Raw genomic sequence first — 129,722 nt, 5'->3', positions numbered from 1 at the left:
ATTTTATTTATACATAGAAATTATTCTACATGGGTTCCAAAGTAGCTAAATTTTACTGCTGATTGCCCCTTTTTGCATGGTGAACGAGGATATAATATCCATCCCTGTAAGATGTGAAAAATAAAAAGAAAGCACAAATAGATTACAGTAATATATAGTTTAGGTTTCTGCATGAACAGTTTACTCTGATGCAGTACTTTCTTTTTGGTACAGACACAAAGGGGCGGTAGAGCTATAAAAATAAGAAATAATATACCTTTTGTAATTGTATAGAGACTATTTGTCAGCCAAATTAGCACATTATATGTAAATAATGTATATAGTGGCCCAACAGCAGTCACAAAGCAATTTCATCTTTTATATTAAAACAGCGGTATCTGTGTGCCAAGAACTTGTGTGCCTCTATGAAATTAGTACTACTGCTGATACTGGTTGTTCTTCTGCAGTCTCGTATTGTGTGGCAATATTGTGGGCATCTGATGGTCACAGAAACCAATTAGGGTGGGGGGGGGGTCACAAGTCTGGTGTAAACGTAAATTCTGACCTACATTTGCGTGACAGTGAGAAAACTCAGAGTAGGACTCAAGCACATTACTGCATACTTGCCTGCTATAGAAAAAGCATTTCAGGGAGATTGTGAAAGCAACACCTATGAGTGCGGGGGTAAAGTGGGTGTGTACTGCTACACCTGAGAGGCGTGTCATAAAGTTGACATACATCCAAATGTGAACGAGCCCCAAAGCAGCAATTATTGCTCAGCAAGATCTACTTGTTGAAGAAAACACACATTATACCTATACATCATTATACCTTATAACCAAACCAGGGAAATTGCACTGATGATCGAATTTGAATGTATATATACATTATTTTTTTTCCTAAGTATATAACAGCAACATGGGGTAAGGTACAATCAGGGAGATTGCTAGACTCTTCAGGGAGTCAGGGAGACTGCTACTATTTCAGGGAGTCTATATGCTTTGGGATTTTTAAAACAAACTTGTCTATGCTAATAGAGGATTTATATATTAAATCACTTAACACAAATTAGTGAGGTAGGCAATATAAACACTCACACATAAAGCTGCATATAAAACAAATCAATCCTGTTTCCTATAACAAATAATAACATTGCTGTAGTGTTAGATCATCAGCACTTTCGAAAGGGATGTATTCATAATGTTGACATCACAATGTTGACAGTTATAATGTCAACATTTAACATGTGGCATGTAAAAAAAAGTCAACTTTCCCAAAGGACCAGAGGAGGAGGGTTAGGGGATAGGATTAGGGATACTTACTGCCGGAAGCGCTGCAGGTTCCCCCGGAAGTCATGATATCGCAGCCGGACCACGAAGATACCCTGGAGCCATTGTAACTGCTGTACTAGATAAGGCATCACTAGACCACCAGGGATGTTTTGTTGACATTCTGATTATGTCAACATTTTATCAGTGTCGACATCAATGTCATGACGGCATTATGAATATTAACAAAATATACTACACCCCTTTTGAAAACACAGTTGCAAAGGAAAGTATAAGAAACAATTTACCACTCACTCCATAGAGAAGACTTTAGAGCAGGGGTGGCCAGACTTTTGGACTCTGTGATCTACTTTTAAAACCTTTTGTGATCTACCAAGCCAAAAAATGGGGCGTGACCTCACAGCAAGGGACGTGGGGGTCCGTCCTGGCAAAATCACACATAGTATCCCCAATTCAAATTACTCCACACAACAGCACAATCTTATTCACATTACACCACATAGTAGTGTCCCTTATTCACGTTACAACACACAGTAGTGCCCCTTATACACAATGCCCACAGTAGTGCCCTTTATACAATGACCACTGTAGTAGTGCCCCATATGCAATGCCCCTGTAGTTGTGAACATTATGCAATGCCACCAGTAGTGCCCCTTATACAGTGCCCTCAGTAGTGACCTTTATGCAGTGCCCCCGTTGAGCCCTTTATGCAGTGCCTCCAGTTGTGCCCCTTATCCAGTGCCCACATTAGCGCCCTTTATGCAGTGCACCCCATTGAGCCCTTTATGCAGTGCCCCCAGTAATGCCCCTAATGCTGTTGCCCCTGTACTGGTGCCCCCTCCCCTGTGCATTACTTACCTGGTCAGCGCTCCCGCGTAGTCATCCGCTGCCTGCCGCTGGCTGGATCTAATTAGATCCAGCAGGCGTGCAGGCTCTTCTCATCGCGGGTGACATTATGACGTCACCCACGCTCCCGCGCAATGCATCACTGGGAACGCTGGCCGCTGAAGCGATCAGAGGCTTCATTAGTCTCTGATCACTTCAGAGACCAACATTCCCAGGAACTGCAGCAGGTTGGACGCGATCTACCGGTATATCGCGATTGACTTTTTGACCGGCCCTGCTCTAGAGGTATAGGGCCTGATTCCTGAGTAAAGCAAAATACAGAAAGCAACTGTGCCCCTGAAAACACACTGTCACAATGCAAGTGGTGCAAGGATAAATACTGTCTGTTTTTGTATGTACTCCACAAATGCTGGATGGCCTTATTTTTTTACATTACAATTTAGATCTTAGTTTAGACTCGTACCTCTCAAATCTAATCTCTACACATTTTACATCTGCCCTACCAGCACTGCAACATTGTTTTGTGAAGTTGCAGTTACTTGCTATTTTACTCTTTACTCAAAATCAAACCTATAATGTCAGGCTCCAGAAGCAAGTCCTGGTTTTAGGAAAGTTTTCCACATAAAATCCTTTTTTTTTCAAAGTACTACATGAGGCTTCTTGAGGAGCGCCCCATTTTGGGGAAAACCTACTCCTATATGAACACTAGATAGCTGCAGGTAGCTCTTTCTCTCTTTATTTAGAAGGTAATACACTATTAAACAAGAACCCCCCCCCTAAATAAAATAAAAAATTGGTGCAAATATATGTATGTCCAATTCTAATAGTATTTGTAATTTTATATGAAGCACTATGTCTGGATCCTCTTCTTAAAACAGACTTATCCTTAACAGAATTAAACGTTATACTAAAATAATTTTTAAAAAGGAAACAATTTCAGAAGCTGACCCGCACTCGGCAAAGTTAGCCTCCTGAATCCTACATCTGGTTCATAGCTCATATGGAGAAAATCACCTACTAACTTCATGGTAAAAATGATAAGTTCCACCAGATTTGGGCTCCATGGCTGTATGCTTAGTTGTCTCTCCTAAATTCTCCCACCTCTCCTGATGTCGGTGTTTATATGCTACACCCTTCCTCCCTCTTTGTGTCATTGACCTTACAGTCCTGGCTCCTTCTCATAAGGTCAACGTAACCCATTCCTGCGCCCCCGCTTTTTCTTCGTACTTGAGCACCTAGGCCAACAACATTCCCCAACCCCATCTATCTTACGTCCTTCCCCCTTTATATTTTGTATCCTAGTATATTGCTAGTTGGAATGATATGCTTTTTTGTCAGGATACTGTTTGTTGATTTTTTTTTTTGCATCCTTTTCCCATACTGCTCTTGTAACTTGCCTTTTTTCTTTCCTGAAATAAATAAAATTATAAATAAATAAAAAAAGGCAAACAATTTATGGAATTTTCTGACTCCCAGTTTATATTAAGGTATTCATAAATTGGTGTCATTGTTCTCTAACTGGGTGATAACCAGTAGCATAACTAGGTTATGTGGAGCCCAGGGCAAATTTGAAAAGGGAGCCCCTCCCCCCTGTTGTGCGTGCGCGCGTAAAAAAAATGGGCGTGGTCACTTAAAAATGGGGCGTATCAACATGACACACCCCTTTATTTTCACGCTGAACATTCCTATCCCTATGCACCTTAACCCCAGTAGTACCCCTTATACAGTACCCCCAGTATGCAGTTGTGGTCCCTCTTATGCAGGCCCACAGTAGTACCCCTTATACAGTATCCCCAGTAGTGGCCCCCTTATACAGCCCCCAATTAGTTCCCCTTACTCAGTACCCCCAGTAGTGGCCCCCCAAATGCAGTGCCCCATGTAGTGTTCCCCCTTATGCAGTGCCCCCAGTAGCAGTCCCCACAATGCAGTGCCCCCAGTAGCGGTATCCCCTTATGCAGTGCCCTTTATATAGTGCCCCCAGTAGTAGTCCCTCCCCCCCTATGCAGTGCCCTTTATATAGTGCCCCCAGCAGTAGTCCCCCCATGCAGTTTTCCCAGTAGTGGTCCCCCTTATGCAGGCACCCAGTAGTGATCCCCCCTATCTAGTGCCCCCTGTAGTGGCCCTTCCTATTATTGCCCCCAGTAGTGGTTCCCCCAGTGCAGTGCCTCTAGTAGTAGGCCCCTTTTATAATGCCCCCAGTGGTAGTTTCCCCCCCCCAAGTAGTAGTCCCCAGTAGTAGCCCCCCCCCAGTAAAGGTCCTCCCAATAATGGTGCCCCCAGTAGTAGCCACCCCTCCCCCGTTGTGCCCCCACCCCCAGTAGAGTTCCCCCCCAGTAGTAGCCACCCCCCTCCCCCGTTGTGCCCCCAGTAGTGCAGACAGGTTTAAAAAATATATATATAAAAATATACTTACCTGAATCCATGCTGCTGCTCCGGACCGCGACACCGCTCCCGCCGACGACGCCCGCCAGTCCTCCCGGGCTGGCGCGCTCAGCATTATGGGAGAGAAGTCATGATGTCATGACGTCTGTCCCATTACCCACTGCAGGAGCCGGACGGAAACCCGGCTCTTGCAGTGGGTGCTGCAGCAGTCAATGAGAATCTGACTCTCATTGGCTGCTGTTTAACACACGCATCGCCGCCAGCGCTGGCGGAGATGCGTGTGTTATGCACAGCCTGAGCCCGCCTCTTTGCGCTATTGGGCAAGCGCTCAGGGGGAGGGAGCGGGCTCAGCTGTGTAACACAGGACCGGCGCTGGAAGCCTAGTGCTGGTCCTGTGTAAATGTGTAGCGCTGACCGCACTCACTGTGGTCGGCGCTACACTGGTGGCTAACTAGGGTGGGCCGGACCGTGGCCAGTGGTGCCCCCCCCGCGCCGCCGGTCCCACAGCGCGCAGGGCATGCACCCTGCCCGACCCCCCCCTAGTTACGCCACTGGTGATAACTCTGTGTGGATATTACAGGTGTGGACTGGACACACTAGATAAATAGCACATAGAACTACTGCATTCATGTCTACTAAATCCAGGAAGAAATTCCCAATTAAAACGTTTCTTAAATGTGAGAGCAATTATACTATAGTAGTCTTGCAAGCTTCAATAGATAGGGAGTTCCACTAGGTCTTTAAAAACTAGCTTTCTTGAACACTTGTAGGAATATTTTGAATGTTGTTGTCAACAATAGTTTTCCTTGTCATTGTTCATTAATATGGTCTCATAATCCCAATTATCTGACCACACATCACTGGTACAGAATTCATTAAACCCACTCCTTGGGAGAGTGATCGTGTCACCAGTTGTAGATCAAGGAGGCTTTCTAGACGCACAGTCTTAAGGTGCCTATCCACTAACAGACATAGAAACGAGAGCACGATTACCACATTGTAATCGTGCGGTCATTATTATGTCTAGTGATGTGCCTAGACTTGAACGTTCACTTGTTCAGTCAAGGCATGAGATCACATGTGAGTGTCCAGCGTCATCAGGCTGTGACTGTTTCCCTTCGGCAGTGGTGTGAATGTCCTGGTACAAGGCTGAGCCGTGTGTTGCAGAGAGCACAGCGGCAGCAAGAGCTGACTGTACCCAGCTCACAGCTCTCAGTATAATTCTAGGTGCTCTCTTCTTGTCATCCATTGCTTCCCATACATGCTGAAGCTGACGGGATCATCAGTTTGACCAGCACGTACGGGCGATTATAGATAGCAAAAGCGACCAGCGGACACGCGCATCGCTGGTCGTTTTTGACATTTACATGCCCGATTTGCGGGCGATTTGCACAATGTCATCGTGCAATCGCCTGTCAAAATTGCCTAGTGGATAGGCCCCTTTAGGACTCTTCATATAGAGGGCCTCAAGGAGACAGCAACAATAGAATAGATTATTTACAATTGTTTATTTATGTAAACTTTTTTGTTTTGGTTTAAAATATATATATTTTTTTATATAACTTTCTTTTTCTACTTGGAAACACCTTGTAATAAGCTGCCTGTTAATAAAACATGTTCTATTTTCACCAAAAAACATGACTATTCGATATAAATAATATTGTCCTTAAAGTGTAATTCCTCTTTAATGACTAGGTAGCTCCCATGAAACCAGTGACGACAACCTCATTAGTGACCATAATGGGGTCAATCATAGGATCTGTAGAAAGATGGATAACAAGGGCGGCTACTTGTGCAGTATGTTCAATAAATGAAAGCCATTCACACCAAACTGTGAAAAAATGGCCCCATACCAAACAAAAAAATATACATGTGGCTAATCTGAACCAGAAATGGTATTAGATCTTTCTTCAGTCACTCCGACTTACTTCTGGAGTTCATTTCAACAAAACATGTCATGTAAGACCATTATGTAATATGTCCAATAATTCAATACTGTTTAATAAAATGGTAAACACATACAAGAAAATAGAGGAATAAAGGCTTATCTGAAAGTCCTTCAAAAGTCTCTCATAGAACAGAACAATCACCCACCCATATAATAAAGGTCGAAGATGGCTGACATGTTTTGTCTTGGCACCTACACAACACCAGCCTAACTTTATCAAAAGGTTGTGCTTTGGATCCTTGGCTGCCTGAATCTGATCTCTCATGGGTCTCACTGATCTTTCCTTTTCTGTCTCTACCTCAACCATCTCCTCCTCTACCTGTTAGTGTCTCCCAATGCTCTATCCTTGGATCTTTCCTCTTTTCACTATACACCTCTCTTGGAAAAATCCTCAGCCCCTTTGGGCTGAAGACTCAAATCTTTCCTCTCCTGACTTTTCTACCCCTGTCCTCACCCAGGTCACTTCCTGCCTCTCAGGCTATCTCATCCTGAATGTCCCAGTATTTTTTCAAACTATACATGGACAAATCTGAATTAAATTATTTTACTCTCTGTCCTTCATCCCATATATTGAAAATATTTCACACTCTTACCACTTCCACCTTCGAAACATCTGTTAGATCAGTCTCGTTCTCAATCCACTAAAACCCTTAACCAAGCTGTTATCTCCTGTCTCGAATTTGGTAACCTCCTCCTTTCTTGCCCCCCCACCCCTCTCTCGACTTTCCCCATTTCATTCTGCCATAAATGCTGCTGCCTGTCTGAATTTACTTTCTAACCACTCTGCTGCTGCCTCCTCCTTTTCCTTTGCAACTCACTTAATTGGCTCTCAAACCCCCTCCGAATCCAGTTCAAACTCCTGACCCTTACTTACAAAGCACTTGATCACTCTGTACCCTCATACATTTGTGGCCTTTTTTCTGTCCTAATTCCCTCTCATCCCCTCCACTCTTCCTCTGATTGCCATCTCAACTGCTCCCTGGTTACCTCCTTTCATTGCAGCTCCAAGACTTCTCCTGCTCCGCCGCCCTTCTCTGGATCTCGATCCCTCGACAAGTCAGATTTTCCCCCAATCTTGCCAGCTGCAAGTGGGCCCTACAAATACACATGGTTACCAGAGCTCCGCGCTTCCCTCTCTTACGCTTCTCCCCAGTTCATCCTCTAACCATACTCTCCTCCACTCCGCATGTAAGCACTCACAGACAGGGCCCTCCATCCTCATTTTTCATCACTAGCACTATCCTTGCTTCCAGTGATCCTTTTCATTCTTTCAGCGACTCTGTCTCTGAGAGCTCGTCCTTCACTGGATACAGGCTCAATGTCTGCTGAATAGCCCCCCCCTTCCCTTCTCTCTTACAGTTGCTGCCAAGACACAGAAAAACACATACCTAGTTCATTGGTCTTTGCTCATTGTGCCATTGGGTCAGTTTCTGTGTTTTTGTATTTTGCCTGTAAAGTGCTGTGGAAACTATCCAATCCTATCCTACATATCCATCTCACATTAGGCTGCAGAGTGTAGCCTATAGGCTTTATTTTGGCGTAACGCCATCTAAAAATGGCATTAGCTACTGGGGCATGTTGGAATAGGGATGTAGTCAGAAAGCCGGCGGTCGAAATGCCGACCACCGACTTCCCGACACTGAAAGCCCAGCATGGGACTAATGATAGGCGTCTAAATACTGACACCGACCATTAGCCCCACGCTGAAATCCAGACGCCTGGCCTACCGAACGTACAGTAGGTGAGTCGGGAGTTGGGAGCTGCGGGGGGGGGGTTAGGTTTAGGGACTCCTGGGGGGACTTAGGGATTGGCACTCCCCTCGGGAGGGTTAGGTTTAGGGTGCAGGGAGCGGGGGGGGAGGGTAGGGATAGCCTACTTACCTCCCCTGTCAGGATCTTCATCTGCCTGCCTTCCGGCATAGGGATTTCAACCGCCAGACAGAAGGTTACACTTCCCTCCATATTTGCTTCACATCTGTAGCATTTGTGCATACCTAACCAAGATTGCTGCCGTAACATAGAATGCGCATTTGCAGTGCCATCTTGACTTACTCACTGTGTATAAGTGCCACGGTGGTACACGGCTGTCTACCACTTAGTTCCATGGGGGATCCTGCAATGTTCTGCTGCCAGTACCTACATACATGGCTGGCTGGTCTGCAGTATGCTCTGCCCATCTCCGCTGTACTAATACTGAACACTATAAATAAACCAAAGCTCCTGGTCTTAGTCTATCCGGCTGGTGTTCTCCAATAGTTCTTTCTGCTGGTGTCTACGATTCACCATTTTGTGTACATAACAGAATAGTACATGTATGAACAGGGCTAAGCTCCGGAATACTTGGTAAATTCTGCAATAAAGCAGCCCCAATAGAAACCTATGGGGCTGCTTTTGTGATCAAAAATTGGAGACTGCAAAAGATATCTCCGATATTGGCTGCAGTACCCCGTATATACATATAAAAAATATTTGCATGTACCCCCCCCCCCCCCCGAACATGGGTGTTTTCAGGGTATATATCCCACAAATATTAATTGATAAATAGACCCCTTAGTATTTGGTTCATAGAAACTACCTTTTATGGATTATTATATGTGTGAAGGATAATAAGAGGCACTGTATGACTACTTTATAGCCTCACTGCAGCTGATCGGAACATTACACTGCTGACTATCTATGGTGTACTTAACCAGTGTGGCTGAGTCTGGTGATGTCCAAAATCATATACAGAACCTGCATACAATATGATAAGAGTAACGGGGCTAAAATGATGCAAATCGCTCCATTTTAGCTCTGCCCCCTTCCCACAGATCCAGAGCCTAAAGTGGTATCCTTCATTTCCTCTCCGGGAGAGGAGACATAAAAGCAGGTATGTATGGGCTAATTGTTTCTCCAATCTAATGACCGTAACAGTGGAAAATATTTGTTGAATTTGAATGAATTTTATAATGTACATTTTGACGACTCATATATAGACAGCTTTCTTAGACTATACAAGTAACAGATAGATAGTAAAATGGTTCCTCTTCTGGACAAGCTAGAGGAATAATGACTTCTTTGTAATAGGGTGCAGCACAGTGAAACGGGCAGCTTACTTTGCTAGTGGTAATATTTATGTCGCTACTTTTAATACTTTATCAAATGGATCAATCATGGAACAAACAAACAAAGCAATCTGTGAAAAACAATAGTTTGTTTACATTCCCATTTTTGATAGATGCTTCATTCAAAAATAATATAATGGAAAATATATGCAAGTATTTTTAATAGAAAGTTTGGACACCTGCTAGAACTTTTTAACTATAAATTATATACTTGTTACACTCTAGCCAATTATTATTGCAGCTATCACTCACATTAAGGTTTAATTAAATTGCCCTCAACAATAGTTGTCTGTTATATAAATGAGCATCATAAAATCTATGGACCCACAATACTGTATTTCTTAATGTACTGTGTGTAAGTGCGCTGATGTGTCTGCCAAGTGCATTTCAATTTTCAAGGAGTGCAACAACTTTAGAAAAACATGCAAACCATTCTGGGCCAAATGTAATAGGGTGCGAGTGTACAGGCAAAAAACAACTCGCACCTGCTCGCGTTTTTTGAATGTGCGAGTTGGTGCCGGGACTCGCAAATGTAATAGCCTGCGAACTTTTGAGATCAAGGCTATACTATGGAAATCTGTGCAAGTATTTGCCTATGTAAACTCACACCTTTCAATGCAACTATCATTAAAAGGTGCAAGTTATACAGAAGCCTTCACAGATCAGTGAGATCCGTGAAGGCTTCTGTCTGTATGTTTAAAAGAAAAAAATTATGTGCACCCACTCCCTAGAAGCATAACCAGCCCCGCTATGTATAGCCTGTGCTGGTTTTTAAAATACAGGGGACAATATGTGTAGGTGTCCCCTGTATTTTAGGTACCAGAACAGGGCTTTTCTGATCCGGTCCTAGTTGTGGAAGTAGAGGGGACAAAATGAGTTCCTCTGTAATTCCAGAACCAGCATTGAACTTTTTCTAGCGTGGAGGTAATGCAACAGCCAGGGAAACCCTTTCACCGGGTCCCCCGGCCAAAGCATTACCCCTGGCCGCTAGTCAGCCCAGGACAGAGGCCCCTGGGGAAATGGGGACCCCCCAATAAAGAGTTCCCCTTTCCAGGGCACCCCAGGCCTGGGCTGCACCCCTGGCCAGTGGGTGCCGGGTTGATAGTGTTAAAGATAGAAGTGCAAATATTGTTTACACATACACTACCTCTGTGTGCGAATGACTGGGACCCACGTGTGCCCAGTCATTGCAGGAGCTGCCAGCCAATCAGAGGGCACCTCAGTCAGAGCTGCCCGTTGATTGGCTGTGCGCAGTCACCCTGTCTCCTCCATAGACTTCAATAGTGTGAAATCTCCATAGAAGTCTATGGTGGGAACCGCTACATTGTATCCAATGATGCTCACGTGGTCGAAGTGCAGCGCTCTGGGTCTTATCTGTAATGTCCCTAGCTGCTCCACATATAGGGGTATCCAGACCTTGTATTTGCTAGACGTATAAACACAGAACTGTGGGGGGCATATTATATATATATGTGTGTGTGTGTGTGTGTGTGTGTTTGTCCTGAATTGACCCCCCTTATTATGAAACAGATGTTGAGAGTTTACAATAACATCTGTGGAGTGTTCTTCTTTCTATATTATTCTTCACTATATAGACCTGACTTATAATCTGTAGGAAGGGTGTTCTTAAAATAAGATCCATGCAGATTCCCAAAAGGTATCTTAAGACAGTCTGTTCATATAGTCCAGAATTTGTGGATCTCACTAAAGACTGTAGGGTGGGTGTTCATATAAAGTAGGTGATAGTTGCAGCAAACCTCTCCACTCTCCTCTCCACCTCAAATATAATATATGGTACAGTATCAGAAACTTGGGAAATGCTATTGTGCAGGATAGGGTAAGAGGATGTGTACTTACCAAGTGTTGCTTCCTACTGGTTCTCACAGTCCCAGTACTTACAGAGGTGGTGATGGGAGTTCTTGGTGTGTGCTGGTATGCAGTGTTATTATTATAAATAAATGAACAATATAATTTGTCTATAATATAACATCATCTATGTCATTTGAACTATATTGACATTGACTATTATAAATCTATATTGTAACGTGTACTATGCATGCTCTTTCTTTTAACACAGGACTATATTTGCACCCTATTACATTTGCGAGTTTAGCGTTAAACTTGCATTTTTTACAAATTCGCAACCCATTACATTTGGCCCCCTGTGTCTAGCTTTAGGAGTTGGTGGTTGGTCCACAGAATGCTCTGGCTGGAAACAGTAATAATGTCACATGAAAATCCAACCTACTACCACCTTAGTTTCATTAGAAGAGAATAAACCTGTGATCTTATACACAATGGTGGAGCTGCAATATAAAGTCACCGCTATCAAGTCACAGTGAATTTGCAATGGTGTGGTGTCCCACAATTGCCAGGTACTGCTGGTAAGCCATGTGTGAGAAGCCCACAGCCTTACAAATGTGTTCTGTATCCTGGTGTGGTGGGAGCTCGAAGGAAGGCCTGCCGCTTCGTGCTTCCATCTGATGATGGTGTGCAGCTGCTTTGGACTTTTTGGATTCCATTGCTCCAGCCACACCATCATCAGATGGCATAAGCCACTTGATTCCTATGTAGGCATTTTTTACAACGCATCTCCTGCAGCCTCCGTCTGGCTCTCAAACTAACACTGGGCTTGATTCAAGGTTGAGTAAGATAGGGCAAGTAATGCTGGGTACACACTTAATGATGTTTACACAAAACGATGTCTGCGGTGGGGGTGCCGGCATCACAATTTTAAAAGACTTCTCCAATACCCCGGGAATATGACTCACAGGGACAGGGATTAGCACTACCAAAGTATCTGCAACTTACACTTAGCACACAGTGGAAAAAAAAATTATTATCCCTGCTACAATTAAACAAATCGCGGCACGTCCGTAGCTTTTAGTGCATATGCCCCTTAAGGCTTAATCCATTAGAGTGATGGGATATTTGAGCTATATTTTTTACATGTCACTTTTGTTAGTTTGATTCTTTTTATTACATTGGTTGAAGGGTGCCAAGAAATACTTTTCCTGCTAAGTAGCAACTGTAATATACAAAGGGCCTGATTTAGATGAGGATGTAATTGCGCAGCCACAAGCCCAACTAATATGCAAATTCAGCAGGAAATGGAAACCTCATGCTGGCATCTGCGATCCGAGTGCAACGTCCATAGATGCTGCTTCAGATCACAATGGCAACCATACATGCTAGCGGGGCCAGTCCAGTATAGGCCGCCAATGGGTGTTGATTTGGTGCCGTCCACCAGCTGATTAGAGCTGGCGCACTGGCAGCCATGGAGAGGCCATACATGCTAGCGGGGCCAGTCCAGTATAGGCCGCCAAAGGGGGGACAGGGTGTTGATTTGGTGCAGGTCCACCAGCTGATTAGAGCTGGCGCACTGGCAGCCATGGAGAGACCGCCTCGCTGGTCACGAGGCAATCAGAACTCATGAACCAGCAGCCAATCAGAAGTGGCGGCTCCTGAATCTGGCACTGGTCGCGAGCCAATTAGAGCTCACGTACCGGTGCCAGATTCAAATTGCGCCGGCACTGTCTGTCCATGTTTGCCACTGCCTGTCCGTATGCCAGCTGTAATTAGTTAGTAGCCAGCACCAAATCCACACCTACTGGCTGCTGATGGCACACAATGGGAGGCGAGAGGCTGCTGGAGGGATACAAGGAGGTGAGTTGCTGGGGGGGGGGCATGTGTAAGGGGCATTACTGTGTGGCATAATGTTATAAGGGGCATTACTGTGTGGCATAATGTGTAAGGGGCACTACTATTGTGTGGAATAATGTGTTATATGAGGTACTACTATTATGTGGCATAATCTGTTAACAGCATTACTATGTGGTATAATGTGTAAGGGGCTGTAATGTGTGGTGTAAGGGGCATTATTGTATGGCAAAATGTATAAGGGACACTACTACTGCATGGCATAATGTGTATAAGGGGTACTAATTTGTGGCATAACTTGAATGGGTTCTGTGTGGCATAACATGAATGGGTTCTCCTATGCAAAAGATTATATAAGTAATGGGATATACTACTGTGCTTCCTCTCCTATGATCCATGATGCCCTTTCTCAGGTACAGGGGGATCCCTCTCCCTTCTTAAAATGGTAAAGATGCTAAACTGGGAAAATGGTGCTGGGATGTAATGTGTGAAGGATAACTCTTATAAATATAATCTGAACCAAATCTATCTTTATTTGTAATGATATAGGATGCACCACAGAAGTTTTCTCAATATACAATGCAGTACAGACAATGTGCACATTCTAAAAGCAACATAGTGTCAACCAAATAGACATAAACACATGTATCATAGAAATTGCAACATAATATAACTTTTCCACTAGGAACAGTTGCATTTTCGTTTAAATTGCACTCAATACATAAATATAATGTCTTTATTGGCTATGACAGTCCTGAAATTTATATGTTGTAGTATGCAAATTGTAGCTTCTAAACTTCTGTCCGGCAGTCACATAACAAACCAAATTTTTCACAGGAACACAAGTTCTATTTCAACCATGGTACCGTGGTGTTCAAATATATATAAAATATACTTATACGTAGCGATATGTGGAGTAGTTCAATTTAAGTGAGTGAAAACCTGTTTGTTGGTGCTGTAAGCGGTGTCCCGCTAAAACAGACTTACCGGTAAGTCCTCTGCTGGAATAGAGCATCTTGCAGTAAATGTCCTCAGCCTCCTATGCCTTGCTGATCCTCTCCGATGTAGTATTTCCTTGGTACCCTGGTCCGGTTGGGCTTCTATAGCGGGTCCGTGGCACTACAGGCAGGGACGCCAAGAGGGGGGGGAGCGGGTACAGATTACCCGGGCCCGGGCACGGTAGGGGGCCCGGGCCGCCCGCAGCCCACCACTTTTTTTAATTTCATCTTGCCTGTGTGTTTATAGGGGCTCCCACAAGTTATATGTGTTTATAGGGGCCCCTACAAGTTTGTTGTCCAGGGGCCCCCGCAGACCTTAAACTGGCCCTGTATGTGTCTGTCACAGGGTCACACAGACAGTGCACTATCACTCACGAGTCACTTGTCTTGCAGGGCAGAATGCAGCCGTGCCGCTGCTGAGCTGGTGCTCGCGCGAGATGATGACGTCATCATCTCGCGAGGTTCTCAGTATCATTTCCAGGCTTCGGGCAGTGGGCGGAGTTGGTACTGAGAGGGAGGGAGGAAGATGACCGCGGGCAGCCTACAGTATGTGACAGACAGTGAGTCGGACTGTCACTATGAAGGGAAGAGCCAAGCGCGCCACTGACTGGCTGCTAGGTTGACGCTGCAAATCTGTGTAAGTGGACTTTGATACTGTGATCCTGTTGCAAGTTGCAAATCTATGAATGCTATATAATTTATATATATAATGCATCACCATTAGTGTATATTAATAATCATATATGATATATCTAATACACAGCAATGGTTGCAATATATATATTTATATGTGTATATAATATGTGTGTGTGTGTATATATATATATATATATATACTGTCTAATATGTATATAATAGTTATATCTATATATATATGTGTGTGTGGATAAATGTAATATATATGTGTGTGGATAAATGTAATATATATGTGTGGATAAATTTCCCTCTCCCTCTATTTGGGTACGGTCCCGTCGTCCCACCCGCGGGCCGCAGTGTTGGGAGAAATGAATTTCACCGCTGGCAGGTGAATAAATGCCGTGCGCATGCGCACATCATCTCTTCACTGTGCAGGCAGGGCCTGGGGGAAGCCCAGCGTCTCCGGGGATGCTGGGCTCGCCCTTGGAGTGATTTAACGGGTACGTGTCATCATACTATGCCCCTTTTTTGGGGCGACCACTGAATCACCATTGTTGGGAGGTATGATCTTCATAGTGAATACTTATGTCCCAGCTGCTGGTAGCCATGTCATGCTCCTGTGGGTGCTTCTCACATGCTAGACACGCCCCCAAAGAGCTGCAGCCCTGTCCCTAACATGCTGTGACCACACCCCTCCAGGGGGGCCCTGGGAAGTTGCTGTACCGGGGCCCAGGATTTCTCTTGGCAGCCCTGACTACAGGTGCAGGTAATATATTGTATCCTGCGCTGCAGACACTGCATACGTCCAACACAGTTACAAAAGTCACATGCATGCCCATTGTGACGAAATGTGTTAGAAATGGGACCAAGCTGTATCATGCTCCTGCTCTTGTACAATAATTTTACCTGGATTGCAAGCGGGGGCGGATACTGGGCACTGTTATATATTTCCATTGCTGCTAGCGGTAACTGACAATTCCATTTTAACAAGCTTACACTGCACAGTGAGATCCTGCTATCCACTGGAAAACTCTGGTGAATTACTTCAAGGTGGCTCACTTTCTAACAGGTCGGAGTATCTTGTACACCTGTGGATCCTATTATACCAATGCTGGCTGTAACTTTGTGAGCAGGCTGGAACAGGAAGGACCCATACTATGAGTCGGGTATAGAGATATTATTCAGTTCACCGCAGCAGATTTACCCTGCACAAGTCCAGGGAGTATGTAATACCCCTTTTCCACCTAAATTCCGGGTCTGACCCGGAGTTGGAACAAAGTTCCTATCCGGATCAGACCCGGAATTTTGCCGGCGCCGACTCGGGATATTCCCGAGTCAGCGCCGCTCACACCGCAGTCGGGTCTGCATAGACCCGGCTTTTGCAGAGTGAAAGTGGTCGCTTGGAGATGACGTCATCTCCAAGCGCCACTGAAACCGGACCAATCGGTCGGCTAGCAGCGCACTCCAGGTCATCGTGACCCGGAGTGCGCTGTTCTCACAGCAGGGTTTCACGGGCTACGCCAGTGTTAAACCCTGCTGGTTACCTGGGTTGGATTGCCGGGTCACTCGACCCGGCGATCCAACTCTCTCCCCTTTTACACCAGGGAGCTGCCCAGGTTAACCCTTCAAAAACCCGGGTTTTAGCTCCGGTGTAAAAGGGGTATTAGTGGCATATCTATTGACCCTGTTCTATATTGCCCATTTTGATGCTGCAGTGATTTCTGTTAACTATACTCTATACTTTACCACATCTGGGAACATTGTAAATAATCAGCGTAGGTGGCTACTTCCTAAATAAGTGGAAAAACTGATATTCATAAAAATGAACTACAAATTATATGAGGAAGACCTTTGCCGCAAATTACAACAAAGTACAGAGGCTTCTGTAATGGTTAATTCTAGTGGGGATGAGCTAATATTGTGTATTGCTGATTTTAAGACTTATGAGGGTGAGGATGATAATGACATCTTCCAACTATAGAGCTGATTAAAAACACTCTTAGCCAATTTAAGCCTATTGGTAGCTTGTTTTGTAGGGGCCCAAACAAACTAAGCATGTCAGCCACAAAAGTGGCGGTCCCTGTCACTGAAGTGCTTGGTTTGTTAAAGTGTGCATGTCCTTTTTAATATACAACATAATCCCAAGGACAATTGCATCATGCACCACTTTTCATTATGGGCTCTGCCAAAATTGTGTGTATTTGACAGGCAGTGTATATTTCTGTACTTTACTGGGACATTCATGTTCTTTTGTATCTTGCAATGTCATCCATCACCAGCTTCTCATCCAGGCATATAGGCCCCACTTCCTGCAGCTTCTCTGCAGATAAAGCGTCAATCATATAATTAATAACTCATCATCGACTTTGACTAGGTTGTTACTCTGTCTTGAATCCTGAAGCCTGTAATTCGCTGTTTAGATTCAGTTTCCACTTTAAAATTCGAATTTGGAATGCTTGTTTTTTAATAGTGTTTTTTCCATGTTTCAGATTTATTTTTATTTATAGCTATATTAGTACTGTATCAATTAATCAATCAATCAATTATTCAATCAATCCTTTACCTAGCTTCCACTAAATACTCAATTTACCTGTGCTGAACCTTGCGCCTCAGATCTAGTTCTTGATTAGTGAAAACATTCTATAGCTTTGTATAGTTCATTAACTACTTAACGGGCTAATATTTTTTTCAAAAAATGTCCCCAAAATTGTTGATTATTTTAAATTAATCAAATTAGGTTAATAATAGCTGTTCAAAGCTGATTCAATATAATTGTTTTTATTAAAAATACAAAATCAAGTTTAAATAGCTATTATTTACATAATTTAATAATTACAAAAAATTAATAAATCAACAATTTTGAGGCCATTTTTGAAAAATGAAAGTTTTACAGTTTAAAAAATATATATTTAAAACTTTACTATATTAACTTTAATATATTCACACACAAATATAGTGGAGTGTATCGGGATGGAGCAGTGGTGAGGGAAGAATGGGAAGAGCAGATGCAGCAGTCAGAGCAGAGGGTGGGGTGCATAAGCACTATGCTAGGTGCATTTCATCCATCTGAGTATGGCCTCCAATATGAGTGATTCAGCATCTCTGCACGCAACAAATTTCAGCAACACACCCGCGACACTCCCATAACACACCCATACTATGCTGTCTGATTAGCAAATCCCCTGTAGCCACCCTGTAATGACCAACAAATTTATATTACACTTCTCTATATGAATCTGTACTGTGACTCTGAATGAACATCACTGGGATGTATGCACAGTGCAACTCAGATGCATGCGCAGGCTTAAAGCTTTGCGTTATATGTCTCCTGAAATAGGACAGATGCAGCCAATGTCAGAGTGAGGCATGAAGGGCCCACAGGTGAATGCAATGGCAGGGGCCTTCTGAAGGGGTGTGACCAGCCTTGGGTAGGAGTGGATACCATTTGGAGAAGCATAGCCAGAGGTTTCACCGGATCTGGTGACACCCAGTGCGCACTCTGGATACCCCCCGTGCGCCAGAGGCACGACCGGCCGAAAGGGTGTGTGGTCTAAATAAAGAGGTGTGGTCTCACGGGGGATCCCAATAACATCACTCTGGGTGCAGCCCAGCATCACCGGAGATGCTGGGCTGCCCCTGGAGACTGAGACTGGGCTGTCAGCACTATCAGCTGCTCTTCTATGACAGGAGCCGAGTGCTGCAGGATAATGTCACACTGCAGCACCCGGCTCCTGTCACTGCAGAGGAGCCGAAATTTTCGCCCTCATCCCCATCATGACGCCACTGGGTGTAGCCACCCAACACACCATCCCAGTCTGTTCCTTTATTATAATATGTGTCCCTTTTATTACAGTATCAATAACCTGTGTCTCTTTTACTAGAATATCAATAATAAGTAGGTGTCCCTTTATTAGAATATCAGTAATCAGTGACCCTAGTAAACATATACATATACAGAAAGGGTAGGCAACGTCTGACACTTTCAATGCTATGGAACTAAATATCCCACAGCATGTCCTGCCACAGTTTTAGAATGCCCTAACAGCAAAAGTGTGGCAAGTCATGGTGAGATGTGTAGTTCCACAGCAGCTGGAGTGCTGAACATTGCTTACCAATAATATACAGTGTACATTTACATAGTATACATACCTATACATAACTATACATATAATACATATACATAGTATATATACCTATACATAACTATAAATATAATACATATACATAGTATACATACCTATACATAACTATACATATAATACATATACATAGTATACATACATACACACACACACACACACACACACACACACACACACACACACACACACACACACACACACACACACACACACACACACAGTGTACATATACGTCATGTACATACCTGTACATATAATGCATATACATAGTATACATACATACACAGTGTACATATACGTAGTGTACATACCTGTACATATAATACATATAAATACTTATACATATAATACACATACATAGTATACATACTTATACATATAATACACATACATTGCATGCATACATACTGTACATATACATTGTACATTTATACATACAGTAGTATACATATAATACACATACATAGTATACATACATCTACAGTGTACATACTGTATACATAGTATATATACCTATGTATAGAATAGGCAGCTGTTAAGGAAGGGGTTTCAGGAGGTGCTGTTACATTCCAGAGGGTTAGGGCTCTATTTACTACAATCCGCATATTGAATGCGGATTGTAGTGTGATATTACCGAGTGAATTCGCATTGCGAATTCAGGCAATATCACAGGGATTTACTATAAATCCCTTGCAGGGACAGAGCTTGCGATAAAGCTCTGTCCCTGCTAATCCCATCCGCACTCTAGTCGCGGTATTTTCGGAAAAAATACCGCGACTAAGAGCCCGCGCATGCGCCGACCCACCATCACTGCTACCCCCCACCGACGCTAATCCCCGCCCCCCAGCGATCGCGGACCCCCGTGACCCCCCCCCTCCCTTCATTACACTTACCTGCATCCTCCTGGCCTCTGGTGATCTTCTCCGGGCTTCCTGATAAGGTGATCTCCCATACTGCACTGGGACCCGATCACCTGATGACCGGGCAGCAGTGCACTGTGGGAGACCAGCTGACCGGAGAGGAGCCATCACCGGAGGCCCGATCACCGGTCCCTGGATTCAGGTAAGTAAAAAAAAAATGTTTCAATTTTTTTTTCTTTTTTTTACAGCAATCAGCTTGCGGTCTGTTTAGACCACACAGCTGATTACTGGTACCGGCTCCCGCCTCTGCTCTCCCCGTTAGAGCAGAGTGGGAGCCCGGTAACTGGGGGAGACCCTGGATAATTTTTTACAATTTATTTTTAGTAACTCTAGTCGGATCACATTTCCCATTACAATTATGGGAAATGCGATCTGCTTTACTAAAAATAAGTGATACTAGGGGTTGGAGTAGAATTTTACTAATTCTACTCCAATTGCCCTGTAATAACTACAGGTGAAACTAAAATAATGTGAAAAGGGTGTGAAAACACCCTTTTTCACTTTATTTTAGTCAAAATAATGTTAATAAATAGAGCCCTTCGTGAGATAAGGATTCCTGGAAGAGGGAAGCATAGATAAGAAACAAGTGTTTTATTGCCCTGTGTTACAGGCAGCCAGTCTCAGGGCAGATAACATAGGACATTTACTATGAGGAGAGATATAGCATGATATACAGCACCTGCCTGGCAGGCTCACTTTCTGTGATGTGACAGAGCAGGCTGCTATCTGTGCTGGGGAACTTGGAAGGGAATCACTGCATGAGTCCGTGGAGAGAAGAGAGCACGTCTTGGAGACAGGGCTGGCCCTAGCCAATTTGGTGCACTAGGCAAGATTTTGGCTGGTGCCCCCTAGAAGATAATCCACCACCAATCTTAAAGTGGGTACACAGCTGACGGATATATCTGCAGATTATGGTTGTTCATACACACTAAACAACCATCATCTGCGGCCCCGCTAGCCAGACGACACATAGCGACCCCCTCTCTGCCAGCCACTGCAGCAACTGTAAGGGCGATCGGCTGAACGCCCTTACACACAGCAACAGCTATGCTGCACAGCTGACGCGATATGTCTGTGAACAACTTTGTTCACAGACATATTTTGTGTATGGGATATTTTCGGCATCTCAGCATTCGAGACACAGAGACACACACACATATATATATATATATATACAGGGCCGGCGCTAGGCTGTGCTGCGCCCAGCGCCGTCCTGTGTTGCCGGCCCTTCCCTCCTCCGCTCCCTCCCCCCTGAGCTTAAATATACCCCATAGCACTGGGTGGGAGGTGGGCATTTCCTGCGCCCTCCGGAAACAGTAGCGCTCCAGGCGACGGACCGGCTTGCCCGTGCCTGGAGCCGCTACTGTATATTTATATATATACATATATATATATATATATATATATGCACACATGCACACACACATATATACACATGTATATAAAGTACATTTTATATATATATATATATATACACACACACGCACACACAGTTGTATACACACACATATACAGTAAATATATATACATACACATATGTATATATATACATACATATACATACACACACACACATGTATACATGTGCGGGCGGCAAATGCGGAGGCGGAGCCGTGAGTCACTCACGGCTCTGCTCCGCAAAGGACCATGGGATGCCCTCCTACAGCCGCGGCCATTTTCCTTGTCCCCTGTAGTCAAAATGAGCTTCTGTTCAGAAGTTCATTCTGTCTGACTACTGCAATACCCGATCTGAGCTGAGTTCCGATCGTGGTAGCGGCGGGGGAGAACTGCAGAGCCATGGAATTTATTTATTTTTATTTATTAACAGTTTCTTATATAGCGCAGCATATTCCGTTGCGCTTTACAATTGTAAACATTAATAGAACAAAACTGGGTAATAACAGACAGATATATAGGTAGGAAGGCCCTGCTCGCAAGCTTACAATCTATAGGGAAATAGGCATTGATACACAAGGAAAGGAGCTATGTATTGCATTTTGGTCCAGCCACAATGCACAGTTTCTTGGTTGGCTGCATGATCCAGTCACACAGGAATGTCGACCAAATGTCATGAGGATGTGAGAGAAAGACAATGTGTGAAATTGTGTGTGGACTGTAAAAAGGGGATGTAATTAGATATGGAAGCTATGAAGGTGATGTGGGAGGTTCTGGAATTTGATAAGCTTGCCTGAAGAGGTGAGTTTTCAGGGATCGCTTCAAGGATTGCCCCTAGGCATTCTGATGCCCTAGGCATTTGCTTAGTATGCCTATGCCTAGGGCCGGCTCTGCTGGGAAAGATAAATACAGCTCATTGGTGACTGGTCCCAGGGAAGGGGACAGCCACTAAAGCTGGGTACACACTAGGGGTGTGCACCGGCCACTTTTCGTGTTTTGTGTTTTGGTTTTGGATCTGGATCTTTCTTCGTGTTTTGGATCTGGATTGGTTTTGCCAAAACCACCCTTCCGTGTTTTGGGTTCTGGGTTTTGTGTTTTGGATCTGTATTTTTTTTAAAAAAAGCATAAAAACAGCTAAAATCACAGAATTTGTTGGTTTCTCTGCTCCTATGCTATTATTAACCTCAATAACCTTAATTTCCACTCATTTCCAGTCTATTCTGAACACCTCACACCTCACAATAGTGTTTTTATGTCCAAAAGGTTGCACCGAGGTAGCTGGATGACTATGCTAAGCGACACGAGTGGGCGGCACAAACACGTGACCCATCTAGGAGTGACACTGCAGTGGCAGACAGGATGGCAGTTAGAAAAACTAGGCCCCAAACTGTACATAATGCAAAGAAAAAAAAGAAATGCAAGATGGAATTGTCCTTGGGCCCTCCCACCCACCCTTATGTTGTATAAACAGGACATGCACACTTTAACAAATCAATCATTTCAGCGCCAGGGTCTGCCACACAACTGTGGCTGAAATGATTGGTTCGTTTGGGCCCCCACAAAACAAGCTGGCAATTAATGTGTCCCTGCACAAACTGGCTCTACGGAGGCAAGATGTCATCCTCATCCTCCTCATCCACCGATTCCTCACCCTCTTCAGTGTGTACATCCTCATCCTCACAAAGTATTAACTCGTCCCCACTTGAATCCACCACCACAGGTCCCTCTGTACCTTCTGGAGGCTGGTCTCCCTGGAAGAGCTGATAATTCATTTTGATGAACATCATCTTCTCCACATTCTGTGGAAGCAACCTCCTACGCCTTTCGCTGACAAGGTTCCCGGCTGCACTAAACACTCTTTCGGAGTACACACTGGAGGGGGGGCAACTCAGGTAAAATAGAGCCAGCTTGTACAGGGGCCTCCAAATTGCCTCTTTTTCCTGCCAGTACAGGTATGGACTGTCTGACATGCCTACTTGGATGCTGTCCCCGATGTAATCCTCCACCATTCTGTCAATGGTGACAGTATCATATGCAGTGACAGTAGACATGTCAGAAATTGTTGCCAGGTCCTTCAGTCCGGACCAGATGTCCAAACTTGGTCCTGCCTGTCCTGCATCACCGCCAGCGGGTTGCTTAGGATACCTAAGTTTTTTCCTGGCAGCCCCAGTTGCGGGAGAAAATGAAGAAGGAGCCGTTGACGTGTCACGTTCCGCTTCAGCTGACAGTGTGTTCACCAGCAGGTCTTTGCACCTCTGCAGGCTTGTGTCGGCCGGAAAGAGAGACACCACATAGGCTTTAAACCTAGGATCAAGCACGGTGGCCAAAATGTAGTGGTCTGATTTCAACAGATTGACCACCCTGGAATCCTGGCAAAGCGAATGAAGGGCTTCATCCACAAGTCCCACATGCCGAGCGGAATCGCTCCGTCTTAGCTCCTCCTTCACTTTCTCCAGCTGCTTCTGCAAAAGCCTGATGAGGGGAATGACCTGACTCAAGCTGGCCGTGTCTGAACTGACTTCACGTGTGGCAAGTTCGAAGGGCTGGAGAACCTTGCACAACACGGAAATCATTCTCCACTGCGCTTGAGTCAGGTGCATACCCCCTCCTTTGCCTATGTCATAGGTGGATATATAGGCTTGAATTGCCTTTTGCTGCTCCTCCATCCTCTGAAGCATATAGAGGGTTGAGTTCCACCGCGTCACAACCTCTTGCTTCAGGTGATGGCGGGGCAGGTTCAAGAGTGTTTGCTGGCGCTCCAGTCTTCGGCACGCAGTCGCTGAATGGCGAAAGTGGCCAGAAATTTTTCGGGCCACCCAAAGCGTCTCCTGCACGCCCCTGTCGCTTTTCAGAAAATTCTGCACCACCAAGTTTATTGTGTGAGCAAAACATGGGACGTGCTGGAATTTGCCCAGATGTAATGCCCGCACAATATTGGTGGTGTTGTCAGATATCACAAATCCCCAGGAGAGTCTAAGTGGGGTAAGCCACTGGGCGATGATTTCCCTCAGTTTCTCTAAGAGGTTGTCGGCGGTGTGCCTCTTACTGAAACCGGTGATACACAGCGTAGCCTGCCTTGTAACGAGCTGGCGTTTCTGAGATGCTGCTACTGGTGACGCTGCTGCTGTTGCTGCGTAAGGTGATACATCTACCCAGTGGGCTGTCACAGTCATATAGTCCTTAGTCTGCCTTGTTCCACTTGTCCACATGTCCGTGGTTAAGTGGACATTGTGTACAACGGCATTTTTCAGGACACTGAGGACACTTTTTCTGACGTTTCTGTACAGTCTCGGTATCGCCTGCCTAGTGAAGTGGAATCTAGACGGGATTTGGAACCGGGGACACACTACCTCCATCAATTGTCTAAATCCCACTGCACTAATGGCGGATACCGGACGCACGTCTAACACCAACATAGCAGTCAAGGCCTCAGTTATACGTTTTGCTTCAGGATGACTGCTGTCGTACTTCATCCTCCTCGCTAAGGACTGTTGGAGGGTCAATTGTTTAGTAAAAGTAGTGGTGTTCCTACTTCCTCTCTGGGATGATGAACGACTCCCAGCAGCAGCAACAGCAGCAGCGGCAGCAGTAGGCGTAGCAATGCAGGATCCTCCAGAGGAATCCCGGATAGGAGAGTCAGTCATGCCAGTGACATGGCCTGCAGGACTACTTCCGATCCTGACTAAGGAGGAAATTGACGAGGAGGGAGTTGACGGTGTGGTTTGCAGGCTCTTGGATACAACAGGACAACGGGATTTAGGTGTCCCTGGACTGCTTACGGTCTTAGCCAAAGTTTCTGAACTTGACAGTAACTTTTTATGAACGCGCTGCAGGTGCCGTATAAGGGAGGATGTTCCTAGGTGGTTGACGTCCCTACCCCTACTTATTTCACCTTTACATATGGTACATATGGCAAGACAGTTGTTGTCCGGATTTGGATAGAAATATTGCCAGACCAAAGAGGTGGAATGTTTGGTCTTCTGCCCAGGCATGACCGTGATGGGCTTTTTCATCCCACGGACAACAACTGTCTCCCCCGGAGCCTGATTTAAACAAACCACATCACCATCAGAATCCTCCTCGCCAACTTCCTCCTCAGCGCCAGCTACACCAGTATCCTCATCCTGTTGTACTTCAACAGTGACATCTTCAATTTGCATATCAGCAAGTGGACTGTGGGTGCTCCTTTCAGCACTTGCAGGGGGCGTGCAAATGGTGGAAAGAGCCACCTCTTCCCGTCCAGTGCTGGGAAGGTCAGGCATCGCAACCACCACCACACTTGGACTCTCCTTGGGGATTTGTGATATCTTCTTAGAAAGCACAGTTCTTCGCTGTGCTTTTGCCAGCTTAACTCTTTTGATTTTTTTAGTGGGAGGAGGGCTTCCATCGTCATGTGAAGCTGAACCACTAGTCATGAACATACTAGGGATCGACCTTAGCCGTTCCTTGCCACTCCGTGTCGTAAATGGCATATTGGCAAGTTTACGTTTCTCTTCAGCTGATTTAAATGTCTTTTTCAAGGTCATTTTCCTGAACTTTGCCATTTGGGATTGTATGTGCCCTCTACTATGACATTGGGCATCGGCCTTGGCAGACGACGTTGATGGCATGTTATCGTCTATGTCATGACTAGTGGCAGCAGCTTCAGCACTAGGAGGAAGTGGTTCTTGATCTTTCTCTATTTTATTTTTATCGGAGAAAGTTTGGTCCTCCATTTATGTTATATCGATTTGATATATACGTGCGGCTAAACACAGAAAATAATTTTTTTTTTGGTTTGGACTGGAGTGTACTTTCGGGGGTTACAGCACCCTTAACGGTCAAGCCAGCCGGCCCTTTACTTATGACACAGGCGCACGCTTGGCACTACTTTGTTGATGCACGTGCGGCTACTGCGCACACAATTCACAAACACATAAAATAATTTTTTTTTTGGTTTGGACTGGAGTGTACTTTCGGGGGTTACAGCACCCTTAACGGTCAAGCCAGCCGGCCCTTTACTTACGACACAGGCGCACGCTTGGCACTACTTTGTTGATGCACGTGCGGCTACTGCGCACACAATTCACAAACACAGAAAATATATATTTTTTTGGTTTGGACTGGAGTGTACTTTCGGGGGTTACAGCACCCTTTAACGGTCAAGCCAGCCGGCCCTTTACTTACGACACAGGCGCAAGCTTGGCACTACTTTGTTGATGCACGTGCGGCTACTGCGCACACAATTCACAAACACAGAAAATAATTTTTTTTTTGGTTTGGACTGGAGTGTACTTTGGGGGTTACAGCACCCTTAACGGTCAAGCCAGCCGGCCCTTTACTTATGACACAGGCGCACGCTTGGCACTACTTTGTTGATGCACGTGCGGCTACTGCGCACACAATTCACAAGCACAGAAAATAATTTTTTTTTTGGTTTGGACTGGAGTGTACTTTCGGGGGTTACAGCACCCTTTAACGGTCAAGCCAGCCGGCCCTTTACTTATGACACAGGCGCACGCTTGGCACTACTTTGTTGATGCACGTGCGGCTACTGCGCACACAATTCACAAACACAGAAAATAATTTTTTTTTTGGTTTGGACTGGAGTGTACTTTGGGGGTTACAGCACCCTTTAACGGTCAAGCCAGCCGGCCCTTTACTTATGACACAGGCGCATGCTTGGCACTACTTTGTTGATGCACGTGCGGCTACTGCGCACACAATTCACAAACACAGAAAATAATTTTTTTTTTTGGTTTGGACTGGAGTGTACTTTCAGGGGTTACAGCACCCTTAACGGTCAAGCCAGCCGGCCCTTTACTTATGACACAGGCGCACGCTTGGCACTACTTTGTTGATGCACGTGCGGCTACTGCGCACGCAATTCACAAACACAGAAAATAATTTTTTTTTTGGTTTGGACTGGAGTGTACTTTCGGGGGTTACAGCACCCTTAACGGTCAAGCCAGCCGGCCCTTTACTTATGACACAGGCGCACGCTTGGCACTACTTTGTTGATGCACGTGCGGCTACTGCGCACACAATTCACAAACACAGAAAATAATTTTTTTTTGGTTTGGATTGGAGTGTACTTTCGGGGGTTACAGCACTCTTTAACGGTCAAGCCAGCCGGCCCTTTACTTATGACACAGGCGCACGCTTGGCACTACTTTGTTGATGCACGTGCGGCTACTGCGCACACAATTCACAAACACAGAAAATATTTTTTTTTTTGGTTTGGACTGGAGTGTACTTTGGGGGTTACAGCACCCTTTAACGGTCAAGCCAGCCGGCCCTTTACTTATGACACAGGCGCATGCTTGGCACTACTTTGTTAATGCACGTGCGGCTACTGCGCACACCATTCACAAACACAGAAAATAATTTTTTTTTTGGTTTGGACTGGAGTGTACTTTCGGGGGTTACAGCACCCTTAACGGTCAAGCCAGCCGGCCCTTTACTTATGACACAGGCGCACGCTTGGCACTACTTTGTTGATGCACGTGCGGCTACTGCGCACACAATTCACAAACACAGAAAATATATTATTTTTTTAGCACTTGGGGGGAGCACCCCTGATGGACAGAGCACCCCCTGGACAACACTACAGCACTCCTTTAGGACTGGGACACTGCACAGGACTTTGGAGTGGACACAGCCCCTATGGAGAACTGACTGCACAACACAGTCCAGCCAGCCCCTATGGACTTTGAAGTAGTGGACACAGCCCCTATTAACAACAGCAGCACAGCACAACACAGCCAGCCCCTATGGACTTTGAAGTAGTGGACAACAGCAGCACTACACTACACTACACTACACAGCCCTAACTCCCACCCTCCCTCTTCACTGTCCACAGCCGAGTGAGAAAATGGCGCCGACGTGGGTACCTTATATAGGATCCAAAACCCGCGAGACTCGGAAGGCGGGAAGATGACGTTTTGCCTCGATTTCAGAATCCGAGTCAGGCGGGAAAAGTCGAGCCTGACTCGGATCGGACTCGGATCGGGGGGGCTCGGGGGGGTTCGGATTTCAGAAATCCGAACCCGCTCACCCCTAGTACACACCTATACAATCGTCGGCCCAATCACCCAATATAGGGTGATTTGTATGTATGTTGATTTAAGTTGTATAGGTGTGTATGCAGTACCGGTGCAGGAGCATTAGCCGATAAATGGTTTATAACGATCCTGCAACGGTCGGTGTGTACAAGCCTGGCAGGCAACTGACAGAGGATCAAGCTGGGGACACAGCACTTGCATGATCAGGATCGTTTACCCAAGCAACAGAGTGATCGAATAGGTGTGTATATAGACCATGTAAACAAGCCAGATGGGCAGGCAGGTGATTGTGACATAGAAGAAGCCTATCAATAACTTGCAGCTGCTGCTGGGTCAGTCAACAGCATCTGATGACTACCCGGCAAACAGCTGCACTCAGGTCCGGATCTGGCTTCTCTCTGACCTTGTCTGTGCAGGAGAGTGCTGGCTGCAGCAGTCTGGCTCCTTTCCCCATGACATCACAGTTGATTCCGGCAAATGGAATAAATGGTGCTGGCGTGTAGCCTGCTGCTAATGCACACATGGAGCCTGCCAAATGATTCCCGCCGCCTGCAGATGCCAACAAGTCAGGCAACTGCCTATGATGACTGCCTGGCAAGCAGCTGCACTGTATATTGCTGTCAGTGACCAGGGCTAGGCCCCGCCCTCCCGTGATAGAGGGTGTGGCTATTAAACAGTGGAGTCCACCAGGAATCTTCCCGACGGCCCAGTCCAACCCTGGGTGCAGCCATTGCTTCTTTAATTATATAAAAGCAGAAAACATTTGTTCTATTAGTGTTGTAGATCCTCTGGAACCCTTTGTGGACTGCAGGGCATCTGCATAAAAAAAAAAAAGCAAACTTGGCTGAATTTAAAATGCACATCTATTTTTTTCTGCACCCCTATCTTAAGGGAAAAAATAAAATAAAAAAAACATCAACACCATATTTATTTTAACAGTGCTCTGGTGGTGTCTCCGCAATGCAACCAATCCCTCAAGACAAGTCTCTGGCATAGTCAGAACAATGGAGGCAGGGACTGGCTGGCTACTTTTAGCCTGGGGGGCAAATGCATGCAAGTGGCCCTTGCTCTTCTACTTGTGCACAGGAAGTGAAATATGGGCTTGAAACAAGCGTACGCAAGTTCATGAGATGCAGTCATACGCATTTCAAATGCATCTCCACTTACGGCTTACTGGGCTGTACTGGGCAATCTAGATAAAGGCCAGTGAGGGCATGTTGTCAGAACTGTAAGCCTAGGGAGTTGGTGTAATTACGCCTGTTTCCAGGTGCATCTTCTGCATCAAGTGTAAGCTGTTGGGCGCTGGTGATGATGAATAGCAGGGCCGGCTCCAGGGCTAATAGTGCCCTGTGCCGGCCGAGTGTTCGAGCAAAATTGGAGTGTGACCTAATTACCATGGCCCACGCCTCCTTACATGACGTTATCTGAGGAGCGTGCCCGCATGGCACGCCTCCAAATAACGTCAGGCTGGGGGGAGCCTCACTAGCTGGGCTTCCTCCAGCCCTCTCACGGCACTGAATGGATGCCGCATGCATGCGCACTGAGCGCAACACCAAACTGATAGGCTCTGGGCACTAGAGTGTGCCCAGTGTCTACAGCGCATCCGCAGGTCACTGGACAAATGTTTTCCCTACTGTGCATGCGCAAAATGCTTGGAAAATGTGCACTGTGGCCATTTTCCAAGTGATTTTGACAGCACTGATAGTGGATACCAGCGCCGATGTGGGACTCCGGCGGCGGAGTGGTAAGTATTAAAAATATGGGTGCAGGGTGTGCGGTGTGGGCCTCCCCTGCACCCATTATAGAAATACCTCTGACAAAGGGGGTGCAAATATAACCAGATGGGGAGACAGAAGGACATATACAATATTTTGGACAATGAGTGGTTAAATTCAAACAAGGTGCACTTCCGGCTCCGCCCACTATGCAGTGAGCTGTGCCTGGCTGTAGCTCCGCTCCGGACCCAGCGATTTTGGCATTTAACGGCTGTTTGACAGCCGCTAATCTGCCTCCTAAAGCTCCCACTGACGCTTCTGACCCCCCTCACCTGCATGGAAAGATATTTTCCCTCATCAATGCTGGGGAAATCGCAATGGAGCCGCTCTGACGACACCCCACCGAATCCAAGATGGCGGCAGCGACTTCACTGCAGGGAGAGTCTGTGTCCATTGCTACACTGCGCAGAACTCCTCTGAGCTTTATGGGGAGGTGGTTCAATCTGTTAAAGAGGCTATGACACCCATGCTTCAGGAACAGGCAGATCTTTTTCAGCAAACAATGTCTGCCTTAAAGGGCCAGATGCAGAAATTATCCCAAAGAGTCTCTGATACTGAAATTGTGTCTGGGTCTAACTTTCATGAGCTTAACACTATAAAGGCTGATTATGCCTCATTACATAAGTCTCATCTGCAGTTACTTTCTAAAGTTGATGACCTCGAAAAGAGATTGCGTCGCAACAATTTAAGGGTAGTGGGACTACCAGAAACTCTTAAGGGGCCTATCCATTAGCAGATGTATTTCTGAGCGATGAAAGACAAAAGATATCCCTTGAAAATCCCGGTGGCTGTGCTGAACGATATCTGTCATGTACATGACAGATTTTGGCAAAAGATGAACGATGAAAGATATCGCATGACATCATTCAGGGAGTGGATTTTTGTCTCTGCAGCTGCTGCTAATATCTTTCGTCATTCGTTGTTTACTGCATATAAACTGCCAGATATTTCTAAAATCTGGCAGCGATATGCGATAATTTACCAACATGTTGAAGAGATGAAAGATTAAATTTATCGGCCACGGGAGTGCGCATCTGTCATCGTTTAGGGCCTATCCATAGCAGATAAATTGAACGATTGAAAGATATATATCGTTCTATCGTTCAATTTATCTGCTAATGGATAGGCCCCTTTAAAGGGACGGATATCATATAGTCAGCATCTTGCAAACACCGTAATTTAGCATGGGAAGGCCACCGCTTATTTATATTCCAGGACTTTTCTACAGAAGTCACCAAGGCCAGGAAGGAATTTCCCCCTATCTTCCAAAATTTAATTCAACATGGTCGTCTCTTTGCTCTTTTAGTCCCGGCACATCTGAGATTGTATGACGGTGATACTTATAAGGTTTTCACTACTGCTGCAGATGCCGAGGCATATAGACGAGAGATATTTGAATCTGAAAAGGATGTTAGGCCCTCTTCTCCTGCTTCTTCCGCGGGGGTTTCAGCAAGCCGAGTTTTATTGACATTACCATTTATTCCGTATATAACCTGCATTGCTCTCCGTTGATTTCTGCATAATAATCAAAATATTTTATTCCACAGCTCTAAGGATGTTGCTTGCTGAAGATTATGTTGCTACTTATTTAGTTGGGTTTGGTTAGGAGTCTGCTGACCGGAACTCTGTCTTTTTGGCACTTAACACTAGTGCCTACCGGAAGCCCTTGTTTTGATAACAAAACAGGCTATTTAATATAACATGCATTTGCCATTGTTTTTAGTAATAGCTGTATTTTTCTCACCCCACTGTATGTCTCCACCCTATTGTATTCACATTTCCTCCCCTTGTACACGTACACATTATCTCTTCTGTTTGTTATATTCTTATGATGCTTTATGGAAAAAACAAAGAAGCTCTGCCTGTTTGCTGTATGGTCTATACCCTTCTAATTTTATTTTAGCCTAATGTCATGTCACAGATAAAATTTGGTACTTGGAATGTGGGGGGATTTATTTCCCCGATAAAACGGAAAAAGATTTTACTGTATTTAAATAAGCTTCATCTGGACACATTTGGTCACGGCAGAAGTGGCTAAACTCAATATGTTTGGGTGGATGGTGTTGTCGTCGTCCCCATATAACTCCAAATCCAGAGGAGTGGTGGTGATGGCCAAGCACTCTCTTCCTGTCTCAGTTCTTTCGACTACAACAGACCCTGAAGGTCATTTGTCATTATAGAAACTTCCATTTATGATGTACCCTATGTAATTTGCACTGTGTACGCCCCCAATAGATATGATAAACTGTTTTTGCATTCTGTGTTATCTAAGCTATATCCTATATGCAATGATAATTTAATTTTATGTGGAGATTTTGATATGATAGCTTCGAGGGAGATGGATTGTCAACATCCATCTCGTCGATCTGCACACACCCCTAGATTTGGTATACCGTATGTTATGCAACAGCTGCATCTAACTGATGTTTGGAGAGCCAAACATCCCACTGAAAAGGATTACTCGTGCTTGTCGGCTGCCCATGGCTCATTAACTTGTCTGGACTATATCTTGGTGTCCGACTCCATATTCTTGAAATCATTTGATAGCTGTATTGAACCAATAGGTTTGTCAGACCAGTGGCAAACGCAGGATTTCTAGAGGGGGGTTTCCAAATGATTGATTTTAGAGTGAGTGTGGCTTGTCCATGAAGAGGGTATAATTAGCTCTTATCCAGCTTTAATATGTTACATACAAAGTATATTGTGTTGCATAATCCCAGCATATACAGGACCAGTGATCACAGTAAGCCATTAGATGCGGCAGTAGGTCCATCCTGTCTGAGCAGAATGTTTTTTATCCGATGTGGGCAACATTCCTGAGCATTAGAGCAAGTCCGGGAGTCTGAGGGAGCGGCAGAAGAACTTAGCACTGCCCCGGAAATATATGTACATATCGGTCTCCTTATGTACTGGATAGTGTATTATTATACAGTATTAATTATTAACCCTATTGATGGTCTATAGCAGTGCACCCCTAACAGTGCATGTTTTCCACATCTCCTAGTTCGTGCACAGGTATATATATTACTGACTGACACATTTTAAAAAATCCACAGTTGGTGCTAATAATAATACTGAGAAGAACATGCAGCACTTGTAACATTCTATTATATTACTATTTCTATTGTGGCCATGGTGTGTGCTGGGGAGGGGGGTTTCCAGGCAGACGGAACCCCCCCCCTGCGTTTGCCTATGCAGACCATGCTCTTGTCTGGGTTGCACTGACGGTTAATATAGATAGGGGCCCATTTTGTCAATGGCGATTCCCTTCTCACTTGATGTTCTCATTAAAATTTCGCAATAAGATTAAGGGGTCTATTTACTAAGCAGTGTTAGGAGACAGAGTGAAAAGTGATAAGAAAGTGATAAGGTGCCAGCCAATCAGCTCCCAACTGTCACTTTTCAAACACAGCCTGTGAGATGACAGTTGGGAGCTGATTGGCTAGCACCTTATCACTTTCTTATCACTTTTAACTCTGTCTCCTAACACTGCTTAGTAAATAGACCCCTGAGTCCTCATGGCAGACCTACAAGCAGGATAATCTTTTATGTGAGCAGGATGACCCTGTGTTGTTCTGGCAAGCCTCAAAAGTCGTAATCAGAGGGGATATAATTTCGTATGTTACCCACAATAGAAAGAGATTTTTGATGATTTTTAAATCTGCTCAGCAGTCCCTTACAGAATCTTTTCCAGTATTTAAATCTTCTCCTACTCCTGCCCATAAAAAAGCATATTTAGAATGTAAAATCCATTTTGACGCAATTCTGACAGATATGGGAGATCGGTATACTTTCCATAAAGGGTTTCAGTTTTATAAGCATGGCAACAGAACTGGATGCCTCTTATCTAACCTTTTAAAGGGTCCACGACCATCGACTCTTATTAAGAGGCTGCTTACGGGGCGTGGCCTAGCTGTCGGGCAGTGCGGATGTGTCTCCTCTCAGCTCCCTGGAGAGTCCCTCTAATTACAGGTCCCAGTGTCTCACCTTGTTACCCTGAGGGGCCTGGGCTTCTTCCTCTACACTAGAGGAGCCGCTCCCCCCTTGTTTGGGCTCCATGGGTGGACTCGTGGCGCCGATCCACCTGCGGCCTAGGTCGCCTCCAGAAGCCGCTAAATTTCGCCCCCCCGCCGGCGCGTACTGGACCAGTGCCGTCGCGGAGGATTGTCGCTCTGCCCGCTGCTTGCCTATCCTCTACAGCCTTGCCGGGACCCCAGGTGAGACTATACTTACCCCTCCTGAGCCTCTGAGACCTCTAGGAAGCTGCCACAACTGCCGCGAATCGCGGGTGGCGGCCATTTTGAGGCCTCCTATATATTATATTATACTGATAATCAGAAGCTCCACGGAATAAGGCCTGTGGCACAGGCAGGTGTATATGAGTCCTGACCAGGCTGCTGTTTGCTCAATCTGCCTGGCCCTGGACTGGCCCCTTGAGACTCTGTCTTGCCCAAATTTGTAATAAAGCAACAAGCCTTACACTGATAACCTGCATGAAAGGAGCTTGTGTGCTAGATTGGTGGCCTCCTTGCACTCTGTGGATATTAAGCCCTACAATGCATGCCCTGACAGCTTCAACCATGATATAACAACATGTCTCTGAGGGGAACCTGAAATATGACACCCACTTTCTGCTAAGCCTGGTATTCCGCCTTTTCCTTATTGTGCCAATCTGCTCTGATATGTATCCTCATGGGGAGGAAGAATACAGCTAAACGCCCGGCCGCCACTCCAGTTAAGAAATCATCTAACTCTGCATTCCATACTCTATTTGGTGTTTCCACCCCTCCGACTGGTACTTCAACAGGTTCTACTTCTCCACACATGGCATCGGGGGGCTCAGATGGAGGCTCTAACCAGGAGTCTCATTCACCTCATTCAACCCTACCTGCCTCTACTCAATCATCCGATATAGGGGAGATTCTGCAACATTTACGGTCCTTACCGACTCGGCAGGACATTCAACAAGATCTGCAATCACTAGAAAAACGGATCCAGGAAACAGTCCAGACTCATATCTCCTCCATCCGCTCAGACCTTACCCACGTGGCAGAGAGAGTGGTTGCCTTGGAAGAACATGTGGAATCTGTGGATACCCAGTTTGGCGACTGTAACACCTTGCTCTCCCGCCACTCCAGTATATTGTTGGCGATGCAGCGTAGATTGGACAATATTGATAATAGGGGTAGACTAAATAATCTGCGGATTCGGGGGGTTCCTGAAGATATTCCTCAGTCGGGAATTGAAGATGCTCTCACTAAAATATTTAATGAACTTTTACATGCTGACCCTGATGCACGGATTCATTTTGATCGAGCCCATAGGGCATTGCGCCCTCAAGGTATGCCCTCTGAAAGACCCAGAGACATTATATGCCGATTGCATTATTATAAGGTTAAGGAGCAAATTCTACGACATGCCAGACAAACAAAGGAGATCGACTTCAATGGATGTCCAGTACAGATTTTCCAGGACCTTTCGTGGTCAACAGAGGCGCCTTCTCCGTCCTCTCACAGAGGAACTACATAAGCGGGACATTAAATTCCGATGGGGCTTTCCGTTAAGTGTGCAAGTAATGTATGAGGGGAAGCTCCATATTCTTCGAGAACCTGCTGAATTGCCCCAGTTTTGCTCTTCTCTTGGTCTGCCTACTATTTCAGTCCCCAATTGGCTGGATTTATTGGATACCAGTGTCCCCGTGCCACCTCGTAGGGAGTCCTGGCAGCAAGCCCGAGGCTCCAGACGTAGACCAGGAAGAGATCCTACAGCTGAAAGTGAGGAAGCTACCTGATCAGGACAGTTGTTATGGTCCGTAACATCTTATTTTATGCTTGATGACTTTTGTGGTCTACTTGTTGATCTTTGCTGTTTTTCCTATACATTCTAGGTCACTTAATACTTTTTCACTTCCATTTAAATGCGATCCTGCTAGATGTTTATGTGGGTCGCAATGGGCCATGAACAGTTCTTGTTTAACCTGATTATTTCATGTTAATTTCTAATATTCTAGATTAATGTTTTCCTATTGATTTTATATATTTTACTGATCTAGGCGAATACTTGGCTTTAATATTATTCTAATTTAGATAGGTCCTTTTTGTTTTAGGACCTTTTTGGGTGTCATGTTCACTATTACCCTCCTATTTCCCCCTACTCCGTTGTGTATACAATGTCCATGGACCCCTTAAGGGCATCCATGGCCTTTATTACGGAGTTCTGTTCTTACCACACTAATATATTCAGTTTTGAATTGAGATTTAATCTGATGTTACAATGTCCTTTGTTTTTTAGGATTTGTTCCATGTTTTCCTTGTATTTCCTTTGTTTTCTTCCTGCCTTCCTTCCCTTTTGGCTCTTATGTGTCCCCTCTTCTCCCAATATCTTTTTGCTGGTAGACGCTCTCTGCATGCAGGTAACTGTTCTTTGTATCCGACAAATGAGATACTCTCTCTCACACTTTAAATATGGCTAAGTTAACTATTTTTTCTAACAATGTAAAGGGTCTTAATATACCGGAGAAAAGATCCCGTCTTCTGCATACGTTACATATAGATAAGGTGGACATAGCTTTTCTCCAGGAGACGCATTTTAAGAAAGGTGTGGCGCCATCTTTACGATCTCGTTATTTTCCAGTGGGTTACTTCAATGATTTCTCCGAAGCCAAGGCTAGAGGGGTGGCCATATTGTTTTCTAAACATTTGGTGCTCTCTGATACCTCAGTGGTCCATATTGGGGACGGTAGGGGATTATTGGTCAAGGTTACCATAGCTAATCAAAAATATTCTCTGGTAAATTTATATGTACCCAATAGAGGTCAGTCTGGCTTTCTACGTAAGTCATTAGAAATGATAGAAGATCAGTTGGAGGGCATCCGAGTGGTTGGTGGAGATTTTAACTGGGCTCTGGAGCCCTCTCCTGACACCACTTCTGGCTCTTTGCGCACCTCTTTTAGAGAGGTTAGGAAATTCAGACTGACTCTGCACGATTTTCAGTTGGTAGATACTTGGAGACTTTTACATCCATCAGAGAGGGATTACACTTTTTATTCTTCCCCTCATAATTCTTATTCACGCATTGATTATTTTTGTGTAGATCATTCCCATATAGATCTCCTGGCAGATGCCGCTATTGGGCAGATTACTGGTTCTGATCACGCCCCTGTATTTTTAACCTTGTATCTGCGTGATCCCCCTCCTCGCCAGTGGAACTGGAAGTTTAACGAGCAATTCCTCCGAGACTCTTACTGTAAAGATCAAATTGGGGAAACCCTAAGAGAGTACATCTCTCATAATGTCACCAAAGATGTCTCATCAGTCTCAATCTGGGAGGCTCACAAATGTGTTGTCCGGGGGAAATGTATTCACTTAGGGTCCTATCTCAAAAAAAAGAAAACTGAGTGTAGGGATGCTTTGTTATCTAAAATCCAGATGCTCGAACTTACCCATAAATCTACTATGACCTCTGATGTATTTGTAGAACTTCAAAAGGCTAGAGATGCTCTTAATGATTTACTTTATGAAGGGGCTAGGAGAGGGTTTAGAAGATGCCGCCATAAATATTATCGTTGGGGGAACAAACCAGGCAAAATGCTGGCAAAGGCTCTTAGAGCTCAGAGATCCCTGACATCTTCAACGTATCAAGGATCATACAGGTAATCTCTGTCATACTGACAAAGACATTGCAGCAGTCTTTCAGACTTTTTACTCTGCCCTTTATAATCTAGGTCCGGATAATGTGAATTTAGATCACGCAGCTCGAGTATTGCAGATCCAGAAGTATTTGGAAGAAATAGACTTCCCTATCCTCCCCGAAGCGGTGACACAGGCTCTTGACTCCCCTTTCACAGAAGACGAATTATTTGTTGCCATCAAATCTTCCCCATCCGGTAAGAGCCCTGGTCCTGATGGCTTCACGCTGTCATACTATAAGGCATACCAAGATACTCTCTTGCCGCTTTTGTTACGGGCCTGTAATGCAGTTTCAGAGTATACCCCTTTCTCAGATCAATCGCTTGCAGCACATATTACGGTTATCCCCAAGGAGGGCAAGGATCCATCACTTCCGGCGAGTTATCGCCCGATATCTCTCTTAAATGTAGATGTCAAGCTTTATGCAAAGCTTATAGCTAATCGGCTTAAGCCTCATCTCCCATCTATCATCCATTCTGACCAGGTGGGCTTTGTCCCAGGTAGGGAGGCGAAGGACAATACCACCAAAGTCCTTGATTTAATACACCATGCAGTCTCCTCTGATATTCCCATGGTGCTCCTCTCCACCGACGCTGAAAAGGCTTTTGATCAGGTGGATTGGGGTTTCATGACAGGGGTGTTGAATCGCTTAGGGTTGGGTGCAAGCTTCCTTTCTAAAATTTTGGCCCTATATAGAGCCCCTACGGCCCAGATACGAGTGAATGGGATCTTGTCGGCCCCAGTCAACATATCAAATGGTACTCGTCAGGGCTGCCCTCTCTCTCCCTTGGTTTTTGTACTTTGCATGGAGGCCTTGGCGAGAGCAATTAGAACGAACCCTAGTTTCACGGGTCTTAAGGTGGGTTCATGGGATTATCCCCTTGCCCTCTTTGCGGATGATCTGCTAGCGATAGTAACTAATCCGGTTACTTCTCTCCCTAATTTAATGAAAGAATTCCAGCGTTTTGGTGACTTCTCTAATTTTAAGATTAATTATAGTAAGTCTGTTGCCTTAAATGTTACCGCTTCGGTTGAGACAGTGTCCGCACTTGGTACCTCCTTCCCCTTTAAATGGCAGACTTCTTCTCTTAAATACTTAGGCATATTTGTTCCTAGACGTTTATGTGATCTGTTTGCCCTTAATCATACGCCTTTGATCACTTCTATTCGTAAAGAATTGGATAAGTGGAGTTTGCAAAAGTTTTCGTGGCTAGGCCGCCTAAATATTGTCAAGATGAATATTCTTCCGCGCCTCTTATATTTGTTGCAGACCACACCGATTGCCCTTCCCTCGAGCTTTTTGTCAGAAGCACATACCCTCATCCAAAAATTTGTCTGGGGGGGTAGGAAGCCCAGATTTAAACATGAAGTGCTTTTTAGGCAGAAAAGTCAGGGAGGCCAACAATTGCCAATGATATCCACTTACTATCAGGCCATTGTACTCGGTAGAGTTCTGGATTGGACTCGGGGTACGGTGGGTAAGCAGTGGGTGGAGCTGGAGGCAGAATCGTCTAATCTTCATTTGAGTACTTTGCCGTGGTGTTCCAAAATTGCTCGTTCCGCACACCCAACAGTGGGCCCTACTTTAGAAATGTGGAGAAAATTACGAGTAAAACCCGGAATATCTTCAGTGATATCTCCTCCTACCCCTATTCTATATAATCCCCTTTTCCCTCCTGGGAATTCTGGGCGGTTTTCTTCCATATGGTCTGCTGCAGGGATTATTAGAGCTGGTCACCTTGTGGCCAAAGGTAAACTCGTACCCTTTTCAGATTTATGTGCCAATACCTCTCTTACAAACCATTCTTTCTGGGCCTACACTCAGATCCGACATTTTGTCTCTTCTCTGGGGGGTCCTTCAGTATTTGCTAGAGATATGACATCCTTTGAATCTATGTGCTCGCATCGGCAACCTCCTACACATATAATCTCGGGTATATATAAGATCTTATTACATAATATGTTTTCTGGAGACCCTCTTTTTGTGAAGGCCTGGGATAGAGATTTTATTAAAAAAGATATACATATCAATTGGGATAGAGTGTTTCTAGTTACTAATGCGTGTTCCAATAGTTTAGAGGTTTTGGAAACACAATATAAGGTCATGACACGATGGTATCGTTGCCCGGTCATTCTCCACAAATGCTATCCCACGGTGTCCCCTCTCTGTTGGAGGTGTCTTGGGGAAACGGGTACGATGATGCACATTTGGTGGGATTGTCCACTAATTATCCCCTTCTGGGGTAAAATAATAGCCTTGGCTTCGGAGATCTTAGCCTTCACTGTACCATCTGGTTCGGATTTTTGGTTGCTCTCACATACATCTGACCCGATCTCGCTATATAAAAAGTCCCTCCTTAGTCATATTAATAATGCGGCAAGGGCGGTACTCCCAGTTCATTGGCGCTCCCGGACTCCTCCTACAGTCTGGGAATGGTGTCAACGTTTTGACTTCTATATGACAATGGATGATGTTCTCTATTCAGCCCCTGAGAAACACTCTGTTTACTGCTATTTGGTCCAAATGGATTGATTTTAAATCCTCTGCCTCATATGCAGCCCTCATTCCACATTCTTAACTATGGGAAAAAAAATAAATGTATTTTATATATTTTTTTTTTTTAATTGTCTTATTTCGGATATCGGTGCATTCAGGGTCTATCTGCATACCCTCCCCCTTTTCCCCCCTTGTCTTACTCTCTCTCTATTTTATTTTATGTATTTATTTATTTATTTTTTTTTTTTCTTTTCTTCTTTCTGAATATTTGGATATTTTTCTATATCATATAGTAGACTATGCTATGTATTAGATTTTTCTGAAGCATTTCAGTTTTGGTATTTGTTTCTTATATATACAGTCCATGTTATGTATTGATTTTCTGTTACAAAAATGTGTTTTTGTTCTGAAAATAAAGAATTTATAAAAAAAAAAAAAGAGGCTGCTTACTTCCTCTGGTTCTTATACTCCTCTCTGCTCCTTCTATGCTAGTTTATATGCTACATGTCCCCTGACGCAACAAACCATGACTCTTTTTTGTCCACAATTACTCCTCCCCAATTACCTTCCGACTTGGCTGCTTCTCTGACTGCCCCGATCTCTGTATCAAATGTAGAAAAAATTATACAAGGTGTGAAATCTGGCAAGGCCCCAGGCCCCGATGGGTATAGTGGGGAATTTTATAAGTTTCTTTCCCCCAAAATTGTGGAAACGTTAACATCTGTATACAATCACATTTTGACTACTAAATTCCTGCCTTCCCATTTTAACTCAGCAATCCTAAACGTCCTGCCCAAACCAGGCAAAGACTTGGAAAGCTCTAGTTCATATAGACCCATTCCTCAATATTGACTATAAAATTTTATTAAAAATACTGGCGGAGCGAATGAAAGTATTACTGCCCAGGCTGGTTCATGAAGACCAGACTGGGTTTACCTGAGGGCGGCATTCGATGGCCAATATACGCAGGGTGCTGGTAGGGTCTTGCTAGGTACAGTCATTAAAGATTGCGGATTTACATACCATTTTATCCTTTGATGCCGAAAAGCCCTTCGACCTGGTGTTCTGGGATCACTTATTTTGTACACTACATAAATTTGGGTTCCACTCTGACTTTATCACGCTTCTGACTTCACTGTATGCTAACTCATCCTCGCAGATTGTTTGTAACGGCTATATTCCTGATCCCTTTTCTATAGATAAGGGCACCAGGCAAGGGTGTCCCCTATCACCTCTCCTATTTGCCCTTGCTTTGGAGCCATTTGCCATAGCATTACGTAGTTCCACGGTATTACAAGGAATCTGGGTTGGTGCAATTGATCTTAAGGTGGCATTATTTGCCGATGATATGCTTTTATTTATGTCCAACCTGGCTTCCTCGGCTCCGGAGGTCATTCGTCTGATAGACCTTTTTGGATCCTTTGCGGTTTATAAGGTGAATGTAGCCAAGATGAAATACTTACCTCTCTCTGGTGCCCCTGCTGATTTTCTTTCAATCCCCATCTATTCACATCTTCGTTTGGCACGTCCTACCCTAAAATATTTAGAGATATATATTCCCGTTGATCCTGGGCGCTATACTCAGTAAATTTTTCTCCGTTACTCCGTTCTCTCTCAAAATTATTGACAGATTGGTTATCCTTACCTCTGTCCTTGCTGGGTGATGTTGCTGTTTTGAAGAGTATTGTATTCCCCAAGATTTCATACCCCATGCAAATGTTGCCTCGTAGAGAGGGTGGATTGAATGTTCCCGATCTCAAAATTTTTTCTTTATCTGTATCTTTTAGGTATATTTCAGCCTGGTTTTTAAACCGCTCTGTTTACACTTCCCTCAGTGTGGAAAACAAATTATCTAAACCATACTCCCAGAGTGCTCTCCTTCATACTCCCAAAAAATCAATCCCAGGGCTGTAGCTAGGGTAGTGCAGCCGGTGCCATCGCACAGAGCACCAGGGGGCGCTGTTTGGGCCTGTCAAATTTCTGTTTGTTATCATTCTTGCTTGTAGCTTCCTCTTATTTCATTCCCAGTATCTCCTGGCCTCTCCTATCTCTTCCCTGGCCCTTCCCCATGAAGTCTTTGCCCTTTTTTGGGTGCATTATGTCCCTTTGAAAAATGAGGGGGGCGCCAATGCTCTTTCTGGCACAGGGCACCAAAAAGTCTAGTTACGGCTCTGATGAATCCCTCAACAAATTCTACTGAACCCTCTATTTAGTGACACTTACCTATCTTGGATTGCGATAAACCGCAAGTTGAAGTGTGATTGTCATTTTACTCCATTTATTTATATTTGTGGTAACTCACTATTTCCCCCTGCTGTGGGTGATAAAGGCTTCACTGACTGGAAACAGAAGGGAATCCTATTAATCAATTGTATATTTGACCCTGGGGGTGACATGCTAGAATTTGCAACCTTTAATATTTCACATAAGTGTTTCTATATGTATCTTGTATATGTATATGTATCTTCAATTATGACATTATATTTTTAGCTTACCTAAAGCTTACTTATCCCCAGATGAGTTTGACCCTTTGGTCTCACTTTTATTATTGATAAAATCCCGTCCTTACCATACTAGATTGTTAAGTTATGTGTTTATCAAGAATGGTGCTTCCGACGTTCGGAAATCTTTTGCATACCAGTTGGTCTAAAGATATACCATTATTTCCCGAGCCTGATGTGCTCCTCTTACATTTTGATTCTACAATGAAGTACCTACATACAGCAATGCTCCAAGAAGTGCATTATAAGGTTCTGAACAGAGTATATATCTCACAACATCAGAGGAAGTATATGGTCCCTAGTGAAACAGGTCATTGCCTTAAGCATCGCTATGTCTCAGCTTCTTTCTATCACAATTTCTGGGAGTGTGGGAAGATTCGTGGATTCTGGAATAAGATAATGGTTTTTATCAATACCATTTTCTCTTTACATTTAAGTCCAGATCCTTTAGCGATATTATGTTTTCATTATGCTAACTGGGACTTGGGCCCGAATCGCAGGTCTATTATCCCATTACTTTCTATTATCTTTACTACGGGCAAAAAAGTTATTTTAACCCAATGGACCAGTAAGACCCCACTTTTTCTTTTAACAGTTCAGCAATTATTACTCAAAAATCTGTATTTTGACAGGAGGGCTTCATTTCCAGACGTCGAGAAGGGAGTTGTGAGATATTATAAGAGATAGGGTTCATACATTGAACACCTACAACCTCAATGTCAGACCCAAATATTACAGGTGTTTGAAAATACAATTTGGTACTTATTGAGACAACTATCTTAGATATAACTAGTAGAGTTCTTTTGCTCAATTTCTAAGCTATCAATGCACACATTGATTGCACTTACTAGGAAGATGTCAAAGGGTTCTGATAACAATTTCTTTCAATTTTAATCTCCCTTATGCCCCTCCCACCCTATCTTTTGTGTTACCCTATTTGTAGGTCCTGTCTGCCCCCATTATTTGTAACCATTAGATTATTGCAAAATGTTGGTATGGTGGAGATACTATCTTCTTATATGTTCAATAGATTTCCTTTCTTTTTGCACATATGGGATTAATTCAAAGCTGGTCTTTGAGTGACGATTTTCATATATTTTCACGGTTAATATTTCATACCATTATATATTATTGATGTTATTATCTCTATTATTGTGTGAGAGTGTCATTGGTCTTTTGCAATATGTCCTCTGTAGACTAAATATTTCACACCAACTATGTTCTCTGTTCATGCCATTTTATATTTGTAATATTTGGATGTTATTATTACAAAAACTTTCAATAAAGAGTTTTAACTAATTCAAATAAGGTGCAATGAGCACCTTATTCACTTACTTACATGCTTAGTAGTGATAAGATGTTTCTATTAGACTACAGTTCTGCCCACAGCAGGGCAAAGAGGAAAGCTGCCCAGGTCAGATCCACACATGGTTAGAACCACAAGGGCAAAGGCACACATGTATAGGGGCAGAGGCATACATTGGTAGGGGAAGTGGCACACATGGTATTGGAAGTGGAAGGTAAGGGTAGGGGAAGTGGAACATATGGATAAGGGTACTGGCACACATGGGTAGGGTCAGTTGGATACAAGTACACATACAAAATTGATGATAAAGGGATAAAACAAAGGGGGAGAGAGAGGGATAATGAGTGACAATGACAGGTACACTGGGGGGGGGGTCAGGGAGAAGCAGGCAGACATTTTTTAGACAGACTAGCATGAAGAGGATGAAACAGTCAGGCGTGGGCTGAGTCAGGTCAGTTGGAAACATGTGTAGCCAGGCTGTGCTTGGACTAGTTGTGGATGTTTGGTCACTTAGAGGTCTATTTACTAAGCCTTGAATGGAGATAAAGTTGACAGAGATAAGGTACCAGGTACCAACTGGTGCCTAACTGTAATTGTTCAAGTACAGCCTGTGACATGGCAGTTAAGAGCTGATTGGCTGGCATTTTATCTCTATTCACTTTATCAAAGGCTTAGTAAATAGACAGCTTACTTCTTTAGCTGCTGGTTGGTCACACCTCCTCCTGTCCTGTGCAGTCCCCAACAGTGTAGAATGCAGGGCAGGCAGCTGGAACTTGGAAAGAAGTCACTCACATTAACTTCCGTGAATGTGATATTCACTGTAGCCAATGGGAGTGAGTAGAGGAAGAGTCACTGGCTGGACAGTGGACAGCAGAAGGGAAATAGTGGTGGGGGCAGCCAGGCTGCAGCTGTGATTGATGTCGGAGTGCTGCGCTTCTAGGTAACATATGGTGGCGCGCTCCTTCATTATGGCAATAGGTAGTTGCGAGGCACCCTGCCCTCCGGCTCAGCCCAACACTACCCACCATCCTGGGGATAAAGGTGAGGGGCAGGGAACACTGCATTAATTTGCAGGCACCACTCCCAATTCCCAATCAGTGCTGGCGAGTTCATTCACGTCACACCCCCGCCTGGAAGTTGCAATGTCAGCTTGCTTCAGGCCAGGATCCTCCCACATCCCCATGCCCGCTCACATGGCATTTGCACGGCAGCTCTTATTACTAAAAAAAACCTTTTTTGCTTAATTGCTTAAAGCTCGGCTGACAGGAAGCTTCGGAATGCCATTCCTGACTACTTCAGTTTTAGACCTTCAGGAACGGTGTTCCAGCTGAAAATTAGCCCTGCCCATAACCTCCCACCCTTTATATATTTTATACGCATCGGTGTGTCCTCCATCGATGGTTGCCATCAATGGGGAAAACTGAAGGCACCATTGATGGTATGAAACTATGAATTTACATACCATCAATGGTTTCATTAGTGGGCCAGTTCTGGAACTGATTTTCATTGTGGGATGAGAGGGTTTGCCCCCGCTGAGACAGAATGAGTAGGACAAGTGAGCTAGGGACGGGTCTGGTCTGCTGACTGACAGCTGAGCTCAACCAGCCCATGTCACACACACTGACTGTGTTAGTGTGTTGCTGAACTGTTAGCAGCTGGACTTGAGCCAGTGATGGTACTGTGATGCAGGGCTACTGGCTGATAGCCTTATAGCCCTGTGCAGCAGTGCAAGTGTGAAAATAAAACCATCAGGCCCATGGATGCCGGGAAACTGATCCTTTGCCATCGATGGTAAATCTATCTGCCATTCATAGGCGACCATTGATGGTTTCTAGCCATCGATGGTCAATGGCCATTCCTACCCATCACCACCCATCCCTTATATATTTTATGTCAGGAATCCCCTGAATGCAGTTGCACAATAAGTCATAGGTTATTATGAAACAAGTATCTTATTACGCACATTTGTGGATGAGGCAGAGAACAGGGTGTGCATAGGATGTACTTGAAATACTTGGTTCACACACAGAAATAGATACTTGAAATAACTTAGTTGAAATATACAGCAACAAATACTTTAAATGCAATAAATGATGTCCAAGATAACTGTAGTAACTGTGCAGCACCGGAAATGCAATGAACAAAGGGCCTGATTCAGAGCCGGACGCTCTGAAAGAGCGCTCGATCTGAATCAGGGCGGTTTTTTTTTTGTGCAGTCTCCATAGCTGTGGGTGATCACCCACAGCTATTGTGAGCGGCCAGGTGATGGTCGCGAGGGTCTCGACCATCGCGACCATCGGGGCTTGCGACGAGACCCTTGCGGTAGGGTCTCATTCCCGCAAGCCCCAGTGAGCTTCTGGCTCTTAATACAGCCAGAAGCTCACCACTGACATCACTTGTGATGTCAGTGGGGCCGCCTCCAAACGGCAAGCATTCCGTCGGGAACGCCTCCATTTGGCCAGCCACTCTCCCTGCCCACCTCTAAAACGGGACGAGCTGTCGATCAACATTGACAGCTGCCCCCTTTTGGTGCGAGACCCGGAGTGACGGAGCGCCCATCGCTAGCTGGGTCTCGTGCATGCGCAGTGGCCAAACATCGACCTGCTCGCGAGTGCATAGCACTCGCGAGCGGGTCTGAATCAGGCCCAAAGTCCTGTTGAAAGCAGACACAGATATTCACAGGAAAAAACAAATTCCAGAACATTGGAGTACACAGGAACAGGATCCAGAAATCTTTGCAGAAACTGAAACATCAGAGGCAGTTTCCAAACATGGCAGATCAGACCAGACAGGAAGAATTAATGAGTGCTGGGACCAGGCAACTTAAATATCCATCACCTAAATAGGCAGGTGTTAGGTGGAAACCATAATGGAAATGAATAGTAACCACCTGACCCCTAGCCAGAGAACAAACTTGCGAGAACAGCACTTCTGGAATTTTTGTGGAACTGCAGCTCCCATAACCAGAGGTCTGGCGACCCCTGGTGGAAGGGAAAGGAAACTGTCAGATAGCATAATAGAACAGAGCAGGGTTCTAATTTCATGACCCCTCCGTAAGGTGGATTCCAGATGCCTTGAAATCATTTATTCATTCTTATTCTTTTTGTCTTTGACTCAGGAATTTCCAGACCAGTCTGGATGTACCCAAACTTATTCCTGACAGAAAACATGTTTAGGCAATATGGTTCCCTCTATATGACATTTTACATTGTCCATGAATTCATCATCAGAGGGGGAATATAAGGGGGCATAACGACTCTGAGCAGCAGATAGATCCCCTGATCCCTTTATCTGCAACTGGAGACAGGAACAGAAACTGTAATCACTTCTGGTGGCAGACATCCCCTGGACACCGAACTGGGCAGCAGCCACTGGACTCTGGTGCTGGGCAGACTGGAACCACTGGACTGAATGACACACAATTTGGAAACCCAGACTGGGGACATGACTTGACTTGGCAGAAACTTGTACTTGGCACATGACTTGTATTTGGCAGGAACAGATACAGGTATTGGCACTTCAGAAAGCTCAGCACTACTGGCAAATCTAGCTAGCAGGACCTCATGCACAGAGACAAGGGCAGACAGAACCTTGCACCAGGTGGGCATGGGCATCTAGCAAGGCACTGATCATCTCTTGGAATTTAAGAATCGCAGGGGCACTTCTTACACCTCTGGCAAGCAGACAGACACCTCTCAGACCTCTGGCAAGGCAACAGACATCTCTCTGACCTGTCGCAAAGTGACTGACACCTCTTGGACCTCTAGCAAGGTGACAGCCGCCACCTTTTGGACCTCTGGCAAAATGATCACCTCTCAGACATCTGGCACAGTAGGAAACAATTCTTCATGCCCGGAGGCAAGGGCAAACGTAACCTCATGCCTGGAGGCAAGGGCAGGCAGAACCTCATACCCAAAGGCAAGGGCTTTCAGTTTGGCGCCCCACGCGGCGGCACTCAGACTGGTGGCCAACATGGCAGCACTCGGACTGGCGGCCGACACTGTGGCACTCTCCTCTGGAACTTTCAAGAACTGTAGCTCACGTAACCAGAGGCCTGGCAACCCATGGTGGCAGTGAATTGATAATGACAGGTAACATGACAGAGAACAGAGCAGAATTCTAACATTTTAGGCTGCCACACACTTTTTGCTAGGCTGACTGCGGCTGAAATGGTTGAGGAGGAGGGAGAGGACAACATCCTGCTGGAGCTCAGCAAAAGACCATGGGAGGAGATGCTAGGGCTGGGCATGCGCAGCAGCTCCCCCTTCGGCCATTTAACTACCGTACAGTGAGCTTTTGCTCCAAACACGGCCCGATCGTGGCTGCAGTAATGAATATACCCGATGGGTGAGGGCTTTGGCCACTGAAGGAGCGCAGGGCACAGTTATTACATGTCAATTATTTTCTCTAACTCTAGACCAATTGACCTTAATTTAGATATTTGGATATATAGGGCCTGATTCTGAGTAGCACCCTATGCAGATATTCATGTAAATGCCCCCATATTCTGAAAAGCTCCCTGATGCTGCCCCCATGTCAATCATGCCGCAGCATTGGGGCACTGCGACCAACATCGCAGAAACAGATCTGCACTTGGGCAATGTGGCTCCTGTGCGCAGGGCTATAAGGAGGGTGGTGTGGCTGATGACTGATCATGACCTAATTGCAGAAATACTTTTAGTATGGCTTAAAAGGTCTGATCCATACAAAAAGTATTTCTGCAATTAGGTCATTATGGTCTGGTATATAATAATTAGACCTAAGACTAACCATGATTTCCTGGGAACTGTGGGTGTTCTGTCTGTCGCAACTTTTCTATTTGATACAAAGGCCCTCATTCAGAGCCGTTCGCTATTTGCGGTCGTTCGTTCAAAAACAAGGGGTGGCTATTCAAATGATCCGTTCGCAAATTGCAGTCTGTTCACACCTCTAAGTCTGAACGAGCGAGCAAAACATACGCTCGTTTATTTGATAAAAACGCCCCCTGGCCGCTCGCACCATACGTCATGTCCGCTATTTATTAGATTAATCGAGTACATCGTACAGCGTATGAACTGCTCGCTATTCTTGTGGTTGGTTTTTTCAACCGCTATTTTGCGAGCAGTTCTGAGTTAAAAAAAACCAAGTGACGTGGTCAATGACGCTGCTGGATTAATTATGCATACCCTTAAAACGCCCGTTTTGACCTTTAAGCACGCCTGCGTTCAAATTCCACTCCCCCCTTTTCAAGCACCTTCCCCTGTTACCACCCACATACGCCTCATTCTGTCACTCAAAATAGCAGGCACTCGCTATATAGCGTACAAACGATTTTCGGCTGCACTGACTGGTTCGCGCATGCGTACTAAAAACCGTACGCATGCGCAGATGTGCAAACATCGCTCGGAACGAGCGTACTGCCGCTAACGAGCGGCTCTGAATGAGGGCCAAAGTGTACATTTGACTGTATCACAAGGGATTTATCCTTCAGTATGTACATTGCTACATTCCACACTTGGCAACTTAGTACTCAGAGACTTGCAATCTAAAATTTTATATTGTAGGACTAATGGAATCAACTACACATAACCATGATGGTTCCAAATGAATTATCTCAAGTCCCACTTTACACTTGTGGTGTATCTTTGAATGGCCAGGTGCCGATACCATCACATCCTGCATTTACAGGGTTCCTGGAATTTCCATAATGTGATTTTTTTTAATGTTTATTTATATTGTAATAGTAATGTATGTATTTTCATATTGTGTGAACACATATGGGCATATGAGACATTGGGCCTGATTCAGACCCGCTCGCTAGATGCGGATGCTCGCTCCCAGCATACGCAAATCCTGCGCACGCCCAGCAAGGCAGGCGATCGTATGGTAAGGCATTAGCACGCCCACTATGTCTTGGTGAGCAATCACTTTGTGCATGCTGATGCCCACCAGCCATTCATAAGATGCCCACTTGCGCACGTCATCTCCAGGAAGTGTATGCAACCATCGGTACATCGGGCTCCATCAGAACTGACCGCAGCACTTGCAGTTGACTGTACCCTGCCGCAAGCACTTTAGTGTACAATTCAGCCAGGTGTACTATGACGATGCCTGTTAATTATGCACGCCTCACGGTGTTAAGATGCTCAGGCACGCCTGCGTACGCACCTCCACTCCCCTATTTCCAGTGGCCTGCCCCTGTTACCACCCACAAACGGCCTCTCCTGTCACTCATTCCACTGGGCTGTCTTTGCTGGGTGAGCGATCACTTCCCGATCGCTCTGAGTAGTTTGCCAACGTGCACTATGAAGCATACGCATGCGCAATTTCATAACATTGACCAGGAACGAGCAAGCGGCGGCTTGCGAAAGGGTCTGAATCAGGCCCATAGTTTGTATACTTATATATATAATTTATCATTTTAACAAATTGTATTTTTCTGTGTTTGCGCTTCCTGCATCTGCTTTGTTTTGTATTGTTATGTCCCTCTGGAGTGAGCAACATCCACAAAGAGCTCCATATTCGCGTTTATTGTGCAAATAGCAATGTTTCCAATCATTGTGATTATTTGAGCTTCAAAAAAGAATTGTTATATATATATATAATATTATATATATATATATATATATATATATATATAGATGGATACACATCCTAGATACCATTGCTCCTAGGGGTCTCAATGAGACTCTGGGGTTGCAGTGTTTTCTCTAGGTTAGTGATTTCCATGGCTCTGCTTCCCTTGGTTATTATGATTGTAGTGTATATAGTTAATATATTTCTGTATGTCTTTACTTGTATATTGTACCTCTGCTGTGATTGTACTTGTTTGCCAATATAAGTCCATATTGTTTGTGTGATCTATCTGTGATATGCCAGTTGGCATTAGTATTGTACACTAGTAATGCCTATTCATGCTGGCGTTTAGTTGAACGCTGGTTTTTATGGTTATTTTTAAACATTATACTTTTACTGCTGTTTGTGGTTGCTTGGCAACCAGATCACATGGTCCACTGACTTGCGGGGCCCCGCTTGATGATGTCACGTATTCAGCGCCGGCTGTGCTGGGCGCGATTGCGTGGAGCCGGACGCGTGGGTCCTGCAGGTGAGTGCGATGTACAGTGATTATGTGGCTTTATATATCTGTATGTTATGTTATGTTATGTTTTTTGTACTGTTGTCCCTGAGGAAGGGGGAAACCCCGAAACGTCAATAAAGGACTGCTTTTACATCACATTGCAAGTCTATGGAGTGCCATCCTTTCTTCCACTACTATATATATATATATATGTGTGTGTGTGTGTGTACTTTTTGCATGTATAATTAGTTAGATAACAAGAAAATTAAGTGTGTGTGTAACACCATAGTGGTTTAGGGCCCATTTATTTTTTGCAATGCGATCAGGGCATCCAGTACCGCCCATGATCACATTGCAAAATGCGATCATACCGGCTGAATGTATGTACCGGCACATGCAGGGAGACGGGCTCCGAAAGGAGCCCGTCCCTGCGATGTGGCCGGAGTGCATGCAGGACTGCTGTGCATGCGCAGTCTCCCGGTCTGCACATGAACGGCGCCCATTGCTGGCGGAAGGATCTGGGAGATCCCTTCACCGGCTGAAATGCGGTAAGTCCCCATAGGACACAGCAGCTAACACTATCTTCAGATGGCGTTAGCTGCTAGGGCCAATATCGGGAATGTGAACATTCCCGATATTGATACATTTGGCAGCATCGCATCCCCCATAGAAACCTATGGGGGAGGCAGGTGCCGGCGGAAATGGAGGGAGTGTTAGGTAACCGGGGAAACTTAGGAACCCCCCGCGGAGGGTTAGGCTGGGGGAAGGGGGGTTAGGTGCCACTGGGGGGGAGGTTAGGGTTGGGCACCCTCCGGGAGGTTTAGGTTTAGGGGGAGGGAGGGTAGGTTTAGGCACCCCCGGGGGGACTTGGGGTTAGGCAGCACCTCGGGAGTTTAGGGTTAGGCACCCCTAAGGGAGGGTTAGGGAGGGAGAGGGGAGGGTTAGGTGAATTACCTGCCGCTGTCGGGATTTCCTCCTGTTGGGCTGACGCTGATGGGATTTGAACAGTCACCGGCATTTCAATCCCATTCCAGAATAAACACCACACACTATTTACATATATATAACATTTGACTGGGATGTAGTCGGAATCCTGGCGTGCGGGATGCCGACAGTCTGAATACTGGTGCCGAAATCCCGACAGGTCAGGATCCCAGCACCAGTATCCCGACTGCCGGCATCCAGAAGGTAAGTATCGGAGTGTTAGGGGGAGGTTAGGGTTAGGTAGCAGGGTTAGGGTTAGGCATTAGGGGGCGGGGTTAGGCACCAGGTAGGGAGTGTTAGGATTAAGGTGTGGGGAGGGGGAAGTTAGGTTTAAGCACTGGGGAGGGGGTGTTAGGTTTAGGGTGCAGGGAGAGGGAGGTTAGGTTTAGGCACTAGGGGGAAGGTTGGGGTTAGGCATCAGGGAGGGTGGGTTAGGGTAGGGGTTAGAAAAATACTCACTGTTACTTCCTATGGGTGTCGGGATTCTGGCTGTCGGGATGCCGCTGTCTGTATTCTGCCAGTGGCATCCCGACAGCTGGGATTTCATACCCAACCCCAATTGACCACCTGTTCTTTGTTCTTCTCCTGATGCAGTGACCTTGGACACCTCCTGTACTCCCTCAATTACATAATACAATCCCGAGTACAATTTAAACAGTTTACTTTATATAAATTGCTGTTCGGGCAGTGAGAACACAAAGTATCACTTTACAAATTTTAAAAGCAAGAATGCACATTTTTTATATTTTAATGATACATACAAATTTTAACTGAACAATGAAGCAATGTGTCATACTTAAAGAATATTATTATTTATCCAGAATAGTCCTTGATATTGTGAACTGTTCTAGGGATTATCCTCAGTTTAGTCAGTTCAAGGATAGATCCTTATCATGCTGGATATTGGTCCAAAACTCCCTGACTTAAGCTGGGTACACACTTTTACGATTGCAGGCTGATTGGGTAAACCTTTCCCGATCAGCCGTGCAGTCTGTCCCCAGTATGACCCCGTCAGCCGCGTACACACTGTGCAGACATAGCACAGTGTGTACAGGCTTCTATGGGATTGGAGGTCGACCCAATAAATATTAAACCGTACAAAAGATGCAACCTCCTGATCCTGACCGTTGCAGGAGCGTTAAAAGCCGTTTACCAGCTAACGTTCCTGCATCAGGACAGCATACACGGAATGGGTATGATATACCGCCGGCCGCATTCCCGTCAGGGGCAGCCCGACAGGAGCAGAGTTAGAAGCAGCGGAAGCCCGACAGCGCTGGAAATCCCGATCGTGGATAGGTAAGTATACACTAACCTAACCCCCCTAACCCTCCTTAGGGTTAGGGTCCTAACTTCCCCCCCAAGTGCCTAACCCTAATCCCCCCTCTGAGTGCCTAACCCTAACCACCCCCTTCCCCGCTGCCTAAACCTAAGTCCCCTGGGGGGTGCCTAACCCTAAGTCCCCCCCGGGGGTGCCTAACCCTAACCCTCCCTCCCCCTAGCCTAACCCTCCCGGGGGGGTGCGTAACCCTAAGTCCCCCCCGGGAGCCCTAAACCTAACCCTCCCCCCCGCGGTTTTCCGCTCGCGGCGCTCGGCATCACTACGATCGTGATGCCGGGCACCGGTCTCCCGGCATCGGGGAAATGCGGGCGCCTACATGTAGACGCCCGGCATTTCACCCATGCCGAGATAAGACAGTCGGGAAGCCGGCTGCCGGTATTTAGGCAGTTGGCTTCCCGATTGCTTCCCGCATACACACCTATACAATCCAACGACCGTTCTCTTGATATTGGATGAACAGCCCGATGATTGTATAGCTGTGTACCCAGCTTTAGTTAACGTTGGCTGAGATATGACATAAAAGGTCCTTGACTCACATAGAATAATATCCTGTTGAATCACTTATAAGAATATGCTCTTTACTATACAAACATTTCCTCCTCTGATGGGTAGGTTTAAGTATCTCAAAGTATTCTAGTCAGGTTTGTATAACATATCTGTACTTGTTTTGTGAGAATACAGTGCAGTTTATAATTCCTCACCTGGAAATGTTGAACTTCTATTAAATGTAGCCATTAAGTGGTAAAAATGCTTGTGCAATAGCCAGAGTCTTATTGCAGTAATAATACTGAGATAATAAAACTCAGAGCGTAGTTAGCGCACTGAGCGCCCTGTGCCAGCCCCGCCCCTCTTGTGTGTGACGTCATGACGTTGCGCACAAGGGGATGGGGCCACCGGCAACTGAAGCTCATGCAGTGCCCGGAGCCGCAGGCCAATAAAAAATGGGGGTGGGCTTAGTGGCTTAGTGTTAAGAAAAAAAATGATTGGCTCCCACTTGTCAATCGATGATGGAGAACCATTGGCTCTCGGCCATCGACAGATAACCATCAATGATTGCAAACTATCGATGGTTGATGGCCATCCCTACTCCACACACACAGCCGCTGCCAGCAGCACTTCAACAGCCTGGCCAGTCCACTCAGCGTCCAGCTCAGGGGAATTGGTATGATTTACCGCCGGACCCATGCCCGGCGGTTGGAATCCCGACAGCAGCATCCCGGCAGAGAGGAAATCCCGATCGTCCAAGGTAAGTATTCTCTAACCTAATTCTACACCCTAACCCTCCCTTAGGGGTGCCTAACCTTCCCCCCCAGTGCCTAACCCTAATCCCCCCTCTAAGTGCCTAAACCCTTCCCCGCCACCTAAACCTAAGTCCATCGGGGGGTGCCTAACGGTAACCCCCCCTTCCCCTAGCCTAAACCTAACCTCCCAGGGTGGTGCCTAACCCCAAGTCCCCCCGGGAACTCTAAACCTAACCCTCCCCCCCGCGGCTATCCGCACTTGGCGCCTGGTGCCCCTTCGACCAGGATGACGGGCGTCGATCTCCCAGCGTATGTCTAATGACAGGCGTCGGCATATCGACACCTGTCTTTAGACCCTTGCCGGGATATGACAGTCGGGATGCCAGCTGTCGGGATTAGGTCCGCCGGCTTCCCGACTGCATACCAGCTCAGGACCTCCAAATGCTTCACCTCTCACAGCCGACAATTACTGGTCAGGCTTCCCGCACAGACGCCACTTCAGCAGTGCAGCTCCTGCTGCTCCCATGGTTACCTCAGCTCTCTACTAATGGTCAGTGCGGGCTCCTTTAAAACTCTTACCAGCCTAGATCCCGAATGTCTCCCACTCAGGGAGCATGGGGCTCCTCACATCTGCAACCTGACAGGGGGAGGGGGCAAGGATCTATTACGTCTAATATCAGTGTATGAACAACCTGTTCTAGCACCCAAGGTGAAGTTGTCAATGTAAAACTGCAAGTGATAGCTAGTTGCGATGCTCACTATCACTGTTTACATATTATATGATTGTACTCCTGCATGGCTATGGCTCTCCAGTGTTACAAACTATCAGTAATATCAATATATGGCATGGAAGGGGAGCAGGGCCACCAAATCTCTTTCTCACACAGGGCACCAAGATGTCTAGTTACGGCTCTGCCTGTGCAGCAGATTCGCAAACATCAGAGATGTGCCTAAATTTCTAATTTATGTATATCTCTGAATTAGGCTCTAGATGAAGAAAACTGGGAGTACACAGGGTGCCTGGTTCATAGATGCACACAATGCCCATCACTGCTGCGATCCCATATGCAGCGGACTTGCAAAAATATGCTTATGACTCAGCCGTTGTGTTGTGCAGAGAGACTCCTACCTCTGGTGTCTCATCCACTGCTTACGTACAATAGTGAAAACATCGGAAACATCAATCGCACATTGAACCTCTGAGTAAGGCTTTGCTGTCTGAGAATGAGCGTCTCACCTAAGACACTAGGCCCTCTCCAGCTGCATACAAAGTCACAGAGGCTAATGCTGCATACACACTGACAGATACGATGGCCGATCAATTGATCGGCCAATATATCTGCTGCACATCGGCCATTGTGTACCCGAGATGTCGGTGAGCACAGCCGATGGCCAGATATGTCTGCAGGTGTGTACGGGTGGTCAGCAGACCGCCCATATACATACAGCGGTAGCCACGAGGAGGGGGCGGTACACGCCCCTGACCCACCCACCGGCCGCCGTGACCCAAGGGCACAAGCAGATGACCGTTCAGTGTGTATGAACGACCATCATCTGCAGATATATCTGTCAGGAGTGTACCCACCTTTACTGCAGTATGCCCAGAAAATGGTCCAGACACGCCATCCTGACTACCTGTCACTCACTTTGTGAATAACTCCTCCCTGTGACTGCCATTGCTAACCAATTGCTGGGCTTGTGCAGTTCAACTTTAGCGTATGTGCAGTAGCAAAAAGTTGCTCCACTATGTCCAACAACGAAATTGCATGCACCTATGAATGAGGCCTAGAGTAGCCAAAGCATAAAAATCAGGAGCCTCCCAAAACTTTCTAGGAGAGTAGGCCAGTATGCTCTAAAGCACAGGTTCTCAAACTCGGTCCTCAGTACCCCAAACAGTGCATGTTTTGCAGCTCTCCTCACATAATTACTAGTGATATAATTAGCTGCACCTGTAGATCTTTTAAAATGTGTCAGCCAGTAATGACTACACCTGTGCACAAGCTGGGAGACCTGGAAAAACGTGCCTTGTGTGGGGTCCTGAGGACCGAGTTTGAAAACCACTGCTCTAAAGAAAACTGTTTACAAATTCTATAGAAATGCTACTTTGTTTGTACAATTAATGCTACATGAGATGTTTCACCAGATCACTGTTAGAGGCCGTATGGGAAATTTAATATTTTCCAGTTTTGCAAATCTCCTGCCATTCTGCTGATTTTCAGCAAGATTCAGGTCATCATATGTATAAGCAAAGTCACCAGAATAAATCAAGTCTTTGTCCCAATCTTTTTAATGTCAAACATACAAGTCAGCAGATATAATGTTACAATGTGAGAATTAGAATGTAAGCTCTTATAAGCAGGGCCCTCTACCCTCTTGTGCTTCTCCTTACTTTACTTTCATCTACTTCTTACTCCCCACTAGGGCACCTAACACTTGGTTGCTTATGCTCTGGTGCTTATGTGGGTGTTGTGGTCGCTAATGTAGCAATATATATTATCCGTGTCCTTATCCTGCATTGTATTGTATTGTTCTGTAAGTCTTTAGTCACATATTTGTTTATATATTTTGTAATGCGCTGCGGAACACTTGTGGTGCCATATAAATAAATAATAATAATAATAATATAATAGGGAGCATTTTGTAAGGTCGCTAAAAATGCATAAAAATAAATAGACTTGGCTCTGACCAGAGAGGTAGCTGATAACTTACATGGCTCCATATGTATAATTATGTTAGCTACAAATAATAAATAAGTGTCTGACTGGTGTATGAGGTTGTGAGGTAAAGACTGCATGGTATACTGAGCAATGTGTTTTAGATTTATTATTGACTAGCTGCACACAAATTGCATTATGACTGATCACTCACAAGTAAAGTTTATGAATATGGTAATAGGAGGTTTGGTGTTCAAATCCCTTTGTTTGGAGAGTTGTGAAGTAGCCAGTTTACTTCATACATCCAGAAATATTGCTTAACATAAACCATCAGTGTTCCGACCCAATGTTTAGAACTAAACAAAACCTTATGACCAATGTTAAGAACAACGGTATTATATATGTCTCCTTTTGATGTCTTATCCCTATTCGAGGGTGTCTGGGTGGGGGGGGTCATTAGATGCAATTCTTCTGACTGCATCACTTGGCTCCGGCCCCTCACTATACACATATACAGGAACCCCCCTTGCAAATCCTTGTTTTGCCCCTGACTACTTTGATCCAATCTATCCACATTAACTAAACTACTTTGGGAGTACAGGATCACATAGAGGAAGTATAAAGATCAGTTATTGACTTGGATTTGGCTTAGACAGATTGTTTCTATAATTACAACCTGTAGAGGAGGTAATGTAAACTGAATGTAACTAGAAAAACAAGTTTACTTTCACAGAAAAAAAATAATGAAAAAAACAAAAGTTACATTCTTGTTAATGAGAAGATTTCAATATCACAAATAAGCCACTTAGGTAATTTGCTCAATTCCTCAGTTGCTGGTGCCAGATTCAGCAGCATTTTGATGGTTAATGGTATAGAAAGGAATGTGGTCGCTTCTACTGAGATTACAAGGAAACGCAAAACACTTGGGCACTTTAGTGAAAATACCCCTGTTTTCAGAAGTGGAGATGTTGCCCATAGCAACCAATCAGATCATTTGTCTAGCACCTTCTAGAAGATAATAGCTAGAATCTGATTGGTTGCTATAAGCAACATCTCCACTTCTAAAAACCTGTGCTTTAGTAAATATACCCCTAAGGATTGATCTTCAACAGTGCACACTTGGTCCTACCTAATACTAGGTGCAATAGACCTGCCGTTAAACACTCCGATCGGGCAGCGCAGCAGTCGGATGGTCACTGACTGACTGTGAGCTTTAGTCAGAATGAGCTTCTGCACATGCTGCTGGAGGGCATGCTGCGAATGCCCAGCCGCAGCCACTCCTTCCGTGGACCTTTGCGGAACCAATCTGCTTCCAGATTAGCCGCCGGCCCGCCGCCTGCCACCTACCACTGCCCAGTGCTCAGCCCCCAGTAATCGGACCAGCCACCAGTAAAAGGACCAGGAGCTACCTCCCAAAGAGGTAGCTCCGTGGCTACATGTTGCCGTCTCTGAGGGAAAGTACAACGAAGGCCATCAGGAGTCAGGACCAGACATTAGCTGCATTGAAAAATAACTGCAACCTGCTCAGGCAGGTAGGCACTGTGGGCAGAAATGGGGGCTGCACTTGCATTTAACTTATAGGAGCTGTGTCATGCATATATATCTATGTATCTATCTATATAATAGATATCTATCTAAATAAATGTAATAGATCTATGTATGTATATATTAGGGATGTGCAGGCTCGGTTCTACTCGGTTCAGTTCGTTTTTTTTTACCGAATCTTATTGAACGGAACCGAGTAGAACCGAGCCTGCACATCCCTAGTATATATATATATATATATATATATGAATATGTGTGTGTAGTAATATATATATACTGTATGTATATTTTATATATATATATATATATGCACACACACACGCACATTGCTTGAAATCTGAGGAGTGTCGCCCATGCCGTATATATGTATACACACGTACCTTTCGTGTATGTATATATATATATATGCCACTGTGATGTTTTTGGTGTCCATGTATAAACACTTAAGCTGGCCACACACTAGACCAACTTACATCCAACCAGCCAACTTGTTGATTGGTTGGAATGAAAATCTGGTAACGTATTGGAGTAAATGATGATCAGCAATTTGCTCCTAAATGCCAGAAAACAGATGAAAATGGTCGTTCAGACAAGTTTGTTAAATGTTTGATCTAAACTATTTGTTCAAACAACAGTTTTGGTCCATTTTCCAGCGTTTGGGAGCAAATTCCTTACCAGATTTTCATTCCAACCAATCAACTAGTTGGCTGGTTGGACAGATAATCTTTAGATGTGTGGCCAGCTTTAGACCCTCATTTTTCAAAGATGGTGAGCACCAGCACAATTATTCGTTTAGTATGAATGTGATACAAACTAAAAATGTACTGGTATTTACCAATACTTACCCCTCCAGCGAGGTCCCGTGAAGTCCTCCTTCTCTGCGAGGTCCTCCGTTGGGCTGCTGGTAGCCTAACGCTGCCAGTGACGGAGCTCCTGTGTTATGCACAACGGTCCGTCTGTGCATGTGCATAACACGGGGACCCCGCAGTGCCTGGAAGGTTTCGCTGAAGCCAGAAAAGATAGCAAGAGCGATGCTTGACAAACAGCGGTAATCTTTGAGGGTGCACTCCTGAGAGTGCTTCCTCTGAAGAAACGGCCTTCGCTATTGGCCGAAAAACGCATCAGGTGTTTGTTTCTGATTCCTGGACCTAGAGAGCACCTAATTGGATGCTAACCATTTGCCAGCTGGTCTCACTCACATTGCTCCAGCGAGCACACAGCCAAACACGCTGTGCCTTCCAGCCGCTAGTGACTCTCCTGTGGAGGCGGCGCAAACACCTTGTCCTTGGACGTCTCCATCACTGGGCCCCAGTGAGCAGCGCAGCCCTCCCTTTCAGGCAGCAGCAGGATTCACACACTGCCGGAGCCTGTGAGAGGCAAGACAGATGTCACCTAGCTGTATTTGCCGGGAAGCCTGTAGACAGCATTATCACACTCAGGTGACTGTATCGCTAATTGCTGCATGACTGCACTCACTAACTCCCTGGCTTTTTCTGATGCATCTGCTTTGAGCTACTAACATCCATTCATTCAGCTGGATTGCTACCATCCTCACAGGCCCTGGTTTTCTATTACTAACACCCTCTAATGCATGATATGCTTTTTGGCCATTATGTGCTCATATGATACATATCTATTCTATGCTGCTTTTGCCATTATTGATTAATCATTGGATCATCTTAGGTGTCTCTCACTGATATTAGGTCTTGAACTCAGGATTTACAGTGTATACAACACAATTGCTATATATTTTTATGTATTTATTATGATTTCATTGCGAGTTTGTATATGTATGTTTTTTGTAGGGATGTGCAGGCTCGGTTCTACTCGGTTCCGTTCGGTTCTTTTTACCGGATCTTATTGGGTTTCAGCTGTCACGAGTTTTGGATAGCCAATAAGATTCGGTAAAAAGAACCGAACGGAACCGAGTAGAACCGAGCCTGCACATCCCTAGTTTTTTGTTAGTGACTATTAAATTTTTATCTCTGTCCAGCGCTCTCCAAGTTTATTTTTCCTAATTGATGAGAGGTGTTTCAGCACAGGTGGCTGCAATCAGAAATTAAGAGGGAAGTCCAGAAGCAGAGTATTTTGTACCTAATGAAACAGGTCATGTTGGAGAGTCTGCCAATCCAGTTGAAGGCAGCACTCAGCAGGCAACAGCAGTGCAGCACACACACTCACCTCCTCACTTCAGTCCTCCTCAGCTTCAGCTTTAACCTTCAGCACATCAGTACACTTGCACTTGCAGGGACGTAGCCCAGGCATTCACTTCAGCACAGCAGGTAACCGGCAGCAACAGTCCACCCAGTCCAGCCTCCTAGCCTCAACCTCCACCCTCAAACAAGTCACATTAGTCAGGTGCATAGCAGCAGTGACAATCCTCCAGAGTCTCTGGCCACAGGCACCGCTCAGCTTCCCTCAGAGTGACAAGGTGTGACACAGTGACAGTGTCACAGCAGGTACCCATGCGGCCGCGGCACTAGTCACCACCAGTCACTCTATCAGCTCACCTTTGCGGGCGAGCAGGCCCAGCTGTTGAGGGGATGGGCTGAAGTGGGGCTGACATCACGCACAGCCTGCCAGTTGGGCTGGGGCAACGCAGTCTGAGCCAAGTGCTCAGTGCTGCCGGCTAAACTGCGAATGCACAGTTCAATCCTGGAAATTCAAGTCTTGGTGTTTTTTCCCCCAAATCCCAGGATAGCACCAATCCCGGGTTGCAGGGTGCAGTTCCAGGTAGGACAAATACTGGTGTCTCAGGGCAGTGATGGTGCCACCCCCTGGTTACAGTCCTTGGCAGAGGTTACGTAATCTAGTGACAGGAAAGCAAAAGGCTAGGGGGAGGGAGGGTTAGGGTTAGGTACCCCCAGGGGGTGGTTAGGGTTAGGCACCCCCCTGGCAGACTTAGGTTTAGGAAGTGGGGAAGGAGGGGTTAGGTTTAGGCACTTAGAGGGGGGGTTAGGGTTAGGCACTTGGGGGGGAGGTTAGGGTTAGGCACCCCTAAGGGAGGGTTAGGGTTGGAGGGGGGAAATTAGGTTAGTTAGTACTTACTTTAGGGACGATCGGTATTTCCTCCTGTGTCGGGCAGCCACTGTCGGGATTTGAACATTCTGATTCTAAGGGTGAGCGGGTTCGGATTTCTGAAATCCAAACCCCCGCCGATCCGAGTCAGGCTCGACTTTTCCCGCCTGACTCGGATCTGAAATCGAGGCAAAACGTCATCATCCCGCCTTCCGGGTCTCGCGGGCTTTGGATTCTATATAAGGTACCCGCGTCTGCGCCATTTTCTCACTCTGCTGTGGACAGTGAAGAGGGAGGGTGGGAGTTAAGGCTGGCTGGGCTGTGTAGTGTAGTGTTGTGCTGTGCAGACCTGTGCTGCTGTTGTCCATAGGGGCTGTGTCCACTCCTCCAAAGTCCATAGGGGCTGGTTGTGTTGTGCTGTGCTGCTGTTGTCCATAGGAGCTGTGTTCACTCCTCCAAAGGCTGTAGGGGCTGGCTGGGCTGTGTTGTGCAGTCAGTTGTCCATAGGGGCTGTGTCCACTCCAGAGTCCTGTGCAGTGTCCCAGTCCTAAAGGGGTGCTGTAGTATTGTCCAGGGGGTGCCCTGTCCATCAGGGGTGCTCCCCCAAGTGCAAAAAATTTTTTTTTTTTCTGTGTTTATGAATTGTGTGCGCAGTAGCCGCACGTGCATCAACAAAGTAGCGCCAAGCGTGCACCTGTATCATAAGTAAAGGGCCGGCTGGCTCGTCCGTTAAAGGGTGCTGTAACCCCCAAAGTGCACTCCAAATAATATATATTTTTTTCTGTGTTTGTGAATTGTGTGTGCAGTAGCCGCACGTGCATCAACAAAGTAGCGCCAAGCGCGCGCCTGTGTCATAACTAAAGGGCCGGCTGGCTTGACCGTCAAAGGGTGCTGTAACCCCCAAAGTGCACTCCAAACAGAATAAAAAAATATTTTCTGTGTTTGTGAATTGTGTGTACTTTGGCCGCACGTGCATCAACAAAGTAGCGCCAAGCGTGCGCCTGTGTCATAAGTAAAGGGCCGGCTGGCTCGTCTGTTAAAGGGTGCTGTAACCCCCAAAGTGCACTCCAAACAAAATAAAAAATATTTTTTTGTGTTTGTGAATTGTGTGGGCTGTAGCCGCACCTGCATTCTCAAAGCAGCAGTGACAAGCGTGCGCCTGTTAAAGGGTGGTGTAACCCTCAAAGTGCGCTCCACAAAAAATAAAATTTTTTTATCTGTATGTCAATTGTGTGGGCTGTAGCCGCACCTGCATCCTCAAAGCAGCAGCGACAAGCGTGCGTCTGTCTGTTAAAGGATTACATCGGTGACAGCATCCAAGTAGGCATGTCAGACAGTCTGTACCTGTACTGGCAGGAAAAAGAGGCAATTTGGAGGCCCCTGTACAAACTGGCTCTATTTTACCTGAGTTGCCCCCCCCCCTCCAGTGTGTACTCCGAAAGAGTGTTTAGTGCAGCCGGGAACCTTGTCAGCGAAAGGCGTAGGAGGTTGCTTCCACAAAATGTGGAGAAGATGATGTTCATAAAAATGAATTATCAACTCTTCCAGGGAGACCAGCCTACAGAACGTACAGATTGACCTGTGGTGGTGGATTCCAGCGGGGACGAATTAATACTCGAGGATGTACACAACACTGAAGAGGGTGAGGAATCGGTGAATGAGGAGGATGGGGACGACATCTTGCCTCCTTAGAGCCAGTTTGTGCAGGGACAGATTAATTGCCAGCTTGTTTTGTGGGGGCCCAAATGAACCAATCATTTCAGCCACAGTCGTGTGGCAGACCCTGGCGCTGAAATGATTGGTTTGTTAAAGTGTGCATGTCCTGTTTATACAACATAAGGGTGGGTGGGAAGGCCCAAGGACAATTCCATCTTGCACCTCTTTTTTTTTCTTTGCATTATGTACTGTTTGGGGCCTAGTTTTTCAAACTGCCATCCTGTCTGCCACTGCAGTGTCACTCCTAGATGGGCCACGTGTTTGTGCCGCCCACTCGTGTCGCTTAGTATAGTCATCCAGCTACCTCGGTGCAACCTTTTGGACATAAAAACACTATTGTGAGGTGTGAGGTGTTCAGAATAGACTGGAAATTAGTGGAAATTAAGGTTATTGAGGTTAATAATAGCATAGGAGCAGAAAAACCAACACATTCTGTGATTTTAACTGTTTTTATGCTTTTTAAAAAATACAGATCCAAAACACAAAACCCAGAACCCAAAACACAGAAGGGTGGTTTTGGCAAAACCAATCCAGATCCAAAACACGAAGAAAGATCCAGATCCAAAACCAAAACACAAAACACGAAAAGTGGCCGGTGCACACCCCTAACTGATTCTGAATAAACCTGGGTGGCTTGAGCCAGGAATTCCTCAGGTACTGCTGTGAGGAGGTAGAGAAGCTAGGATTGGGACCGATGATACTGGATTGAGAGCTGGTATTGATATTGATGATTTGAAGAACTTGATGGATTTGAATCCGATGTTGAAGAATCGATGAACTTGATTGGTTTGAGACAGATGTTGAAGAACTTAATTGACACGAGTCCGATATTAATGAATTGATGAACTTGATCGGTTGGTAACAATGTTGCTATATTGAGGCACTCAACTTATATGAGGGCCTAATTCAGACCCCGGCGCAAGCGCTGAGCGCTCACAACCGGGTCGATGGTGGCCCACAGTGCATGCGCACGATGGAGCCGGCTCCATCGTGCGCATGCGCGAGACCCGGATAGCGATGGGCAATCCGTTGCTCCTGATCTCGCACCAAAGGGGGCGTCCTGTCGATGTTGAGTGACAGCATGCCCCCTTTGGTGGGCGGGCCGGGGGAGTGGCTGCCCAAATGGAGGCATTCCCATCTGAACGCCTCCGTTTGGGGCTGGCCCCACTGACATCATGAGTCACCAGCATACATAGGACATGGACCCTCTTCTATGTCACGTGACGTCGGAACGTGTGATGTCACGAAGGTGCCGACCCGCCACCACCGCGCCCAGAAGTAAAGGAAACAGCTGTAGCAGGTGACTGATTATGATGTGAGGTGTCAGTCCTGCTGGCTGCCGGCCTACCTACTGTGTGATAACAAGTATGCAATAATGCACTGCAGGCTGAGGCGCTAACATATATCTATATCTATATATATAAATATATATATGTGCAGTGTGTGTATATATATATATATATATACGTAAATGGTATGCAGTCAGGAAACCAGCCGCCGGCTACCCGACTATGCAATCCCGACAGGGGACTAATGATAGGCGTCGACATCCCTATCCCTATCCCTATGCCGGGAGCCTGATGCCTGGCATATCGAACAAAGGTAAGCCGGACGGTGGGTGCGGACAGCTGTTTTATGTTAGAGGCTCCTGGGGGGGACTTAGGGTTAGGCAGCCACCTGGGAGGGTTAGGGCTAGGCTAGGGGAAGGGGGGGTTAAGGTTAGGCACCCCCCAGGGGGAGGTTAGGGTCAGGCAACCCCCGCGAGGGTTAGGTTTAGGCTGCGGGGATGGGGGGTTAGGTTTAGGCACTAGGGGGGGAGGTTAGGGTTGGGCACACCTATGGGAGGGTTAGGGGGGGAGAGGGTTAGGTATACTTAGTTTACTTACCTATCGGGATCTTCACTGCTGCCGGTCTTCCGACATCGGGATTTGAACCGCCGGTCCTCACTCAAACTGATCCCACTTAACAATGTGTGTGTACATATATATATATATATATATATATATATATATATGAATTAACACATTATCTAAATTATAAATATACTGTTTATGTGTATATATTAAAAAAAATAAAATTATATATATATATATATACAGTCAGATGCATACATATTGGGACATTGACATAATTTTCATATTTTGGCCTCTATTCACCACCACAATGGCTTTGAAATGAAACAAACAAGATGTGTTTTAACTGCAGACTTTCAGATTTAATTTGAGGGTAATTACATCCAAATCAGGTGAACGGTGTAGGTATTACAACGGTTTCTAGGTTTTGGTTCAGTGGCTCACATACCCTGGGGAGAACAGACACTATGGTTTGTTCAGAGACACTATGATATTTGAAAGTGCTGTGTTTGTGGTAAGGCAGTTGGCCCTGGCTTTTACCAAAGTAGGGTCATTTAACTGCTCCACAGCAAAGACCTCTTTTCTGACTTCAAGACCAACTGGCTCAATAACGCTTTCCATCTTAGTAGGAGGCACATCACTTGGTGAGCCACCATCATTCTCAGACTCTGAAGAAACTCCCTCTGCTACTGCATCAGTAACCTTCTGAAATGGGTCAGGGTTATTTACTTCTATAACAAATCGGCTTTCCCACAACTTCCAGAAGTGAGCAAAGTCTCTCCCCAATATTGCACCATACATCAAGCCATGCACCAAACCCACAGATACTATCGCAGAACCACATTGTGTTTCTATGTTCACCTCTGCAGTAAAATAATAGCGAGTATACCCATGTATGCTGGTCACACCAACAGTTTTTCCCTTACGTTCACCAGTTCAGCTTTCACAAGTGTAACCAAGCTACCAGAATCTACTCGGTTGCCTTCTACAGTAACTATACACATTTGCTTATCTGTCCCTGCCTGTCGATCAGCAGTACAGGCTGGCTGTGCAAAGAAAGACATTCTGCAATTGGCGTAAGCAGTATCACATTGCATAGGTTGAGGTAAGTGAACAATTAGCAGAAATGTGGCCCAAACCACCACATCGGAAACATTGAATCGTACCATTATCAAGTCTATTACGGGGTAGGAACCTTCCTGGCCTGGCTGGCCTATATCCAGGTTCCAAACCCTCAGTCTTAAGTACATTCCACCGCCCAGCACCCTTCTCCACTCGAACAGTCTTAAAAGTGATCAAGGGAGATCGCCGCAGCAGAATCGGGGCTCGGTGGGCCCACTCAACAGTTCCTCAGCTGCCACATACCTCCCCACCAGTTCAACCAATTGGTTTGCTGTTTTAGGGTCTGCATGGCTCACCGACTTACGCAGAGTTGCAGGTAGAGACTGCAGATATTGATCCATAATGACCCTTTCCATGATCTGTGGTCCTGTTACAGTCTCTGGCTGCAGCCATTTTGTGGTAAGATGGACGAGGTCATGCATTTGCGAGCGTGGAGGCTTTTCTGTTTGGAACTCCCAGCGGTGGACTCGTTGGGCGCAAACAAATACTGTGACTCCCAATCGAGTTAAGATTTCCTGTTTCAATTTAACATGGACTTTTGGATCAGCCAGGCACAAGTCATAGTATGGTTCAGACCATATATATATATATATATATATATATATATATATATAATAAAGAAAGAAGGAGTCAGCACATCCATATCAATCCATAGAAAATGTATTAATCCAGTAGAGAACAAATGTCGAGGTTATTTGAGGGGCTTGTGAGCAAAGTCATAGCAATAGTTCATCATGGCACAAACAGCAGGCAATCATGAAAATACTCATCACAAGTCCTCCCTCCAGAGAGTAGCGCCCGACAGCCGTTTCGGTGTCAATCCGACACCTTCATCAAGGGCATATCATACAAACCACAACCCCTGCCTACATATACACCCAACAATCAAAGTAAAGCATACTCACCTGTACATAAACGCACAGCGGCGGGTCATGAGACCATAGCTCAGACACACGCCGGATATGCCGGAAGTGACGCTCCTGGACCGGAACTGGTCACAGGTAACCAAGACAACCTAACAACAACGCGAGCACCGGAAGTGACGATCCGAAAAACGGATCGAGTCACCAGTAACCAGGGCAACGCAACTCAATGAACAGTGTAAACTAAATTAATAATAAATAACTCCTTAGGTAATAGCTCAAATAAACACTGTCTACAAAGAGAGCACCAGTATAAAAGCGCCATGTACTCCAAAAGGTTGGTTACTCCAGCATATTGGTACGTAATGTAACGTAGCGAGCATGATCCACATCATTGGTGGGTGTATAATAGACAAAAAGATATTTACAAAAGAAACCCAAAGAAAAAAAGTAGAAAACCATAATACAAAAACAATAACAATACAATAAAAAACAACAACAACATTTCCATAACAGCGAAACCACCAATATAGAGAGACTAAATAAAGTATACAAAAAACTATAAAAAACAACTCAATGACAGCCCCTCATTAAGTCCGTGCGGGGTCACAGTGTTAAGTCGACTAATCCAGAAACATTCACGTTGTAAAAGCAATTTATTACGATCTCCTCCTCTCCTTAATGGAGCAACATGGTCAATAGGAAAAAATAAAAAATCTTTCATAGTGTGACCATATGCTGCAAAGTGTCTCGCTACCGGAGGTGTATTAGCATCAACAGCCCGTAAAGCCTTCTTAATGGACGACCGGTGTAAGGCAATCCTCTCCTTAAGGAGCCTTATGGTTTTACCAACATAGAGCAATAGACAAGGGCACCTGATGAGATAGATAACGAAACGGCTGTCACAGTTCAGATGGTATCCAATATCATATGAAATGTTGGTACTTGGATTAATAAATTGTGCTCCAGTCTGAAGAAACGGGCAGTTCACACAACCATGACATTTGAAAACTCCATTCTTTTGTCGCAACCACGTATTAAGCTTCGTGGCTCCAATGTCGGTTTTAGCCACTGCATCTTTAACATTACTGCTACGTTTGTAGCAGAATAAAGGTTTTTCTTTACAGAGATGTCCTATGGTATCATCAGCTTGAATGATATGCCAATGCTGTAACACAGCTTCTCGTATACGCTTAGACGCAATAGAATAAGTGGAAGTGAACACCATACGTGAAATCTGATCGCCACGGTTGCTGCTGACCAATGCTTCGTCCTGCGTCAAAGTTGCACAATATGAAATGGCCTCTTGAATCTCACTAATAGGGTAACCCCTGTCTATGAACCTCTTGCCCATCTGCTGTAGTGCCAAGGGAACCTCAGTAATGTCCGAAGTAATCCGAACAACTCTCAGTAGTTGTGATAGAGGAAGTCCTTTTTTAAGTGATAGAGGATGAAAGCTATCAGCCTGTAACAACGTGTTTTTATCTGTGGGTTTCCTGAATAATCTAGTTGACAATCTGTCCCCACATTTATAGACACAGACATCCAAATAACAAATGGTGGTTTCACTGTAAGATAAAGTAAATCTGATACTGGTATCCAATGTATTGAGTGAATCAATAAAATCGGTGAGTAGGCTCACACTGCCAGTCCACACAAAAAATAGGTCATCAATATAGCGTACAAAAAAATGTATATATTGAGAAAACTCTTCATGTGCAAAAATATGTTGATTCTCGTACATATGCATGTACAGATTCGCAAATGCCGGGGCCATATTCGACCCCATCGCAGTTCCCGTTAACTGCAAAAAGAAAGAGTTTTCGAAAAGGAAATAGTTCTTTCGTAAAACTATTTCCATAAGTAATAGCAAAAATTCGATATTAGGACCTCCATAATGTGGACTGCCAGTGATAAGGCCCCTCACTGCATCTAAACCATCTCTGTGTCCAATGTTAGTATAGAGGCTAGTAATGTCAAGAGTTACAAGTAAACTGGAATCAGGGAGCGAACCCAGTGCTCTAAGTTTGTTAATAAAGTCCGTGGTATCTCTAATATAATATTTAGTATGTTGTACCACTGGTTGAAGCCAAAAATCGATGTATTGTGACAAGGGTTGGCACAAAGACCCACACGATGAAATTATAGGCCTCCCTGGAGGCTTAATAAGGGTTTTATGCACCTTGGGCAATACATAGATGAAGGGTATCTTAGGATGCGTTTGTGTAAGGAAATGAGCGGTAGGTTCATCAATATAATCATTGGAAAGGCCTAATGTAATCACTGCATCAATCTCCTTTTTATAAACATAAGTAGGATCATATGTAAGTTTTTTATAGCAGTTAGTATCATTCAACTGCCGCATAATTTCTGACACATACTCATCCCTATTCAACAATACAATACCACCCCCCTTATCGGAGGGGCGGATCACTATATCAGAGTTGTCCCTAAGTGTATTAATAGCTATATTTTCTTCCTTAGAGAGATTACAGTAAGAAATCCTTTGATTATCCATAAAAGATAAAGTATCGCGTTTAACTAAATGAATAAAGGTTTCAATTGAGGGATTTGTCCCTGGAGGGTCAAATGTACTCTTGGGTCTGAAATTACCACCAGCATCGATAGGTAAAGGATGCTTACAGAAAAAATCTTTCAATTTAAGCAATCTGTGAAAACGATATAGCTCAACCCCAAATTTAAAGGAATCCTGTCTAAAGGTCCTAACAAAAGAAAGGCCCCTGGACAAGACCCCCAACTCCGGGGGAGTGGGAATATAGGAAGACAAATTAAAAATAACTACTTCCTCCTGCCCCTTTGATTCGGATTTCTGTTGTTTGTGGTGTCTAGCCCCTCCCCTTCTACAGGGTTTTTTCCTTTTGGACCCTTGAATTTGGGTCGAGTTGCATCTCCCTTTAAAAAAGGCACTTGCACATGAGAATGATCAGAATCACTAGCAGAGGTATGAGTATCGACCTCAGAAAATGACCGATCTACTCTATTCCTCCGGAACCTACTGCCACCCTTATACCCAGGTTTGAACTCGCCCCCCTGCATCCAGGTATAAACTCGCAAATCCTTATAATCCTCTTTCACACGTTTATATTTACTTTTTTTGAACACAAGGAGATCAGAATAAAACTGATCAACACAAGTCTCAATTTTGGTCAACCAGTCAGTACCAGTATCAGCTTTCAATATACCGAGACCAGTAGATTCACATACAGAAATTTCTTTGTCCAGTGTCACAATGTCAGAATTAACTTGTTCAATTACCAAAACCATCAACTGAAGAGAACATTCATTCAGAATTTGGCACCATTGCTTGCAAAAGGCCACATTTGATCTCCCTAGAGTGGGTTGATTCTTGATTCTAAAACCCCTAGGGATAATTTTCTCCTTATAATATTGGGAGAGAGTCAAACCATGAAGATTTAATTCTACTTTTCTCTTTCGTAACTTCAGTAAATCTGAATAAATTTCCAAGGGGGAATCCACATCAAAGGCCAAAGATTCAGTATCAGCAAACAAGATACGAGTAATATCCTTATTTTCAAATCTTTTAACTTTAGTTAACTCATCAAAAGTATTCACTGTAGTGTCCATTGTAAAAAGAAAAAAGAAAAAATCCAAAAAACTCAAAAATTTCAAGCAAACATTAAAAAATTAATTTTAGAGGTGCTATCCAGCATACAAAGGGTTAATAGTAGTGCAAATGAGACCAGCAGCACACTCTTGGTAGCAGCAACAATGAGGAGTGCAAACACATAATATGATATGTAATAAAGAAAGAAGGAGTCAGCACATCCATATCAATCCATAGAAAATGTATTAATCCAGTAGAGAACAAATGTCGAGGTTATTTGAGGGGCTTGTGAGCAAAGTCATAGCAATAGTTCATCATGGCACAAACAGCAGGCAATCATGAAAATACTCATCACAAGTCCTCCCTCCAGAGAGTAGCGCCCGACAGCCGTTTCGGTGTCAATCCGACACCTTCATCAAGGGCATATCATACAAACCACAACCCCTGCCTACATATACACCCAACAATCAAAGTAAAGCATACTCACCTGTACATAAACGCACAGCGGCGGGTCATGAGACCATAGCTCAGACACACGCCGGATATGCCGGAAGTGACGCTCCTGGACCGGAACTGGTCACAGGTAACCAAGACAACCTAACAACAACGCGAGCACCGGAAGTGACGATCCGAAAAACGGATCGAGTCACCAGGCTCGGTGGGCCCACTCAACAGTTCCTCAGCTGCCACATACCTCCCCACCAGTTCAACCAATTGGTTTGCTGTTTTAGGGTATGCATGGCTCACCGACTTACGCAGAGTTGCAGGTAGAGACTGCAGATATTGATCCATAATGACCCTTTCCATGATCTGTGGTCCTGTTACAGTCTCTGGCTGCAGCCATTTTGTGGTAAGATGGACGAGGTCATGCATTTGCGAGCGTGGAGGCTTTTCTGTTTGGAACTCCCAGCGGTGGACTCGTTGGGCGCAAACAAATACTGTGACTCCCAATCGAGTTAAGATTTCCTGTTTCAATTTAACATGGACTTTTGGATCAGCCAGGCACAAGTCATAGTATGGTTCAGACCATATATATATATATATATATATATATATATATATATAGATAGATAGATAGATCAAGTCAAGGTGCGGCACTCTGGACATCATAATAATGAGGTAACTCACGGCTGATACTGTCAATGTTTCAGTTCATTTACAGAACTTTTATCAAGATAAGAACATGAAAAAATACACATACAGAAGCAACACCACAAGAGAAGCCGAGCTCCGGGCTAGGACCGCCCACCAGTCCGGCTGCTCATTGCAATGACGTCATGACGCCCATGGCGTGTTCACAGCGCCCTCACATGTGTCACCATCACCATAACTACAATACAAACAAACAACATGTATACATGGAATCACAATCGGCAATTATATCGCTTCTAGCATAAAATATAGCAGAAACTGCACGTAAGAACCCCAAATCGCTTTGTTATAAATCTATCCATAAAACAGATTAACATACCAGCAAAAGATGAAAGACTCTGAGTAATAAATATCTACATATAAGTTTTCATCAAACATCAGTTTAATTGCAATACGTGCTTTGTGGTTTATCAGGTCATATGTCCATGTGGACTTACATATATCGGAAAGACCGAAAGGAAGTTTAAAGAGCAGATGGCGGCTCACAGATCAGCCATCCGAGGTGCCCTTTTGAGTGGCAGCAGCGAACAGCCAGTTGCGCAGCATTTCGCTGAACAAAATCATCCACTAACCAGTATTCGGTACAGAATGATAGACCAAATTCCTCCTTTATTGCGAGGTGGTGGCCGTGCCTGCAAATTGTTGCAATGCGAGGCACGTTGGATAGCTTATTTAGATGTGATCTTTCCCTGTGGGCTTAATGAGAGTATTTCATATGCCTGCTTTCTATAGGGCAGTAGTTGTATAATTAAAAAAGCGCTGAATTTATATTAATTTAAATGTAGATATTTATTACTCAGAGTCTTTCATCTTTTGCTGGTATGTTTATCTGTTTTATGGATAGATTTATAACAAAGCGATTTGGGGTTCTTACGTGCAGTTTCTGCTATATTTTATGCTAGAAGCGATATAATTGCCGATTGTGATTCCATGAATACATGTTGTTTGTTTGTATTGTAGTTATGGTGATGGTGACACATGTGAGGGCGCTGTGAACACGCCATGGGCGTCATGACGTCAATGCAATGAGCAGCCGGACTGGTGGGCGGTCCCAGCCCGGAGCTCGGCTTCTCTTGTGGTGTTGCTTCTGTATGTGTATTTTTTCATGTTCTTATCTTGATAAAAGTTCTGTAAATGAACTGAAACATTGACAGTATCAGCCGTGAGTTATCTCGTTATTATTATGTCCAGAGTGCCGCACCGTGACTTGATCTATTACTTACTTTTGTGGGGGCACCGGCAGCAGTAAATTGGAGTGTGTCATTGGGAGTGCCAGACTTACCTCGTTTGTATAAATTTTTACTTCGACACTGAAATATAATAGTATCATCCACCTTGGTGCCAATCCTCTTAGAAATAGGAAACGTGGGTGTGGTTTGTATAAACAAAAGACATCCAGGATGGCAATCAGAAGCGTTAATATCAGCATTTTTAATATATATAGCATTGAGCTGGTATCTGTCTAGTGCCCCATGAGCCTCAATCCGGCACTATGCCCACTTCCCTTTAACATTGTGCCCCCGTGGGCCCCTAAAATTAAATTCTCCTGGTGACGTCCTCATACCCCAGTCTGCCAAAGTTCATAACCAAAATAAAATTGAATTAAAGCACATAATTAAAGCACTTTTTAAATAAAAATAATTGCATTGTGTTAACAAACCATAGTTTGTGAGTTTTTATTCACATTTTTTATTCGGTGGTCAGTAATAAACAGGCACTATAATGCTTTATATAAGCAAAGAGGGTGCTAGCCACACTTCATGGCACAAACCACACCCCCTGTACAGACCACCCACCCCCGCTGTGCTGGTCACACCTCCTACGTCAGCACACAATAGGCCCTTCATAAAGGTCAACTCCAGGCCCATGTGGATCTTAATCTGGTACTGCATGTTATTGTCCTGCTGTGTGTCCGATGCCTCATGTACAAATTGTGAATACTACATATATATGTTTGTACCTATGCACTAACTTTAGCAGAACTATCTCTGGTTCTGGATACTGCAAGACCCCGGGGCTCGGTAGCAACCGGATCAGACACAGATGCTTATATACAATGATACCTGGTATGTAAATGATCATACACCTCTAGATCACATAAAATCATATTAATATATTCTATGCAAGTATGACCTGCATGTATATGTATAATATATATGCGTATATGTATATATATATATATATATATATATATATATATTTGCACGTACACACACACCATATTTGTTTTCCCTTTTTTGGGGGGGCATCAAACTCTAACTTGACTCTGGGCAACTTGGATGAACTTACGCCCATCGTTCCAAGTGGTAAAATGAAGGAACATTGTGGCGATGAGGATAGGAGTTCTAAAGGTCGGTACACACTAGGAATGTGTTCCAGAACTCGTCAGCGACGGGACCCAGCGACTTGCCGATGCCAGCAGCGATGGAACGACGACATAGGCCATGCTGCTCCTGCTAATGATATTCCCCGTCGGACCTGCATGCAGGGCCGACGGAGGACGTTGCTGACGACACACGGTAACATGCCTCGTCAGCAACATGGCGGGTACACACTAGACAATGTGCCCAACATGTCGATTAGATTCGCCAGATTGGACGACATATCATCTAGTGTGTAAATGCTGGTCAATAATAATATTAATAAAAACCAGGAACATTTCCGGAGATACAATATTTCAAGGAAAAATCTTTAAAATCTGTCACAGTCATTGATAATTGCAATAGTTAGCAATTAAGTTATATACAGTGTTTGCAGCTATTTTACATTTTCAGAAGTTTCATATAACACAGTGTTGTGATGCATTAATGTACAAATGAGTAAATCTGTATGGATGTTACAGAATGTAGGACAAGAGACTGGCATGCTGTAACACGTACACAAAATTGAGCTCCTATTCTCAAGTAATTTGAAAGCAATGTTACTTCCTGTTGAAGCACAGCCTTGGAACAGTACACAGCAGTGACTAGGCTACTGCACTCAGCTTTCTTCCTGCTCCACCTGCTTTTTCAGTGCTTCATTGCTCAGAATGGAAAGAGGCGTGACCATCTCACCTTCCAGGTACAAGAATAGAAACCTACTCATTCACCTGGCAGAGACCTAGGCAGGACATAACAGCACACACTTCTAGCAAGGTAAAATATTTTTTTTAAGAATGGTTAAAAATACTTTTATTTCTATGAGTTGTATGTATAAATACCTATAAATAATACTTGTATAAAAGGCAAGTCCGGATGTCATTTATAATGGATGATTTCTCATGTCATTTATTCAGTGTATATCAGGAAAAATTGTGTATTATAAGGAAATTTCAATTATGACATCATGGTGTCTTTAGATGTTCTAAGTTTCATTCGTTATATGTAGGATGTACACAAATATGTAATTAGTGCATTTTTGCATCTTTAAAGGATATACATAAGAGCAATAGGCAGGGTACACATAATACAAACCCAACAGTACTAAGGGGCAGATGTACTAAGCTCTGGAAAGTGATAAAGTGGAGAGTGATAAACTACCAACCAATCAGTGCCCAACTGTCATTTTTCAAACACAGCCTGTAACATGACAGTTAGGAGCTGAGTGACTGGTAGTTTATCACTCCCCAATTTATCACTTTCCAGAGCTGAATACATCTCCCCCTAAATACCTTATTGTTTTTTAACCTCTATTTATAGACAGTAGAGTAGCACTAACAAATTATGCAGCAATTTACATAGAACATTTGTAACAGCCCCAGTAGAAGCCAATTATTTACCATACCACTATGTTCATGGTTTTACCATATACTAAAGTTTCAAAAACTGCAGTTAGTTATACTGATGCTATACAAGTGTACAAGTGTAGTGTTAATATAACAATAAATATACTGTATGTTTCCTGCACCTTACACATCCCCCTACTTGGAAGTGGTGCCTCCATTCCTTCAGGTAATATGCCCTGGATGCTTCTCACCTTAGAAAGCTGGAGGCAAGGGTGGCATCCTCTGCTCCACAGACTAGCAGTCTGGCTCTTGACTGTGACATTATAGCCAAGTACCCCACTCTCATTTTAACACTGAAATGGAGGTGCAGCAGCTTCACATGTACGCAGCCCATTCTAGTCCTCCTTCATGTCACTGGCTGGCGTACAACGTTGGGGTGCCCTGGGGGTATTAAAAACACTGGATGAGTCATATGTCACTTGTTCAGTATTTTAGGCACTCCTTAACAATTGGCTAGGTTTGCCTAGATTGTTCTGCAATGCAGAACAATGTTGGAAACAGGTACATGAAAACAGAAGTATTTTAGAAACTAAAAAAACAAATGTGAATAACATTCCCATTAAGATTACATTTTTTTTTAATAATTCATAATTAACAGAGCCGTAACTAGACTTTTTGGTGCCCTGATCCAGAAAGAGCATTGGCGCACCCCTCCATTTCTAAAGTTGTACCACTGTTATCCGGGTCTCACTGCTAAATAGTGTAAATCCAATGGCTGCAGTGATGATACAATAATTATGCAGTGTAACTCACCAGCTCTAGATGTAGGAAAGTGCTGGTGAAGATCACCGACTGAAGGTACAGAAAGAGTGCTGCTTATAGTGTATATGCAGCAAATATCAGTGGCGGGGAGATTCCTATACTGTATGTACCTTGCACCGGGCAGCTGAACTCACTGGCAAAGGTGCTCAAGGTGTGCTGGTAACAACCGACTGCCATTTGAGACGTCATAGGTCTGAGTCCCGGGTATGACAGTATTTTGAAATGTGTGTGTTAAATAAAAGAGCATGTGACTGAAGGTGCTTGGGGAGGTGGTCAGAAGGAAGGGGGTTGGCCAAGGAGGTGATAGGGGAGATCAGGAGATGCCGGGGATAAAAGAAAAGGAAGCAGTGAGAATGATTATAAACAGAAAATTGACAGCCCCGAGCAGTGCCCCTGCCCTGCGGTGCACGGAACCCGAGCTCGGCTGTCAGGTAAAAAGAAACATAACTGCCGTGCATACGCACACTGTGACACACCTAGATACATAAGTACCTGGGGGATATAACACATGTCGCACCACCCTAGTTACCCTCTGATAATTAATTTCAGTCAGTCATTTTCGTTAGTTCACATTTGAATTGAACATTGTTGAAACAAATAGCTTGCTTCCTGGTACAATGGAACCAAGCTGATAACTAAAGCTCAGTACATACTAGACAATGTTTTAAACGATTTGTCGTTTTCTGACAGATTGGAACGACAAATCGCTGAAATCATGCAGTGTCCAGCGAGGTCGTCCATCGCATCTTCTGATCTGCCGTACATGCTGCTTAATCTGAAGTTGTGACTGACGACCCCATTCATTTGGAAGCAGCGGGAGAACGACATATCACGTGGTCATTCACCAAATTAGGTGGTGTGTACAGACCGCACGATATGTCGTTTCACAGGTCATCTAGTGCGTATCCAGCTTAAGGGGCTGATGAAGAGTTGAACTGAAGTCCATTTGTGGAGCCTATCCTGTGTGTTTTCTCACTGCGTATGCTCCAGTGTATAGTCATATGCAACTCGGGCAAATCTCCACTTGTGGCTGAAAGGGGATAACTGGATTGTAATGGGGCATTTTCACACAGGCAAAGTTCATAAAAGGCATGTTGCCAGAAATGCATGCAATGCAGAGTTGTGCGTATGCATAATTTTAACTGTTTGCAGATGCATCAATTGCAACAGAAATAGATTTGGTGCAAGTGCATAATGATGAATCAAGCATAGGGCTAAGCATAGGCAAACACAGCAAGGGTTTCCGGATGCCTGGAAACCCTCCTCCCCAGCCCACACCACGATGACCACAATAGAAATAGCATATAATTCTAAAAGCTGCATGTTTTAAGATCCCCTCAAAGTCACAAATGAAATAATTAGCACCACTTGTTGATCTTTTAAAAAATGTAAGCCAGTAATAAATACACTTATGCACCAACTAGATGATCTGGAAAAAATGCACTGTTAGAGGTGCACTGATATAGACCATCTATAGGGTCAAATTTCAATACTGTATAATAATACACTATCCAGTGCATAAGGAGACCAATGTGCACATACTGTATATGTCCAGGGCAGTGCAAGGTTCTTTCGCTGCTCCCCCAGACTCCCGGACTTGCTCAAATGCTCTGGAATGGGGCCCACATCTGGAATAAAAACATTCAGCTCAGACAGGATGGCCCTACTTCCACATATAATGGCATACTGTGATCGCTGGTCCTGTATGTTTCAGAATTATTTAATACCTTGGCATGATGTATATTATAGCTGGTTAAGTGCCAGTCTTCATGGACTGGCCGCACTTGCTCTAAAATCAAGCATTTGGAAAACCCCCTTTAGAAATCCTGCGTTGGCCCCTGCTAAGGGAAGACCAGCCACAGAGATGCTACATGGTATGATATGCATGCGGGCAAATCTATGCATTTACTTCTATACACGCAATGTGGGACTTACATTCAACTCAATATAAGCCATTAAATTGAATTTACTTCATAGTGTCCAATCACCCATGTACATAATTATCCCCTGTTGCAGTCATAATATATATTCTGTGTAGGGTCTTTTCATTTTATATTTGTTTTATCTCCTCTTTCCACGTCTTTATAGTATTGGTCCCTCTGTATGTATGTATGTATGTATGTATGCATGCCTCCCTATATGTCCTGTATTGTGCTTCCCCATCTATTTGTTCTTTACAATGCTTCTTCCCCTCATATATATACTCTATTGTGATGCTATCAGGGGGGACTGCCAGAACTGGAGTCCCAGACCGGGAGAGAGAAGGGTGCTGGGTGGCAGCGGTGCGGATTTGCTCCAGCAGCCCGAAAGAAACAGCGCTGGTGGTGTTTCAAATGGTGCACCAGTTGCGAGCCAATCAGGCGCAGCCACAGAGGTTGCTCCTGATTGGCTGATGGTCCACAAGCTGTGATTGGCTTGCAGCTGGCGACAAATTCAAGGTGCCACCTGTGCTATTTCTCCATGCCTGGCTAGCTGCCAGTGGCTGTGCTAGCTGAAGAAACCAGGTACATAGAATCCTGCCGTGTGCCCCTGTCAAGCCATCCTTCCCTGTGCCCCATCCCCCCTAGTACAGCCAGCCTTCCCTGCCATGTGTCCCCCTCTATAGTCCAGCCAGCCATCCCTGCCCTGTGCCCCACCCCGTCCTGCCTTGTGCCTTTCCTGCATTAAGGTCCAGCCCTCCCTGTCCTGTGCTCCACCTCCAGTCCAGCCTTCCCTGCTGTTTTCCCTCATGTCCACCCTTTCCTGCCCTGTGCCACCCCCCACCATGTCTAGCCATCCCTGTGCCCCCATTAGGTCCAGCTCTCCTTGTCCCTCAATTCCTCTTCCTTCTGGCTTTTTAACTGGATCTGGATTTTTCAGTGTATTTTATTTGATCCTGGCTTTTTCAGTGTATTTTATATGAATCTGGCTTCTTCAGTGTATTTTATGTGCATCTGGCTTTTTAAGTGTATTTTATGTGGATCCAGCTATTTCAATGTATTTTATGTGGATGCAGATTTTCCAATGTATTTTATGTGAATCTGGATTTTCTCATTCTATATGCTAGCTGGGATACCCGGCGTTGCCCGGGTTGAAGACATGACCCTGATTACAGCTGGCACACCAGCAGGCAGACATGGAGAGATAGCGCTGTTGGTCGCGAGGCAATCAGAGCTCACCAACCAGCAGCCAACTCAGCAGTGACGACTAGTGATTGGCTGCCGGTCCGCGAGTTCCAATTGGCTCGTGACCAGAGACAGCCAGCGATTTCTGCCGGTACACCAGCTGTAATTAGCTGATGACCCGGCACCAATCCACACCTGCTGGCTGCTGATGGCACACAGGGGGAGGCGAGAGGCTGCTGGAGCGACACAGGGAGGTGAGTTGCTGGGGGTGGCATAATGTGTAAGGGGCATTACTGTGTGGCATGTTATAAGGAGCATTACTGTGTGGCATAATGTGTAAGGGGTGCTATTATTATGTGGAATAATGTTATATGGGGCACTACCAGGGGCATAACTAGGGGGTTTAGCGCCCATGGCAAAGGAATAAACGGCACCCCCTCATCAGTGCCACAGGCCTAATTACCCCATGGGCCTAGTGCCCGACAACCTGGTGGTCGAGGAAGATATTAAGGTAGCCTACCTGTCTGGTCCTCAGCCACATTCTTCTGCTACTGGCCCGGCATCTTCTGGTCTCTTCCATGGGAGCCGGAGATCTACCCACAACGTCTGCATCCTCCGCCGCTGAACTGATTTTTCTGACCAGTGGCATCTGACATCAGACGGCATGGTTGGAGCCTCTTTCTATTGGCTGATGGTCCGCAAGCCATAATTGGGTCGTGGCTGGCGCCAAATTGAAATGGGGGCAAGTCCGGGAACTGGGGGACACATCCCTCTGGACTTCCAGCACTGAGATCAACACTTGGACATTGCCCAGGCCGGCGGCATCCCACTCTGCTGGGCCTGTCAGATGGCACCCAGGGCAAGGTGCCCAACACGCACCCCCCTGGCTTAGCCACTGGGCACAGAGCATCACTCCAGGGTTTTGCAAAAAGAATATGATTTACTTCAACGTTTAAAGGCTCTCTCAGCCCCGTCGTCAGGCATACATAACAAACAAATAAACATCAGTGCACTTACCTATATACCCCACATGCCGTGTTCTAAGTGCAAGATTGCCTCTGTGCCGCGTTCACGTAACCGGAGGGTGCAGGTCGCGCTGTGAATCGTCCTGCTCACCTCCGGAGGTTGATATGATAACCAGAGACGCTCCTGCGGAAATAGGTTTGACTGCACTGCAATAATGAAAAACACATACATTCAATATAAAACCAAAGTGTAACAATACTACATTAAAAGGACCTATTAGTAACCACTATTGGACACCAGTATAAAACATATATAGAATAAACACCTACATTAATTACAGAGAAACATCTCGAAGTACTACAAAAAGTATTATAACAAAAGTAGAAAAGCAGCACTGGATAATGCATATACATAGAGGTGGAAATATAGAAACGATGCAACATTGCCCTCTATTTAGTTACACTGTGTCCATATGGAGATACACACTAACTCCTAAAATAATTGTAACAAATGAGGCATCAGAGAAAGGTATTCCAAGCAATCATTGAGCCCAAAGGGCTGGACAGTGTTCAATCTGAGAATCCATTGAGCTTCTAGTTTGGACAAAGCGGCCACCTGGTTGCCTCCTTTCCGCATTTCCGGAATGTGATCTATGATTTTATAACGGAGGGTGGAAAGTTGGTGACCTTTTGATTTAAAGTGCTTAGCTACTGGCTGATCTATGTCTGTGACCTGTGTAAGGCCATGCATTCCTTAAAAGTCCTAGAGGTCATATATAACACAGGGAGCATGGACTTTGTATTACACGACACCGGAACCTGCCTGTCAGCGGCACTGGCAGCAGTGTCTGTGAGCGGATTGGCGCAGCCGTGACCTGGTTGAAATCACATACCAGCAGCAATTCAGTGGAGAGAGACAGCGGCAGCACAGCCATGGTGGACACGGCAATCAGGAGCGGCTGCTGGTCCGCGAGCTGTGATTGGCTTACGGCCGTCAGCATATTCACTATGCCACAGCTGCTCTTGTGGCTGCAAGACAAGGTGAATGATGCCCTGTACAGCTGCATCATCATATATAAGCACGTAAGGACTAAGCGAGTCGTCAGCTGCGGCAGCAGTTGGGCAGGCTTCGGACACAGATCAGGATAGGTAACACAAGGAAGACTCTAATCTGGCATATAAGGGGGGATGAGGGACTCAAGGTTAGCACATAAGGGGAGTACTCTGGGCTGGCACATAATGGGTGGGGGACTCTGGGCTGGCACATAAGTGGGGAACTCTGGGCTGGCACATAAGGGGGGGACTCTGGGCTGGCACATAAGGGGGGGACTCTAGGCTGGCACATAAGGGGGGGACTCTGGGCTGGCACATAATGAAAGGGGACTCTAGAGTGGCACATAATGGGAGGGGACTTTCGGCTGGTACATAATGGTGGGGACTGGGCTGGTACATAAGGAGAGGGGACTCTGGGCTAATGCATAAGGGTGTACTATGGGCTGGCATATAAGGGGGACTCTGGCATATAAGAACCGTACCTAATTACTGGGAGGCAAACTATGTGTATTGTAGCCCTCCATTTAAAGACATTTTTGTAATATGGCACAATGCACCATCAACGTTGACCACAGCCCCACCCTCCTCTTCTCCCCCAATGGTTCCTGAACCTATTTTTGTACAAAAATAGCACTGTATGTATGCACGTGTGTATATATATGTGTGTATATAAAATATGGAGTGGGAATGGAGAGGAGTGGGGGTATATCGGAACAGAGGAGTGGTGAGGGAAGAACGGGAAGAGCAGATGCAACAGTAAGAGCAGGGGGTGTGGTGCATATGCGCTATGCTAGGTGCATTTCATCCATCTGAGTATGGCCTCCAATGTGAGTGATTCAGCAACACTCCACTAACAGACCTGTACTATGCTATATTAGTGTTTGATTAGCCAGTCTCCTGTAACCACTCAGCAACAACCGACAAATTTATATTACACTTCTCTGAATGAATCTGTTCTGCGACTCTGCATGAACATCATTGGGATGTATGCACAGTGCAACTCAGACATATGTGCAGATGTAATTATCACTTCACAACATACAGAATGTCCTCTGATATAGGACAGGCGCACGCAATGTTGGACTGGGTTATGAAGGGCAAATAGAGAGAAAGACATTCTCGCTTATTTTATTTATATATAATGTGTGTGTATCTACAGCAGTTTTCTCTCCTATATGTCTGTATTTGTATAGTTTCATATATTATATGATGGATTTACATGTTTAAAATAACACCCCCACGGCACAAGCATTGAGAATAATTAAACTAGTTTATGCACCAATTGATGCTCCACACCCGATGTAGCTCCACCCACATTTTCCACAGTCAGTACCCACCTCTGCCCCATCCCCCCAGGGGGGTTGCCTATTTTGTCAGTACCGGGCCCCACAATTTCTGATGACTACCCTGTCTGTCTATTCTCTATTGTGCATGTGCATCTCACCACAACACCCTGTTTGTTCCCTGTTGTGCTCCACAGCTCAGTCCCCTCCCAGTCTATTTTATAATGTGCTGAGTTCGCCACACCCTTCCGAGCCCCCCTCCTCCTTCTACCCCTCTTCTCCCTCCAGAATATGTTTAGTACATTTACCAAGAAAAAGTGAATAACCATACTATTATGTTTGGTGCACTCTTATAGTAGATCTTAAGCAGCGTTTTCTCTCCTGAGTCTCCTCCCGCCTAAGCTCCTCTGACAAACAGGGTAGTAACGTCATCATCCACAATGCTGCTGGAGGCAGAGTACAGGTGTGGTGTTGCCAGGGAAAATTGGCACTGATTCAGCATTGCACGCAAGTGCAATGCTGAACACAGATTCCTGATGATTGGGAATCTGTGCGTGCGCAGGACCCACATGCAGTTCAGGAGCAACATCCAGCTGCATTAGCCCCGGTGTGTACATTGTGTACATACTGTATAAATACACATATTGGTAGGCTTAAATACATGAAATAACATACAAATTCAGGTTGTTATGAAAAGCCACGAAGCACAAAGCCTTGTACTACTGTAGAATATTAATAATATTAATGAGCAGAAGCTAGATGGAAAATTTCTGAAACCAGACATAGGGACATATTTATCAGTTATCAGCAATAAGAAATTATTTCTCACCCAAATTTATCAAAAACCACTCTCCGAAGAGAGCCCATCCGTGCTGTGTGTTACTAGTTATTGGGGACCCTGGCGTGCTACTGAACTTGCACAGTCCGCTGATCACGCATGTGCTGTGGCCATTGCTGGGGAGAGTTCCAGAGGACCCCTCTCATGATAAATTTTGCAATGTATAGCCCACAGGCATCACATTCCAGAGCTTGGTAAGTCTGACAGCTGGGCAACCCCTATGCATCAGCTGCAGTTGGAAAATAAAAGAACCACAGCAGATATCTGCGGTCCCTCTATTTTCCTTCCTTCATACATAGAAGTTTTACTTGATATTTATGAGTATCCCCAAAAATGGGTGTTTTTGGGGGATATGCCACAAATATTCTTTGATAAATAGGCCCCAAAGAGCAGATGTATCAAACTTCAAGAGAAATAAAGTGGAGTAGTCATTTCAAAGACTGTGCTAGTTAAATGACGGAAGGTGATTGGTTGCTTTGGCCAACTTCTCTACTTTATCACTCTCCAAGATTTGATATATCTCCCCCTTAGTATATAAGAGAATATAAATGCAATTACAGATTAGCTCATGGAAGTTGTGAACAAGTCATTTATACAGTCATACAAGTAACATTTGAAGAGACACAAGGTTCTGCTTTTATTATCTTACGAAATGTTCCCATCTCACCATGTGCTGTACACATACCAATGCTTGTTTGTAGAGGTGGATCTGTAAGTACAGAATGACTCACCCTCATCCGCCTCAGCTCATGGGCAGAGAACCTGCACAGACGCATTTCATTAAACAGAGGGAAGTTTAAAAAAAAGCATTGTAACCAAAGTGATGACAATGGAATAATTAGATCACACAACTGAATGAACATATCATTACAAAAATAGTAACAGTTACAGCGATTAGACATTCACATCTGCGTTTTTAAAACTTATTTGTGACAGAGGGATCTATTTACTAAGCAGTGTTAGGAGACAGAGTGAAAAGTGATAAGAAAATAATAAGGTGCCAGCCAATCAGTTCCCAACTGTCATCTCACAGGCTGTGCTTGAAAAATGACAGTTGGGAGCTGATTGGCTGGCACCTTATCACTTTCTTATCACTTTTCACTCTGTCTCCTAACACTGCTTAGTAAATAGACCCCAGAGTTCAATATTGTCCTTTATTGTGCATCAAGATCAAAGGTGGTGAGTGTAAGAAAACTGTGTGGCCTCATGTACCCACAGGAGAATGTACAGACCACCAAAAACTAAGCATGCTTTGACATGTACCGCATGTGTTCAGTCTACAGTTCACGTTTGCATTGCATTTTACACCAACTTCATATGTACAAAGGGCCTAATTCAGAGACGGACGCTAATGCACCACAACTGCATCTCCGTATGCAACGCAGTTGCAAAAATATGCTAATGTTAGCAAAGATCACCCGAGCATAAAGACGCCCACTACTGCCTTTTCATGTGCATGCGACTACGCGTACCTACTTAAACATCGGTACCATCGAAGTACATCTGCGGCCATTTTACCCTTGCGGCAGATCTGACCACACGCGGGCCACGGAGCTCTTCTGCCACGCAGAGCTGCGTATGCAATTGTAGTGGCTAATTTATGCACGCCCACGTAACGGCGTTCAAACGGCCAGACACACCTGCATTTCGCTAACCACTCCCTGTCTCCACCCCCAAACGGGCACTTCCTGTCAATCAATCTGCAATGGGCCTGCGTGAACGCACAGCGGACACACTGCAATGAATGCGCAATGGCAAACAATCACTCGATCTGCGTGCAATTTGCAGTTGCATTTATCTCTGAATCAGGCCCACAGACAGAGAGGTTTGTTTATTGTGTAATTACTTGTGTAATTAGTGGGTATTGGTTTCTTGCTACCATAAAACATAGTGGTATTTTAAATGTCCAATATAGATTTGTAGTTGTACAAAAAACCTTTTTCATTACTTTTTAGTACATTCCTAGAAGCTAGGGGGTCTATTTACTAAGCCTTGGATGGAAATAAAGTGAACAGAGTTAAGGTACCAGCCAATCAGCTCCTAACTGCCATCTCACAGGCTGTGTTTGAAAAATGACAGTTAAAATGACAGCATACGCAGAACATTCAGCCAATTGCGTGCATAATTGCAGTTGCGATACTTGCTGAATCAGGCCCAATGTCAGAAACAACAACGCAGAGAGACAAATGTTCAAAAGCTGAAAACAGCAAATCACTCCTGACATACCCCGTTTACTGACCTGCTACACGGGACCTCTGTCTAAGCACCAAATACACAGAGACCGGGTGATTTAGGTGTAACACTGAGAGTTATTGATTCACTCCTGACTTTATCTCATTGTGCTGATTGTGATACGAGACTTATACTACAGCAGCTGTGATAGCAAGTGATTATGCATGTTTTGTGACAGACCCAAGATACTATTACCACCTACCATTGCCATCTTACCGGGCTACTGTTATCACTCCAAATTATTATGTAAAGGAGAATTGTTTCATTTACACTTCTGTGCTAGGATCTCCGTCGATACTATAATTGGTACATTTCAGTACACTTATCATCTGGATACAATTAATTCAAGACTGTGTTACCATTTCTACATTTATTATTGCTTTTTTGTCCATTGTGATTCATAATTGGCTTTATTGACCCCTGCCCTTCGTACTGTATATTCATTTCCTTTTCTTTTTTCTTTAAATGAGTCTGATCAACTCCATTTCTGTGTTATTTTTTATATATTCATGTGGTGTTTGTGCTGACATTCAGCTCTTTTTAATAAATTTATCCTTTATATATATTTATGTGTGAGTATATCATGTCCCAGCATAGGTAATAGAGCGCAGTAATTTCTTGCTGAAAACATGTCTAGAAATGATAGATATTTGCCTATAGCCCATCTAGTAGATGTGACAAAGATGACATGTCGTGGTGCTCTAGATCGCTTATTCAAATGCCATTTTATTGGTGAAGAAATCGCCATCATGATGTGATAATGGTACCACTGCAATTGCACTGCGTTCAAGAAGACCACACAGAGTAATTGCAGAGTGAGTGGAAAGCTGTGAGCATTTTGGGGTGGTGACAGGGGGGTGGTTGGAGAAACACAGGCGTGTCTGTCCATTTGAACGACGTTGCATGGGCGTGCGTAAATTAGCCATTGCGATTGCATACGTAGCTTGAGTGCTCACTGGGTGCTACTTAAGGTCAGGGCTGCTGTAATTCTGTGTGAGTGGCCGATGGCACTCAATGTTACCGATGTATATGAAGGATTGCAAGGTATTACGGAGGTGAGATAGCGGTAGTGGGAGGCAGTGGGCGTCTCTATGCTGGCAGTGTGCAATAGCATTCATTATAATATTTTTGCAGCAGACCTGTATGCGATTACAGAGCTGCGAACGCAATAGCGATCGTTAATGAATCAAGCCCTGAGTTTGAAAAATTATAGTTAGGAGCTGATTGGTTGGTACTTTATCTATCCACTTTATCTTTCTATAAGGCTTACTTCAGAGACCCATCTGTCAGTTTAGCTGCATTATCACTGGAGCAGCCTCTATGTTCCTCCCCTCCTGGCTATCACTTTTTTGCATATGCTTGGGTGTCTTGGATGGCAGTAAAGTAATGGCCATAACTATTACTTTACTACTAAAAATCATTCCTTATTCTTGCGGCGATCATGAATGATACTTTGCAAAGCTCCCACTGCCACCAATTATGAGGCAGAGGCTCCTATGTTAACTTGTTGAGGATATTTACTTTGATAGGACTGCGTTTCCTACTCAGTTACAATTGTGTATAAAATGGTAGATTGACTACCTATAAGTGCTTCATTCTCTAAACAGCAGCCATGGTAACATGATCCCAACCTGGTAACTATTGCACCTTCAACTACAAATATACAGCCCAGTTTACAAGTGACTCATAAGATATACCCTATTATTTCATCTTTACAGCCCACCAGCTGAGAAATAGGAGTCCCCACATATATTATGTACACCTATCTGACTCATTATGGTATTGTTTTATTTATATAACTTTTTCCATTTGTATATAGGATTTGTCAGGTCACCTTTTCAGATATATAAATGTTATCAATTGATAACTTTTTAAGTAGCATCATTCAGGGGCGGATTGGGATGGAAAACCAGCCCGGGAAATTTATGGAAGTAGTCCTAATTGGGGCGTGGTCTGATGATGGGCGTGGTCTGAGAGGGGCAGTATCTTACCTCATAGGGCCTGATTCTGAGTTGGAAGCAGTTGGTGCTTTCCTTGTGTCTTTTGCTTCAGTTTCATCTGTGACTATATGCTAATGCCGCTTCCCTGGTGTACATCCGTGCGACCTAACATGAAAGGACTGAGATGCCCGCTGTCAGTGTCTACAGTCACTGCAATCATGCTATGTGCATCTTTAGATGTCACTATCAGTCGCACCAGCCCTATGGTAGGTGCAGATTATCCGTCTGAGTATGGCCCCTAATGGGAGGAATTCAACGTCTCTATACACAACCACTTTCAGCAATATGTCCGTGTCACACCCATACAACGCTACATATGTGTCTGATTATCCAAAAACCTGTAACTGCCCAGGAAATCCCAATACATGTCTAATACACTTCTTCATGTGCGCATCTAAGTGCTGCGACTCTGTACCACACTATCAGGATGTATGTGCCGTGCAGACCAGATGAAAACATCGCTCCACTGCATACACCATTGTCACTGTGTCTGAGAATCAGGCCCACAATGCTGTATATTACTATGCCATAGTGGTTCTTGCTATATAAAATAACTACAAAAGGGCCATGCATATTTACATAATGTCACTCCCCTTCTATAAGCTCATCTCACTCACTATAAAAACCTTCAGAAGTTCAATAGAATATAGCAATTATCAAAAAATAAATACATTTATAAACATCCTGCCTAATCCGAATTTGCCCAAATTTCATGAATCCAGATAATTCCAAGTCGCGGTTCTGATCTTTTCGCGGTTCAGAATTTGGATTTTAAATCCAAATTTCAGGTTTTGGATTGCATAAATTACATGATTTTAGCTGTTTCTAAACACTTTTTATCAATTTTTTTTTAAACCCCAGATCTGTAACCTAAACACGTACAATGGGTGCAACCATATGTTTGCATATGAGAGAAATCTTCTGTGACCTATCGCCTGGGTATAACGTACCTACACCATCAATATTAAATATATGGCAATTAATGCATAGAGGGATAGATGGACAGATATGCATGTTTTTTGTAAGTACACAGTGATGTGGGAACCCTTTATTTGTAAATGTAGAACTAAACACACCATATAAAAACAGATATGTGTATTTATCTAAGGATAAATGTAGGAAAGATAAAGGCGCTTCAAGTAAGAAAAGAGGGAGTGACCTGCGTCAACACACTGGAATGGTGCCCATATGTGAAAGTAAAACATTCAGCTCAGACAGGATGTCCTACTGCCGCTTATAATGGCTTATTGTGATCACTGGTCCTCTATATGCTGGAATTATGACACACAATACACTATGTATGACACATATAATGGGTTACTGTGATCACTGGTCCTGTATATTCTGGAATTATGACACACAATACACTATGTATGACACATATAATGGGTTACTGTGATCGCTGGTCCTGTATATGCTGGAATTATGACACACATTACACTATGTATGACACATATAATGGATTACTGTGATCACTGGTCCTGTATATGCTGGAATTATGACACACAATACACTATGTATGACACATATAATGGGTTACTGTGATCACTGGTCCTGTATATTCTGGAATTATGACACACAATACACTATGTATGACACATATAATGGGTTACTGTGATCGCTGGTCCTGTATATGCTGGAATTATGACACACATTACACTATGTATGACACATATAATGGATTACTGTGATCACTGGTCCTGTATATGCTGGAATTATGACACACAATACACTATGTATGACACATATAATGGGTTACTGTGATCGCTGGTCCTGTATATTCTGGAATTATGACACACAATACACTATGTATGACACATATAATGGGTTACTGTGATCGCTGGTCCTGTATATGCTGGAATTATGACACACAATACACTATGTATGACACATATAATGGATTACTGTGATCACTGGTCCTGTATATGCTGGAATTATGACACATATAATGGGTTACTGTGATCACTGGTCCTGTATATGCTGGAATTATGACACACAATACACTATGTATGACGCATATTGTTGCTGGTAAAGTGATAATTATGTCCTCTTCATGGATTGATCACGCTTGCTCTATAATCAAGCATTTGGAACCCCCCCTCAAAAACATGATATTTGGCTCACACTAGTTACAATAACCGATATTAAAGGCTGATGGACTTACTCCTAATATACAGAATCAAAATGTTTAAAACGCTCCAATGTGCTTCATTTACAACATGCAGTGAATATCTGCCCTAAAAGTTTGTCTAATAAGGCCTAGCAATCATCTGTATATCTATCAGTCTTCTATTGTTCAGTGTCATAGGCAATACTAGCAATAATGAAAACACAATAATGCATTCAATATACTTTAACACTTATTAATACTGATTGCTAATTTATCTTCTTAAATAAGAACAAGTTGGCTGCAGGTTAATGTAGTAGTGGATAAACAAAATATATTTCTGTGATACAATTATACTTGACTCACATTATACTACTTATCTGAGGGCTGGCAGTCAAGTAAGAAAAGTGTAATTTACAGACTTCCACCCGAAGAGGGATAATACCGACATTACATAGATAAGGTGACATTATAAAATCTGGATAACCTCAGAATGTAATTCTGTGTTAGCTATCATCCCAGGTGAACCCAGGTACCAGGGCCGGCTCCTAGCATGTTCTGTTTTTGCGGTCACACAGGGGCGCCGGGAGTCGGCTGGAAAATGTCTCCACCCTCCACCCAGCTACGGCTCTGACAATATAATAATAGGGAGGGCGCAGTGTGGGGAAGGGGCGGAGGCGGTGCGCGGGATGGCGCTGTGTGCCGAGTCACCTAGCACCGGCCCTGCTGCCAGGTACAGCTTGTGACTTAGAGTGCCACTGCCTCATTCCCGGGGGTGATTGTCCTGGCCCTGCTTCTTCTCCTCTTCCCGTTCCCGGATCCTGCGCTGGCACTGGCCACCGGTGACTGCTGGAGGCGAAGGCGGAGCTGTGAGGTTTCACTCACGTGCTCCTTAATGGGTTATGGTAGAAGCTGCTGTGGCTTGGCATCCGCAGCAGCCTTCCCACGACCAATTCACATACTGCTGAGTTCGCTTCGCGCATGCGCAGAAGCTCATGACCGCTGCCCAATCGGAGCTGAGCTCCATTTGCGGTAGCGGCCATCAGAGCTTCCGGCCGGTCAGTCAAAGTGCAAAGCGGCCCACCAGAGGGACTAGGGGACCGGCCCATCGGGAACTATCCCGCTGTCCCGGTGGCCCAATCCGCCCCTGGCATCATTGTATTCACATTCAAACAAATTTAAAACAATCAAAGTCCCCAAAGCTTCTGGGGTCCTAGGTCGTCCCCGGCTATTCACTTAAATTTTACATATCTACACTTCTAAATTTCCTCTTTTACATTGGTCATTAGCCATACTCTGATGCAGACAGACTGCTGTCTATTAGTTGTCCATAATTAACCTCAGTGATGTTGTAGTAGACGTGTTAAGTCTTGTATAAAAAATCTGCTGTCTCACTGCCACCCCTTCCCCTAGATTCATCTGTAAATATGTTTAAAGATTACGAGAGAATGGCGCTGAGTTGTACGAGATATGAATTCACAGTAAAATTATATGAACAACAGTTAGAAACAGCTATTTACGCAAGTCATATGAGTAAAACAATGTTTAATTGCTATAAGGCAAAATCTTAACACTCTGTACCACATTTTCATTGTACACTCATAAACTTTTGAACCAATGTTGCTGTGAATACAAAGTCAATTTGCAACAGTGTTAATGAAAATTGCAAATATGTAACATCATACACAATATACAAAAATCAAATTATGCAGCTTTATTGACCAAAAGAAAATCATCCATAAGAATATCCTATAAGAATCAGATATAAGTAAAAGGCTATACTATCCTTTAATGCAAAGTTCCCGCCATGCCATAATGAAATATCCTCTATTTATAGTTCGCAGATGAAGAGGTCACCCTCTTACCTCTGTGGCTTATAGCTGATCGTGGATGTATTGTTGATCTTTTAAACCTCTTTTTATCACTCTTGATGTAAGATAATAATATGTGAACACCAGACCCAACTCTGTCACCCCATTGGGATGCAGTAACATAGAGCCGCTAGCCACCCATGACGATACTGGACCAGCCCAACTGGGAAATCAATACCGGAGGGAAGTTCTATAGCAGTAGAAAAATGCGGCTTGCACCACAAGTGATGCATCAAGAATAAAAGTCCTTACCTGTAAGTTTTACCAGCGGGATGCCGCTGTATACAACTTATTATATAGAGTGGCCTTCCAGAGTTTGGTTTCCTTTGATCTCCCAGCTCTGCAAGGGAACCAAGCTCCCACTGAAGATATGCTAGGACTGCATCCAGTGAGCCCCGGATCTGCTACAGAAGCTGCCAAAATGCATGTGGATAGCAACATTACTCGGCTGTTGACCGATACCAGCCTCTTCAATGACCTTAATCAATGCTTCCCTAAGACCCAGGACAAGGTCTACAGTAGATACCATTTTAGATAAATTCACATCCTGGCATGCCAAGCAAATTCCCCCCACCAGTCACTTCTCAGACCTCAACTTAGCCATCGATTTCCTGGCCACTACGTTTGAGGCGAAGCTAGCTTACTCCACAATACGCTCCTATAGCTCCGCTATAGCCCTCTTAGTCCCAGGTCTTACAGAAAGCAAACTCTACCTTAGGTCGCTGAAGGGTATCTTCCTGTCCAGACCATCGGGTCCATGCTACTCTTCCACATGGGATATTAACCCATTCCTAAATTTTCTTGCAACCATCCATTCCACTGTTGATAGCGTTCATCTTATGAAAAAACTGGAATCATTACTGGTCCTGGCCTTTGCAGCCAGGGGTGCAGAGCTTGCTTGACAGGCAGAGGCATTTAAGGGGAAGTGCGGGGATGGCGGCCATTCCCGGAAATGGGGGAATGTACACCCCGTTTTCCTGAAGTGGCTAGCCCAGGATCTCAGCTGGCCCGTGGCCCGGCGCCATCCACCATCGCGACCTTCGACAACTAATGGTCGCGATGGTGATCCCCGCCTGCTACCTCCGTTGCAGTTCTGGGATCGCAAATGCAGCTGGGAGTGTCATATACCTCCTGCTACATTTGCATTATTGCAAGGATCGCAATTGCAAAGCTGCCTGCGTGCACTACATACTACAGCATATGCCTGCGTGCAGCTTTGCAATTGCGATCCTTGCTAAATCAGGCCCTATAAGTAGAGGATATTGCATTACAGCACGGAGGGAACCTTGCATTAAAGGCTAATATAGCCTTTTACGTATATCTGATTCTTCTAGGACAATCTGTCAAAGTCAAATACAAAAACTGAATGAAGAACAATAATAAACAACTTTCTGTACATTTAAATCATATTTTATATTTTCCATATACTTAAATATTGCTTTTCAATATTATGCATTTTTATATATTCGTGTTTATATTCTTTACAAACGTTGTAAATATATCACTGCAATTACATGCATGAAAATATATTAAGTGATCACAGATTTGTGATCACTTATTTTATTCAACATTGCTTGTAGTTACAGCTTGTTTGGTAAATGTATATGCTTTCCATAAGAACCTGTTTTTTACTGTAAACTGTCAACTGCTACTTTTCCACACTGAGTTGCAACTGTCTGAGGACATGAGCACACATGGATACGACAATGATGACAAGAGATTACCATGACTCAGGAAGACAGTTGAAAGCTTGACCAGTTGCATTGATTTTACCTGTAACCTATTGTGTAGTGACCAGTTTATCTAAACTGTAATATGTGTTCCTAAGGTTACTCCTATATTGTTTGCTGTCTATAAAATATATCACACTGACCCTGCAAATCAGAACTTCACAATTATTTTACTTTAATAATTTATATGGACAATTTTCTGTTGGTCAATAGAGCTGTATAATTTGACTATTTGTATATTTTGTATGATGTTTCATATTTGCAATTTTCATTAACACTGTTGCATATTGACTGTCTGTGTTCACAGCAACATTGGTTCAAAAGTTGAGAGTACAATACTATGAAAATGTGCTACACAGTGTTAAGATTTTATCTTTATAGCAATTATGTTTAGCTCATATGACTTACTTAAATAGCTGTTTTATAACTATTGTACTGTTGTTCATATCATTTTACTGTGAACTCATATCTCATACATCTCAGCGCCATTCTCTCATAATCTTTAAACATTTTGCAATCTGTCACGATGGGAGAGGAACCCTATTATGTTTAGGAGTGGGCTACAGAGATATGGCGCTAGGAAGCACAGTCAAACAACCATTTTCTAATATGTAAATATGAATGTTAAAGGTCCTATTACAGAAATTCAGGAACAAAGCAGAAAAACAAACAGTCCAGGTTTATAAATACATCACCCTTACCAAAGGCAATATGAGATTGCACTGGCACACCCTAACTGTGAAAATATGCTGATCTAAACTGCCCGTAAATGTGTGTCAATCATTGTATATTATATAATTATTTTTTGAAGACCACATACTGTATGTTGTAGAAACTTATGGTGCCTGCAGACTAGACGACCTGCAAACGATGAAATGTCATCAACTATTTCCCTTGAACTCTCCCCGGAATTGTTTACTTCAGCGCACGCTATGAGGCCTCAGGCAGTGTCTGGTAACACAGTGGCTATTTATGCATGCCCATGCAACAGCGTTGAAACGCACTGGCACGTCTGTGTTCGCCTGACACCCCCCCCCCCGGTCACCACCCACAAACGCCACTTTCTGTCAATCACTCTGCCATGGGTCTGCGTTTCGTCTGCAGTCCCAATCACAGTGGCTGGTTTGCGCACCTGCACTGTGATGCATACACATGTGCAGAATGCAACAATCGACCAATTGCATGCATATAGGCAACTGCGTTCCTTGCTGAATCAGGCCCTCTGTTAGGTAAACGTGCTCATGGTAGGGGTACAGAGATCTCTGTTTTGGAAAAGGCTGTATAATATAAATGTTGTTCTGTATTTCTAGTTGGTGGTGTTTCTTGAAGAAATGGAAGAGAACAAACCATCTGCAAAATGGTTCATTGAAACCCAATCACAGTGGTTTTTAGAAAACGGAATCCCTGAATGGTTTCATGGCGTCATCACAAGAAAGTAAGAATCTCCAATGCATAGTGTGATTGCTGTTTCACAATATATACTGTAGGTCCAAAGAGGAGATAAGCGCTTTTATTTTACTCGGTTATATTTGCATCTCAAAAACATCATAAATCCGAACTTGTGCTAATTAGGCGAAACGAGCCGAGTCAAAAGCAAAATGCTCCTCTTTTACTCCAAACAGTGAAAAATGAAACTGAGCTGGGAACTAATCCTCATATAACAAATATGTACTGTGTGCTCAGAATTTGTGTGTTAACAATGATTTCACTATTTGAAAGATGTGGATGAAATTGTAAAACTAAGTTTAAATTGCAGTATTTATAATATTCCTTTTATTGCCAGGAGCACATGAGAAATCCGTGTTCGTCTTATACTTTCATAAGCTAACCACAGCCAAACAATATGGTTTTGGTGAATTTAGCTGCGTTCAGGGCCGCCATCAGGGGGAAAATGCCAGGACTGGAGTCCCGGGCCCCAACATAGAGGGGGGCCCACCCCTGGCAAATACTGCCAATAGCTCTCTCTGCTGGTCCGACTCCCTCTGCCTGCCGGCCTGTGTCTGCTCACACTACCTGCTGGCTGCCTGCTGCGCGTCTGGGATTTGCGTACCATTTTGGAACGCAAACCGGAAGCTCTGGCTAGTGGGCACTTCCGGGTGCCTTTAGCCGGCAGATGAACCCAGGGCCAGCACTTCTACGTCACTACTGCTTGTGGCAGCCGTGGATCTTGTAAGCTATGGCCACCATCACCGCATGCCTTCCTTTCAACTAGTCTGTCTGACTAGCTGTCCCGTCACGATAATTTTCTTGCCTGGTGCAGCAGATCCCCCCTTCCCTTCCAACTTGTCAATCACACAGGAAGCTCCGCCTCCCAGACTACATACTTTCAGGTGCCTTTAGCCCAGAAGCAGCAGCATAGCCAGCTCTGTTTCACCTCATGTCAGCATTATACCCTCCCCAGCTCTCACCTCATGTCAGCAATATCCCCTCCCCAACTTTCACCTCTTCTCAACACTATTGTCATCCTATCACAGCATTGTCCCCTTCCCAACTCTCACCTCATGTAAGCAATATTCCCTCCCTGCCTTTCACCTCTTCTCAACACGATTGCAGACCCTCCAACATGACCCGCTCCATTAGGTACACAATGCTCTGCTCCTGGACTTCCCTCCTAATTTATGATTGTAGCCACCTGTATTGAAACACCTGTCTCATCAACTACCTAGTTCAACACAGGTGTCTGCAATCATAAATTAAGAAAGAAGTCCAGGAGTAGAGCATTCTGTACCTAATGGAATTGGTCATGTTGGAGGGTAGGCTATTGTCATCCAATCACAGCATTGTCTCCTTCCCAGCTCTCACTTTATGTCAGCATTACCCCCTCCCCAACTCTCATCTCATGTCAGCAATGTGCCCTCCCCAGCTCTCATCTCAGCACTGTTCACATTCATCTCACCATTGTCTTCTACCGAGATTTCACGCCATCTCAGCACTGTCTCCTCCCCAGTTGTCACCCCATATGAGCATTGTCCCCTCCCCAACTGTCATGCCACCTCAAGCACTGTCCCCTCCCAAGCTCTCACACCATCTCAGACCTATCCCCTCCCAAGCTCTTAACCCACCTCAGCACTGTCCCCTGCCCAGCTGTCACCCAATATGAGCACTGTCCCCACCCCAGCTGTCACCCCATCTCAGCACAGGCCCCACCCCCTCAACAGACCCCACCCCCACTAGGGCTGCTTCCTTAAATTTCCTGGGCTAGTTTTCGATCCTAATCTGCCCCTGCCTGGAAAGCTGAACATCAGTGGGCCAATGCGCAGGGTGCACTTCTTAAAAACCTCAGCCTTCTGTGAATTGTTCCTGCAGATCTGCGGCACTACACCTATATGTGACATCACTATTGTGATGTTACATAGCGGTGGAGTTCTGCAACAGAATACTGTGACCTAGAGCTCCAAGTAAGTGAAGATACCATTGCAGAGAATAGGACAGAAATATCAGCAAAAGAATAAGGTAAGTATTTGGCCAAAATATTTGACAAAATTCTTTTGTGTATGGATAATGTAGCAGGGTGGGGGTGGAGGAACAGGCGGATGGGGGAACAGGCGGGGGGGCCTGCCTATTTTGTCAGTCCCGGGCCCCACAATTTCTAATGGCAGCCCTGGCTGCATTATAATAAAATCCTTTGTTTTACTTACCCGCGCTCATTCCTTTAACCTGCTAGTGCATACAATGCTTCTAACAGCACGAGGCTGCTCGGCTGGCCTTGCCCTGCTTGCAAAGGCCTTTGCCCAAGAACATCACATTCCTGCAAGTGAGAAGTGCAAAACAGATGGGATTTAAAGACTCCAAACAAGGTTGATGAGGCAGGAAGGAGAATCAGGGGCCTATGGATCTCATATAAATATAATATAGGATTTTATTCTATAGCACTTAATTTCACCCAAATTATTATTATTATTATTATTATTATTATTAATAATAATAATAATAATAGTTATTATATGTGAAAACAAAGCAGGGCAACTAGTGAAAGAGTGTACATTCCAATGGGAAAAGGGCAGATCTAAAGCAGAAGGATTGATTGTGACTCTGGATGGAGATTTGGACAGCAGTGTTAGAAGTAATAAGTGGGTTGCAGAGAGGATGTAAGGCTTGAAGGCTGGGGGAGCCTAAGAGGTTATTGGAGAAGAGACAATGAGCCATATTCAATTAGAGGCGAAGTTTTCGCCTGTCCGACTGTTCGCTTCATTCGCCTGTTTCAGAGGCGAATTTATTCGGTGCTCGTCCCCGCTTTTCGCCTAATTCAATTGCAAAACAGGCGAACACGGAAATAGGCGAATGCGGAACAGGTGAAAAGTACTGAAAGAATTGGGGAAATCAGTCTGTACCCCAGAAAAAGATGCTCTAACATAGGGAATCAATATAAATGTGTACTAATAGCCCTAATAAAACTATTTTGCGTACTTAAGTTGTGTAAATTGCTTGCTATTAGCGTTTCTGTAAAAGTGGTGAAGAATGGCATAAAGCTGTATTTTTTGGTGAAAATAAGTAGTCCTGTCAAATTTGGGGTGCTTGAAAATGGGTGCAAGCATGTTTTTATGTCTCTAAAGTGAACTTTTAAAAAATGTGAAAAATCCACCTGCTGCATTCACCTGCAATCCCAAAAACACCTGACCCATACTTGTGGACCCCCAAGAAGTCTTTTTCGCTACTTTTAATGTTTATCCCCCCACTTTTTAAATTTACACCCCAAAAATGACATGTCTTTTTCGGGGTGTTCTTAGGTTTTAGTTCTGTATTTTTTGCGTATTTGTCCTTTGGGGGGGCTGTCCCAAGGGGTCTGAGTTGTTTCCCCACGTTTGCACCCCAAAATAAAGATTTTGCATTTCTTTTCACCAGCTATTGATTGGAGAATCATTTTTGGAGAATTGTTTCCACTTAGGCGAAATTGTCCTGGAATTGAATTTGGCGAATTTTTTTTTAGGCAAATTTTTCACAAAAAAACAGGCGAATATGGCTTTTCACCTCTAATCGAATTCCCCTCTATGTGCTGGATTCTGAGAGATTGTGAGGGAGAATATGCCAACGTGTAAGTGCCAGATAGTGTAAAATAGGAACAGATTGCAGTAGTTGATGACAGAATAGATAAATGTTTTAGTTGCGTTTTGGGTAAGAAAAAGACTTATTCTATCATTATTTTGAGGGTGGAGGTAACAGAACTATAAGAGAGATAATAAGCTCACTAAAATGAGAGGTGTTCAGTTAAAAAACCAGACCAGAGCTTTGTGGAATCCCAACATATAATAGGATGAAGGTGAGAATGAATCAGTGGTGCTGAGAGACACTGAATGAACTGTTGGATAGGTAGTAGGGGAACAAAGAAAGCACTGTGTCACAAAGGACAATGGCGTAAAGCATGCATAGTTGGACTGATGAATGTGTAGATGAAGAGAGTGATGTCAAGAGCATCAACAAAGGTTCAGGAGGATGCATAAGACAAAGTGTCCCTGAGACTTTGCTGTAAATAGATTGTTGATGAGTTTAGTGAGGGCAGACTCGGTGGAATGTTGGACACAGGTGCTGACTAGAGAGGAGAGAACGTGAGATATGCAATTGTGGTTTGCAGACAAAGGAGGAGAAATAGGGTGGAAGTGTGTGATAGGGAGAGGTGAGGTAAGGAATTGGTGAGATGAGTGAGCACATGTTATAAGGAGTGTACATGTGCCAGGAGAGAGACAGGGGAGTGACAGTAAGCAGACATGCAATGCCTAAATGATATTTGTTCTAAAACAATTCCAAACTATAGTCTGATTCAGAGGTAGCCTTACTCTAAGGCTAAAAATAAAGTGTTTAACTCTAATTTACAATTTTAGAATATTATGGGAGGGGGGGGTCCTGCAAGCACAAAAGATGGTTATTTACACACAAATAAACAATTCTCACCAGCAATGATCAGACAAAACAATCATATAAAACACATGTATAAAAGTAGAACAGTAGGAAAAGAATAATCAAAATGCACTGCTACAATTATATTCTAATATAATAATAGTCTTTATAAATGTACCCAAATGACGCCTTGTGCCTCTACTACATTGCTTGCTATGAATAACTGCAATTAGTAAATAGTATAACAAAGTAATAAACCAGCCAACGGTAAGAGAGAGTTCGAAATACAAGGGGGGAATTCAGTTGGCTGTGGTAAAATGTTTGTTTACTGCCACTTCAATTTACGAACCTACTGTATCTTGCGGTAATTTTTTACTTAGTGCAGTAATGCGTGCTCCCACTTAATGCTTAAACCAATTTAAAAAGTAGTCTCGCTGTAATTTTCTACGATGTTAGCCATAATAAGTGTGGGGAAAATGGGGAAATCAGCATGTACCCCAAAAAACTGCAAATTAAAATTGGATAACAGTATAGAAGTATATTAGTGGCCAAAAGCAAAGTTAAGTGTCAAATGGTGATTTTTGTTTTTTTTATATAACATTTGAAAAAAGATAGAATGCAAGTAATATTCAGCAAATTAAATGCTTCAGATTAATTTGCAAAAAAATGGCTGTAAATTAATTTTTTTTTGTAAATTTAAGCCACTTTTAAACATTTGTTAAATAAAAACCTGTAACTCCCACGTGCAAGCCTAAAAACACCTCTCATACATACAACGACCCCATATACCTGTCCCACATCAATTAACCCATTATTCTGCATTTTGCAGAATATCACCCCAAAAAAAGACATGTCATTATTGGCCAAATTAGGCGAATTAAAAAATCCCAATCGCATAATTAATCATTTGGGGGGAACACAACATTTTTACCTTAAAATTGGGATTTTTTTTTCAAACCTGACCTGCTCAGGGGCTGTGAGAAAAAGTCATGTTAAATCTGATGGCAAATGAGCACCGCTTAATTTGCATGGCTAACTGATTACCAAAAAACTCATGGCAGGCCCCTGTAAATGGGTTAATGCGGCTAATTGAATGTGCCACTAAAACGGAGATATGTATGGTAGACAGACAAAAGTGAAAACATACTATTAAAAAACTCTGTAGTATAAAGAGAAACGAAAACACGATGCAGTATTTGAAGAGCGGATTGTAACCACGGCTGGCACCTCCATTAGGCAGCCTTAGGTAGCTACCTAAGGGTGCTGGGACCTGAGGGGGTGGCCTGCTGAAGCTGTCCTGGAGAAGGGGCATGGTCTTGGCTCTCCCAGGGTTAGGGTTTGTAGGGATAGTTATCCAAAAACTCCAGCAAAAGCCTGGAAGGCTGGGATGTAGCAAAGTAGTGGCCTGCAGTCTTTGGACAGTGTGGCAGCCTCTGGGCTATGTAGCAGCCTTGAGGGCTGGAACGCTTGGCTAGATTCGGCCTTTGGGCCGAGTAGCAGCCTTTGGGCTGTGTAGCTGCCTTGAGGGCTGGTAAACTTGACTAGATGTGACCTTTGGGCCGAGTAGCAGCCTTTGGGCTGTGTGGCATTATATAAATATAAATATATATATATATATAATATGTGAATATAATCGGCGGCACTCTGGTCAAAAGAATTCAGTCACACTAGCGTTGATTTTGAATCTACGTTTCAGTGCTTTAATTGCGCCTTCGTCAGGAAACAGCATCAAAATGATGTGTGTGTGTATGCATATATATATATATATATATATATATATATATTATATATGTGTGTGTATATATATATATATATATATAATGGGATATAGGCGCACTACAGGTCTTGTAATGTTCAAGAATGGAAGACAAGCTGTGTCAGATTTCAATGTTTCGGTCTTGCAACATTTATCTAGAGCATCTATACGTGTGTGTGTGTATGTAATATGTAATATATATATATATATATATATATATATATATATATATATAATAAGCAGGAAAACAAGAAAACGTGTCTGTCTGTTTGTCCTTTATGCACGGCTAGAGTTTTGGATTTCGCCCCACCAAATTTGGCAGGGTGGTGTACTTTGACCGGGATTAGGTTTTTGCTTATGTTTGAACTTCGTCAGGGCCACACACTGACCCACAATCCCTAAAAATGGGGACACTGTTAAATTACACAGGTTCCAGGGCTGGCTCCAGTGGAAATTGGCAGTCTGCCAAAAACATGTGTATCCTTTTAACCTCACAGGCTGAGCAAGTGTCAAACTTTGACTCATGCAAGTTCTTATTAAATCTAGAGTTAGTCCTATTTAAAGTGACCATATATATGAGACAGCCCTCTGTGTTTGCATGCAAGGGCGTAACTAGAACTTTGGGGGCCACATAGCAAGATCTTAAAAGGGCTCCCCCCAGAGGTAAAAAAAAAACCACATACATTTGCCCCCACAAAGAGCCCATTCATGTTATGCCACGCAGTAATGCCCCTTACACATTATACCACACAGTATTACACTTTACAGATTATGCAACATAGCAGTAGTGCCCCATATAACACATTATTCCACACAATAGTAGTGCCCCTTACACATTATGCCACACAGTAATGCCCCTTATAACATTATGTCCCCCCAGCAAATCACCTTTTTGTCTCTCTACAGCAGCCTCTCACCTCCCCATGTGCCATCAGTAGCCAGTAGGTGTGGATTTGTGGCCGAGCCGTCAGCTGTAATTAGCTGGCAGGCAGTAGCAGACATGGACAGACAGCGCTGACGCAATTTGAATCTGGCGCTGGTCACGATCGCGGATCAATAGGAGCTTGCGGACCGACAGCCAATCAGGAACTGCCACCTGGTCGGCGAGCTCTTATTGCTGCGCGTCTGGCGGTGCTGAGCTCCGGGGCTTTGCAGTGCAGACACAGCAGGGAGGGATCTGAATGTGCTTGACGTGTAAACAGCAGCCTGTGAAGGTTATCGGGGGCTGAACGCCATCTCAGTGTGGCGTTCAGTAACATCATCAAGTTCCGAAAAAAATGCTTTTTCGGAACTTGATGAATAGCACTGACACTTAAGTAAGTGATGATGAATAGACTCTAAGGGCCTGATTCAGAGCCGGACGCAATTAGCACTCGCTCGTCCAGAAAATAGGGGTGGCTATTAAAATCAACCGTTCGCTCTTTGCGGTCTGTTCACGCCTCTAGGTCTGAATGAGCGAACCAAACTTGCGGTCGTTTTTTTAAAAAATACGCCCCCTGGCCGCTCGCATCCTACGTCATGTCCGCTATTTATTAGATTAATCGAGTACATCGACCAGGGTATGAACTGCTCGCTATTCTTGGGGTCGGTTTTTGCTACCACAATTTTGCGAGCAGTTCTGGCTATAAAATAACCCAGTGACGTGGTCAATGACGCTGCTATTTTAATTATGCACACCCATAAAACGCCCATTTTGACCTTTAAGCACACCTGCGTTCGGATCTCCACTCCCCGTTTTCAAGCACCTTCCCCCGTTACCACCCACATACGCCTAGTCCTGTCACTCAAATTATCAGGCATTCGCTATTTTGCAAGCACATGAATTTCGACCGCACTGACTGGTTCGCGCATGCGTATAACGATCCGTACGCATGCGCAGTTGGGCAAACATCGCTCGGAGCGAACGAGCGGCCGCTTACGAGCGGCTCTGAATCAGGCCCTAAGTCACTAACAATTAACATTATTATATGTGTCAGCATACCATGCTGTGGTCACATGTTTTACTTGAGATTACATCATGTTTGTGGAAACATTCTTTCCCTCTTTAACACTTACATGGATTTTTTTAGAGAACTATAATCAGGCAATTACAGTTACATCCATTAGTCAGCTTTTGTATCAGCTGCAGCAAATACAGCAAAGAAAAAATAGGGTCAGACATGAAAAGAGTTGACCTATGCCAAAGGTTCCCAAACTCTATTACAGTTCAGGTTTTAAGGATATCCATGCTTGTGTCCAGATGGTTCAATCAAATTGACTAATGTACTAATTAAGTCACCTGTGCTCAAACATGGATATCCTTAAAACGTGGACTGTCATGGACTGTTTGGGAACCTCTGACCTATGCTATACCTTTAGTATCTAATATTGCCTTTTGGTAGTAAAATTATTTAGTATGTTCATAAAAAACATATATTTGATAATGTTTGTTACAAAGAAACCAAGTTTCTGATTTTATTTTGCATCATGTTCAAATAAAGATTTTCTGTTTTCTTCATATAAACCAGAGTTTCCCAAACTTCGAAATTACAGTCCAGGTTTTAGTGATACTTGCTTGATCACATGTGACTAATACCTCTTTCACACTGCCAGCAATAACCCGATGCGACCCGGGAACCGTTCACAGCATAGGAAGCGTAGGCGCTTAGATGATCTCATCTCTAAGCATTGGTTCATTACATGACGGTGGTGAAGACATTGACGGGTCAATACGCTGGGTCGACAGCCAGTCTGAAAGGGGTCTCAGCTGGATCGCACCCATGTACAAAATCCTGGGTGTGTCTTGGCAATGCGGTGTGAGAGGGATATTTATTAGAGCCCGCCAATTTGATTTAACCATCTGTACTCAAGCATGGATATCCTTAAAACCTGGACTGCAATAGAGCAATTTGGGAAACTCTGGTATCATGAAATCTATCATGAAACATTGCAGAATTGTGGGTTCCTCGGCAAGGAGAACAATAGAAAATGCATTTTTTTAACGTTAAATATGAATGTTGTTGTTGTTGATTTACCTTCATTACCTTTTTATTTCACAACAGCCTAAATAAAAAAAAGCATATGTTTTTGTTGTTATTATAGGGATGCAGAAGATTTACTAATAGATAAGGATCCTGGATGTTTTCTTATCAGAGTTAGCGAAAGCAGAATCGGGTACAGCTTATCCTACAGGTAATGTGTTATTAGGGACTGACCATCAATGTTTGAATGTTTCTCCTCCCCATGTAGACACTGGGCCTGATTCAGAGAGGGACTGTATTGCAATTACTCAGCCTGGCCGGTTCCTGGCAGCTTGCGAGGCCAGGAAATCTGCGTCCACCAATGCAGTCCATGGGCTCATCAATTTTGGAAAACAGGGGTGGCGCCCCCATTTCCAGGAATGCTTGCCAGGAATGCCCCCAAGCACTGGGGCATGAGACCCTGCTAGCGAACTCACAGATGAGGGCTGCACATACGCTAGTGTACATCTCTGAATCTAGCCCACTGTGCGTGACTAATCATAATTATTTTAACGTTTCACTTACTATCACTCCTGTATTCACTTACTATCACTCCTGTATTCCCCCTTAATTATGAAAATGTTTCATTTTTTTCCCCTCAAATGCTAGAGCCTCATTTATGCAATAATTCATGAGAGGATCAGAGCTTTCCTTATTTAATGTGTTCTATTTGCACAGATACATTGATATTTGTGCACATTTCCATGAAGGCTATGTCTGTATAAATCAGGCACAGCAACGGGACGGCCTAGGGGCACAACTGTACCGGGCCCCGAGGTTCTAAGGGGCCCTGGAGTGTATCCACTGCCTGTGCTTCTGCTGCAGTGACCAGCAGGGTGCAGGCATGGTAGAGCTTATATCCCCTTCACGCTAGCGACCTGGAAGTGACGTGAGTGAGGGCGGAAGTGTAGTTCTATGCCCATAAAGGCCACTCTTCAGGCTCGGTGGCTCGCTACACTCACCACAAGGTTGTATTCCCCCTTTATGCCCACATGGATGGTAGGGAATGACGTTGGACAGTAGCTGATGACGTTAGTGTCCTCTACGCGAAGGGAATCTAGACACTACCGTGCAGGCATGTACAGGGCCCCTGCTGATCACTGCAGCAGCAATGCAGGCAGTGGCGGAGAGACACTGTATTGCACCCGGCACCGGTAGTGGGCGGTGCAATAAAGTATTTTTAGTTTGTTGCTGTGCAGCGCACGTGACGTCATGATGTCACACTCGCCGCACCCCTGAAAGATCGAGCAGAGGGACTGCGGCAGGGGCAACCAGACATAGAATAAGGTAAGTAAGTGTGGGGGCTGGAGGGACAGAAGTGGTCTCTGGATGGAGAGACAGAAGGGGGGCTAGGACTGAGGAGACACAGGGCACCTGGATAGATACCAAAGGGGATGAGGCTAGGGACCCGGGGATATGGCCCTGAGTATTATGAAAGAGGCTTCCCAATGAAAGCAATGAAGGATGTGGTGCTAAAACGATTCTGCAGCTACAGATAAACTTTAAAAGCAACCGAAAATGTGCAACCTCCTCCCCCTAAAGTAAATGTAAATCTTTCCTACTGTAAAAGTTGCCATCATTATGCTTACTCTTACAAATGCAGGTTAGATACATAATGCCACAAAGTTGGTAGAAAACATGTTTGTAAAGTAATGCTAGATGCACACTTGTCGATATAAAATTCGATTGATCGACCTAGGATATATTGCAAGTGCATCAGCGGGTGTGTACACCCGGTATATGTCTGTGAACGACGTTGTTCACAGCAAATTAAGTTGTCAGCCGGGGCTGCAACAGTGCATCGTCGGGGCCCAAACCTACGGTTGGGAAGGGACTGGTGATACTATTCTTACATCACAGTCATTACTGCATGATTTTAGATGAGTAAATAGGCCCCTAAATCCTAATCCTAATCGCCGCAATCAATATTTTCTTTATTTTCATTTAAGCTCTAGGGCAAGAAGGAAGGTGTCCTGGGATCTCTCATCTATAGCAATGTTTGATAGTATTTTTCTGTGACAATAGTCCACTTACAGTATTCTGTATGTATAATTTCTCTTTTGCTACCTTTGTAGAGCGTCCGATCGCTACAGGCATTTTATGATTGATGTTTTGAAGGATCAACAATGCAAACTTTCAGGGGATTCAAGAGTCCACAGGATACTAGAGGACCTAGTACAGTTTCATAAACAGTCTCCCTTTTACCCTTATAATGAACTCTTAACTCATCCTTGTGGTCAGGTATGTCTCACAGTCAGTCTGTTTATATATTTTAGTGCAAAACACATATTTCACTGTTTACAAAGCTATTCATTTTACTAAAAATAACTACCTGAAATATAGTGAGTTATAATATGTTATGTCTAAAGCTGGCCACACATCTAAAGATTATCTTTCCAACCAGCCAACTAGTTGATCGGTTGGAATGAAAATCTGGTAAGGTATGGAAGCAAATGACAATCAGCAATTTGCTCCTAAATGCTGGAAAATGGACAAAAACTGTTGTTTGAACAAATAGTTTAGATCAAACATTTAACAAACATGTCTGACGACCATTATCATCTGTTTTCTGGCATTTAGGAGCAAATTGCTGATCATCATTTACTCCCATACATTACCAGATTTTCATTCCAACCAATCAACAAGTTGGCTGGTTGGATGTAAGTTGGTCTAGTGTGTGGCCAGCTTTAGTCTGGGTAGCCACTTGCCGATGTATTGGTAACGGATATGCAGCACAGCCGATACCGATATAGCTGAAAGATATATTGGTACGTCTGACCCTGTGTACAGGCGACCCGCCGCCTGCCCGTATACTGCTGCAGAGGCCGCTGACACTGACATTACAACTGTACAGGCCCAGTTATGATGTCAGGACAGACATATCAAGCAGCCGATTGGTAAATGTGTATCGGCCGTCTCATCTTTAAAGTGTGTACCCAGCATTAGTTTACACTGACATAGGGCCGTATTCAATTAGCCGCGATGGTTTCCGCCGATTACGTCATTTCGCTAGACAAGAACTGATCCCCGTATTCAATGCCAAAGACTTGTCCCCGGTGCAAAAAGTCTGCGCCTTGGAACTAGCATAAAGGATTCGCCTCTGAATGCAGGCGAAAAAAAGTGCAGATTTGGGTTGCGGGAACCCCCCTGCACCCTTGGGACAGTCCCCCTTAGGTAAACTGTGTCAAAAAAGTTTAAAAAATACTTTAGATCACCCCAAAAAAGTACTTTCGTTTTGGGGGCGAAAGAGTCCAAAGTTGGGGGACAAACTTTCAAAACTAGCGAAATAGATTCCAAGGGGTCCCCCAAGTATGCCCCAGGTGTTCTTTTGATTGCAGGCGTTTGCTGAAGGTGCATTTTTTAAGTTTTTTAAAACCTCACTTTAGAGATTTTTAACCATGCTTGCACCCATTTTCATGTACCCCAAATTTGCTGGGACTAGTTATTTTTGCCAAAAATAACTGCTAAATGCTATTCTTCAACACTAGCAGCTATTGAGAGCATTTAAGCACACCAAATATCCCCAGCAGGGCTATTCGGGGGTACCCATAGTGATCCCCCATGTCAGTCCATCTTTTGGGGGGTGTCCGGCTGATTTCCCCAAATCTTACAGCACTTTTCGCCTATTTGAGTTTCGCCGGGTCCTGTTTTCGGTCCTTTGGAATTGAACAGGGCGAAAAGCGGACTCATGCTAGAAAAGCGTTTTCTCCAAAAACACGCGATGTAGGCGGAAAGTCCGGCAGGCGAAAAGGACGGGACTTTTCGCGGCTAATTGAATATGCCCGATAGTTGCAAACAGTAAGAAAAGAAATCTTTCTGATATTTTTTACTATTAAACTATACATGGGAAACTCGAGAAGCACCTTTCTGATGTTGATTGAAATTAGACTGATTATTGATATCAAAGTTCCAAAGATTAATCTGTTTACTGCCCTGATAAGACAAGCGCTCCCAATGTGGCTCAAAGGAAAGACAGATTTGATGCAGATGAATGTTTATATAACATGTTAAAATAAATAGATCAATCCCTAGTAGTTTCCTCTGCAAAAAAAAAAATAAAAGGCAAAAATGTGTTCTCCATATGGTAAATGTAAAAATACAAATTGTGACCCTTTGAGGTGAGGAAAACTTTTCTGCATCAGTGAGCTCAACATTGTTGTTAAAGATATTGGACATTGGGCCTGATTCAGAGCCGCTCGTAAGCGGCCGCTCGTTCGCTCCGAGCGATGTTTGCCCAACTGCGCATGCGTACGGATCGTAATACGCATGCGCGAACCAGTCAGTGCGGCCGAAAATCGTTTGTTCGCTAAATAGCGAATGCCTGCTATTTTGAGTGACAGGAGGAGGCGTATGTGGGTGGTAACAGGGGAAGGTGCTTGAAAACGGGGAGTGGAGATCCGAACGCAGGCGTGCTTAACGGTCAAAACGGGCGTTTTATGGGTGTGCATAATTAATACAGCAGTGTCATTGACCACGTCACTGGGTTATTTTATAGTCAGAACTGCTCGCAAGATTGTGGTAGGAAAAACCAACCACATGAATAGTGAGCAGTTCATACGCTGGTCGATGTACTCGATTAATCTAATAAATAGCGGACATGACTTAGGGGGCGTAGTTATCCAAAAAACGACCGCAAGTTTTGTTCGCTCGTTCAGATATAGAGGCGTGAACAGACCGCAAAGTGCGAACGGTTCATTTGAATAGCCACCCCCTTTTCCTGAACGACCGTCCGCAAATTGCATCCGGCTCTGAATCAGGCCCATTATTCATAGTTGGATGCAGATTCTGTTTGGAGATTCAGAGTCGGTCACATTCAGCGGCGTCCAAGTGGGGAGGGATGTTGTGGCCACACTGGAAGGAGGCGTGGCCTGCGGCCCAAGCCCCCGTGGCCCTGCGCTTCTTACTGGGAGGGCCGGGGGTTGAGGGTGCAGGAGGTGTGGACTGCCCTGTGTGCAGTGCTGGGTCCCTCACTGTGACAGGAGCCGAGTACTGCACTTAATACTACAATGCAGCACTCCTGTCACTGAGGGGGAGTCTGCACCTTGGTGTTACCCCACGGTGGGTGACACCCGGGTGCGGCCCGCACCCCCCGCATGACGCCACTGGTCACATTCACTAGTTTGTAGCTGCTACTCCCTCACCTTTACCTACCTGGGTCAGCTGCAGTTGGAATATGCCTGGAGGCGTGGCTTCACTGTGAGAACTAGAAATCACAGGTTCACAATGGAAACACATTACAGCTAATGACCAGATAGTGCAGGTAATAAGCACCCAAGTAGCTTGGAGCATTTGAAATACAAAGCAAAGCAGATGCCAATAGAATTTTTTTTTTACAACACTAGTAAATAGATGTTCAGACTTCCCCTTGCCTAACTTGGTGTGGAGTAGGGGTGTGCACCGGCCACTTTTCGTGTTTTGTGTTTTGGTTTTGGATCTGGATCTTTCTTCGTGTTTTGGATCTGGATTGGTTTTGCCAAAACCACCCTTCCGTGTTTTGGGTTCTGGGTTTTGTGTTTTGGATCTGTATTTTTTTGAAAAAAAGCATAAAAACAGCTAAAATCACAGAATTTGTAGGTTTTTCTGCTCCTATGCTATTATTAACCTCAATAACCTTAATTTCCACTCATTTCCAGGCTATTCTGAACACCTCACACCTCACAATAGTGTTTTTATGTCCAAAAGGTTGCACCGAGGTAGCTGGATGACTATGCTAAGCGACACGAGTGGGTGGCACAAACACGTGACCCATCTAGGCGTGATACTGCAGTGGCAGACAGGATGGCAGTTTGAAACACTAGGCCCCAAACTGTACATAATGCAAAGAAAAAAAAGAGGTGCAAGATGGAATTGTCCTTGGGCCCTCCCACCCACCCTTATGTTGTATAAACAGGACATGCACACTTTAACAAAGCAATCATTTCAGCGCCAGGGTCTGCCACACAACTGTGGCTGAAATGATTGGTTCGTTTGGGCCCGCACAAAACAAGCTGGCAATTAATGTGTCCCTGCACAAACTGGCTCTACGGAGGCAAGATGTCATCCTCATCCTCCTCATCCACCGATTCCTCACCCTCTTCAGTGTGTACATCCTCATCCTCACAAAGTATTAACTCGTCCCCACTTGAATCCACCACCACAGGTCCCTCTGTACGTTCTGGAGGCTGGTCTCCCTGGAAGAGCTGATAATTCATTTTGATGAACATCATCTTCTCCACATTCTGTGGAAGCAGACAAGGTTCCCGGCTGCACTAAACACTCTTTCGGAGTACACACTGGAGGGGGGGCAACTCAGGTAAAATAGAGCCAGTTTGTACAGGGGCCTCCAAATTGCCTCTTTTTCCTGCCAGTACAGGTATGGACTGTCTGACATGCCTACTTGGATGCTGTCACCGATGTAATCCTCCACCATTCTGTCAATGGTGACAGTATCATATGCAGTGACAGTAGACATGTCAGAAATTGTTGCCAGGTCCTTCAGTCCGGACCAGATGTCCAAACTTGGTCCTGCCTGCCCTGCATCACCGCCAGCGGGTTGCTTAGGATACCTAAGTTTTTTCCTGGCAGCCCCAGTTGCGGGAGAAAATGAAGAAGGAGCTGTTGACGTGTCACGTTCCGCTTCAGCTGACAGTGTGTTCACCAGCAGGTCTTTGCACCTCTGCAGGCTTGTGTCGGCCGGAAAGAGAGACACCACATAGGCTTTAAACCTAGGATCGAGCACGGTGGCCAAAATGTAGTGGTCTGATTTCAACAGATTGACCACCCTGGAAACCTGGCAAAGCGAATGAAGGGCTTCATCCACAAGTCCCACATGCCGAGCGGAATCGCTCCGTCTTAGCTCCTCCTTCACTTTCTCCAGCTGCTTCTGCAAAAGCCTGATGAGGGGAATGACCTGATTCAAGCTGGCAGTGTCTGAACTGACTTCACGTGTGGCAAGTTCGAAGGGCTGGAGAACCTTGCACAACACGGAAATCATTCTCCACTGCGCTTGAGTCAGGTGCATACCCCCTCCTTTGCCTATGTCATAGGTGGATGTATAGGCTTGAATGGCCTTTTGCTGCTCCTCCATCCTCTGAAGCCTTTAGAGGGTTGAGTTCCACCGCGTCACAACCTCTTGCTTCAGGTGATGGCGGGGCAGGTTCAAGAGTGTTTGCTGGCGCTCCAGTCTTCGGCACGCAGTCGCTGAATGGCGAAAGTGGCCTGAAATTTTTCGGGCCACCCAAAGCGTCTCCTGCACGCCCCTGTCGCTTTTCAGAAAATTCTGCACCACCAAGTTTATTGTGTGAGCAAAACATGGGACGTGCTGGAATTTGCCCAGATGTAATGCCCGCACAATATTGGTGGCGTTGTCAGATATCACAAATCCCCAGGAGAGTCTAAGTGGGGTAAGCCACTGGGCGATGATTTCCCTCAGTTTCTCTAAGAGGTTGTCGGCGGTGTGCCTCTTACTGAAACCGGTGATACACAGCGTAGCCTGCCTTGGAACGAGCTGGCGTTTCTGAGATGCTGCGACTGGTGACGCTGCTGCTGTTGCTGCGTAAGGTGATACATCTACCCAGTGGGCTGTCACAGTCATATAGTCCTTAGTCTGCCCTGTTCCACTTGTCCACATGTCCGTGGTTAAGTGGACATTGGGTACAACGGCATTTTTCAGGACACTGAGGACACTTTTTCTGACGTTTCTGTACAGTCTCGGTATCGCCTGCCTAGTGAAGTGGAATCTAGACGGGATTTGGAACCGGGGACACACTACCTCCAGCAATTGTCTAAATCCCACTGCACTAATGGCGGATACCGGACGCACGTCTAACACCAACATAGCAGTCAAGGCCTCAGTTATACGTTTTGCTTCAGGATGACTGCTGATAGTACTTCATCCTCCTCGCTAAGGACTGTTGGAGGGTCAATTGTTTAGTAAAAGTAGTGGTGTTCCTACTTCCTCTCTGGGATGATGAACGACTCCCAGCAGCAGCAACAGCAGCAGCGGCAGCAGGAGGCGTAGCAATGCAGGATCCTCCGGAGGAATCCGGGATAGGAGAGTCAGTCATGCCAGTGACATGGCCTGCAGGACTACTTCCGATCCTGACTAAGGAGGAAATTGACGAGGAGGGAGTTGACGGTGTGGTTTGCAGGCGCTTGGATACAACAGGACAACAGGATTTAGGTGTCCCTGGACTGCTTACGGTCTTAGCCAAAGTTTCTGAACTTGACAGTAACTTATTATGAACGCGCTGCAGGTGCCGTATAAGGGAGGATGTTCCTAGGTGGTTAACGTCCCTACCTCTACTTATTCCACCTTTACATAAGGTACATATGGCAAGACAGTTGTTGTCCGGATTTGGATAGAAATATTGCCAGACCAAAGAGGTGGAATGTTTGGTCTTCTGCCCAGGCATGACCGTGATGGGCTTTTTCATCCCACGGACAACAACTGTCTCCCCCGGAGCCTGATTTAAACAAACCACATCACCATCAGAATCCTCCTCGCCAACTTCCTCCTCAGCGCCAGCTACACCAGTATCCTCATCCTGTTGTACTTCAACAGTGACATCTTCAATTTGCATATCAGCAAGTGGACTGTGGGTGCTCCTTTCAGCACTTGCAGGGGGCGTGCAAATGGTGGAAAGAGCCACCTCTTCCCGTCCAGTGCTGGGAAGGTCAGGCATCACAACCACCACCACACTTGGACTCTCCTTGGGGATTTGTGATATCTTCTTAGAAAGCACAGTTCTTCGCTGTGCTTTTGCCAGCTTAACTCTTTTGATTTTTTTAGTGGAAGGAGGGCTTCCATCGTCATGTGAAGCTGAACCACTAGTCATGAACATACTAGGGATCGACCTTAGCCGTTCCTTGCCACTCCGTGTCGTAAATGGCATATTGGCAAGTTTACGTTTCTCTTCAGCTGATTTAAATGTTTTTTTCAAGGTCATTTTACTGAACTTTGTCATTTGGGATTGTATGTGCCCTCTATTATGACATTGGGCATCGGCCTTGGCAGACGACGTTGATGGCATGTTATCGTCTATGTCATGACTAGTGGCAGCAGCTTCAGCACTAGGAGGAAGTGGTTCTTGATCTTTCTCTATTTTATTTTTATCGGAGAAAGTTTGGTCCTCCATTTATGTTATATCGATTTGATATATACGTGCGGCTAAACACAGAAAATATTTCTTTATTTTTGCTGGAGAGTAGTGCACTTTGTGGGTTACACCAGCCTTTAAGAAATGAGCCAGCCGGCTCTTTACTTATGGGACACAGGCGCACGCTTGGCGCTGCTCCTTTGTTGATGCACGTGCGGCTACTGTGCACACAATTCACAAACACAGAAAATTATTTTTTTTTTGGTTTGGACTGGAGTGTACTTTGGGGGTTACAGCACCCTTTAACGGTCAAGCCAGCCGGCCCTTTACTTATGACACAGGCGCACGCTTGGCACTACTTTGTTGATGCACGTGCGGCTACTGCGCACACAATTCACAAACACAGAAAATAATTTTTTTTTTGGTTTGGACTGGTGTGTACTTTGGGGGTTACAGCACCCTTTAATGGTCAAGCCAGCCAGCCCTTTACTTATGACACAGGCGCACGCTTGGCACTACTTTGTTGATGCACGTGCGGCTACTGCGCACACAATTCACAAACACAGAAAATATATATTTTTTTGGTTTAGACTGGAGTGTACTTTGGGGGTTACAGCACCCTTTAATGGTCAAGCCAGCCGGCCCTTTACTTATGACACAGGCGCACGCTTGGCACTACTTTGTTGATGCACGTGCGGCTACTGCGCACACAATTCACAAACACAGAAAATATATATTTTTTTGGTTTAGACTGGAGTGTACTTTGGGGGTTACAGCACCCTTTAATGGTCAAGCCAGCCGGCCCTTTACTTATGACACAGGCGCACGCTTGGCACTACTTTGTTGATGCACGTGCGGCTACTGCGCACACAATTCACAAACACAGAAAATATTTTTTTTTTTGGTTTGGACTGGAGTGTACTTTGGGGGTTACAGCACCCTTTAACGGTCAAGCCAGCCGGCCCTTTACTTATGACACAGGCGCACGCTTGGCACTACTTTGTTGATGCACGTGCGGCTACTGCGCACACAATTCACAAACACAGAAAATAATTTTTTTTTTGGTTTGGACTGGAGTGTACTTTGGGGGTTACAGCACCCTTTAACGGTCAAGACAGCCGGCCCTTTACTTATGACACAGGCGCACGCTTGGCACTACTTTGTTGATGCACGTGCGGCTACTGCGCACACAATTCACAAACACAAAAAAAATATTATTTTTTTAGCACTTGGGGGGGAGCACCCCTGATGGACAGAGCACCCCCTGGACAGCACCCCTTTAGGACTGGGACACTGCACAGGACTTTGGAGTGGACACAGCCCCTATGGACAACTGACTGCACAACACAGTCCAGCCAGCCCCTATGGACTTTGAAGTAGTGGACACAGCCCCTATTAACAACAGCAGCACAGCACAACACAGCCAGCCCCTATGGACTTTGAAGTAGTGGACAACAGCAGCACTACACTACACTACACTACACTACACAGCCCAGCCAGCCCTAACTCCCACCCTCCCTCTTCACTGTCCACAGCCGAGTGAGAAAATGGCGCCGACGCGGGTACCTTATATAGGATCCAAAACCCGCGAGACTCGGAAGGCGGGAAGATGACGTTTTGCCTCGATTTCAGAATCCGAGTCAGGCGGGAAAAGTCGAGCCTGACTCGGATCGGACTCGGATCGGGGGGGCTCGGGGGGGTTCGGATTTCAGAAATCCGAACCCGCTCACCCCTAGTGTGGAGCAATCTTTATTTGTGTAAAATGAGTGTTCAATGTAATGTAATGTGACTTTTATACACAGCTGCTGCAGTTTTACTGTATTTGCATAAAAAGGTGTGCTTTTAACGCTGCAATGCATAGCAGAGTAGTGATGAACGGGTGACACACACAATGCTACTACTGGTGCATGCAAAAGTGAAGGGTTGGTAGGAGAAGGCGTGAGACAGAGTGTGTAACAATTCCACCCATCCCAAACAGCTCATCTGCAATGTTGGGAGTTGTGTTGATTGGTAAATTAGCTTCTGAGAAAAATAGGCATTAGTATGTGTGTGTATGTATTTGTGTACTGTAGTATCAAGTTTAGACTAAGCTCCACTGGGGCAGGGAGTGACGTACAGTACAGTAGATTAATCAGAATAACCCAAGATTGCTGGCTCATTCTCTGCAATAATGTAAAGCCTAATTAGGAGAAAGGCGTTCTATAAATAAATATTATTTTGCTTGTAAATAAAATCACACTGAAAATCTGGGAATACTGACATTTTCCATGTACATCCACTAATATTGCTGAAAGTCCAGATTGCTAACTTCAATAAAATCAGTATTTTGTCTGGCTTGTGAATACTGCTCTTAGAAATGACACCAAGTGGGGTGAAGAACATCTGCTGTTTTCACTGGAACACAATGCAATATAATGGTGGAACTTCTGTATATTTTGGTGGCAATTCAGTTTTTTTTCCTTTGGGATATTTTACAACTCTTTAAAGGGTAAAATAGAAATTGTCTCACCAATTGAAACAAGTAAAAATGTGATAACACGAGCACTGATACAGAGGCACGCTATACATGACTCCATCTAACATCACCTACTCTGTTATAGAAAACAACATCTGCTGCCGATTATGAGGAATTATTTGAACACTTAAAGACATTTGTTGCACCATTTCAAAATCCAGTGAGTGCATCCGTCAGCACAGTAGGTACATCTGGACTAACCCTGGATACAAATCTGCCCCCTGTACCACCCAGAAGACTTCACTCTCCTGATGACGTCAATTCCCAAATGGTTAACCTCTCGGGCAATCTTCCTCCAGCTCCTCCAGGCAGCAGACTCTATCCTTTACTGCCTACACAATCCCAGACATCAAGCAACGCTGTAAGTATAAGTGCTTATTTATTTAGGTATGTCTCCAGGAGCATAGCAAAGCTATTGTAGCATGTACGGGACACTTTACACTAACAGTAGTTATAACTAAATTGTTGGCTAATAACTTCTTTCATTCTGATTTTCAGAATAGATTCGGACCAAATAGAGAATATAGTTATAAGAGTCGTGCCCAGATTTTAAATTGTATACATTTATCATTGCCATGCAGCAGAACATTTGATAATTGGTGTTCAAAAATGTTTGCCTTCTCTTCTTAATTTTAATTCTGAATAATTTATCCAACTGAAATATGTCATTAAGGTTACTAAGGAATCAATCTCTTACCTCAAACCCAAATAAGGCCAGAAACTGCAACAAAAACCCCAAAAGTATGAGAAAAGTGATATTCTTTCTCTATGATATTTCCAAAACAACCAATAAATATCTCCATGTTGCAGAGTATTGTACATCTAGATTATTTATGGGCAGCACAATGTGCCTTGGTTTTGCACCACTTGTGCACCTACCTTTTCCATCCTGCACACATTAAGGTGCACTCCTACTGTCCAATCTCAGGAGATGATTCCTCATGAGAGGGGGGGAAATTATTTGTAGTATTATTTGTGGCGTGTATGAAGCTTTATTTTACATTGTACAACTAGAAGGCGAACAATGAATCCCATTGGCTCAAAGATGATTAAATAATATTCTTTTGTGGAGTGCTGGCTCTCTGACTATTTATTCAATGCATTTATCAATAAATCTATATTCTACGGAGGAATTCAAGGTGGATTTGCACAGACCGACCAATCAGTTCAGGTAGCACTGATTATAGTGGATTAAAAAAACAAACATTGCAGGAGTCACAAAGTCTAGTCATAACTAATTTAATACCTTATATTCAATTAAAATGCACATGAAATAAAAAAACAACAATTAATATTTGTGTAATTAACAAAAGCACTTTAGAATCATGCAATGTAGACTATGGGCCTGATTCAGCCAGTTTCGCAGCTGCGATTACGCACGCAATCGGCTGATTGTTGCGTTCTGTGCATGCGTATGCATCGCAGTATGTGTGCGCGAACCAGCCACTACGATCGGGGGTGGTCGGTGAAACACAGGCGTGCCAATGCGTTTGAGAGTTAGGGGTTAAGGTTAGGCACTAAGGTGGGAGGGTTAGGTTTAGGGTGCGGGGAGGGGGAGGTTAGGTTCAGGCACAAGGGAGGGAGGGTTAGGGATAAGGAAGGGAGAGGGGGAGGGTTAGTATACCGACCACCGAGTGTCGGTATGTTAACCCTGTCGGGATTCTGACCGCCTGGATCCTGTCTTTCAGTATTACATAGCGATTCCCCCATACACAGCTTGGGCTTTCACTATTTGCGATGAGGTTAGCAATTCCTGAGTAAGGTCAGACCTTGTGCAAGTGTGCGTGAGGCTGCGATTGTACTCGATGTTAATGATGTTTTCGCAGTCTTGCACAGTATTACGGATGTGTGTAAGGTAAGGTGGGTGTCCTTATGTTGTGCTGCGATGGCATAGTGATCAGAGTGGATTACCATATCATTGCAGTGAGACTGCGCGTGTAATCGCAGCCGTGATCGCGATTGCGATCCGTACTGAATCTGGCCCCTATGTAAGCAGTGTAAACAAAGTAGACTAGAACAAATAATACATTGATTGGTTAAACAGTGAAATTTATTCCAATCTGTTATTAGTAATAGTACTAAAAGCATCTATCTATATATACAGTACCAGTCAAAAGTTTGGACACACCTTCTCATTCAATGGTTTTTGTTTATTTAAATTATTTTCAACATAGTAGATTATACTGAAGACATCAAAACTATGAAAGAACACATATGGAACTATGGCCCTCATTCAGAGCCGTATGCTCTGAGCAGAGCGCACGCTCTGAATGAGGGCCGGGCTCCATTTTCATGGAGCGTCCTCCTGGACGTTCGTATAGCTGTGGGTCACCACCCACAGGCCATACGAGCGTGCATTGTGATGGTCGCGATGGTCGAGACCATCGCGACCATCGAATTTGCGAGCCGGAGCCTGCGGTTGAGGTTTTCAACCGCAAGCTCCGGAGTGATTTTGGCTCTATCAGAGCCAAAATCACTCCCACTGACATCACTAGTGATGTCAGTGGGCCGGCTTCTGACGGGAGGCGTTCCCGTGGGAACGCCCCCGTCAGGGAGGCACGCCCCCGGCACGCCCACCAAAGGGGGCGTGCTGTCAATCAACATTGACAGCACGCCCCCTTTGATCGGACACAACGAGCGAAGGACTTTCCTTCGCTCGTCGCGTCTGGCGCATGCGCATGACGGAGCTCCCTCCGTCGTGCGCATGCTCAGTCCATAACATCGACCCACTCGCGAGCGGACAGCCGCTCGCGAGTGGGTCTGAATCAGGCCCTATGTTGTAAACAAAAAGTGTTAAACAAATCAAAATGTGTTTTTATATTTTAGATTCCTCAAAGTAGCTCCCTTTTGCTTGGATGACAGCTTTGCACACTCTTCGCATTCTCTCAATCAGCTTCATGAGGTAGTCTCCTGGGATGGTTTTGAATTAACAGGTGTGCCTTGTCAAGAGTCAATCTGTGGAATTACTTGCCTTCTTAATGTGTTTGAGACCATCAGTTGTGTTGTGCAGAGGTAGGGTTAGTACATAGTGGACACCGCTATTTGACTACTGTTGTAATCCATATTATGGCACCAACCACTCAACTCTGTAAAGAGAAACGACAGTCCATCATTACTTTAAGACATGAAGGTCAGTCGATACGGAAAATTTCAAGAACTTTGAATGTATCCTCAAGTGCAGTTCCAAAACCATCAAACGCTATGATGAAACTGGCTCTCATGAGGACCGCCCCAGGAAAGGAAGACCAAGAGTTACCACTGCTGCAGAGGATAAGTTCATTAGAGTTACCACCCTCATAAACTGCTACTTAACAGCACCTCAGATTAGAGACCACATAAAGTCTTCACAGAGTTCAAGTAGCAGACAAATCTCAACATCAACTGTTCAGAGGAGACTGCGTGAATCAGGCCTTCGTGGTCGTATTGCTGCAAAGAAGACACTACTGAGGATGAACAACAAGAAGAAGAGAATTGTTTGGGCCAACAAAAACACAAGGAATGGACATTAGACCAGTGGAAATCTGTACTTTGGTCTGATGAGTCCAAATTTGAGATTTTTGGTTCCAACCGCTGTGTCTTTGTGAAACGCAGAGAAGGTGAGCAGATGGTTTCTGCATGTGTGGTTCCCACTGTGAAACATGGAGGAGGAGGTGTGATGGTGTGGGGCTGCTTTGCTGTTGATTTATTCCAAATTCAAGGCACACTTAACCAGCATGGCTACCACAGCATTCTGCAGCACCATGCCATCCCATCTGGTTTTTGCGCTTACTGGGACCATCATTTGTTTTTCAACAAGACAATGACCCCAAACACACCTCCAGGCTACGTAAGGGCTACTTGACCAAGAAGGAAAGTGATGGAGTGCTGCGTCAGATGACCTGGCCTCCACAATCACACGACCTAAACCCAAATGAGCTGGTTTGGGACGAGTTGGACCGTAGAGTGAAGGAAAAGTAGCCAACAAGTGCTCAGCACCTCTGGGAACTCCTTCAAGACTGTTGGAAAACCATTCCAGAAGACTACCTCATGAAGCTTATTGAGAGGATGCCAAGAGTGTGCAAAGCTGTCATCCAAGCAAAAGGGGGCTACTTTGAGGAATCTAAAATATAAAACATATTTTGATTTGTTTAACACTTTTTTGTTTACAGCATAATTCCATATGTGTTCTTTCATAGTTTTGATGTCTTCAGTATTAATCTACTATGTTGAAAATAATAATAAAAAAAACATTGAATGAGAAGGTGTGTCCAAACTTTTGACTGGTAATAAATATAGATATATATATATATATATATATATATATATATATATATATATATATATAATATATATCTAACACAGGCAAAATCCAGCACTCACTTTTAGGATGTAGTTACTTCACCCCGTTGCCCTCATTGTAAATAAAGTCTTGCCATAAGTAAATACACACAGAGCGATGCGGCACTACGGGCTTTGAAAAAAACACTGGTTCAGTGGTTTTTTCAAAGCCCTGAGTGCCGCACCTGTGTGTGTGTGTGTGTATGTATGTATATATATATATATATATATATATACACATACAGTCAGGTCCATAAATATTGGGACATTGACAGAATTTTCATATTTTGGCCTCTATTCACCACCACAATGGCTTTGAAATGAAACAAACAAGATGTGATTTAACTGCAGACTTTCAGATTTAATTTGAGGGTAATTACATCCAAATCAGGTGAACGGTGTAGGAACGGTTTCTATATGTGCCTCCCACTTTTTAAGGGGCCAAAAGTAATGGGACAAACTAAACAATCCTAAATCTAACTTTCACTTTTTAATACTTTGTTGCAAATCCTTTGCAGGCAATTACAGCCTGAAGTCTGGAACGCATAGACATCACCAGACGCTGGGTTTCATCCCTGGTGATGCTCTGCCAGACCTCTACTGCAAATGTCTTCAGTTCCTGCTTGTTCTTGGGGCATTTTCCCTTCAGTTTTGTCTTCATCAAGTAAAATGCATGCTCAATTGGATTCAGGTGAGGGGATGACTTGGCCATTGCATAACATTCCACTTTTTAGCCTTAAAAAACTCTTTGTTTGCTTTTGCAGTATGCTTCGGGTCATTGTCCATCTGCACTGTGAAGAGCCGTCCAATGAGTTCTGAAGCATTTGACTGAATATGAGCATATATTGCCCGAAACACTTCAGAATTCATTCTGCTGCTTTTGTCAGCAGTCACATCATCAATAAATACAAGGGAACCAGTTCCATTGGCAGCCATACATGCCCACGCCATGACACTACCACCACCATGATTCACTGATGAGGTGGTATGTTTTGGATCATGAGCAGTTCCTTTCCTTCTCTTCTCTTCCCATCACTCTGGTACAAGTTGATCTTTGTCTCATCTGTCAATAGGATGTTGTTCCAGAACTGTAATGGCTTTTTTAGATGTTGTTTGGCAAACGCTAATCTGGTCTTCCTGTTTTTGTGGCTCACCAATGGTTTGCATCTTGTGGTGAACACTCTATATTCACTCTTGTGAAGTCTTCTCTTGATTGTTGACTTTGACACATATACATCTACCTCCTGGAGAGTGTTCTTGATTTGGCCAACTGTTGTGAAGGGGTTTTTCATCACCAGGGAAATAATTATTTTGTCATCCACCACAGTTGTTTTCCGTGGTCTTCTGGGTCTTTTGGTGTTGCTGAGCTCTCCGGTGCGTTCTTTCTTTTTAAGAATGTGCCAAACAGTTGATTTGGCCACACCTAATGTTTTTGCTATCTCTCTGTTGGGATTGTTTTGATTTTTCAGCCTAATGATGGCTTGCTTCACTGATAGTGACAGCTCTTTGGATCTCATATTGAGAGTCTACAGCAACTGATTCCAAATGCAAATGTCACACCTAGAATCAACTCCAGACCTTTTACCTGCTTAATTGATAATGAAATAATGAGGGAATAGCCCATACCTGTCCATGAAATAGCTTTTGAGTTGATAGTCCCATTACTTTTGGCCCCTTAAAAAGAGGGAGGCACATATTGAAACTGTTGTAATTCCTACACCGTTCACCCGATTTGGATGTAATTACCCTCAAATTAAATCTGAAAGTCTGCAGTTAAAGCACATCTTGTTTGTTTCATTTCAAAACCATTGTGGTGGTGAATAGAGGCCAAAATCTGAAAATTCTGTCAATGTCCCAATATTTATGGACCTGACTGTATATATATATATATATATATATATAGATAGATAGATAGATAGATAAAACCATCCGGACTACTGTTTTGCATAGTTCTATGGAGACGCCAATGAAGGTACTATATAAAGTACACTGTGCCGCAGAACAGCTTTGAGATAAAATTATTGAACACTTCTCAAAGCTCCCCTCAAGCAAGGTTCAAAAAACGTTTTCCAATTACCATCTTATGTAACCTTACACAGGACATGGAATTTGAGATGACTTTTAAAATGCCTATTTTTCATAGTAAGGAAAGTATTACTCCTAATACATGAGTAGCAGTACAAGTTCTTATGCTAATAATCGAAAAGTTTTAATATTTTAATTATCATTTATTTTAAAAAATTGTGCTTCGGAATACTTAGTTTTTTTAATCTAATTATGTGCAGAATTGTATTTTGTTTTAATGAGAGGAATGACAGCTGTCAGCCTGCCATACAATGGGCCTGAAGTTTTCAGTAAATCCAGTGTTTGTTGTCTGAACAAAAGAAAATGTGTACTGTGTGTATATAGTCACACATATGCAGAGTGTACACATCTTGTGATACCACTGTGCCTATGTAAGTGTTTTGTTTACTACAAGTCATCACATCAGTGCACACTTGCACCTACCCCATATTTGCCTATCCTCCCGATTATAGCAGGTGACTCCTGAAAATTGGGTAAAAAGGTGAGCAAGTCTTTCGGAGGCTGGAGCCACTTGCCAATTCACGTCATCATGACTCCACCTCCTGCTTCACAATGCCAGTAGTCACACCATTGTAAAGTTGGGATGGGGCTACAATGACGCAATTGCATCATCACGCCCTCAGACTGCTGCCCCAACCCCCCCTCCCGCAGTGCCGACCATGGTCAGCAAGTATACCCCACCCTATGCTAGGTGCAGAAAATACACATGAAAGCAGACATATTTACATTTACTTTCAACTCTGCATGGCCCGCAGTTGTTTCGACACTCCCTATTGAACGTTCCCTAAGATGCCAGGATTTGGGAGGCCCCCTTGAGGCATGCAGTGAATTGAAGTATATTCCTGAACGATACAATTTTATTCCATTTCCTGCTAGTGGCGCCTGAGGATCTTAATTAAATTTACTTCCTAAGCCACTGGCCGCCGCACAGCTTATATCTTACCTGGCCATTCTGACTGTATTATATGTGTGGAGTCCCGGTCACAGTTCCCCTCCTCTACCTTCCCAACTAGACAAGCTCCATCACTGTAGGAAGTGAGGAGCTATTAGAGCTGCTGCATAGCAATGTATGCAAATACCGGCAGGAGGAGCATGAGCTCTGCGCTCTCCACACATACTGGTATGCATCACAGTTTTTGGGGAGATGTATTTAACCTTGGAAAGAGTTAAAGGAGGGAGATGATGTATGAATGGATGGCTAACAACCGGTAAATATCTGGACCTGATTCGCCCATTATCATGATGAAGCAGGTCCAGTCACCCCCCAGATGTACAGTATTATAACAATTTGCTAAAGAGGGACAATGTTAACTCACCTCTCTGGCAAATTGCTCTCTCCCTCTTTCAGAATCTGACCGGCGCTTGCAGGGAGTCTGAACATGTGTCGGACAAAAATCCCCAGCAGCACCTGCAGCTTCATTGAAAAAAAACAGAAAAAAACGTCATTGTTTTTGTTTTTTGTAAACACAATCACTGGCAGCATATTCCGACAGCCAAGGGCAGTGCTGTGGTGCAGCAATGACATCTGCAGCTGTCGAAATCGATAGTTGCTGTTGTCAGAACCGTCAGTGCCACTGACCACTCATAAATTGCCATCCCAGATCGGTGCTCTATCTTGGTATAGCGGCACCAATAATGACATCCAAAGTGCCGACTTCCCGCACATATCTGCTTGGCACCTCAGGAAGCTGCGGACAGAAATGTGTCTATGCGGGCCCGAATGTAGCAACAATTTAATTGCTCCTTCAGGTGCCCATTAGTTAAGGCGCCCGATAAAATAATTGAATCACCCTCTACACGTTTTTTCACTGACATATCCTGTTATACAAATACAAAGCATGTGCGTGTGACACCTGTTTACAGGAACAGAGACATGTATGAAAACATACAACCGTACAATCCCCCTTTCCTATGTGTTTCGTGTGCCCCATGTATGTATGTACTACAATGGGTCTTTGCACATCTGTGCATGCATTGCATTGGGCATTGGGCCTTGCACCTGATTCTGAGTTGGGAGCTAAGCAAAAAAGAGCAAGTAACTGTGTACCTGGACAAACCATGGTGCACTGCAAGAGGTGCACATACATTTATTTATTTTGCATGCTGGGTAAATACTGTCTGTTTTTGCATGTAGCCCACAAATGCTGGGCAGCTTTATTTTTACACTGCAATTTAGTTTTTGGGTCTGAACACGCACTTCTTAAATCTAAACCTCACTGCATATTTTAACCTCTTGCAAATTGTATTACTGTTATCTTTAATATGAATTATTGCTTTTAATATGTCACTGGTACGGTGCACAATTTTATTTAATAAAATAAAGGTTATATTTTATATATCAACTTCTATAGTGCGCCTAACAAAGAGACCATCCTTTTCCTTTTTTCTCTCTGATGTAATTAAGAGCATGATAGGGAATGTATGGGAATCACCCATATACTGACAATGTACGTTTTCCGTAGCAAAGGGTAACGTTGCCTGTAGCTGTATCAATGTCTCTGTATGTAGTATCCAGTGTGTGTCTTTAGTGTGCACTTTGCATATATGAGCCTGCACAAAAATGTGTGTCGCTTCCTACATATACTGCATGCACTGTACTGTGCTCTCCAAGCTCATGTGTGCACTGTGCACCTGCACACCATCCCATATCTGTGTCTGTACTGTGTACTTTGCCATGTGTGTCTCTCTAGCATGCTCCTAATCAGATATGTCTATATTGTGCATACTTACCCACCGCGTCACAGTTCACCCTTCCTTATCTATATAGTGTAATCCCATACCTATATCTATTCTGTACATCACACCTACACTCCTGCTTCACAAAAGGCAATTGCTGGGTTACTTTTGCTATTTTTGTCTATAACACAAATGTATTTATACGTTTAAAGGCAAATGCTAACTACAAAGGTAACAACAGAAAAATCAAGAAAGAAAAACAAATTTTGTAACAAAACAATTACAAGAAAAAAACCTATATATTCTAAAGCAAAGAAGAACACTAGATAGTATGTAACATGCAGGTAGGAAGTGGTATGCTCAAAGTTCTGTAAAGGCTACACATATACTGATGTTTATATTTCCCTACATATGTTGTTATTGATAAGTATTTGTGTTTTCCACTGTATTTGCAGGTGCCTGTTCAGCACAAACGTATGTCAAAGTCAAATAGTGTAGATTCATCATTCCCGAACATGGCTCACAACGCAAACGTGCCTGATCAAAATGGCGAGATACGAGCCAATACATCAAAGAAACCACTGAAAGCGTGCCGCAATGCAATGACTAAAGCGGTGTCTTTAGTGACTGAAGGAGAATTAGCTCATGATTTAAAAAAAATGGAAAATGCAATGGTGGCACATATGAAAAATGTGAAGGACAATTTTGGCCGTATTGGACAAACAATGCCGAAAAACACGTATCCAACACCGCAGCATAACAATCGTCCAGCAAACATTCCAGAGGAATATAAAAAACCTCCCCCTTTTGCTCCAGGATTTTGATAAATGAAAGTTGCTGGAGTGTAGATGTGTGTACAATATACTTTATCCAATCCACTGCTCTCTGCTGCTATGGGATGAACATTTGGAATGAGCACACACCTGATGGCTTCATGTGTTATTATAGCGAAGTCTTTATCCAGAAGAAAGCGACTGAGAAAATGAGGAATGTAACAAAAATCTGTGCAAACCTGTGCGATTATTGTTCCCTAACCTGCAGGACAGGCATGAAGAATGAAAGCCTGTAAAACCATCTATAGGGCAAACATGCCATAAACGCTGGAATACATTATAATATTCCATATTATTATCATACAGTTGTTTTAAATACATAAATACAATGTACTCTTCTGAAAACTGCATTAAGAATATGTTACGAGTTGTGGTTCTTTGTTACAAATAGCCATATTCCAGAAACAAATTGTAAAGCCTGGGGTCACTGTATATGTGATTTTATAACTACTACTGGCTCGCATGTTGGGTCATGTACGGTTATCAAGCCTTTGCTATGGCATGCACTGTCATAGGCTGATGCATACGTCCAATGTGTATATCTCATCTCAACATAACACCTTCTTCATGTGCACCATTGAAGCATGTTTGTGTTTTGTTTCAGTTTTGTACTAATTATTCTGTGAATAACGTGTTGAAAGAAGACATCAAAGATGTATTTTCTCATTACACTAACAAAATGTATACTGTATATCAGGCACTACATCAATGACACAATAATGTGATATACCATATTATTGGTGCCTCCCGAGTCCCCGCTCCCAAAAATATGTAACCCTGTGAATTGCACTATATGTCACACCATCAAATAGACTGGGAGTCACTGTTGCAGATTACTATGATCATATATTATTTTTATGATTGTGTATTTCATACAGTATGCTACCAATTTTCTTTAAGCCTTTCAAAATTATTAACTGGATTCTTCTCTTCAGATGTTATATATGTATTGATTTGTACATGTCTTTTTTTATTAAATACATTTATTTGTTTATGCTAATTACGTGTGTGTGTGTGATTTATTTTAACAGGTCCTTTATGGCATTGAGGCAAAGTTGTTTAGTTTCATTGTGCTTGACTATGGCACAGGTCAGGTATGCTCGGAGTGAAAGTTGTCAAGGGCCTATTGTAAGAAGTGGTCATGTGGGCATAGCCAGCGGCAGTGCCTTGTGGGCATAGATAGTGCCTCCCTTGATTCCTGCATTGCCATGTCAACTTTAATTTGCTCATAAAATGATATTAGGAAGACAGACCTCTCCTATCACTCTCCACAAGATAAACCAACCACCACTCAATGACAAAGATTACATTAGTGTGACCCCAATATGACTAGCCATACAGAGCCTGGAACTTGTATATGAAAGAGCCACATGTTGCCTAGTAAAGGGTGATGGTATACATCCATAGAAACATCTAATTTCTAATTGTGGCACCTTCTACCAGCACAATAATGCTAATAATGATGAGACTGGTAGTGTATAGATTTATATAGAAGGAAAGCCTATTGCACTGGGATATATATACGTATATGAAAAAAATTAAATAAACTTGAAAACTTGGGATTGGATTCTAAGGGTGGTATTCAATTAGTTTTGCATCCGCAATAAAGTTTTGCATGCCGGACTTTTCACCTACATCATGTATTTTAGCCGCGGAAACTTATCGTGCGCGTACCCTCTATTTGCCCTATTCAATTCCAAAAGATGCGAAAACGGTGACATGCGAAGTGAGAACTGGCGAAAAGTGGTGTCAGAATCGGGGAAATCACCCTGAACCCCCCAAAAGATGCAGAAACATTGGGGAACAATGTAGTAGTGCCCGATTAGTCCTAATAAAACTGTTTTGGGTACGTAAGTTGGTACAATAGTCTCTAATTAGCGTATTTGCACAAGTGGTGAAGAATGGCATAAAGCAGTATTTTTTGGAGAAAATAAGTATTCCTGGCAAATTTGGGGTACCTGAAAATGGATGCAAGCATCTTTTAATGTCTCTAAAGTGAAGTTTAAAAAAAGTCAAATTCCTCCCTCTTAAAAGCAACTGCAATCCCAAAAACACTTGACCCCTTCTTAGTGCACCCTCAGAACCTTATTTCGCTAGTCTGCGGACTTGTCCCCCCACTTTGTGCTTTTTCGCCCCCAAATTCAAAGTACTTTTTTGGGGTCTTCCTAAGTTTTCTTCCTGGATTTTTCTGTTTTACGCAGTTGTCCTTTGGGGGGCTGTTCCAAGGGTTCTAAGTGGTTTCCCCACCTTTGCACTCCAAAATAAAAAATGTGCACTTTTTTTCTCCTGCTATTCAGAGGTGAATCTTTTTCGCCTATTACATTACGCAAATAGCGGATGGAATTGAATACGGAGATAAGTTTCAGACAGGCGAAAAGTCACAATTGGCGATACTTTTTCGCGGATCTCTGCTTTTCGCTTCCAACTGAAGACGGGCTTAAGATTGTAAAATGTATAAGAACCTGGTTGCAGAATAGGAAACAAAGAGTTGTAGTAAATGGAGTGCAGTCTCAGGAAGGAATTTTGACAAGTGGTGTACCCCAAGGATTTGTACTTGGAACAGTGCTTTTTAATATCTTTGTTGGTGACATTGCGAATGGTATTAAATGGAAAGTATACCTTTTTGCAGATGACACAAACATTTGCAACAGGGTAGACATGCAAGCAGGGGCGTTTCTAGAGAGGAGGGGGCCTGTGTGCAGTCTCCGACACTGGACCCCACCTATCTGTCCGGCGGCCACGAGCGCACTGAGCTGTGGGTGGCCAGCGCCGGAGTTATAGACTCTGGGCACTAGAGTGCACCCAAAGTCTATAGAGTATGTGCAGGTCACCGGGAAAATGGCCACAGTCGCCATTTTCCGTGTACTGCGCTTGCGCAAACGACGGGAAAATAGCCGCGGTGGCCATTTTCCAGTTGTTTTTACAGCGCTGGACCCGGCCAACGTGGGATTCCGGATAGGTAAGTAAAACTATGGGTGCAGGGTGTGCGGTGCGGGGCCCCCCTGTGCCCCGCACACCCTGCACCCATTATAGATACGCCCCTGCACACAAGGAGAGGTAAGACAAATAATGGAGGATCTAGATAGACTAGAGAAATGGTCAAGAATGTGGCAACTACAGTTTAATGCTAAAAAATAAGAGATCATGCAATTGGGCCTCAAGAACCCAAATGTAAAATATAGTATCAAGGGTACTCTAATGGAAACTAGAGAGGAGAAAAGGGATCGAGGAGTGACTATTTCAGGTGATTTAGAGGCAGGTAAGTAATGTAACAAAGCAATGAGAAAGGCAAGTCAGATGCTTGGTTGTATAGATAGAAGGATAAGTAGCAGGAAGAAAGAAGTAATAATGCCCCTGTATAGGTCATTGGTATGGCCTCATCTAGAATACTGTGTTTAGTTCTGGAGGCCACATCTCCAGAAGGATATAAGTACATTAGAGCCTACAAAGAAGGGCAACTAAAATGATGCATTGCCTACCCAGAAAGACTAAAAGATCAGTCTCAGTATTTGGTCAGTGCAACAAGAGATTTCAAGGTATTTTCTGGGGAACAACTAAAAAATACACATCTAGGTGTGAAATCGCAGTGTTTTTGGTATACCTAGCTGTTTTAATAATCATTATTTTTAGTTATGTAAATTCTACTGAAGACAGAAAAAAAAAACAACAATAAAAAAATCCTAGGG

At 44.2% G+C, this 129,722-nt stretch overlaps 1 protein-coding gene across 3 annotated transcripts; it reads left to right on the top strand.

The window, feature by feature from the left end:
* The first annotated feature begins 60,241 nt into the window (after window positions 1-60,241).
* HSH2D (hematopoietic SH2 domain containing) lies at window positions 60,242-127,024 on the top strand. Of its 3 annotated transcripts, none has more exons than XM_088469006.1 (6): window positions 60,242-60,367; window positions 95,257-95,381; window positions 104,616-104,705; window positions 106,609-106,774; window positions 116,211-116,486; window positions 125,659-127,024. In XM_088469006.1, the coding sequence occupies exons 1-6, from the start codon at window positions 60,314-60,316 to the stop codon at window positions 126,025-126,027; spliced, it is 1,080 nt and encodes a 359-aa protein (XP_088325132.1). In that variant the 5' UTR covers window positions 60,242-60,313; the 3' UTR covers window positions 126,028-127,024. The 3 variants fall into 3 exon arrangements, with proteins under 3 accessions (XP_088325132.1, XP_088325133.1, XP_088325134.1); XM_088469007.1 differs by lacking the exon at window positions 60,242-60,367 and adding an exon at window positions 75,337-75,372; XM_088469008.1 differs by lacking the exon at window positions 60,242-60,367 and adding an exon at window positions 77,585-77,619.
* Window positions 127,025-129,722: the final 2,698 nt, after the last annotated feature.

Source organism: Taudactylus pleione, unplaced genomic scaffold (assembly GCF_031769625.1).
Source record: "Taudactylus pleione unplaced genomic scaffold, aTauple2 ptg000087l, whole genome shotgun sequence".
Classification (NCBI taxonomy): domain Eukaryota; kingdom Metazoa; phylum Chordata; class Amphibia; order Anura; family Myobatrachidae; genus Taudactylus; species Taudactylus pleione.
Note: the sequence above shows the minus strand (reverse complement) of the source record. Positions and strands in the feature narration are given on the sequence as shown.

Bases quoted from the DNA above. Each gene is read 5' to 3' on its own strand.
- HSH2D (XM_088469006.1), top strand. From the start codon at position 60,314: ATGTCACCTAGCTGTATTTGCCGGGAAGCCTGTAGACAGCATTATCAC. The intron at 60,368-95,256 runs GTGACTGTATCG...CTGTATTTCTAG, and splicing joins GACAGCATTATCACACTCAG to TTGGTGGTGTTTCTTGAAGA. The intron at 95,382-104,615 runs GTAAGAATCTCC...TTGTTATTATAG, and splicing joins CATGGCGTCATCACAAGAAA to GGATGCAGAAGATTTACTAA.